We start from the raw sequence: 144,179 nt of genomic DNA, 5'->3' as shown, positions 1-144,179 counted from the left end.
TGTCCCCTGACAACTCTCCCCTCCTCCTTACATCTATTGTGTTCCCCATGAAAATACTTATTACTATTTTTTGGAGGAGGGGGAATGTGAATATATTTCTTCATTAGGATGCTCAAAGAATGACACGCTAACACTGTCATTCTGATATGATTAAGAATATGTACATCTGATGCACATCGTGGCAGGAAAGAGGGGTAAGGGCTCTTGGAGCTAGTACCAAGTGTCCACTGAAGACATCTCCATGCACCAGAGAGAATGTTTCCTTGGATTCTAGCATCTCTGCTGTCGCTTCCAATCAGGTCTCCATGACTTGCCCAGACTTCTTCATTCCAGCATCAGTTGACCCTCTTTTTTCTTGCCACTCTGGACTCGTTCAAGACCTAAGTCAACTGCCCCCGTGTCTAACTCGTCCAGGCAGCCTCTGGAATTGTACAGCACGTCCCTTTGCTATGCCACCGCCCTGCCCCCCTCAGGGGCACGGTTGTGACTTGGGGGTAGGGGGGGATAACATCACATCACCAAAGCAAACAGCAGGGTTATATTGGCAAATGACACTTGGACATACACCTCAAAACCTCACAGAATACGTACTTTCTCCCCCAGTGATACGTAATCCCCTGGCGAGCAGACATGTATGGAATGATTTTGGAGGCCAGGCACAAGGGCTACAAAGCGAATGGTGTTTACCCCCATCATTCCCTCCGCACAACAGGAAGTTAGCGCCTGAAAGCCAGAACCAGATCTCCATCCTGGCTCTCCCCTGCCCTTGGATGGTGTTGCCACTCAACAGGCTTCCACCTGTTGGGGCATGATGAGCTCATTGTTTCGAAAGAAACGAGAAGATGACCGAGGGAGAGAATTGGGAGATTGGGGTGGGGCGGGGGAGTAATATATGGATAACATGCAGAAACCAGATTTAGTACTAGAATCTACGCAGAGAAGGTAGCTGGAGAAACTGCATGTGAATGATGTGATACACAACCCCAGGAGGAGGACTCGGGGCCGTGTGGGGCAGAGGCTCCCGGGTTGACCTAAGAGCTTTTCAATGGACGGCTGAATGGGCGGGGTCTGCTGCTTGGGGAGTGGGGGTGGGGAGACTTCTCTGCTGGCGGGGATGATCTACAGGGGCTCAGCGTCCACAGCCGTCATAGCCAACTCACAGATGCCCCTGTTGGGGGTTTTGGTGGCCTCGCTGGCTCCTTTCCAAAGCAGCTTGTGATTGCATGGCTGCTGGACGAGGTCCAGCGGTTTCTTGGTGAGGTGGGCGTCTGTGAGGGGGTAGGCCTTCGGATTTCTAGTAGCCTCGGTCACGTCTGCAAGTGCACGGCTCTCGCCACCCCTCAGGGAGGGCAGCAGAGGTCAGAGCCAAGGCTCACACCCCGGCCGGCAAGAAGTCACGCCGCACCCGAGGAGTGGGAATGGCCGAGCGCCTACTTATTACCGTTTATGTGGCATTTTAGAATGTCCATAGCACCTTCTGGCACAAACTCTTACATTTGATATAAACCAACAACATGACGAAGCCGAATATTTTTTAGCCCATTTTACAGATGGGAAAACTGAGGCTCAGAGGGGTCCAACTGCTCAAGTTCCTATAGCTACAAAGCGGTGGAACTGGGACTTCTTGAACTCAGACCTCTCTCCTGCGAGTCCTCCCAACTTGACTGTTTCATGGGCCTGGGGCAGTCAACATATTCAGAAGTGAGTTCATCAGCTTCTCCCCGAACCTGCTTCTCCTCCTGTGATTCCCATCTCAGCGAATGGCACTGACCTTCAGTCCAAGGCAGAAATCTTGGAGTCATCACTGATGCCTTTCTCTCTCACCCACCCCGCATGGCCCATCTGCCACCAAGTCTGTGGATTCTATCTCCCAAATATTTTGTTAAGTGTATTCACTTCTCTCCACCCCCACTGCCACCTCCCTAGCTCAGTGCGCCATCACCTCTCATCCCTCCAGTCTTGCCTTTTGACAATCCATTCCCCAGATCGAGAGCAATCTTTCTAAAATCAAGTCTGATCACGATTCATCCAGGGTTTTAGTTCATTTTTGTTGTTGTTGCTAGTGAAGCCTTGTTTTAAAAATGGAATATTTAAATAAACCCTAATAAAGGATGGATAAAAGCAGAAGTGTCCTATTGAAGTGAGGGTCAGAGGCCTGGATCCCTGAATATTTTGTGTCTCTTATCTTCCCTGAGGCCCCAAGGGTTCTGCAGAACAGGGAATAACAACCACTAATCCCACAAGATAAAGCTTCTTAGCGTGGCTTAAGAAGCGAATCATGATTAAGCCCGTGTTTACCTCTGTGGCTCCATTCCTCACGCCTGCTACCCTTCCCTTCTATATTAGTCAGGATAGGCTAGGTTATGCTGTGGTAACAAACAAACACCAAATCTTAGTGATATGAAAGAACAGAAGTTTATTTCTCACTCAGCTGCTTGTCAATTGCAAGTCAGCAGGGACTCCGAGCCACCTCATCTTCATTTCGGGACAAAGGCTCATGGAGTCTCCAGCACCTGGACCATTGCCTATCACCATGGCAGAGGAAAGAGAGGCCAGTGGCTCTTACTCTGGCAGTGAAATGATCGGCCTGGAAATGACAGGCATCACTTCTGTTCACAGTTCATCGACCATCCCTGGGCACAAGGAGGGGGGCAGGAATTGTTATCTTACAATGGACGCAGAACCATGGGGTGGCAGGGAACTGGAATATTTGGCAAAAATCGCTAATGTCTTCCATACCTTCCTTCCCTTATTTTAAGCCACGGTGAGCTACCTGTAAGTTTTTTGGAATGTGCACATGCTGCTCTTTTTGCGTCCCACCCACCCAATCCTTCCAGTAAGCTTCTACTTGATCTTCTAGTTTCAGTTCAAGCAATATGCTCCTGAGGAACCTTCCTTCTGTCTCATCTGCTTCTGTTTCTCCTTTCCCCGACCAGGTCAGGTGACCTTCTGTTGTGCACTCCAACACTCCGTTCTTCCTTCCAGCATAAACCTTATCACAGGCTCTGAATGTAATTGCTTATACAATATGACTCTTGGCCCACAAGATTGCACATTGCCTGAGGTCAGGGACTGGATCCCCAGGGCCTAGAGTGCTTTCTGGCACATTGTAGAGTCTCAATAAAGGTGAAACGAGTGAATGTTTAGAACTTTGTCTCCTTGACCTTAAACCTTTGCCCATCTGGCACACCAAGCTGCTTAGACCAGAGAAGAAGATGAAGCTAAAACCTGCTCTCCACTGTGGGCTGAGAATCTGGAACGGGCCTAGAAAGGAGTGGTATGGCATTTGCAAGTTGAGCTTCATGTGTGAGCTAATCCTGGGACACATACTTCCTTGGATGTGTTAATGGGGGTCAGTGAGGGGAAAATGGCTCTTCCAACAGTTTTATGTTCATTAAGTGAAGCATGCCATGGAATTTCAACTTCTTCCACAAGTTCTGTTGAGACAATCCAACAGCCAAAAGATACGTGATTTGGGAGGTAGAGTTGAAATTGATGTTCCAAACGCTTGTTGTTTGGGGTTTTAGAGTGCTCTTTGCAAATTGGATGTTACACATCCTGACTGTGCTTGCTCTTAGCTAGGGATGTGGGTGCACAGCCCAGGGCATTTCTCTGGGAATCTTTACTAGTACTTGATTTGCCTCTTTAGTAACAAAGAGCTTACTACCAAAGGCAGCACTTAGATAGAATGACATCCATGAGAAAGTGCTTAAAGCTCATTAGAAACACAAGTTGAAGTAAGCAGCTCTCAGACTGGCAAAAATTAAAAAGTTGATAATGTGTTGATGAGGATATGGGGATATAAGAAACCTTAGTTCCCCATGATGTAGACTGGATCAGCTATTCTGGGGAACAATTTGGCATTACTCCATTACTCAATGAATATCTATGGAGCATCGTTCATGTGTCAAGAACTGTTTTAGGTGCTTGGGATATAAGCAGTGAATGAAACAGACACGAATCTGTTGGATGCTTATCATGGTAATTATAATAAGATAACGGAGATAACATACAAATATTTCATTTATTTGATAGTGGTAAGTACTAAGCAGAGAAACGAAAGCAGGAAAGGGAACTATGAAATGCGACATAGGGGTTGAAATTGAAGAAAGAGTGGCCAAGGAAAGCCTCACTGCCCCGAAGGTTACACAGTTAACGTGGTCACATTAAATATACACATGTCCTCTCACCCAACGATTCTGCTCCTGAATATGTGGGAATATCCCAAAACAAGCCCATAGGGGGACATGTATGAGGATGTTCATGGAAGTGTTATTTGTGCTGGTGGAAGTTTAGCAGAATTCCAGTGGGAATCCTTGACTTGAGAGATTGGCTAGATAAAAATGTAGTGGATGTGTGCCATAGAGTATTATGCAACAGTTGGAAGTAACAGATTAAATATACACACAGCAACATGGAGTGATCTCAACACATAATACGGAATGAAAAAAGTAAGAAACAGAATGAAATACATAGCGTAGTACTACTTATGTAAATTAAGGATACATGCGTAAAAAACGCAATACAGAGGTTGAAAACAGTCTAACAAAAAAAGCTACACATTAAACATACTAGAATGGCCTCGGGGATGTGGCATAAGAGGGGAATGGGAATGGGTTACGGGGTTAAAAAATAAAATGAAATAAACACAACCCGACATATGGATTTGATGTTCCGAAAATCCGGATTTCTACAGCCTGAGAGTCCAGCGTGTCTAACACTATGCAATTGTGCAGACTTCATCCAATTCACTTGACAGATCCGGGCTTCGGTTTCCTCTGCTATATGAGAATAATATATCCAGTGTTAGCTCCCTTCAAGGATTGTTGCAAGCCTCCAGTGTGTTAGTGAACAGAAAAGGACTTCTCCAAGTTTAAAAAGAAAACACTTATCTAAAATAAGCAACAGTTATTGTTGCCCAGAGTGGGTGTTTGTTGTTTGCCTTCTCACCATGCATTTCCCTTTTGTTCCTTCCCACCAATCCTGATTCCTACTGGGGGATACACGCAGTTTTGAGGCAGCCAACTCTATCCTGGGTGGAACACGTGACCTAGGATAAGTCACTCATTTCATCCCCTGTCCATAGTGATGGTTTTGGGGTGGGCATATGATCCAAGCTGTTCAGATCAGACCTGATCTTAAGACTTTGGCTGGGAATACTGAGGAAAGTAAGCTACTTCCTTGTTTGATGTGAATGGGGTAGTATGTAGCCCTGGAAATAGCAGCTAAGTCCCTCTTTAGACTGAGAAGGGAGACTCTACCTGAGAATAGAGCCCTAACCAAGGAAGTGGAGCTGAGAAATGGAGAGAGAAGAGCGAGAAAGCAACTGAACAGAATAAAGCTCACCCAAAGCTGGGTTTACCCTTGAACCATACAGTGACATTGGCCAATAATTTTCCTTTTTGGGGGTGGGTAAGACCATTCGGATTGGGTCTTCAGTGGCTTGCAAACAGAGTCCAATCCTAACTGATGTATTGCTGTTGTTTATTTTTATCTGTTTTTTTGTTTGTTTGTTTGTTTTTTACAAGTAGACACAAAACCTCTTAAAATACTGCAAAGCTGTAAGCAAAATGGGTGTGGGTCCTGAGGTTGGATGGGTACAATCTCTATACCGGATGGAAATGTTCTCCCGAAAGTGCCCTGAAATGGATTGTTCAAGGTTTTCAGCAGTTCCAGACTACAACTGTTGTCAGCTGCTCCACTTTTGGATGCGGAAAAAAGATATCTGCTTTCATACATTAGTTTCCTGCTCTGTAGTTGACAAGAGAAAGAATCCTGGAAATAAAATTGTTGCAGGTGCCTGATGATTGCGATCCTTTAGCCATGTGTGATAAAATGGAGACTCCAGTTTGTAAAGAATGCCCCCCCAGAGGATCGTGGGCTTCAGAACTGAACGCCACAGGGAAGCAAGAGGAGCCTCAGCCTACAGTGAGTGTCCTCTGATCAGCACAACCTCTTAGATTCCCAGGGCTGAGTCTGTGGAGCAAATGCTCTGGAATTAATACAGCAGCCAAAATGCTAACAAAGAGAGTTCACATTCGTCATTCAAACTGCTGCTTCCCTTCAGTGGCCTTGACTTCTTTCTAGAAAGACTGCTTTAACAACCCCCCCCCAAACATTCTTTGCGTAGTTGGTTTGTGAAGATTTTCCCAGATTGGGGGTAGCGGGGCAGGAGGGAAGACTAAGCCTCCAGAATGGCAGCCCTTGCTTGTCACAAACATTAGCAAACTTGTCTGGGATGCTGATCATGCTTACGGGGCATGATGCAGACTACAGAAGTTTCACACTTGGATCGTGCCCTCCTTAAACAGAGTACTTAGCAAGACAGGAAACTGAGTCACTCATCATGCTCCTCCAAAAATATGGTTCTTGCCTAATTTACTCCTACTTACCCTCAGCTCAGATATCACTTCCTCAGAGATGCCTTCTCTGGTCGAATCCCCATAAAGCAAATGCTCATAGCTCCATGCAAGTCTTCTTTGTAGTTTACATTTGTTTGCATGCTTTTTAGATTAAAGTCAGTTCTCCCCCTGGACTCTAGGTTCCTAGAGGCAGAGATGGTCAAAGTCTTTGTCGTTTAACAAACACATGTATAACTTTCACTATGCGTCAGGCAATTTTCTCAGTAGTTTACAAATATTAACTCATCTAATTCTCATAGCAACTCCATGAGGCATTATTACTGCCATCCACGGAGAGGAAAATGAGACCCAGAAAGGCAGAATAGCTTGCTCAAGCTCACAAAACTAAAACATGACTTAGCCAGGATTCACACTCAGGGACGCTGGTTCCAGGCCATGCTCTCAACCATTATGCTATGATGTTTTGCTCACCGTTGTATCCCCACTACCTACCACAATGCCTGACACATAATATATGCTCAGTAAACATTTCTTGATGAATTAATGGATCTTGTCCTTTCTAACGCTAAGTCTGACAACCAAAAAATTAGTGTAATAATCACACTTTGACTTATAAATCATATTCATTAAATTTACACATCATGTATAATAAGATCATTATAATCCTCCTTGTGATTTTTTTTTACGTTCTTGTAGGGCTTTTTTTCACTTCCTTCTACTTTAACTTTTTAAATTGAGATATAATTGACTTATAACATTATATTAATTTCAGGTATACAACAAAATGATTTGATATTTATATATATATTGCAAAATGTTCACTATAGTAAGTCTAGTTAATGTCCATCACCAAAGATATTTACAGTTTCTTCTCTTGTAACAAGAAGTTTTAACATCTACCATTTTAGCAACTTTCAGATATACAGTGCAGTATTATTAACTATAGTCACCACGCTGTATATTCCTTCCTCATGACTTATTTTATAACTGGAAGTTTGTACCTTTTGACCACTTTGACCCATGTCACCCACACCCACCCCCCACTTTAAATTTTATTAATTTGAATTTCTTTCTATTTAACCAATTAACATGGAAAAACCCTAAAATGAATTAGCTAAAACAGAAAATGTTATATAGAAAAGTTTCAACTACTGTTGTGGCCAAGTAAGCTCCTATCAGATTTGACCCTCTTGTGAATAATAGGCTAGGGTTTGGCAAACTATGGCCCATAGGCCAAATCTAGCCAGCCGCCTGTCTTTGTAGATAAAGTTTTATTGGAACACAGCCACAGTGATTTGCTTATATAGTCTCTATTTCTGCTTTCATGCTATAATGACAGAATTGATTAGTTGTGATGAACTATATGATCTGCAAAACTTAAAATATTATTCTCTGGCCCTTTAGGGAAAAAGCTTGCCATCATCTGCTCTAGACAAATTAAAACGAATAATGACACCAAGGCATTGGCCAGTGAAGATGTGGACACTTGGAAAAAAAGTAAAGTAGGGAATGTGTTTCCTATTTTTTATTCCTTTTAACTTGAGGGTAGGCCAAAGATGGGAGTGTGTGAGGCAATTAATGTTCTTTTCCTAATTTTTATTTTATTTTAAAAAATTGTTAACTCCAGTAGAGTTAACATGCACTGTTAAATTAGTTTCAGGTGTACAATATAGTGATTCAATTATTCTATACATTACTCAGTGCTCATCATGATAATTGTACCCTTAATTCCCAGCATCTATTTCACCCATTCCCAATCCCCTTCCCCTCTGGTAACCATCAGTTTTGTCTCCATAGTTAAGAGTCTGTTTCTTGTTTTGTTTCTTTTCTTCTTTGTTCATTTGTTTTGTTTGTTAAATTCCACATATGAGTGAAATTGTATGGTATTTCTCTTTCTCTGACTGATTTATTTCACTTAGCATTATACCCTTCAGATCTATCCATGGTGTTGCAAATGGCAAGACTTCACTCTTTTTTTAATGGCTGAGTAATATTCCATTGTATGTATATCACGTCTTTATGCATTCACCTATTGAAGGACATTGGGGCTGCTTCCATAATTTGGCTATTGTAAATAATGCTGCAATAAACATAGGGGTGCATATGTCCTTTTGATTTTGTATTCTTTGGGTAAATACTCAGCAGTAGAATTATTGGATTATATGGTAGTTCTATTTTTAATTTTTTGAGCAAGCTGCATACTGTTTTCCACAGTAGCTGCACCAGTTTGCATTCCCACCAACATGTAAGAGGGTTCCCCTTTCTCTGCATCCTCGCCAACACCTGTTGTTTCTTGTGTTGTTGATTTTAGCCATTCTGACAGTGTAAGTTGATATTTTATTGTGGTTTTGATCTCCATTTCCCCGCTGATGAGTGATGTTGAGCATCTTTTCTTGTGTCTGTTGGCCATCTGGATGTCTTCCTTGGAGAAATGTCTGTTCATCTCTTCTGCCCATATTTTGATTGGATTATTTGGGTGGTGTGTGTGTGTGTGTGTGTGTGTGTGTGTGTGTGTGTGTGTGTGTGTGTTTTGAGCTGCATAAGCGTTCTCCTTTTTTAAAAAAAAAAAAAAGGGAGAGACACTCTTAAGCAGGCTCCATGCCTGGCTCAGAGCCTGATATGGGGCTTGATCTCACAACCATGAGATCATGACCCAAGCTGAAATCAAGAGTCAGACACTTACCTGACTGAGCCACCCAGGCGCCCCAGCATAACTGACTGAGCCACCCAGGTGCCCCTGGGCGCCCCAGCATAAATTTTTTTCTATATTTTGGATACTAACCCTTTATCAGATATGTCATTTGCAACATCTTCTCCTATTCAGTAGGTTGTCTTTTAGTTTTGTTGAGTGTCTCCTTTGCTATGGAGAAGCTTTTATTTTGATGAAGTCCCAATAGTTTATTTTTTGTTTTTGTTTCCCTTGCCTCAGGAGACACAGTTAGAAAAAAATTGCTACAGCCGATGTCAGAGAAATGACTGCCTGTGTGCTCTTCTAGGGTGTTTATGGTTTCATGTCACACATATAGCTCCTTAAACCATTTGGGGTTTATTTTTATATATGGTGTAAGGAAGTGGTCCACTTTCATTCTTTTGCATGTAGCTATTCAGTTTTCCCAACACCATTTGTTGAAGAGACTGTCTTTTTCCCATTGCATATCCTTGCCTCCTTTGTGGAAGATCAATGGACCATATAATCATGGGTTTATTTCTGAGTTCTCTATTCTGTTCTACTGATCTCTGTGTCTATTTTTGTGCCAGTACCATACTGGTTTGATTACTACAGTTTTGTAGTGTATCTTAAAATCCGGGATTGCCGTACCTCCAATTTTGTTCTTCTTTTTCAACATTGCTTTGGCTCTTTGGGGTCTTTTGTGGTTCTATACAAAATTTAGGGTTATTTGTTCTAGTTCTGTGAAAAACACTATTTGTATTTTGATAGGGATTGAATTAACTCTGTAGATTGCTTTGGGTAGTATGGATATTTTAACTAAATTTTTCCTCCAATCCATGAGCATGGAATATCTTTCCATTTGTTTGTATTGTCTTCAATTTCTTTCATCAGTGTTTTATAGTTTTCAGAGTATAGGTCTTTCACCTCCTTGGTTAAGTTTATTCCTAGGTATTTCATTATTTTTGGTGCAATTTTAAATAGGATTGTTTTCTCTTTCTGCTGCTTCATCATTGGTGTATAGAAATGCAATGGATTTCTGCATATTAATTTTCTTCTGCGACCTTACTGAATTCATTTATCATTTCTCATAGCTTTTTTGGTGGAGTTTTCAGGTTTTCTACATGTAGTATCATGCCATCTGCAAATAGTGAAAGTTTACTTTTCCATACCAATTGGATGCTTTCTATTCCTTTTCGTTGTCTGATTGCTGTGGCTAGGACTTCCAGTACTGTGGTGAATTAAAGTGGTGAGAGTGGACATCCCTGTCTTGTTGTTGTTAGAGGAAAAGCTCTCAGCTTGTCACCATTGAATAAGATGCTAGCTGTGGGATTTTTATAGATGGTCTTTGTGATGTTGAAGTATGTTCCCTCTAAACCTACTTTTTTGAGGGCTTTTATCATGAATTGATGCTGCACTTTGTCAAATTCTTTTTCTGCATCTATTGAAAGGATCATATGGTTCTTATCCTTTCTTTTATTAATGTCATGTATCACACTGATTGATTTGTGAATATTGAACCACCCTTGCAACCCAGGAATAATTCCCACATGATCGTGGTGAATGATTTTTTATTAAAATATATTATTGGATTTGGTTTGCTAATGTTTTGCTGATGATTTTTGCATCTATGTTCATCTGACATATTGTCCTATAGTTCTCTTTTTTTGGGGTGTCTTTATCTGGTTTTGGTGTCAGTGTAATGTTGGCCTCATAGAATGAAGTTGGAAGTTTTCCTTCCTTTTCTATTTTTTGTAATAGTTTGAGAAGAATAGGGACTAAGTCTTCTTTAAAAGTTTGGTAGATGGCTGAGTAATATTCCATGAATACCCACCATTTGCATCAACATGGATGGAACTGGAGGCGATTAAGCTGAGTGAAGTAAGTCAGGCAGAGAGAGACAATTTTCATATGGTTTCACTCATATGTGGAACATAAGGAATAGCACGGAGGACATTGGGGGAAGGAAGGGAAAACTGAAGGTGGGGGGAATCAGAGGGGAAGATGAACCATGAGAGACTATGGACTCCGAGAAACAATCTGAGGGTTTCAGAGGGGAGGTGGGTAGGGGGATGGGGCAGCCAGGTGATGTGTATTAAGGAAGGCATGTGTTGTACTGGGTGTTATATGCAAATAATGAATCACTGAACACTACATCAATAACTAATAATGTACTGTTTGGTGACTAACATAACACAATAAAAAAAATGAATAAAAAAAAGTTTGGTAGAATTCACCTGTGAAACTGTCTGGTCCTTGACTTTTGTTTGTTGGGAGTTTTTTGATTATGGATTCAATTGTACTGGTCTGTTCAAATTTTCTATTTCTTCCTGATTCAATTTTAGGAGGTTATATGTTTCTAGGGATTTATCCATTTCCTCTACGTTGCCCAACTTTTTCACATATAATTTTTCATAATATTCTTTTATAATCTTTTATATTTCTGTGGTGTTGGTTGTTATTTCTCCTCATTGACTTGATATCACTTATTTGAGTCCTCTCTCTTTTTTTCTTGATGAGTCTGGCTAGATTTTTATCAATTTTGTTGATCTGTTCAATGAACAAACTCCTGGTTTCATTTATCTCTTCTGCTGTTTTTTTAGATTCTCTTTTGTTTATTTCTGCTTTAATCTTTATTATATCCTTCATTCTACCAGATTTTGTTTGTTTATTCCTTTTCTAGCTGCTTTAGGTGTAAGATTAGGTTGTTTGTTTGAGATTTTTGTTGTTTCTTGAAGTAGGCCTGTATTGCTATAAACTTCCCTCTTAGAACAGCTTTTGCTGTCTCCCAAAGATTTTTGAGCCATTGTGTTTTCATATTCCTTTGTCTCTATGTATTTTTTTATTTCTTCTTTGATTTCTTGGTTGACCCATTTATTATTTAGTAACATGTTATTTTGCCACCATGTTTTTGTGTTTTTTTTCCAGATTTTTTTCTTGTGGCTGATTTCTAGTTTTACAGCATTGTGGTCAGAAAAGATGCATGGTATGACTTCAATCTTTTTTAATTTGTTGAGACTTGTTTTGTGGGCCAATTTGTGATCTATTCTGGAGAATGATCCATGTGCACTTGAAAAGAATGTGTATTCTGCTGTTTTAGGATAGAATGTTCTGAATATATCTTCTAAGTCCATATGGTCCAGTGTGTCATTCAGAGCCACTCTTTTCTTGTCGATTTTCTGTTTGGATGATCTATCTACTGATGTAAGTGCGATGGTAAAGTCCCCATACTATTATTGTATTACTATTGATTGCTTCCTTTACATTTGTTATTAGCTGCCTTATGTATATGGCTGCTCCCATGTTGGGTGCATAAATATTTACAATTGTCATATTTTCTTGTTGGATTGTTCCTTTTATGATAATATAGTGTCTGTGTCTCTTGTTACAGTCTTTGTTTTAAAGTCTATTTTGTTCAATATAAGTATTGCTACCCTGGTGGTTCAGATGGTTAAGCATCTGCCTTCGGTTCAGGTCATGATCTCAGGGTCTTGGGATCGAGCCCTGCATTGGGCTCCCTGCTCAGCTGGAAGTCTGCTTCTCTCTCTCCCTCTGCCCCTCCCCCCCTTCTTGTGCTGGAGCTCTCTCTCTCTGTTTCAAATAAATAAATAAAATCTTTTAAAAATAAAATAAAGGGGCGCCTGGGTGGCTCAGTTGGTTAAGCGACTGCCTTCGGCTCAGGTCATGATCCTGGAGTCCCGGGATCGAGTCCCACATCGGGCTCCCTGCTCGGCAGGGAGTCTGCTTCTCCCTCTGACCCTCCTCCCTCTCATGCTCTCTGTCTCTCATTCTCTCTCTCGCAAATAAATAAAATCTTAAAAAAAAATAAATAAATAAAAGTAAGATTACTATCTTTAAAAAAAAATTAAAAAAAAAATAAAAAATAAAAAAATAAAAAAATAAAAATAAAATAAAAATGAAATAAATTCCAGTTACTTAACATACAATGTAATATTAATTCCAGGTATACAATATAATGATTCAACACTTCCACAGGAGAACATGGGTGAGGGGTGCTTTTAGCAAGTTAGGTAGAGAGTGTTGGCACTGTGCTGGTTCGCACAGGGGTCCATGTATCTAGGCTGGACAGCAGGGGAGGAAAATGGCCCTTGCCAGCTCTTTTGTTCTTGGAGAAGTCTTCCAAAGATCCCTGACCCTCCAGCATGTGCTCTGAGATTAGTAAACAGATCTTTCTCCTGTATACCCCAGGCATTTTTCAAACTGCTGTTTCTATGCTATATCGCCATGGGGTTGTTTGTTGTGTTGTCCTTTTTAAGGGTCAGGCTTCAGTTTCTTATGGTCCTCGTTGCTCTCCCAGGGCCAAGCCTGCTGATTTTTAAAGTTCCAGGTGTTAAGCCATGCTGATTGTAAGGACTTGTGAAATGAGGCCCCTCTGGTTTTCAAAGCCAAATGTAATAGGGATTCATCTTCCCCATGTGAGTTCTCCGTGCCTTGGGTATCTGCTGTGAGGGTCTGTTTCTCTCCTCTCCCTGTGCCTGTGGCCTCTCTCCCTCTGAGGATAGTCCCACTGGTCTGTTTAACTCCCAACTGTGTTTCTGCCCTTCCTACCCTCTTCGATGTGGCCTCTCCTCTATATTTAGCTGTGGAGAGTCTGTTCTGACAATCTTTGGTTCATTTTCTGGGTTATTTACACTGATGTGAGTGTTACCTACCTGTATCCATGGGAAGAAGGGAGCATAGGATCTTCCTACTTCACCATCTTCCCTGGCAGTGTGAGGCAGTTAATATTCTGATAGAAAGTTAGCAGTCCTTCTGGCCTGAAGAATCAGAGGACAAAGTTTTTGGCAACCACAGCCACTGGGAAGTGAGGGGGAAATTCCAGAAAGGACAGTGCTGGAGATGAGGAGCATTAAATTCTATCCAAATTTCTAACTTACCACTGAACAATGCATATATGAGACAGATGCAAACCAGCCCAGCTTTGGCGTTTAAATTGATTTACTACCAACACAAGAATATCAATACTCTTCAGGGGAAAATATGAGACTCTCAGAGCCTGCATAACCTAGCATTCCAAATATCCAGGTTGTAATAAAAAGAAACTGTTTAACAAGTGAAGAAACAGGAAAATGTCACCCAGTCTCAAGGAGAAAAGATATAGGAAAACAACCAAGAGATTACCATAATGTCAGAAATAGTGGACAAGGATTATAAAACAGCTATTACAACTATGCTTAATGAAGTGAAGAAAAATATGCTTGTGATCAATATGAGAAAATATCAGCAGAAAATATACATTATCTTTTTTTATTATGTTCTGTTAGCCAACATGTAGTACATTGTTATATTTTTTAAGACATAATGGAAAAACCAGAAAAAATAAAACATATGAAATAAAAATTCACTGAGTAGGCTTAATAGCAGAATGGAAATGAGAGGGGAAAGAATGTGCAAACTTGAAGATAGAATAATTAGATTTATCTAATCTGAAGCAAAGAGAGAAATAATATTGGAAAAAAACTCTATAAAGTTTTAAAGACTTATAGAATGACACCTAGAGTTCTGACATAAACGTCATTGGAATCCTAGAAAGAGAGAAGAGAACGGGGCAAAAAATTTGAATATATAATGGCTAAACATGTCCAAAATTTGTTGAAAAATTCAAGAAGTTCAGTGAACTTTAAGTAGGATAAATACAAATAAACCCATGCATGGGAACATCATAGTATTTCTGAAAAACAAATGTAAAATCTTGAGGGAAATAGGAAATGATACCAGATGGAAACTGGGATTTTCAGGAATGAAGGATAATCAAGAAAAATGATAAATTTCTATGTAAATATAATAGACTATTCCCTCTTAAGTTTAAAAAAAATCTGGTATGGTGGTGGAAAGCAAAAATTATAACACTATTTGATGGAGACTCCAATGTATGTAAATGTAATATATATAATAATGACTACAACATACAGCAGGGAGTGCATAGGGACTCAATTCATATGGCAGTAAGGTTTCTACATTCTACTGAAAGTGATAAAATATTAATTTAATCCTATAGCTGTGAAAAATCAAAGATGTATATTTTAATCCCTAGAGCAACCACTAAAATTATTTAGAGATCTACTTAAAATTCAATAGGTAAGTTAAAATGTAACATTAAAAATACCCAAATGGGGCGCCTGGGTGGCTCAGTTGGTTAAGCGACTGCCTTCGGCTCAGGTCATGATCCTGGAGTCCTGGGATCGAGTCCCGCGTCGGGCTCCCTGCTCGGCGGGGGATCTGCTTCTCCCTCTGACCCTCTTCCCTCTCATGCTCTCTGTCTCTCATTCTCTCTCTCTCAAATAAATAAATAAAATCTTTAAAAAAAAACCTTAAAAAATATAAAATAAAAATACCCAAATGATACAAAAGAAAGCAGGAGCAGTAAAAAAAGGGAAACAAACATAAAAAGATAATAAAATTGCAGACTTAAATCCATGCATACCAATAATTAAGTTAAATGTAAATGGTCCAAAAGACAGAGACTGATAGATTACATAAGGACACAAAGCTCAACTGTGATGGTTAATCTTATGTGTCTACTTGATTGGCCATAGGGTGCCCAGATTAAACATTATTTCTGGATGTGTCTGTGAGGGTGTTTCCACTTGAGATTAGTATTCGAATCGGTAGACTCAGGAAAGGAAATTGTCCTCCCCAATGTGGGTGGGCATCATCCAATCTGATAAGGACCTGAATAGAACAAAAAGTGGAGGAAGGAGGAATTTTCCTTTTTTCTTTTTTCTGCCCTACTGCTTGAGTTGGGACATTTTATTTTATTTATTTATTTTTCTATTGAAGTATAGCTGACACTCAAGAATACATTAGTTTCTGGTATACAATACAGTGACTCAACAACTCTGTATGTTATGCTATGCTCACCACAAGTATAGATAAACTCTTTCACCATAAAACACTATTACAATACCATTGACTATATTCTTTATGCTGTATCTTTTATCCCTGTGACTTACTCATTCCATAACTGGAAGCGTGCATCTCCCACTCCCCTTCATCCATTTTATCTGTCCCCCACTTCCCTCCCCTCTGGCAGCCATCAGTTTGTTCTCTGTAATTATGGGTATGTTTCTGCTTGTTTGTTTATTCATTTGTTTTGTTTAGATTCCACATATAAGTGAAATAATATGGTATTTGTCTTTCTCTGTCTGATTTATTTCACTTAGCGTAATACCCTCTAGGTCCACCCATATTGTTGCAAATGACAAGATTTCATCCTTTTACATGGCTGAGTAATATTCCAGCGTGCGTGTGTGTGTGTGTGTGTGTGTGTGTGTGTGTGTGCACGCAGCACAATTTCTTTATCCATTCATCTACTGATGGACACTTGGATTGCTTCCATATCTTGGCTATTGTAAATAATGTTGCAATAAACATATGAGTGCATATGTCTTTTGGAATTAGTGTATTTGTTTTCTTTTGGTAAATACCCAGTATGGAATTACTGGATCATATGGTATTTCCATTTTTAGTTTTTTGAGGAACCTCTATCGGGCTGTTTTCCACAGTAGCTGCACCAAATTTACATTCCTACCAACATTGCACGAGGATTCCTTTTTCTCCACATCCTTGCCAACACTTGTTAGTTCTTGTCTTTTTTATTTTAGCCATTCTGACAGGTATAAGGTGATATCTTATTGTGGTTTTGATTTGCATTTTCCTGATGATTAGTAATGTTGAGCATATTTTCATGTGTCTGCTGGCTATCTGTATGTCTATTTTTTTTTTTTAAAGATTTTATTTATTTATTTGAGAGAGAGAAAATGAGAGACAGAGAGCATGAGAGGGAGGAGGGTCAGAGGGAGAAGCAAACTCCCTGCCGAGCAGGGAGCCCGATGCGGGACTCGATCCTGGGACTCCAGGATCATGACCTGAGCCGAAGGCAGTCGCTTAACCAACTGAGCCACCCAGGCGCCCTATCTGTATGTCTATTTTGAAAAAAAAAAAAAGTCTATTCAGGTCCTCTGCACATTTTTAATTGGATTATGTGGTGTTTTCGGTGTTGAGTTATATAAGTTCTTTATATATTTTGGATATTAACCCCTTATCATTCCAAATATCTTCTCCCATTCAGTAGGTTGCCTTTTTGTTTTCCTGATGGTTTCTTTCATTGTGCAAAAGTTTGTATTTTGATATAGTCCTAATGGTTTATTTTTGCTTTTGTTTCCCTTGCTTGAGGACACATATCTAGAAAAAATGTTTCTATGGCTGATGTCAAAGAAGTTACTGCTTATATTTTCTTCTAGGAGTTTTATGGTTTCATATCTCACATTTGGGTCTTTAATGCATTTTGAGCTTATTTTTGTGTATAGTGTAAGAAATTTTTTTTTCATGTAGCCTTCCAGTTTTCCCAGTATCATTTGTTGAAGAGATGATCTTTTCCCCATTGTATATTTTTGCTGCCTTTGTTGCAGATTAATTGACCATATAAGTGTGGGTTTATTTTTGGGCTCTCTATTCTGTTTCATTGATGTTTGTGTCTATTTTTGTGCCAGGACCACACCATTTGAATGACTACAGACTTATAGTATATGTTGCAAACTATGATTGTGATACCTCCAGCATCGGTCTTCTTTCTCAAGATTCCTTTGGCTACTCAGGGTCTTTTGTGTTTCTATACAAATTTTAGGATGATTTGTTCTAGTTCTGTGAAAAATGTTATTGCTATTTTGATAGGGATTGCATTAAATCTGTACATTGCTTTGGATACTACGGACATTTTAAATATTAATTCTTTCAATCCATAAGCATGGAATCTCTTCCCATTTGTGTTGTCTTCAGTTTCTTTCATCAGTGTTTTATAGTTTTCAGAGCATAGGTCTTTCACCTCCTTGGTTAAATTAATTCCTAAATATTTTATTCATCTTGGTGCAATTATAAATGAAATTGTTTTCTTAATTTCTCTTTCTGCTACTTCAAAATTAGTGTATAGAAATGCAACTGATTTCCATGTACTAATTTTGTATCCTGCAACTTTACTTAATTACTACTCCTTACATAATTTTTTTGTGGAGTCTTTATGGTTTTCTATATATAGTATCATGTCCTCTGCATCAACTCTGTATCAACTTCTTCCTTACCAATTTGGATGCCTCTCATTTCTTTTTATTGTCTGATTGCTATGGCTAAGCCATCCAGTACTATGTTGAATAAAAGTGGTGAGAGTGGACATTCTTTTCTTGTTCCTGATTATAGAGGAAAGAGCTGGGACATTTTATATCATCTTCTCTGTCTGATCCTCAAACCAGGTTTTACACCATTAGCTGCTTTGGTTCTTAAGCCTTTGGACTCAGACTGAATTAGACCATCAGCTTTAGTCAGTGTCCAGCTTGCAAATGGTAGACTGTGGGACTTCTCAGCCTCTATAATTGCATGAGCCAATTCCTCATAATAAATATTATATTTATTATACAATATCAATCATTATATGTATATATATATATATATATATATATATATATATATATACAGACATACATATAACACACACACAGACATATCCCTATATCCTACTGGTTTTGTGTCTCTGGAGAAGTGTGACTTACACATCAACGTTACACTGTCTATATGAAACCCACTTTAAGTATAAAGAACACATAGTTTAAAAAGTAAAAGCATGGAATATGATATACCATGAAAACACTAAAAAGAAAGCTGGAATAGTGATATTAATATCAGATAAAGCATATTATCGGAGATACTGAAAGACATTCCATAATTATGAAGGCGGCAATTCTCCCTGAACATATAACATTTTAAAATCCGGGAAACAAACTGAGGGTTGTGGAAAGGGAGGTGGGTGGGGGATGGGGTAAGTGGGTGATGGGCATTAAAGAGGGCACGCGTGATGTGATGAGCACTGGGTGTTATATGCAACTAATGAATCATTGACCACTACCTAAAAAACTAATGATGTACTATATGTTGGTTAATTGACTTTAAATTAAAAAAATAAATCCTTAAAAAATTTTAAAAATTAGAAAAAATAAAATGTGTGTGTATCTAGCAAAAGAGCTTCAAATATTTGAGCCAAAACTGATAAAAATCAGGAGAAATAGACAAATCCACAGTTACTGTTGAACACTTCAACACTCCTCACCCAGCAACCAGTAGAACAATTATACAGAAGATCAGTAAGGACACAAAAGACCAGAATACACTATCAACAATTTGATCTAATTTCCATTTATAGAACACTTCACCCAACAACAGGGGAATACATCCTTTTCAAGTGCATATGGAACATATACCGAGAGAGCATATTATGGAGCACAAAACAAACCTTGAGAAATTTAACAGAATAGAAATAATGCAATGATCCCAACAGAATCAAACTAAAATTCAATAACAAAGATACCTAGAAAATCTCCAAATACTCAGAAATGACGGAAAATACTTCTATACAATTGATGGGTGAAAAAGGAACTCTCAAGGAAAATTTTAAAAAATATTCTGAACTGAGTGAATGAAAATAGAGATATAACATGTCATAGCTGTGGGATGCCATTGAAGCATCACTTAGAGGGAAATTCATAGCAGTTAATGCTTATCCTAGAAATAGGTAAGATCTAAAATCAGTAATCCCAACTTCCACTTTATGAAACTAGGAAAAGAAGATCAAATTAAACCCAAAGGAAGCATAAGAAAGAAATGATAAAAAAAATAAGCCCAGAAATCAATGAAATTAACAGAAAAGCATGAGAAAATCAATTAAACCAAAGCTAGTTCATTGACAAGATCAATAAAATTGACAAACCTCTGGCCAGATTGACCAACACAGAAAGAGAGAAGACACAAATGACTAATATCAGTCATGAACAAGGGAATCTCACCACAGGACCTACAGGCATGAAAAAGAAAATAAAGGAATACCGTAAAAGACTCTATGCCTTTAATTCTGCAACTTAGATAAAATGAACCTTAAATAGTCCTATATTCATTAAAGAATTGAGTATACGGTTAGTGCCAGAAGGAATTTATTAGAAAGGATTACACTACAGAGGTGGCTACCGCAAGTCTTTTTGCTATTCCTCTCTTACTCAAGAACTGAGATTTTGCTAACTAGCGGGTTGTACATCAAATCTTTTTTATTGGTGAAACTAATGCCATACTGTTATGATGAATGCTAGAAATGGGATTTTATTTGTAAAATTAAAAGTATTCAGTATAGGAGAGACTTGCATGGTCTCTCTCTCTCTAAAATAAAAAGTATTCAGGGGCACCTGGGTGGCTCAGTTGGTTGGGTGGCTGCCTACGGCTCAGGTCATGACCTCAGGAGTCCTGGGATCTAGCCCTGCGTCAGGCTCCCTGCTCAGCAGGCAGTCTGCTTCTCCCTCTCCCTCTGCCCCTCTCCCTGCTTGTGCTCTGTCTCTCTCCCTTAAATAAATAAATAAAATAAAATAAAATGTATTCAATATATATGGATTAGTTAAAATAGAAGACACCCCGTATCTTCACATGAACAGGGTGTAAGAATACTCCAAGGGTTTTACCCTATACTCCATAGAATAACACTAGTGACTTGATCCCCAAAGGGTCCTGTGCTCTGCTGTTAGTTTAGGAGGATTTCTGACTGTATGAAGCTAATGAGAAAACTATGTACTGTCTCTTCCATAAGGATGTGCTCAGAGCACTTAAAACAACAGAGATCTGGGACTTAAGCTTATAGAAGAGGTTTTATGATGAGCTGTACTTACTTTGCTAATGAAAAATGTCTGTATGAGGCAGAATTCTATTTTGTTTTATTATTTTTAAATTCCTGGTGATGGGTATTAAAGAGGGCACGTACTGCATGGAGCACTGGGTGTTATACGCAAACAATGAATCATGGAACACTACATCAAAAACTAATGATGTATGGTGACTAACATAACATAACAAAATAAAATTTAAAAAAGAAAAAAAATATTTTATTTATTCATTTGAGAGCAAGAGAGCATGGGCGGGGGGAGGGGCAGGGGGAGAAGCAGGCTCTCCACTAAGCAGGGAGCCCGATGCGGGGCTCAATCCCAGGACTCCGGGATCAGTACCTGAGCTGAAGGCAGATGCTGAACCGACTGAGCCACCCAGGTGCCCCAAGGCAGAATTTTATATAAGCCTTTGTTTTTATTGTAATCTTGTAGTGAGAACACAGAGGAGTAGCTAGAGCTCCACCCCCTCAGATTTCTTTGCCAGCCATCACTATATACCAAATCATAGCGGTACATTACCAAGTGACTTAGTCAGTTTGCATTCGCTAGCTATTATGCTAAACATTTTGTGTTCATTAACTCATTTATTTCTCAAAGCAATGCTAGGGGACAGGAACAAGGCATATGATAAAACAGTAAGGTGAGTAACGTGAAGCTCAGAGAGATGAAATGACTTACCCAAAGTTATACAGCAAGGTCAGGGACCCAGGTTGTCTGATTTCAGTGCTGGTGTTTTAACCATTGCATTCCATTCCACTACCTGATGTCTTTTATCTTGTTTTATTTATTTATTTATTCGAGAGAGAGAGCAGGGGGAGGGCCAGGGTGGGAGGGAGATGCTGGGCTGAGGGCAGAGCCTGATGCAGGGCTCGATCTCACGACCCTGAGGTCATGACCTGAGCCAAAAGCAAGAGTCAGATGCTTAACCGACTCAGCCACCCAGGCACCCCCTACTACCTGATGTTTTTAATCATCTCCTGGGAATATATGAAATTGAATAGATGATATCAGTAGGAATCAGCCTTCTGTGGAGCTGAGGACAGGCTAAATTTACAGTCCCTGGATATTAGAGGTATCGGGGGCTCAGTTATGGAGAGCTTAATATGGCAACCGTGTTGACCTCAATACTCCTGATGACACTTGGGGTTGAGTTTTTTTAAATTAAAAAAAATTTTTTAAAGATTTTATTTATTTATTTGACAGAGAGAGACAGCGAGAGAGGGAACACAAGCAGGGGGAGTGGGAGAGGGAGAAGCAGGCTGCCCGTGGAGCAGGGAGCCCGACGCAGGGCTCGATCCCAGGACCCCGGGATCACGACCTGAGCCGAAAGCAGACGCTTAATGACTGAGCCATCCAGGCACCCCGAGTTTTTTTTTTAATAACACCTTTATTGAGATGTAATTTACATAGCATAAAATTCAACCTTTTAAAAGTGTATGATTAAGTGGTTTTAGGATATTCAGAGTTGTGCAGCTCTTCTCTGTTAGCCCTGGTTGGGGAAATTGATTCTTTTGTATTTGTGACATTGGTCAAATTTTGATTAATGGCCTATTGTTTGGCCATCTCCGCTGCAACAAGTCAAACCCTCCCTAAATGTTCCACCAGGTTCCTCCAGCCTTGGTCTTTGTGGAAGTCATTCAAAGGAGCATTTAGGGTGGCTCCCTGAAACATGAGCATTTTTTCATTTTTCTTTTGTCAGCTATTAACTAGCCCTGCCCCGACCTCCTACAGAAAATACATCTGGGAGGTACGCGGGAGAGGCTCCGCCCTACTCTGCGGGCACAGAGGTATCTTCAGTATGAAACTTGCAAAGAGATTAAAGTTTCTGTTTCAATCATTTCTTCTGGATAAAACAGCGGTTCCTCATCTGAGGTTAACCAGCAACTTATTATGAATGAGGCACTCTGTCTTACACATATATTCACTACTACTTCTAAAACACACATGGCTGATAGGATGGATAAAGCACAAAGCCTTTCTAACCGTGTGGCTAAATTCCTAGTAACTTTTTTTTTCATTATATATTTTCTTAATCAGCAGATAGAAAAAGTACAGCTACTCTCATGGGATAATTAGAGAAAGTTTTGATGGACCAAAGAAGTCATGTGGACTCAAAAAAGTGGAGGGACCACTGAGTTAAAGATTCTTCATAGGGTATCAAATTTTCACTCGGTAGGGAGTCAACTGATCAGCAGTCATTAACACAATGGTCTTAATTCACTGGATTGCTTCTGGGTAGCCCATGAAACAATTTCATCCTAAAAGCAGAGTGGGAATCAGAAATGGCCCCAAGCAGGTCTAGGGGGCTAAGAAGTTCAGCATTTGGAGGGCCCCGCGTGCTTGGGGGAAATCGATGCTTTTTGTATTGATGACAGTAGTCAGAGTCTGACGGATTAATGTTTGGCTGGTACCACTCCAAAGAGCCAAACCCTAAATGTTCTCGCGTGTTGGAAGACACTCGAGGGGGAAAAAGAAGGGTGCTGAGCACCAGGGGTGGGGTCTAAAAGGAAGGAGGGGGCTGCCAAATGTGTGATCCAGACCACATCTACCCGCTTCTTCATCTGTTGGGAGGGCAAGGAGATAGTGATATCTACCCCCAAAGGTAGCAGATGACTTTTAGAGTTCCTTTTCTTTGGAGCTTCTCCCTTCCCTTTGTTCCTTCCCAGAAACTCCTCCCCCGATACTTGCTTGCAAACCTTCCCCATCCCATCCAACCCGGAGTCCCACTTTTTATCCAAAGCCATTCAATCAGCTCGAATTGTCTTGTGTTTTTCTGGAGGGGTTCCCTCTCCAAAGTTGCCAGGATGTCTCAATATTCTTGGAGCTTGTCCTCAGTTTCTAAAACTTCAGGGCGTCCCATCAGCCACAGTTCTGACTTCAAACACACACTGACCTTTTCCTTTCAACCAAACACCCTCCCCCTTCCCTGTTACATTGAGTCAGAGCCTCCTCAGGCCTGTTGTACTCCTCCAGGCATCCCCCTGCCTGTGGCTTGGGGTTAATAGCTGGTCCTTTCCAATCCCACCCCATGTGATTGTGTCTTTGTTTCAGATCCAGGGGAGTAATCACACTCAGACTGGGTCTCCACTAGCCAAAGCAAAAGAGACATTTGAGGAAACAACTGGCCAGTCCCTGCAGAAGGGGATCTTGAGTTGTCTGAAAACCAGCCTATTGCCTCAATTCTCCTCTCTACCTGACATGACCTCAGGGCCCTAAGTGGCTACTTTCCTTGGCACTAATGAGGTCAGAGCACAATGACTTCAGTTGCTTGAGAAGAGGCCATATCCCAAGAGAGAGCTAATTTTCTTAGAGGGAATTTTCTTAGAATTGCGGGGGGAAAGGCTCTTGAGACCTGGGCTAACAACTTCGTTGTCTGCCTCTCTCCAACCTCTTGCTGAGGGCCACCTAATGGCACAGGCAGGTGGAAGGAGGAGGGGACTGAGGTGGAGGGCCAGAGCAGCTCCCAGGCTGCAGTCAGGGGAGCAGGTTCGGTGTTCCTAGGGCACGTAAAACCGTAGAACTGACTAAAAATTAGTCAGACCTTTATTATCACCGTGTTCCAGTAATTCTGAACAGCGGCAGTGCTCAAACACTAATCCCCTGGGTACCCCGCTGCCTCCGCAGCAGCAGCACCTCTGGGGGTCCCTCATCCCCTCGGGAGGGTCACACCTCAGGCTGAGCTTTCAGGTAAGACTTCAGATTCATACCCCTTTCCTCCATCAAAATTTCCGTCTTGCGTTCCATCCCCTTAGGACTCTGCTCTCTACTTTCACTGGTGGGGTTTCTTTATAGGGGAGGACGTACGGTGGGTACCCAGCTCTCCCCGCCAGGAGCACCTGCGTGGTAATGGGAGTCACACGCAGAATCCGTGCTTCAGTCCAATGCTTGTTTGAACTCTTTGGAAGCAGGGACGCCCTGTTTGCAAACAAAATATGGTGTGGAACCCCAACTCTCAGCCTCCTTCAAGCCTCCCCTTCAATGTCATTTCCTTGGGGAAATCTTCCTTGTCCTTCCATGATAAGGACAAGTCTTTATGACCTACACTCTCATCGCCCCCTTGGTCTTGCCCTTTCTTACCACCCTTGGGATTATTCTCTGGTAGACAATGAGCTCTTTGCTTGAAGCAAATGCCAGCTCTATCTTGTCCACCGCCGGAACCCCAGAACCAAGTCCAGTACGTGGCCCTCTCTGGGTGTGCCAGACCTGAGTGAAGACACAGAAGTGTTTCTATGACTACAGCCTGTGGGTAAATGAACATTGGAAAGAGCCATGTCACATGTCACACCGTGGGCTTTTATTGGAATTATGGTCAACCACCACCCCCAGGTCATTTTTTCAGAACAACAAAAAAAAGGGGTCAGTCAGGTTTTCCTACCTTGTAGTCATGTGGTGACATTTTAAAACGAACAGCAGTGGCCTCAACTCCCATATTCCAGTGGGTAGATTTCTTCCTCCTCTCCTTGGCACTAAAATCAGATTCTTGCTCTTACTAAAGCCTGGCGGAAGTCCTGCGGGGACACCCCCTGTCCTTTTCTGTACCAGAACCCCCAGAAGTCTTCTTCTTTTTAGTTATCCCAGGTTGGCCCTTCCTTCAAAACCAGGCTCAGGTTCTACTTTCTGCCTGAAATAAGCCAAGCTTTGGCTGCTTTCCCTTTGAATGACTGGAGTTCAAGGATAAGTGGCTCACTGAATTTTTTTAAAATGGAATTTACTGTGCACTTGCTATGTGCCTGTCACTATCACGAACACAGTACATTATCTCATTTAAGTCCCACAGCAACCCTTTGAAGCAGGGACTATTCTTATCCTATTTTACAGATAGGGAATCAGAGATTAAAAGATGTAGAGGGCATCTACATCAGAGATTAAAAGATGTAGATGAGCCACCTGGGTGGCTCAGTCGGTTAAGCATCCGACTCTTGATTTTGGCTCAGGTCATGATCTCATGGGTTGTGAGATCGAGCCCCGTGTCGGGCTCCATGCTTAGTGGGAAGTCTGCCTGAAAGATTCTCTTCCTCTGCCCACCCCCTCTCTCTAAAATAAATAAATACATCTTTTTTTTTTTTTTTTAAAGAGATGTAGGAAACAGGGAGAAAGTGAAAGAAATGTGAATTGTTTGCATATGTTAATTCCCTGTCTTCTCTTGGTTCCCTGACAGGAGAGGACTCCTCGCTAAGTCCTCGCTACGTTTGACTCCAAACTTCCTATGTGATTCTATTATTAACTGTGGTGATTCTTTGAACAGAGGTGAACATCTTGACTGCAAGAGTGAAAACTGACTTGAGCCCTTCTGCAGTGTTTTCTTTTACCCAGACTCCCTCCTGATGAAGCAATCTCTCTCCTCGGATACATTGCTGAATTTCAGAATTCACTTCTAAGTGCCCCCTCTTCGGGCTAGTATATGGCCACAGCCCTGTGAGGGCTAATGCACAGCCCGCAGGTCAACAATGCTTTTAAAAGAGCACCCCCCCCAATGGAAGCTGCTACTTTCCACCATAAACAAACCCAAACCTGGGCATTTTAGACATGTAGCAGGTTCAGAAGTAAAAGGAGATGAAAACAGAGAGGGAGGCAAACCATAAGAGACTCTTAACTCTAGGAAACAAACTGAGGGTCGCTGGAGGGGGCAGGTGGGGGGAGCGGGTAACTGGGAGACGGGCATGAAGGAGGGCACTTGATGGAATGAGCTCTGGGTGTGATATGCAACTGATGAGTCACTGATTCTTACCCCTGAAACTAATAATAATAATAATAATAATAAAGAAGTGAAAGGAGAAAGCTGGAAAGCAGGAGGAATGGCATAGTGCTGTTTCCAAGAGGTGGCGGTGGGTGGGGACTGCAGAGACTCAGGCAGAAACGAGAGTATGGCTTGCTTACTTGATGCTCTCTACTTCCCCCCATCCCTCCACCAGAGAGCAAACCTCACCCCTCACCCCCAACACACACACACACACACACACACACACCCCTTCCTCCTACTGTCTCCATTGTCAGAAGGTTTTCACTCACTCCAGCCCTCTGCCTGTAATTTTGTAATCGGGGAATTCATTTTGAGGGTAATGAAGAGTAATAAAGTCTTTAAAAGTGAAAAGGTATCTGAGGGTTAAGCATCTCTCACTCACTTGACTCAATGTGCTTCCTCTCTAATGCCCAGACAACCGCCCCGTAGGGATTCAGGTTCTGATTGTTGTCCGAAGGAGGTCCTTCATGGTGGAGCCTGCGGTCCCCTCCGTGGGGCCAGGCAGGCCTGGGTCTGGGATAGCCGGATGCGAAGGGTGGGATGACAGCGCCGGACTGGAGAGAGAGTGTGTGATGAAACAGGCTGTCAGGACAAACTCTGTCTTTGACATTTTGCCTCCAGCCGGCTCCTCACCCACCTCTCCGCCACCCCACCCAAAAAGGTGAAACTCCCTGCTCACTCCTCACCACCCACCCTTGCCCCCAGGACTGAGCTTAAGCAGGTACTAATTAGTACTATATATATAACTTGGTTATGTTCAGGGTTCAAGAGGCTTGTGTGGACTGGCCCAGGAATCCAAGCGTCAAATAAAATGATGTTTCTATAAGAAAATGCTGGATTCTAACTTGTGGGCCAACACTTCACTCCCAGATTGGGGACTGCTTAAACTTGGGAGGCAGCGCAGAACTCTTGTGTATGGTAACTTGAAACCAGGCCTCGAGTTTCTTGTATGGTCCATTTTGCGAAAGCTCCATACACACCATGTTGGAATCTAATTATTCACACACACACACACAGACATGGATAGAGATATAAGTATTGTAACATGCACTATGGCTATTCCAAATATTATATTGCAATATAGAGAGTCTATGTAGAAATATAGATACTACTTGTCATTGAAGCCTTAGCAAGAATCCTTCACAGCTGTGAGGTCTATGCCACAAATGTGTACATCTTGCTCTAAGCACTAAAAAACAAAAAGAAAAAGAAAAAAATCTATGTGTAAATCTGTTATCTGTGAGCTATTTCTAAAAGAAGCCGTATGGCAAATCATTTTGCGTGGCAAACAAGCACTTTTTCATTTGTATTTGTTAACCAAGATTTTATTCGGTTTTCTTAGATGGGGTGACAGAGAAGATGTTCTGAAGGACTGGATATTTAAGTAATCTCCGGACTGCTTTCTTTCTCAACCAGAGAAAGAATCTCACTAGATTGACCATGCACTTGGCAAATATTTATTGAATGCCTAAAAGTGCTGGCCACCGGGTCTCTGCCCTCTCAGAGCTCTCCAGTCTAATCAGGGAGACTGGGGCTGAGCAAATATGTCATTTTTATGCATGCAGTTGACTCTTGAACAACATGGGTTTGAACTGCGCAGGTCCAGTTCAACATGCAAATTTTGCATCGTACAGTACTGTAAATGTATTTTCTCTTCCTTATGCTTTTCTTAATACCATTTCCTTTTCTCTAGCTTACTTTCCTGTAAGAATCCAGTATATCTTACATATAACATCCAAACTATGTGTTAATCAACTCTTGATGTTATCGGTAAGGCTTCTGGTCAACAGGAGGCTCTTAGTAGTTAAGTTTTGGGGGAGTCGATAGTTATATGCAAATTTTTCACTGTGGCGGGGGGCTGGCACCTGTAATCCCCAAGTTATTAAAGGGTCCACTGTAATGGCATGGAAAAGGTGAGTGCTCTTAATGTCCTCATCTCTAAAATAAGGCCAATAATAGGACCTACCACACAGGGCGGTGGTTGAGGATTAACTAAAACACGCATGTCAACAGATCGTACTCCAGAGACTGGTATGAGCTAAGTGCTTTGGTTGTTATTTCATAAGAGCATGGGGGAGGGCACAACTAACTGCCTGAAAGAGGTGGCCCAGGTCTGAGATGAGCAATGTGAGTTTTAAAAGATGAGTAGGTGTTCAATAAATGGACACATCAGGGGATGAATATTCCAGGCAGAGGGAGCTAGGTGCAAAGGAACAGAAGTACTAAGGACTTCTAAGTACCAGTTCTTGTTAGTACTTCTTAGTACTAAGGACTTCGTACTAGGTACTAAGTTCCAGAAGAATGGAGTTGGCATGGCGGGAGGATACAGTACATAGGGAGAAAGGATAAACGGTAGCAAACTAGGAAGGGAGCAGGTAAGGATCCACAGAGGAGGTGACATTTTGACTTGGTCTTGAAGGATGAGTAGGAGTCTGCCGGGCAAAGGAGAGGGAAGAACATTCTAGTGGTGGGAAGAGTATATACAAAGGCACAATGTTGTAAATGTGTATGAACTATTTGGGAGACTGTGTGCTGTCGCTGGAGCTCTGCATTTAAGGACTCCTGTCTCCCATGGAGAGGTTTCAGAGGTATCTGAGCTTGTTTGGCTGACCGGTGGGGTGGGCCCCCTGAAGTCAGTCTGCATGAGGGATTCAGTGGGGAACAGAGGCTGTACACAGGAACCATAAGGAAGAGGGATTAGGAGGACAGTCTCATGTCTGTCTTAGAGGCTTATACTCAGCACAGCCTCTGCGTCCTGGCAACGAAAGTACTGGAAATGGAACTTGAAGGATTCATTTCAATGCAAAAGTCCAAGAGACTCTGAGGCACAAGAAGACCCCTGCCTATGTGTTAAACTGGTTTCACGGAAGGTGGCAACATATAACATCACAGGTGGGGAGGGAGGGGAGCATTCTCTCCACTTGTGCACAGGATAAGGTGCCACTGGGGACTCCGGAGCACCACCACCACCATGCTGGCACCTCTAGGCCTGCAGAAGGAGCCCCACCAGCCATATCCCAGCGAGGAGTGGTGGGGAGTGTCAGGAGACGTGTGGTGATGGAAGCAGTGGGTGGCCCACATGAAATGACCTCTGGGACTTCCTCGGAATCACCCGGCTGTGGAGACTACAGAGAGGAAAAATCCTGCAGGAGGAGAGAAGGGCAAACACCAATAAACATGGGCCACTCCTAGGAGACCATATTGCCAGGATGTGGGTGATCGGGGCAAAGGAAGAGTGCCAGAGGGAGCCAGAGTGACTGGTTTAAGTTTTATGTGGTCCCCCCACTGGAGGTGGAGTAATGTGGGGATTTAGAGCCCACCGTTGCAGAGGAAAGTTTGCTGGGTTTTGTAAGGGCGGGGTGGGGGCAAGCTAACAGAGATGAGGGGAACTAGGTACAGCGAAATGCACGGTAAGGCGTGGGCCACCAGAGGCCAAAATTCGGGCCAGGTTGTAGGTCAAGGATTGTGGGTTTCGAGGCTCAGCATGGGGAAGTGGCTTCTCATGCACCTCCCACACCAAGGTAACACTTCTTTCCCCATTACCTTCAATCTTTTCCTTTCCATAGGGTCTCTCCCTTCAGGACTCAGACATGGCCAAGTATCTACCATATTTGAAATAAAAACTTTGCCAGGGCACCTGGGTGGCTCAGTCGGTTAAGCGTCTGACCTTTGGTTTCGGCTCAGGTCCTGATCTCAGTGTTGTGGGATCGAGCCCCGCATTGGGCTCCGTGATTAGCGGGGAGTCTAAATACCTTCTCCCTCTGCCCCTCCCCCTGCTTGCACATTCTCTGTCTCTCTCTGAAATAAATACATAAATCTTTAAAAACCCCCAAAACTTTCCTTTGACCCCGTATCTTTCCCAGCTACTTCCTTCATGTAATCTCTCCACTTTCTGTAATGAAGCTTCTCCAAGGAGTGGCTCTAATTTTTGTCTCCAATTCCTTACCTCCCCACTCACTTCTGGCTTCTGCTCCCATCACTCCCCCAACACGTCACCACCAATGACTTCTGTGTTGCTCAGCCCAGTGCACACTTTTGTGTCCTTATATGATCTGACGCTTAGGCTCTCTTGGCTTCAGCAATAGCACACATCTAATTGCTCTTAGGGGTTTGAGGCAACTTGGTTTGGATTAACATATATGACAAAACTCTCACCTTGTTCCCTGTGCAGCAGACTGAAATTGAGGCCCTCCTGAAACCCAAGTCAGTGGCCTTCTGTCCCCAATCTCTTCAGTGTCTTGGCCACGCCCTTCGAGAACATCCATGGTCATAAATGAACGTCTGCTAATCCCTTGACGTGCACTGGCTAGATTAAGCCTCACCGTGGGATTGCAGGCAAAAGGCAATAGCACCATATTTATCCCCGTTTCATAGATGGGGAGATGGGGAGATGGGGAGACTGACACAGCTGGGAAGTGCAGAGCCGGGATTAGAAACACAGGCAGGCTGACCGCAAAGTCCCCACTCTTAGCGAAGTTGCCACAGTGGGAGCGAGGAGGCATCAAGCTGAGTGTGAAACAGCCAAGCCCACCCATCGCCCACTACTTGGTCCGAGGTCAGCACCGACCAGAGACTCAATCACTCCCGCAGCATTCCTGCAGATGATTTTTCAAAATTAACTTTTTTATTAATTTAAAAATCCAGAAATACAGTGACTACATAAATAAGTACCCTATTTAGGTACATGTCCTGTAAGAAGAACAAAAGGCTAATACTGTTACTTTACGTTTACTCTTACTTGTTTACACGAGTTAACTAGAACATGGCTATAACTGCTAAATGGTGCTTATGGTCTTTGTTGTTCCAGGTGTTTATGATACAAATAAATACACAAGAAGAACCACATCCACTCCTCTCCTAACTACAGGGGACTCTGCCTCTTCTCCCCGTGCCCTACTGCCTATACCACACAGAGCACCACAAGGTTTCTACATTGGCCTAGCACAGCTCCCCAGCCCCTGCTTCACACAGCACATGGGCAAGGTGTGTCCCCGCACCTGGGGGCAGACGTCTATCTAGGGAAGCTCTCTGGGTGTTCCCTTATGGTTGAGCTTTCAGAGAACACCTGGGTGGGAAGGCTTTGGGGTGAGTCATCCAGAAGGGGAAATCACCACTTGGCTTGAGGATCCAGTTACTTGTTTCCACACTATGGAAATGCTGCCACCTCTGGGAGGGAGGCCGAAGCTACTTAGCAGCCTCGTCCCCAATAATGCTCTCTGGCCTCTTGGCCCTGGATGTCCTCCCTCCCTTTCCTGTGGAGCGTATGTATGAAGGGTTGGTAGGAGGCTTGTCCGGTGAAGGCCTGGCCACGAGGCGCCCCTGTATCTCTTTTAGGAGAACAGACTCCATTATGCCAGGTTGCCATAAAGATTTTTACATTTTTCCCTATTGGTGTCATCGACTGTAAGGAAAATAACGTTCCTCTCTCCTATGGTCATGGAGTGGGAAATACAGGATGTCTGCATCCTTGATACTTCTGAGTACTCATTAGAGTTCATTCAAGCCCCTCAGAAGGGATGAATCTAGAAGGCAGGCTTGAGATCCTTCTGGAGAATTTATAGTTTTGCCACAAAGATGATGTCTAAAGCCAGGCCTCAGAACGGTAAGTTCTGCTCTGGTATCGAGCTGTGAATAGACAGTTTCTGAGCAGCCTTCTCTAGGATTCATGACTCAAATCCCTGCTTGGTGGATGAGATGAGAATGGTAGGAAAGTTTAGAACAAAGATCCTTGTCAGAATATCCACTTCCCCATATGAGCAACAATTCTCCTAACTGAACAGCCAACCTTCAGAAGTTTGTGGGGACTGAGCCCCTTTGCAAAGTCAAAATGAACTCCTGTAATTGGAGAAGAAGGAAAACTGCCCTTTTAAGAAGCTTCTAGAATGTAATCATTTAACCTAAATTTTTGGACTACAGAACTCTGGCTATCAAGAAAATTAGCGAGTATTGAGTTATTTGTTGGTGACTCTTATTGACTTGAAAACACAAGGTTTCCTTGTTGACTTCCATCCACCATTTTCTTCAACAATTATTTTGTCTTCTGTGGATTCAGTTTCTGAAGATTTTACTCAGTTCTAACTTCTTTACGGGGCCCCCCACAGGCTCAGGGAGAAAAGAGAAGTGGCATCACTAGGGAAAAGTTATTTATGGCTTCAAAATGAATGTGGCCATGAAATGGTGTTCTTATTCTTCACCCTGCCACCATAGTCGGTGACTTCAGCAACCACACCACTGACCTTCTGCTCACAATTCCTTCTTTATCCTCCTGGGTACCCATGACTTCAGAGCTACTTGGGAGCCAGGCGAGGGAAAGGAGGGGAGAGTCTATGCTGGCTTTGCCTCAGAAGGAAGGCGGCAGTTTAGTGTGTGTGTGTGTGTGTGTGTGTGTGCGCGCGTGCGTGCGTGCGTGCACACATGCATGCTTGCACACAGACGTGTGTGTCTGTGTGGATGAGGATGGGCAGTTAATATTTTCTTAAAAACACAAGACATCCTAAAATTCAAAGAGTATAATTTCATACACATATTTTCTCTGTACTACACAACTCCTACTAAGCAAATTCTCATCGGTTTTCTTTCACTGGAGTAACTTTCTAGATAGAAACCCTAGGGTTTGGTTTACTCTTTAACCTGTGAAGAAATGTGATTCTCCCAGAAACTAGAGCAGTGTTGCGGTGTTCTAGCCCTCCTCCTCCCACAAATAACTCAAGACTCTTCTAGTCTCTTTGCAGGAGGTGTTTAAGGACTGACACACCACTCCACATAAAGGAGCAAGTTATGCTGTGCATGGCGTGAATAATGAACTGCATTTGAGTTTGGGGTTTTAGGGCACTGTTGACTTAAGCAAAATCAGCCCGCAGTCCAGCTGCAGCTTGAGTTTTCTTGCTTTACCCTCTCCAATACTGTCTGTCTCGTCTAACAGTGGCCCTTTTCAGACCTCTCCAGGTACAAAACCTTGACCAAATCTTCAAGCTCTGTTCTGCACACACGACTTGAACACATCTGGCTGATCTGAGCTTCTCCTTCGGTGAATATCTTCCACTGGCCTACAAAGCAAACACAGAGTAGCCCAGACATATAAGAGGAGGGCAGAGCCAATTAGGAGTGTAACCAATCTACCCGATCCTTACCCGCTCACTCACCGGGGGGGTGGGGTGGTCGGAATACAAACGTCAGGTGGTTTCAGAACAGCCCTGCAAAACACATTTCTGGGGACAGATATGGAAAACGGGCCACGGGGTATTCATTTCAATACGCAGGATTTGTAAGAATCCCAAGAATAATACGTAACGGCCTCAAGAGTCAAACCTAAGTATTATTCTTGGAATTTTTGCAGTATATGTACGATTTGTGAAATGCCCCACTATCAGGTTGTGAGCTGTTTAGGTGGCTCACTTGGGACCAGGCCAAATAAAGCAGTACCTGTGTGTTACTGAGGCTTTGCTTACTTTTTGGGGGGCCAGATACCAGTTTAGGGGACTTGATTATTTACTGCTCTTTTCTCTATCCATGCCACCCTTTGCTAACAACTGCCCACCTCTGTTTTCTCCTATGCTCACATGCTGTCTTTACACCCCCTTTGGCATCCCTCAATCCCCTCCTGTGCTATCCCTCCCATTCCCTGTTTTTTCCTCTCCCTCCAGGGACGTGCCCATACTTCCAGCCTGTCCTTACCAACTTGCCTCTTCCCCATTCCATCATGCTAGTTGAGCAAACATTTTTGAGTTCACACCCTGTGCTGAGCACTGACTGGTAACCACTCTAGATCATCCTTCTTCTGGACCCATACCTTCTCGGAGTTTCCTGATCCTCAAGTGGCAAGATCTTCCTTCTCCTGCTATCACCTTGCCATGGCAAATAACCTTTGTAACAAACTGCCCACCCCGGATATCCTCTTTGGTCTTTTGATTCCTGCTCTCATGGTGTTACAACCTGGGGAACTCCTAGTCCAAAGTCAGTGAGCTCCTCTTCATCCAGAACCTATTTTCAACCTCTTTTCTTTTCCTGGCCATAGAAGATCATGACCCTCTTTCCTTACAGACTCGATGTCTCCACTTCCTGTCTCCCTTGGATCGTTCACTTTTCTCTGTTCTCTCCAACTCAATGGGAAAGGAGAGAAGGGTCGGGCAAGGAACTGGCTTCTACCAAAGCCCTGCTGTGTGCCAGGATCTGATGGCCTCATGATAGAAAGGGTCAGGCTTGTTTTTCTTTGTCCCCAGGTGTCCCTGCAGGGTCATCTTAGTCCCCACTTCCTTTGGCGCACACAGCTGGAGGCACACACTGTCTTCTTCCATTATACACCCCAAATCCTGTTATGAACAGAGAGTCTGTTTCAACCATCTTTCAAGCCCCCCAGTGCCCAGCGCAGTGCCTTGCTCATGGCAGAAACAAAAATGTGTTCTTTGAAATTAATTGGTAATTTCAAAAGTCACATCATCAGTACCAGATCCTAGACTCTGCCCCCTTTGTTCCTTACTCACATGTAAGGACTCCCAACCCCTCGTTTGAATTCTCTCCTCCCTCACGTTCAGTTTATCGTCCGTCAGTCTCCTACAGAATAAACAAGTGACCTCATCAACCCTATTTCCCGCTGCCCATAGGATAAACTCTTCTCGGATGACCTTTAAGTATCTTCATCTAAACATGTTCCAAGTGAAACGGGCTTTTCCCCTCAGTACCTGCTTATTCTCCAGAGTTTCCTGTTAGCAAATTAACACTATTCACCAAGTCTATAAAGTTGTTACTGTTGGAGTCATTCCAAACTCACTTCTCTCTTTGTAGCGATCCTGATGATTTAACCTCAGAGGTGTCCCTCATGGTGACCTCTCCTTCCCTGTCTGACCAACCTAATACAGTATGAGTTGTTTGTTGTTGCTGTTGTTGCTGTTGTTTTATGCTATAAGAGCTTCCTGATTCAGAGTACCACCAGCTACTTATCACTGAGAGTTCACTTTTCACTCCACACAGTGGGCACTCCATTCTAAAAAACAGATGTACTGCATTTCTGTTAACTTCTATTATAAAAGAATTAAAAGATATATCTTAGTTTCTAAAAAAATAAAAAACAGATCTGCATGCATCGTGCACTTGCTTAAAACCCTCCCCTGGGGTTCTCGGGTCTGGAAAGCAAGTCCAACTTCTCAGCATGGCATACTGGGCTCTTTGGAACACGGCTTCATCAAAGTAGGTATGTAATAAATCCGCCTGAGGGCCAAGAGACATCTTTCCGAAGCACCATTTCCATCTCGCCAGGCCATTTGTGAGGCTGCAGCAACTACCCACGCTACTTGCCTTCTCCGTGAACTCCTCTCTGGCTTCTTCCAGGGCCGTCCACCCCCACATTTCTTGTTCGCTCTTGTCTGAGTCTTCTCTTGGGCTGCACCCTCTCACTGAACGGATTTCCTGACCTGTAGCCCCATCACACCCTTCTCTTTCAAAGCACACCTCCTCCCTGAAGCCTTCCTTGACTAAGCCTGCCTGGCTCTCATCTCATTGTTCCTTGCAGATTTCCCCCGAGTATTTAAGTATTTAACTCTTCAGAACTAGACTGATTCTTAGAGAAGTCATTTTCATGTTCTGTCTTGCCCATTGGCATTCCCTGTGGATAGAAATTCTGGGCCTTTTATTTCTTCAGAAGTGCTCCCCACCCCCCACCCCCCACCCCCAATATCTAGCAGTGTTTAGTCCTTAGGCTCCACCCTGCATAGAAAGAGGGAGAGCTGCAGGTATGCCTGAGTGAGTGCCTGGATGCTTTTAAAGAAACAGGACCACTCAGGGGCAGTTCCACAGAGTCGCACAGAGCTTTGCTGAATTGGGATGCGTTCACTTTCTCTCTCTCATCCCTACCACCAGAGGACTTATCCTTCCAGATGGGACGTCTCCACAAATGTACCAACCAGCCCCGGAATCTTGTGAGCTTTCTCTGACCCTCTGGAGACTCTGGGGTTAGCAGGGTTCATTGAAGAGAGTCAGGAAACCTGGACTTGAGGTAGCTTATGCTCAGACCACATCTGGATTTGTCTTCAGATCCAAGCTTTTCAGCTCACATTCAGACACCCCCTCCGCTGCTAAGTCCCCCCCCCCGGAGAAGAGACAGAACATCCTCTGATGTCGACACTGAGCCCTGCTGACATTCACCGAGAACGCAAAGGCACTTTATTGGGGGCTCTGCTACATGGAAGCCTGGAGGTGTTTTCCAGAGGAGGAAAAAAAGACAGGTACCACTTACTCAGGGTCGTCCTGGTCACCAGCTTGAAGTGATGGAGTTCCTCAAACATCCTTTTGGAGATCTTCTCAATATGGAAGTGCTGGAGAATGCCTGGGGCCAAGTGAAAAAGTGGGGCAGGTGGTCAGGCCCTCTCTATCTGGAACCACCCCCCCCCTTTTTCTGCTTGGGTTGAGCATATCATCTCATTACAGGGGCTTAGGAGTATCGAGCTGGGCTGTGTAATGTGCTTAACCAGGAACTTGGATGGCTCAAGGGTTATAATTGACTCCATCTGTTTCCTTGGCTCACTGGCCTCCCCTTAGTTCTCCAGAGGATAAAGATATGGAAGATAGTGTTGCTGACCATGGGACCCCCCTCCTAGGGAAAGCCACATAGAATCAAGCAAGGGTGCTGGTGGGAGTGTCTCTACCACCAAAGGCGGCATTGGAAATTTCTGCTCTTGCCCCCGGATCCAGGTAGATTATGTCCCTGCCAAACTACTGGGCTGCCCTTCTGGCCAAGCAGTGAGACAGCCGTGGGACTGAAGACAGGAGAAGCCATCCCTGTTCCCAAACTCACTGAAAAGCGTATTTTCCTTTGGGAAATATCCACAGCATCTTTAGCTTTCCCTTACAGAAAATGGGGAAAGTCAAAATGGGGGGGGGCGGGTACCCACCGTCTCCACTTTGCCTGAAAAGTGATTATTGGAATAACACCCAAACGGAAAATGACCTTGCAGTTAAGGAGCAACAAGTTACCAGCCTACTTAATCCTCAGGAGGTCTAGAGAGGGCCACGTAATTGAAGCCTGGGTGTTTCTCTGCTCACCAAGCACAGTCCTTGGCTGCCCAGCACTGAATAAGAAGTCACTGAGATACTATACCAGCAAGCCAAAAAACCTCCACATGCCTCTAGGGAGTGAGAGGTGTGGAGCAAAAAATAGTGGGTCCGCTGCTACGGAAGCCAACAGAACAGGGCTTAGTCCTAGATGACCAGTTCCAGAGGAGCTAGGGAGTTAGAGACGGAAAACCAACATTCCTAGGTATAGTGCAAAAATAAACACGGATGAGAAATATGTGTGTTTTGGCATATTTTTTCAGGGGTGGGGAGGAACTCATTTTTTCAGGCAAAGAAAGTCGGGAAAAGGGGGAGGAAGGAGCCCCACTAACACTCGAGCAGTTGTTTCTCAAAGGACAGTCCAAGTGCCACCCAAATTAGAATCACTGGCTGTTTGGGACACACAGAGGTGCTCGCTAAGGCCTACTGACTTCCCATCTCTTGGACGGGCCCAGGTAGCTGCGTTGTAAACCAGCTCCTTGTACGATACCAAAGCAGAATAAAGTCTGAGCACTCTTGAGCCTTAGGCAGGCGACAGGAGAAAAAGGACGTGCATTATTTCCCAAGTGAAATCTTACCTCTTTACTTGGATTCCTAGAAAAGTTGACCAGACTAGATCAACACTAGCCTTGTATCTAGATGCAGGATGGCTTGAAGAGCTATGGACCACAAAGAACACAATGTAGCTTGCTATGGCAGTCAGTGTGAGTAATCACAAAAGGAATTGGATGGACATAATGACTGGGATTGTCCCTTTGGTGAGACTCTAAATCTTCTTGAGGGCAGGGATGAGGTTTTCAATGTATCTTACCCCAGAGTACATAGCATGATTTGAGAGACGTAACTTCACACCACATGCATGGATTTTCATGTTGGTTCAGCTTCGTGTTGGAAAGAATGGTAGGCTATAATCTGGTTGGTCATGACCTTAGCTGCACATTAGACTCACCTGTAGAGACTTCAAAACAAACACTTATGCCAAGGCCCCATTCCTGGCCGATCCATCGACATCTCTGAGGGTAGGGCCCAGGCATTTGGTATTTACAAAAACCTCTCGCAGAAGATTCTGATGTGCAGCCAGAGTGGAGAAGCACTCCTCCAGCCTTTGTTGGTGTGAGAAAGACAACAAACCCCAAGGGCCAATGCTTAGCTTTTTGGACAGGTCATGGTTGAAGTTAAAGGTCATAATCACAGATGTGTTAGTCATGTTTCTGAGCAATCAGGAGAACTGAGCCAAACAGAGGAATAGGTTGAAGCAACATTAAGGTGAGTCTCCCCCTCCTTCCCTGTTCCCCCACCCCTTACAAAAAAAAAATAACAAGGATTAATATTGTCTTGCTCACCCTTCCGGATGGTCCAAACGTGGACCTCTACCTGAGGTGGTCTCTCTGTCTCCAGGGCTATTTTTCTGGTGGTCTCCCCATCCTCCATGAACACAGACTCATACACGGGCATTGTTTCTTCTCCACAAAAGTAGCCCTTGCTGTCAAAGTTTTGGCCTGGAAGTTCTTCTGGAATCAGGAAGCAAGCAGAGGTTTGTAACGGCTTTCTAAAACCAGAAGCGAACTTCAGGCATCTTGCTGTTCATAACACCTCACACTCATCCAACATGGACAGTCAACAAGGACATTCTCACGAAGATAGAAGTCCCACCCAATATTTCCTTGGCTCAGTTTAGGCTGCCCTGTAACAGCCATCAAATCACAAAGGGACACATGACCTTTCATTGAAGTCCACATGGCGAAAGAATCCACAGCTCCGCAGAGCCCTGACCCATCAAGCAAACCGGATCCACCCACCGCCACAGAGGAGGGGACCTTCATGAGGAAGAAGAATGTGGCCAGGTACAAATCTCTGAGGCATTTCAGGGTATATAGGATTTTGCATGCTGGGTCCCGATCATGGTCTGTTTAGCTCGGTGTTACCAACAGAGACCCAGGAAATGGGCTGACAGAGCGCCTTGGTTAACTTCCCTGACATCACTTAGGTCTACTTAGAAAACATTTATGACACTCACTTATGTGCATATACTTGCCCAAAGGATCTAATCCAAATTGGCTTGACATTTCTGAATGCTCTTTGATTTGTTTGTAAGGGGAACGATAATACCGGATCAACACCAGTGCCAAAACCTAGATGTCAGATTAGTCATATGTACGCTATGCCAAATGAACGGTTGGGACACACACACACACACAAAAAAAACTGGTCAAATCCCTCAACTATGGATCATTTAAAGTATAATCTAAACTGTTGGATTTCAGCTTCCAGGCATAAAGATACCAGCCCCCTCATACTTCCCATTCCACTCCGCCCTCCTCTTTCCTCAGCCCCCAACCAAAACCCCCCCAAAAACAAACAAACAAAAATAAAAACAAAAACACATACAAAAAAACACAAAAAACAAAAAGCAAAAAAACAAAAAAAAAGAGTTTTTCTCCCATGTGGTTATCCATGAGTTAAATTTCCTTGCTGGCTTTGTGATCTGCACCCTCTTCAGCTGTGTCTTTAAAGTGTACACTCAAATCAGGAACAACAAAGAGAAGCCATGGACACCCCAAAACTTGGAGTATGTGCAAGAAGTCATCTGTAAGATTATCTGATGAAACCACTGAGTGCCGGGTACGTTGGATCTGTGACTCCAGTTAGGGACTCATTGTTAGCCAATTGGATGCATGTGGACCACAGGTTGGAATCAAATTGCTATTGCACATCTCTTGCTGACCTGATTAGCTTTCCCACCCCCACCACCATTTTGGCAGTGTAAGGACAAAACCAGTCTTCTCTTGATGATTCCAGGTTGGACTTCTCAGTTTGCAGGTCCCCTTGGAATCAAGCTTCCTTTCTCCTTTTGTCTTTTGTACTTATTTAATTACTTGGTGGGCCAGGCTTTTTTGGTAATATGTTAGTAATTAAGGGATGTGTGCTAGCATTTTTCAAGTGGGAGAAGTGGGTCTCTGGGTATACAGGGACCTCTATGTCTTTATCACCTTTAGAATGAGAGCTGAGTCAATTGTTAAACTTTTTGCCCCGGGGGTGCCTGGATGGCTCAGTTGGTTAAGCATCCGACTGATTTTGGTTCACATCATGATCATGGGATGGGGTCCTGCGTCGGGCCCTGCAGTCAGCTCAGAGTCTGCTTGTTCCTCTCCCTCTGCTCCTCCCCCTGGTCATGCTGTCTCTCTCTCTCTCTCAAATAAATAAAACCTTAAAAAAATTTTTTTTCACCAACTTAATACTGGCTACGGCTATAAATGCTACGTGATCTCCATGTTGGCACTGTAAATACCTGTGATGTGCTAAAAGTTCTCCCAGTGTCCTGAAGAGTCGCCTCGCACCTCCCCCCACCAAGAGCTTAATTTACTCAGCAGCAACCCCCCCACACACCAAGAGCTTAATTTACTCAGCAGGAGGGCTCTACAAACAACAAAATCCATCAGTGACTCGACCCTGGTTGGCGTCTGAAAATATTAAGAATAAACAAAGTATGTCTTTCAAGCTACCCGGTGGGCGACATCCTCCTCATTCCACACCCTCCACCTCAAGGTGCTTTCTGATCTTCCGATCGTTCCAGGTTCACCTTGTTTCCTTTCCTTCCAAGGAAGCCTGCTATGCTTCAAGTTATTTCTGGCCATTTCCGCTTCCCTTGAGAATGCTTGTATCCCAAGCTCTCCAGAACTAAGAAATTGAGAAAGCATTTCCTTATGGAGGTGGAGATGACTGGTGACATATTATCCCTGCCCAGGTAACTTTTAAGTCTCAACAGGGTCGTTTTCTGCTGTAAACCAAAAGGAGTGTGTAATTATGGGAATTCCAGATATCGGGGAGGTGTGGTGAGGGTGGGAGAGGAGTTGGGGAGCCTTCAGGCAGTGGAAGTCATACACAACCCTGTCGGTGGCCACTGGTGCACAAAGCCAGGCCAGCCTCTACCAGAACAAGGGCAAGAGAGAGAAAGAAAACTCCCATCCTTTATTTTGGCCCTCACTTGTGACTGGGGGAGCCTGCAATCATTTGTTAGAATGAAACTTTTGGCTGGATCATCAGTGAATTCTATTTCTCTCCCCTTCTTGACACAAATCTTCTTCCCTCTTCATTCTTTGTCCCTTTTTCTCCGTCGTGTATTGTTTTCTAAGAGGCTGAGGATGTCATGATCTTCCCCTTTCTCGCTCCTTCTATCACTCAGGACTCTACTCAAATATTGCTTCTTCAGAGAAGCCTCCCCTGGCCACTCTTTTGAAAGTGCCCACCCTCCCCTTCTTCACTGTCCCCTGATCCTGCTTGGTCTTTCTTCACAGTACCCATCACAACCTAAAATCACCTTGTTGTTTGTGTTCATTGTCTTTCTTCTCCCGCTAGGATGTAAGGATGATGCTGACAAGTGGCCTTAGTTAACTGGCTTGTTCATTCCTCTCAGTGCCTTGGAAGTTTCTTCCAAGTGTCTTGCAGACAGTAGGCACGTAATACGTATTTCTGGATCAAATGCATGAGTGAGGACATGTTCCCTGATGCGCTGAGGTTTCTGAGGAGCTGGAACAGGTGCCCTGGTGTCTGTGGATGGTGACTCTTGGTAGGCGGCGTGACTATCAGGTGTCAATTTGCAGACACCCCTGTCTGCCTCGCTGAGAGACAGGTACACAGAATGGGACAGAGACTGTCTCCTGCCATGTTGCTCCATAAGTTCTGTATCTATCTCCACACCCCCGAGCAGGGTGGCAAAGCCGCTCTTCTAGAGAGACAGGTTTGGTCCATCAGACTCTTTGACATATTGCCAGTTGGGATTCTGGAGGGCATTTCTTTAAACAATAACTTCTTCTTCTAATTACAAAAGTAATACGTGTTGTCGAAAACTTGAAAAATGCAGACAAACCAAAAGAAGAAAATGAGAACTACCTATGGTTCAATCATCCAAAGATAGCCATCATTAACAGTCTGCCATATGCCCTTCCAGCCTTTTGTTTTGGCCTAAGTGTATTATAAACACTTTCTTTTTTAACACAAGTGGAATCATATTGTTTTGTAGCGTGCTCTTTGTACTTAACCGATCTGTCACAAACATCTTTCTATGCCATTAAACCTTGGTCTACGATGATTTTTGCTGGCCGTATAATATGGCATGGTATGGCTATACCGTCATTTATTTAACCATCCTTGTTCTGGGTTCAGTTGATGGGTTCACTTCTTATTTGAATCACCTGCATCACTAAAGGCCTAAGCATACAATGAAATGGGATTTGGTCTGAAGGGCTGAGATCAAAACTGGAATATTACATAGTGGGGATGCTCAAAAAAATATATGTTGGCTAAGTTTGTGGTTGCCTGCTGATCATGAGGAATTGCCTCAGCTGAAGGAATACATGATTTAGCTCTCTGCCTACTTTGAAAATTTTTTGGCTTTTCGTATGTGTTTACAAAACTGCACGTAGGCGTAAGAAATGATAGATAAATTCATGTGCAAGGAACAGACTCATTCATTCACTCTTAGAATGTTGGAGCTGGAAAGGCCCTAAGAAAGCATCCACTCTAATCCTCTCGTTTTTCAGAGAAGGAAACTGAAGCTCAGAGAGGTGCAGTGACTTTTTCTAGGTCACACAGGAAACCAGTGGCAGAGCCAGGATTAGATTTCTTGATTACCAGTCCCCAATGCTGTCAACCTCAACACTACAGACTATATTTTTATCTACATCATAGGCGTTAAAGCCACTATTTAATTAATTTGTTTTTTTCTTATCAGTTCAATATTTTCTACTGGCCTAGAAAAGACAATGGGCTGTAAGTGACCTGAATTTCAAACCTTGGGTTTCTTATCGATTTGCGTGACTCAGGGCCAGTCACCCAATACGCTTCAGTTTTATCTTTAATAGAACAATAAGATCATTATAAAATTGTAGCTTTGGACGGGAGCTTGGAGATTAATTGTTCCAAGCTTTCCATTGTACCGATGAGGCTGATGAAGGCCAGGGAAGATTTGTCACATTTCTAAGGTCACACAGCAACCTTCGCTCAGGCCCAGAACCCATGATCCTTCCACCCTACCTCACCTGTCTCCTGTCCTGTCTCAAAAGGGTCATGGATGTGACTGTGTTTGATGAGTTAAACGGTGACATCAATGATGGGTGCTACTGTTCTTCTGTATAATCCTCACAATCCGATTTCTCTGTAATTTAGAAAAGCCAGGCTGAAGTCTGGCACTTAGGGCTACGTGGGACCAAAGGTGTGGTAGACACGGGCACAACCCCAGTCTATTTCTGAGTAGTAAGTTTCTTCCAAGGAATCATCTTATCAGCCCTTCAAGAGAGGGGAGAATGAAGTTCATTGTTAGAACTGGTATCATTACGATGCTGTGACAGGTTGATTAGGTTTTTGATGCTCAAAGAACAATGAGAAGGACTCTGTGGGGATCTCAGTCAACCAAAGGCAGGGCTTCCAACCAACGCACCTTTTGCCTTTTTACCTGGACACACCTTGCAGCACTTTCCATCTATTTTTTGCGGATACTTGCAGGGGTATCGATTGGGGCAGTGGATTTTCTTACACTCTTGCTTGGTGATATTACAAGTGCACAGCACACACTCCACAACGCCAAACGCCCGGAGGTTCGGGTGCCAGGACTCGCCATGGGAGTAGGTCTTTCCATTGGAAACACACACTGGAAGAGAACACAGGACTGGAAATTAAAGGCTAGGGAGCTGAAATGGGCCCCTGTGCTCAGAACCCAAGCCCTGAACCCCTTAAGACATCAAGCATCCTTTGTCCTTTTTGTGGCTGTTGGATGTACGCTGACAGAGCAGCCTATGTAACCAAAAACAAAAACCAACCCCCCCCAAACCAAAAAACCAGCTCAGTTCCTGTTCTACCATTAGCAACTACTCAGGTCCTTTAGCAGTGACCTCTGGATGCTCACAAGTGCCCAGGCCATTGTGAGCCGTCAAGAAATATTTCTGAAAGTGGAGGAACGTACCAATGGATGAAAGCAGAGTTCCATCTGCCCTGGGTACCTGATAAGGAACCACTAGTAGAATTTAGTGTTAATACCTGCAGTTTCACAAAAGAGCTGTATGGCCCAAGTGGATAGGCTCCTTGGCATGAAAATTTCCCAGAGACATTGGCTGCCCAGGGAGGCTAGATGCAGAAACTATTGCTCTTCCCAAAGGGCCAGTATTTCCAGATCCTGAAAGCAAATCCTTTCAGAATATCACATGCTATGAGAGTCTGATCCACCAACACAGATGGGTATGGAGTTAATGGCGCTGGCCTCCCATCTGGCATGGCAAGGAAGGCGCTAATATGAGATCAAGAGGGAAAGGATCATGAAGGAAAGAGCCTTCCGTGCCTCTAATCTTCAGGCAATGTCCTCTGGCCCCCACCTCACAGTGGCTGTAGAGATTCCACAGCAGTGAATCACTGCCTGTCCTATAGATGGTCTTTGGTGGTCTCACATTTGTTGGGCCAGAAGTGAAGTCATAGGCTCCAGGTTTTCTAAGGCACCTTGCAAAGAGCAAGCATCTGAAGAACTGCAGGCCAAGGGGCCTATGAAGGGAAGGGGCCACAGGAACATCCTCTAATGTAAACCAACCAAAACATATCCAGCTCCCACTGTAAGACATGGAGCTAGGCTCCAGGATAAGAACTCCACTGGGTTGCAAACGGGGAGGGCAGAGAATAAGTTCTCTCCCTTTTTGAAAGTGCTGAGACATTCTGGAGATTTTAAGCCATGACTGGGACCGGGTGTGTTTCTCATTATTCCCATCACCTCATCATACCCAGGGAGACCTGTCGGCATCCCGATCAACAATATCTCTAGGGTGGGTTGTATCACTTGAGGCGGGGCTAGGCTGGGAGAAAGAGCCCCACTTGGGGCGTTTCTAGGAACTGACTGATTTGGCCGCAAGACAACGGCCTCAGAGGGATGAATCATTGGGCTATTTCTTTCTCATCAAGTCCACTGGGTCACATTTGGAAATATGGATGATGTTGGCTGCTTTTTCCTGTCCTTTGCAAGTACTGCTAGAGTTCTAGGCGCTCTAGCAGGTCAATCCATGCAAAGATTTCCAAGAACCCAAGAACCTAAATGAGAGAATTTCCCAAACTGACAGGGAGATAGAACAGGGACTTGACATGTGGACTGTGAGGTTCAGGGCTGTGGATGGAATCACGTGACAAGATAGGCCAGATGTGTTGTTCTCTCTCCTGCCCCCACCCTGCCTCTCTCTTCCCTTCTAGACAATGTGATCAAGTGGGTACATAGTCTGCTTCAAGCAAATTTAGGCTGGAGTCAAGTTCAAAATGGCGGAGTCCTATCACTTCTCCCCTTTGACTCAAGCAGGGGACCAAGCAGATGCATCTCAGAGGGCCATGTCTGTTAGCAGGAAAGCTAAGGAGAAGGACAGATAGGACCCCCAGTGTTATATAGCCGGGTTCCCTCTCCCCTAAACATTTGGACTAAGAGAACAATCTAGACTGGGTGAGAGCCTGCACTCTGAGATGCAGGAGTGAAAGGTCAATGCTCTAGAGGGAAATGCAGCCTTCTCCCCACCAACAGACTCTCGAGATGATTCTGTATCATCCAGGTGGGGCATTGAGAGATGAGGGTGGGGGCAAGTGATTCTCCAGTGAACTATAATAGGTCAGGAAAGAACCACTGCATCCAAATCAATGGGAGCAATGAAAAAATGTAAACCAGCTGGGCCTTTTGTATGACACAGAGAAAATCAAGGGATGAGCCTCTGCCCTGAAATGAAGAGGCCTGTGGAAATTATGGGATTTAGGATTTTCAAAGTCCATTACCCCACAGGTTTTTTTAAGGCTTTGAAATACTTTCAGAGCAAATGGAATCTATTGGAGACAATTTAGGACTGAAAATCAAACTGCATTTTTACCTCCTACACCTCCGCATTTCATAAATTCTTATCAGAATGCCTTGGAATTTAAAAATAATACATTTCAAATCAAACCCAGATCGATAGTAAATATTTCTAATTCTTCTAATATATCACTATTTTTTATTAAGAGTTTTATTTTGTATGTTCTTCTTTTAAACCTGTTAGTTTCAAAAGCGATTCAATGTTTTTTATCTGTAATCTGAAATTTACATCTAACTCGTAACAGATGTGATCAACTAGCTTTGGTTTGACCAGCTTTGTTGAGATTTATCGTAGGAGTTCTTTGTAACGGATTGTTTTTCACCCGTGTTATTCAATCATTTGGTTTAATAATTTATTACTTTTAACCCGTTCAGGGAACTGGCTTTGATTTGTTTCTCCTTTAAAGGAAACAAAACATGTTTGTGGTTTCATAAAAGGGAACCAGCTGAGCTCTTGCTCTGAAGAGCTGGTTGACAGGATGCCTAAAAAAGTAAGAAGCAGTCAATTGTTTGATTGAATTTCTCCTCCCCCCGCCACCCCCGCTACTGGGGTGAGGGTGGAGGCCGGGGAGCTCTGCGCAGGAAGGTCTGGGGCCACGGACGTGTGTGGGTGCCTGCCTGCAAGCAGCTGGTCCGCCGAGTGGGCTGCATGTCCCTGTTAACCTGATCAGTCCTCGTGGTGCGCCGCCAGGAGGTTTCTGGATTTCTTACTGGATTACTCATTTCTAATGACAATCGCCTCGTGTGAATTAGAATCTCTGAGTGTGGGGCCCGGAATACGTATCTTTAGGAAGGGGCCGGGGGAGAATCCCGGGTGCCCTGAGGTATGAGAATTGCTATTTCTAAGGTGTGGGGTTAAGAGTTTCAAAAGCGGCTGGTGCTGAGTACCTGTGAATATCGGGTGCCCAACCGGAAAACAAACCACCTCTCTTTCCGTTAATGATCCAAGGAGCTTTCCCCAATGACCTGCAACCCCCTAAGGCAACTGCGGAAAAACGCTGGGGGCTGCATCAGGTTCACTGCTTTCTTGCCTTTTGTCCTAAATAAAGACAGATACACCTGAAGTAGAAACTAAGCTCTTTGGGCTGTGTTTAGGGAAGTCCTGACGGTCTCTTGGAGTCGCTTGTCCACACTCGCTTGGAGGCTTGATGGTTAAGTGTTGCTCGTGTGACGGTCTGATATGCACAGGACACAGGGCCCTTTCCAGGTCCAGCCCTCCAAAGACGGGGGTGGGGGCAGCGGAAGTCCTGCTGCGGAAGTGGTACCAAGGGAGCATGTCCCTTACCTTGTCCGTGCTTGTGTTTGTTGTTGATGACAATCTGCACGATGGTGCCCGATGCTTGCTGGGAATCCATAAGAGCTCCTCGGTGGCTTCTGGCCCCAGGAAAGCGGGGCAGACCTCCAGCCTGTCGGCTTGGTGGAGGGTCGTAGTGAGAGCGGTGGTAGGAATGTCTCTGTAAAACGACAAGGAAAAACTCAGTCCCCCAAAGCCACCAGAGAGAAGGCAGGAAGGGAATGACACACACATCGAAGCCGTTTGATGACTTCTAGCGATGATCTGAGCTCTCTGATCTTAAATTAACTACATGTCCACCCACACCGGTAGCCACAGAGGGATATGAAGTAAGAACAGCCTTGACAGCACGCTGAGATTTCTCTCTCTCCTTGCAGAAGACTGGGCAAGCTTCACAGACAAACCTCGGAGGGAGCAAACAGCCAAAAAAAAAAAAAAAACCGGAAATAAAGTGTCCGTCCTGCCCCCAAGAATCTTACGTGTAAGAGTTAAGGTATTAGCCTGCAAGGCAAGGCAGAGTGGGACAGAGACCACGGGGGAAGTAGAAATTGCTATGCGAAGTAGGAAGAGAAAGAGAACTGGCTGGGGAGGGTTTGTGACCTGGGCCATGACGGGTGGACAGGCAGAGTTGATGGGGAATATTCCAGGCAGCCATTTCCAAGTTGAGAAGGTGTAGCAGAGAAAATAGAGTCCATAAAAGGGAACATTTGAAGGATAACATTCCAAAAGCGGGTTGCAGCCAGATCATGGAGCACTTGAAATGACAGGCTAATAAGGGGTGAGGACTTGGGGCACCTGGGTGGCTCAGTCGTTAAGCGTCTGCCTTCGGCTCAGGTCATGATCCCAGGGTCCTGGGATCGAGCCCTGCATCAGGCTCCCTGCTCGGCGGGAAGCCTGCTTCTCCCTCTCCCACTCCCCCTGCTTGTGTTCCCTCTCTCGCTGTGTCTCTCTCTGTCAAATAAATAAAATATTAAAAAAAAAAATAAGGGGTGAGGACTTTATTCAGTATGCTACAGAGGTAAGGGTGTGGGAGCCTTTGAAGGATTTTTTTTTAAAGCAGGGAAAGAGTCAGAACTGTGTTTCCAAGCATTGATCCTTGATTATGTATAGGGTGAACTGGATAGGAGGAAGAGATGGGACCCAAGGATAGTCCCGATAAGATGCACTGAGACTCAGGGGCGTCTGGGTGGCCAGTCGTTAAGCATCTGCCTTCGGCTCAGGTCATGGTCCCAGGGTCCTGGGATCGAGCCCCACGTCAGGCTCCCTGCTCAGCGGGAAGCCTGCTTCTCCCTCTCCCACTCCCCCTGCTTGTGTTCCCTCTCTCACTATGTCTCTCTCTGTGAAATAAATAAATAAAATCTTAAAAAAAATGAAAACCGGGGCACCTGGGTGGCTCAGTTGTTGGGCGTCTGCCTTCAGCTCGGGTCATGATCCCAGGGTCCTGGGATCGAGCCCCGCATCGGGCTCCCTGCTCAGCGGGAAGCCTGCTTCTCCCTCTCCCACTCCCCCTGCTTGTGTTCCCTCTCTCGCTGCATCTCTCTCAAATAAATAAACAAAATCTTTAAAAAAAAAAAAAAGAAGCACTGAGACTCTCAATGCAGCCAATGGCATGAATGAATGAATGAATGAATGTATGCATGCTGTGGTCCCTAATAAAAGCTTAGAGTCTTGTAGTCCAAATGATGCAACCATTGCTCTCGGCACCATTCTGCTACCCACCCCTCTCCCAGGAGCTGGGGAGCATGAAGGCAGAGGAAGATGGAATGAATGAAGACTAGACCCTAAATCGAAAAGCCAAATAAATAACATTGTGTTTTAGGGGCAACTGTTAGGGGTAAAGGAGGGATGACCCACTAAAAAATCTTTCGCAGGCCATTAGAAAGATCCTTATATTCAGTGTTAGAAATGGCAGGGGACCTTGGAAGGTAGTTATGAGATCCTCTAACCCCACCAGCCCATAAAACATTTATTACAGTTATGTTCCATAGACACATATGTTGCAAATTTAGCTTTGGGAATTATCATTACTCTCTTGGGTCGGGGGAGGCATTGATGGGAGAAGGGGAGAGAGAACAGAAGCCGGAGGAAGAGAAAGAGAACATAACTCTCTAAATCTAAGAAGAGCCCATGCCGATGCATTGCTAGAAAATCTCACACAAATAAGAATTTGCATCAATTTATTATCATGTACACAGATGGGATTCTCAGTGCAAATATTTTTCGTTCCCACAATGGCTCATATGTCTTTTTCACTCGCATTCCACAAAGACCATTACAGATTGTTCTGTCCTTTCTGGAGTTTGGCAAAGTTTTGCCAAAGGAACACAGAGAGGACAGTTTCTCTGGTGGGTGTCCTACCGATGATGCTAAAGGGAGGGAGTTCAACGGGGCTAGAATTTGCGAGAGAAAAGGCCACTGACCCAGGATCAGCAGCAAGTACAAGAAGTTCTGATTCATGAGGGAGAGAACAAAGTGAAAAGCTGTTCTTTGGTACCAGGCACTCAGACCCTGGACATACGGTTAGGGCAGAAAAAAAGATTCAAAACCAAAACCAAAACCAAAACCAAAAACAAAGAACAACAACAACAACAAAAAAAAAACCCAAAAAAACAAAAAACCTCAAGGATTTTGATCAGCCCCCCCAGAACCTCGCCTTGTTTAAGGCTTTTGTTTTACAGACAAAGAAACTGAGGCCAGAGAGGAGAGGGGTTTTATTTAGGGTGACGGTGAAGATTGAGTTTTTGGAGATGGCAGTTGAGTGAGGATGGATGGAGGGGGAGGAAGATGAACAGGAAGAAGAGGAGGAAAGGAAGGATAAAGCGGGAGAGGGAATGTGTGGTCAAGCTCAGTGGGCTGCAAATATTTGGCTAAAAGCTGCCTGAAGAAAATACAAAGTCTGCCAAGATAGGGGCACCTGGGTGGCTCAGTCGGTTAAGTCTTCAACTCTTGGTTTCGGCTCTGGTCATGAACTCAGGGTCTTGGGATCGAGCCCTACATTGGGCTCTGCGCTCACTGGAGAGTCTGAGAGTTTCTCCCTCTGCCCCTCCCCACCTCAAATAAATAAATAAATCTTAAAAAAAAAAGTTTGCTAAGATAGCAAAGTCCAGGGGCTCCTGGGTGGCTCAGTCCATTAAGCGCCTGCCTTCAGCTCAGGTTATGATCCAGGGTCCTGGGTTCGATTTCCACATCGGGCTCCCTGCTCAGCGGGGAGCCTGCTTCTCCCTCTCCGCCTGCTGTTCCCCCCCTTGTGCTCTCTCTCTCTCCCTCTCTTTCTCTCTGTCAAATAAATAAATAAAATCTTAAAAACAAAAAAAGATAGCAAAGGCCACTACAGTTTTCACAACCGGGGGGTAGGGGTGGTGATGTGTGATTTTGATTGAGGGTAATGGCTCTTTTAGAGTTGTTCCCCTAAACAAAGGAACGAAAGAGGCTTACCAGAGACCATTCTGACCTTGTACCTTACAGCAAGGGAGAAAAAGACATTAATGCCTTGGAGTGAAACTGGAGCTTATCTTCAAACCCAGCTGTGAACAGCCTGCTTGAGAGAGCAGGTCAAGACTAGTCAGGTAGAAATGGCCATGTAGCTATGCTTTGTTTTATTCTGCTCAATATTTTGGCATTATTTGATCTCCTGACTTGAAGTGCTGATAATTCTCTCAGGCTTTTTTTTTTTAATATCGATCTATCTATCTATCTATCTATCTATCTATCTATCTATCTAAGTAATCTCTACACCCAATATGGGGCTCAAACTCATGACCCGGAGATCAAGAGTCACGAGCTCCTCCAACTGAACCAGCCAGGCGCCCCTATCTCAGGCTTTTGAGGTGCTTCTCACACACTTCTTTTCTGGTGGTTGGAAAACCCCCATTATTGTAGAAAGTTCCCCAGGAATTTCTTCCTTACTTGTCCTAAGGTCTAAGATGGAAGGGTTTTATTGGCAGAGACAGGAAAGCAGGACAGTTCAGGAAAAGCCTTCGAAGTGCCTTCATGGCTGTGAGTCTAAAGTTATCACAAAATAAAAAGTTAATTTACAAAATGTCTTCAAAGGGGCACCCGGGTGGCTCAGTCGGTTAAGCGCCTGCCTTCAGCTCAGGTCATGATCCCAGGGTCCTGGGATGGAGCCCCGCATTGGGCTCCCTGCTCAGCGGGGAACCTGTTTCTCCCTCTGCTGCTCCCCCTGCCTGTACTCTCTCTCTCTCCTGTTAAATAAATAAGTAAAATCTTTTAAAAAATGAAAAAATAAAAATAAAAAATGTTTTCAGAATGTGTTGTAATTCACACAGCCATGAGTGTATTACAGCTTCATCACTGGCCCCCTGGGACCATCCCTGTCTGGGAGACACTTGGGCCCGTTTCCTTCCCAAACCATTGTTCTGACAATGTGTGTGAGACATGGATTTCTATCTGTTTCCTATTGTTTCTATCCCTAAAGTTGTCACTTTTCTAATGGTAAATCTCTGAGTAATCTTTTGGGGGTAAAATCAGAGTTTGGCTGTCATCCAAAACAAAATTCTGCTTGTTTTCATGTTTTGGCTTTCCACCCTGCGTCTACTTCTCCCTCCCTATAACACACACACACACACACACACACACACACACACACCCATGGTACTAGGACCATTGCATGTGAAATTATGATCTAGAAACCATTTCAGGTTTTTACAAAGGAGCCATAATTGAGCCACTGGTTGTCCTTCCTGCACACTTCATAAAACTTGGTAAAGGGACTTGGCAAAATCAAGCAATCACCTGTGTTCCTATCAAACTGAGGTTTTCGAGGGTTCCCTGTAAATACGAACGCTCTATTAAAGTGACAGTCTACCGGATTGGCAATGTGTTGTTAGGGCTGCCATTTTTGATCCCATACAGAAAGCTGGGCCTGCAAAAGATATTCAGAAGGCCTTCTCCTACCTTCTCATTTTTGGCTGGTCAAGAGCCAGCAACAAGTTTGAAACATCTCTCTCTGATTTGGGACAAATGCCTGTACGTTAACATTCATGAAAAGCCCCTCACACACATTTTGTCCCACCTGCAATACCCATTCCTTCAACTCGTATTCCTTGGGTGCCAACTCTGTGCCAGGTACATATTTTTCTCTTACTACAGTTGCTATTTATCATTCAAATCACATCCCACAATATCTACCCCTTTTGGAACAAAGGAAAATATTTATTTATAATAAAGTGGAACCATCTGGACATTTTGGTCTACTGGGCCCATATGTTTGTTTCTAAAGATAGGTCTTGAACTCCTCTGCAAATCAATAGCTATTTCAAGGCCCTGCATTCTGTACCTGACCTCTTTTGCTACAGAAAGTACGGGATTAACTTCAGCCCCATTGCCAGCAGTTTCGGAAGAAGGACGAGACTGAAAGATAAGCGTGGGGTTGGAGGCAGCATAAAACGAAGTCAAGAAGAATGGCGGATTAATGGTCTCAGCAGCAGGACCGCTGAGCTGGCCACAAAGCTTAGCATTGATACCCAACTGAAGGTGTCTGAGACCCAAATTCGGTGAGAAGGGCATGTGGTTGATGGCTGCGAATTTAGTCATTCTCAACGTCCTACCACAATAAAAAATGAGGGCGGACAAAAGGAGGAAATTCACAACACAGAAGATGGAGACTGGAATCATCTGTCGGGATCTGGAAGGAATCTCACTTCCTATAAAGCAGATAGAGCTAGATGGCGAAAATTCTTCTTAATTTTTTTTTTTACTTTTTTATTTAAACTCCAGTGAGTGAACCTACAGTGCAATATGAGTTTCAGGTGTACAAATGTAGTGAATTGACACTTCCTTACAACACCTGGCACTCATCACAACAGGTGCCCTCCTGAATCCCCATCCCCTACTTCACCCATCCTCGGGGTCCATATGAACCCACAAACTGGGAAGCCCATCCTCTCTTGCAGGAGTGCTGCTTGTTTTGAGATATCCAGAGTATTGTTCTCCACCCCACCCACAATCCTTCCACACGCCTTCAGAAATGGCAGCACCTAGAAAATGACAGGACCAGAGAATAAAGCACACAGACATCACTTCAACTCGCTGCTGAGGATGTGTTGGTGATCTGGGGGCATGCAAGTCAGAAGCAATGCTGGGAGGTTTATATTGGCCATTTTATTATGTCCCCACCAATGCCTTCCTCACACCTTCCCTATCCTTGGTTTTGCCCCATAATTCCCTAGGCTCTGGCCTTCTATACAGTGCTTATTGAGAACTAATTCCACAGGTTTAAAAAAATCATTCAAATGTTATATACTGCAAAACGAATTGATGCTCATTGGAAAACATCCAATGATACAGAACAGATAGAGTAAAAAAATCATGCTCTCCCTTTCCCCCTGCCCACTTCCACCCCTGAGATTACCACTTATAATGTGTTGGTATATGACCTTCCAGATCTTTCCATATGCATTCACATTCATGCGCACACACACCAGTTTTACATAAGGAAATGGTAGTAGAAGTTGTATCCTGCACCTTGCTTTGTTTAAATAACGTATCTTGGGGATCCCTCCATTCGAGTACCCTTCGATGTCCTGCATTCTTTTTAACAATAGCACCAGGTCCCACAGATTGGGTGTATTCAACCAAGCCCCTATTGCTTATGTTTGGGTTCCTTCCATTTGTTTTGCTCTTAGGAAAATAATGCTGCATTGAATGCCCCATACACTTTTTTATAGAGGGGTCCAATGAATGCCCGTGTATGTACTGTGGACGCCTTTGTACATCTTGTACATTTTCATAAATCCTTCAGTATGATAGATTCCTTGGACTGGAGCATCTCCTTTTCAGATTTTCAGACGTTTGAGGTATGGTTGTACTTCCACATACGTTTGTGAGAGAGGGATGGCATTTTGTCAGTTACTGTGAAATACACAGGGACAAGAGATGCTGTTGCTATACACAGAGAGGCTTTCTGCGAGGTTAGCACTGAGAATGGGAATGAGATAATGCAGGGTGGGGAAGGAGTATGCAGCCTGCTACCTTTTCTCTCTTGCAGCTGTATGACTGAGAGCCTAAGGCTTAGGAAAGGCTTTATGGAGACCTGTCCACAGTACCTCTGCCGAAAGGATGGACGGACCTACCTTACACTCCCACTGAAGGTCCTCACTACCGAGGACAGAGGTAGTGACCTGTCTTCTTTCCAGAAGGCAAAGATTTGGCAAGCCATCCCGAAAGGCTAACAACTTCTGATCTATATGGGGCTACCTAAGGGCTGGGACTGTGATTTCTTTGTGTTCATGTCCTGGCCCTAGTTACCAATTACACAGTGTACTTAAATGGCTAGAGGTTGGTGATAATGCCATTTAATTTTCTGAGTAAAGGGAAAGAGCAATGGTGTTAGAAATGGGCCCTTTTATGGAGCTGCTGCGATAATAGCCATGGAGAGAGGAAAGTCTGGCCTGGTGCTGTGGAGGGTTGAATTATTTGAGCTATTCACACTTACTGCTTCTCTGTTGGCAGGTTGCCGGAAGATATCACCATCAGAATGTTCCCACGACAATTCTCCATCCCCTGTTTATTATAAAATAAAGAAAGAGTCATACATACATAGAAGGGAAAACCATTACCCTTGTGACCTAGCCACGTTTTTGGTTCTATGATCCCAAATTTCTCCAGACTTCTAACTGTTGTGAAGACGGCTATCCTTCCGGGCGCCTGGGTGGCTCAGTCGGCTGGGTGTCTGACTCTTGATTTCGGCTCAGGTTATGATCTGAGGGTCGTGAGATTGAGCCCCGCACCAGGCTCCATGCTGTGTGTAAAGCCTGCTTAAGATTCTCTCTCTGCCCCTCCCCCCATCTCTCTCTCTGTCTCTGTCTCTCTCTCCCTCCTGGAAAAAAAAAAAAAAAAATGGCTGTCCCTCATAAAGTGACCCTGAAAGATTTCTCTCTGGGCCTGCCTCATTTTTCAAAAACAACTCTGAAGAAAGTTGACACTTTTTGAAAGAGCCCATCCATTCACACTGTACAAAATTTGGGAAACAAAAGGGAAAATAATAACTTTCCACTGTGATATAGCCATCAGCCTCACTTTTGCTTATTTTATTCCAGTGACAGCTAAGTATTTCACAGGTCATACTTAACTTGTGTTTAAACTACCTTTCAAAAATGAGAGTTTCAAGGATTAGGTCTGTCATAATTTGTTAAATTCACCCTTATGTCTCTGAGAAGTTATGACCTGGTCTGAAAGTTAAGGTAAAACTTGTGGTGGCTGGAATGTTTACATAACTGATACTCAAGATGTACTCCTCTGTTTTTGCCTGAGATTTCTTCTTCTGGGTCTGTGTGTTCTAGTCTCTGAACAGTGAACAGCTATCATTGCCTCATTGTCAGAGTACTGCTAGTAGGAGGAAGATCCTACTTTCAGCCTTCAGAACAACACAGCACAGACAGTGATAATCCTCAGCCGATTAAAGATCACAAACCACAGGACAATTTCCAAGGCTATTACCTTGTGTTATCAATGACCAAGGAAGTTGATGGGAAGAGCTTGGTCTTACTCTTGGTATCAATGAAACCATGTATTTCACAGGATAACAGGAAATACCAAAAAGTATCAGCGTTAAGAATTTTCTATTTGAATTTATCCCTCGAGCTTTCAAAATCTGCTTGGACATAGTAACATGTTACCGGTTCAAGGAGGTGGTAGTACTATGAGGGAAAATTAGGTAATATCATTGGGTTTTAGGACTTGCAAAAGACCCCGAAATTCCTTTGATAGCAATATTATCAGGTAGTGATATGTAACGAAGTTATGGTTTTAACCCTTCATGATTTAAAGATCATCTCATGGAAAAAAAATAATGCATTGTCAAGATGTGCTTGGGAGAGGGGCGCCTGGGTGGCTCAGTCGGTTAAGCATCTGCCTTTGGCTCAGGTCATGACCCCAGAGTCCCCGGATCGAGCCCCACGTCAGGTTTCCCGCTCAGTGGGGAGTCTGCTTCTCCCTCTGTCCCTCCCCTCTCTCGTGTTCTCTCACTCTCTCTCTCAAATAAATAAATAAAATCTTTTAAAAAAGATGTGCTTGGGAGATATAGACTAGGTGAGTGATCAGTAAGATATAATCATGGAAAGCTTCCTAAAAGAATCAGTCATGTCTTTAGAAGTAGACACTATAGGGCATAAACACACAGTGATGTGGGCAGAGGGGAGCCTGACCGAAGGGAATGGCATTTGCAAAGGAGCAGAGCTTTGGAAACAGCAAGGAACACACTGGAGACAGCCAGCAAGGTGTGGCTGGAGTAGAAAGTTCAGATGTGAAACAAGAGAAATGGGGATGGTGGAGAGAAAGAAAGGAAGAGGGGGGGGGAGTGGGTGAAGAGGGAGGTAAGGAGGGAGGGAGACCGGTTGTTGACGTAAATAAGGGTGGTAAATATTTGCTGTGTAGACTTCAGAAAGAGGCTAAAGAATTCACATTTTATCTTGCAACCAATTTTTATGTAGAGGTTCCTACAGTAAAAGATGGTGATTTGTGGCAGCTTCTCCTGGTGATGGAGTGTCCCCTACCTGGGGAGCACCTGGAATCTGGGAGGCCAAACAAGAGGCTGTTGTAGTAACATGTGACAGGCCCTGAGAATCTCTGAAATGATGGAGAAGGGGCAAATCAGACTACTTCAGATAAAAAGGCAATGATAAGATCCTGATGGGAGATCTGATAACAGAGGAGGATGGCAAAAGAGAATACAGTGTAAAAGGAGGCTAAGGTGGGGGTGGTGGTGGGAGGGCACATGGGTGGCTCAGTTGGTTAAACATCTGACTCTTGATTTCAGCTCAGGTCATGATCTCAGGGTCCTGGGATCGAGCCCCGCATTTGTTGGGCTCCACGCTCAGAGGGGAGTCTGCTTGAGGATTCTCTCTCCCTCTCCTTCTGCCCCTCTCCCCTGCTCTCTATCTCTCTCTCTCTCTAAAGTAAATAAATAAATCTTTAAAAAAATTTAAAAAGGAAAGGATGCTAGCTTTGCAAATCTGAACAGCTGGGAAATGGCACTGCCCTTGACAGTGAATGAGTAGGGATGAACTTAAATGTACTTGGTCCCTTTTCGCTGGCAGTGGCGGGTCTAAGCTTTGTCGTGAGCTAGATGAAAATAGGGGACCGGAGAGAAGACTGGAAACCAGAAGAGATTCACCAGCAAATGGCAGAACACAATGGAAAAGCTATAGGATGTGTTTTCGAGTAAGTAGCCCAAAGAGAACAAATCACAAAAGAAAAATGATAGAAGAGCTTTCTTCACCAAACACGCCCTTTGCAAACATAGATTTAATGGTTGGTACTAACATGGAAGATTTACTTAGCATGACCCTCTGAGAAGTTCCATTTATTGCATTTAGACCCTAGAGTCTTGAACGGGCTTTTAGACAGTGTCTTGAAATACTTAGAGTCCAGGCAGAATCCCAAAGCAGGTAGTCCCTGTTAAGTGACCAGAGAGGTGAGATAGCATGGGAGCAGATGGCTAATGTCCTGCAACCCAAGTTCAGACGAACATGTCACAACACCTAAGCACTCGTAGGCAGGCATGTGTGCCTCAACTGGAATGATTTCACTTCAATTATAAACTCCTGGAGCCATTACTTCTGTATATATCTTCTCAAGTAAGAATGACTACTCTTTTGGTTGCCTTTGAGCTTCTGACGTCATCGAAATGGCATTTGCCAAGCTGGAATGTTCTGTATGTAAGGAGTTATTCTATATAACTTGAACCATAGTTACACTGGAAGAATCTTCTTCGGCATTCACATTTTGTTCAGCTGTGACCTGGGCCAAATCTGTCTGGAGAGCTGATTATAGGTCTGTCCATTTACCATCTTAGACACTATAGTTTAGATATATTGAAGATATATCTAAGGGACAAAATACATCAAAGAAAAAAAAATTAGCACCAGTACCCTAAAACCTGTTCCGTTGCTTTTTTTTTTTTTTCCCTGATTTGCTGGACAAATTATCTTGAAAGGGAGCTTCTTTTTTTCAGCCAAGGCCTTATTGAAAAAACAAAAAACAAAAAACAAAAACAAAACAAAACAAAAAACCACTGATTCTAACGGAGACAGACGGATTCTAGTTAATTCCGAGAAGCAACAAGATGTAATTTTAACCAATTTTTAAAACCAAAATGAAAAACAACTCTAGTGTACTGTATGTCAAACAATATTCTTTTAACCTTAAAAGCCACATGTGTTGTTTACTCAAACCTCAATTATATTCTGAGTGGTACCCTATGGAGTTAAATGGCTTGGCTTTCTGGTAATGAGAGAAATGGGGAACAAGCATTTGAAAAATGGTCAAAAGCTAGGCTACAATTCAGACTGTTTATAACTCCCATTGCTTACATTAATCTCTGGTGAGCTTGAGTAAGTCACAGAAGTAAACCCTGTCCTCTCAAAAGGACTAAGTGTACAATGAGATTATTAGATATCCATAAAGATAAGCCTCAGAAAGCAAAACTACGCCAGCATGTGGCCACATCTGAACCACACATAACATCATAAAGAGCGTGTCCCATAGGTCCCGACGGATCTGGGACAACCCAGTTTCACGCCTCTTTTTCTGGCAGGCATGATTACTAAGATGGCCCTCTCACTTTCAAAAGTGTCTTGGTTTGGATGAGAAGATATGCAGTCGCTCTAATCATAAGGCACATGGAAAGGAAATGAATCCCCGAGACTGGGGCGGGGTTGGGGGGAGTGGGGAGTGATCCCTGTGACAAGGGAAAGTGATCTCTGTACTTCCAGAGGAACGTGTCGAAATCAGCAGAATCAGGGCAAAGAGTGAAAGGGCTTTTGAGGGAAATCAGGAGAGTGTGGAGAGGAAGAGAGCGATTGTCGTCTCTCTGAGACCTACTATGCGCCAGGTTCTGGGGTGGGCCACTTGATAGCCAGGAGAGAATACTCAAGCTGGAGAGGAAAGACAGAGTGGAAGCAGATGACTCGGGGGGCCTCTGCCAAACATCCAATTCCATAAATTCTGTTGAGAGGGAGCAAGCATGCTGAAATTTGAGCGAAGCTTTGAAGAACCTGGGTAGAAGGATTCCCCGCTGGTAGACCTTGGAGCTAACAACAATGACATATAGTACTGCAAGAAGTCCTCCAGTGTTTTGTAGATAGTCATGTTTTCTGGAAAATACTCTGCTGTCAAATAAAGCACTTTATTTTTGGGGCTGTCAATACAAGCTCTTAGCATTTTCAACAAACTATCTGCTTGAGAAACACTAAGACACAGACAAGGAGGAGCTCCTGCCAAGAGCAGCTAGCCAAATCGGAAGAAGAGTACAAAAGCATTTATCCAGAAAAATCAGAAATACATACTTTTTAAAAAGAGCATTATGGGAGATGCATGTGTTTGTGAGAGCAAATCCTGGGGGGGGGCAACAGAGAAGCTATTAGCAGGATGGTACCCACAACCCACACTCTGCTCTTTCAATGGCTACGTAGATCCGAGTTGATAGTTAGAAATGGGGTCTCTGGGTCGTCCCAGTAAATCTGCTGGAAACATTACCATATCTGGCCCTGGGGAGCAGAGTTGTCATGAAGTCTGTTCCCCCCAGTAGCCTCAGAGTTCAGAGTCCCCAAAGCTGCTCCATATCCCCAAGTTGAGAGGCAACAGGACAGTCATGGCTAAGAGAACAGCCCACGCCAGCTAGACTGCCTGGGTCCAAACCCTGGCTCTGCTCCTTCTTGCCTGGGTGACTTTAGGCAAGTGACGAACCCCTCTGAGCCTTAGTTTCCTTATTGCTAAAATGGAGACGAAATAACCTAGGCCGGAGGGTGGTGGGGATGAAATGGGTTAGTGTGCGCAAAGAGCTTAGAACAGGGCCTGGCCCACCAAGTGTCATTCCCCCTCTTCTTCTCATCCTTTCCCTCCGCTTCTTCCTCCTTCACCTCAAGAGTAGCTTACCCATGGGGAAAACCCAACTGAAGGACTCCCGTGAGCATGTGACGTGTCTAACAAGGAAAGGCTCTGGATTAAACAAACAAATGAAGCCTAGCAGTAAGAAAAGCATTTATGCCTGCACGTAGGAAAGGGAATCCTCTCATTTTGAAATCATTCCATTTGGAAAGCCAGGATCCTGGATGCAGAAAAAAAAAAAAAAATGGCCACGAGAATGCTTTCAGCTCATTCCTTCTGAACTGGCTGAGATTCTCTCATCATTATGCTAGCCGTCTCCTTATTATCCTCTTTGTCAAAGAGGCGGGTGAGTTTCAATGAAATCCCTTATTCTCTCTTGGTTTAAAATGAGGCTGAAGAGGACAGATATCTGCTTCATTGGGAGAGAGTGCAATTTTATACTCCTAAAGTGGAGTGGTCAAAGTCCAAGTACCCAAAATAAAGAGAGTTCCGAGCTACAACATCCATACATGGAAAATAACAAGCTGATGGAGAAGGGAAGCTCAGAGATCTAGCAATGTTTACTGCTGGTAAACCTGGGAATGAATGGAAAGCAGTCAGTTTAAGGTCCTTCAATCCACAAATACTACATTAGCCCCCTGGCCCTATATCCGAAAAGGAATGGGATGTCTGGCGGGAGTAGGGGACGTGCGGCTGGTTTTAATGGCTAAAGCCAAGGAGTAAGTGGATGTAGTCCTTCCAGTGATTTGCTTGAATAACTGGATCCTGGTATCCACTGTCCACTTTGCCCGGGCTACGGAGACTTGGACTTGTTAAGTTCTTACTGTTGTGTGACAGAGGTAATATTCACATCTGACTTCCCCTGCCTGACATGGCTCCTCTCACTCATGTTTCTTTTCCCCTCTCTTTAGGCTGTCAGTTGACAAATCAGACTAATTTCTAGAAATACCGGGGTCTAGGCTCATGAAGACTATTCCAGTGAGAATAATGGACACAGGCGGTCATGGTATCCCTTGGAGTACTTAGAAGGACAGGGCTGAAGGAAGAGTGGCTTTAACCTGTGAAGAAATACTTGCTCTGACGTGCTTCGCTGGGGATTCCTTACTTTTCTTGTAGAACCAGACAACTATAGACATGAAAAAAACCCCAATCCCAGAGCAGGATGGGGCATTTCTTCCACATGGCCAATCAGGAATCAGGGCTATTATTCATTTGTTAAGCTCAGTATGAAAGTCAATGCGGTCTCATCCACGGTCTGAAGGGCTTTCTAAGAAGAAACATTCTAGACTTAAGAGACATGCCAAGAAGGAACACGATGACCGCAGAAGGTGGGAGTGCTGGGAGTGTCAGCAAGCACGTGGAGATGAATTCTGAGCACAGGGGATGGAGAGAGAACAAAAGAAAGCTGGGAAGTTTCTATGGAAAAAGAAAGGTTCTGGTGGGGATTTAGAAGAAGAGAGGAAGGCCAAAGGTGGGATATCTCTCAGATGGTCCCATCTTCATGAACATGAACGGGTCACCTGAGAACAGGGCTCATTAATGATGGTCAGACTCTTCTATCACTCCGAAAAGATCAGAGTGTTTCAGCACATTTCAAAGTTTAGGTGAGAGCACAGCAACTCAAAAACCATAAATGATGGAGTTCATTTTTATATTTTTTTGAGAAGTATGTCTCACTAACGATGTTTCCTTCCTTATCATTATGACCCAGCGATGCTACTGTTTCTGCAGGAAATGTGGACAAAAGCAAAAACGATGCTAGACTGACACATGAGCATCTACATTTGGAGGTGCTGTTATTTTCTCCAGTTTTGTTTGATTTTGAGAACTTTGAAAACTTGGGTAGATTTTTATGATGTTAAAAAAAATGAACTACCTTGTGCACCACTTCCCTCAAGATCTCTGAGTTCCAGCCAAGATGGCATCTCAGGTGTAATTTTGCTGTTTTATTGGAAAGAGAAATCAAGAGTCTTAGGTAAAAGGGCACTTGTCTTGAGTACTGACAAACTGCTTTTAAACAGTTGCTTCCAGTTTTCAGTTACCTTGTGGAAGTTCATAGAGGTAGCTCAATTTCATAAAAAGAGATTCAATTTTCTCCTTTGGCTCTTTGCAAACGTGTTGGATAAATGAGCTTGGGTTGAGTACGTTGGGAGTTCAGTCATCTCTCCTGCCTCCCTAGCTAGGATGGCACGTGGAGTGCTGTCAAGAGTTTTCATAGCTGTAGCTCTCTTTCTTTTTAATAAATCCACCATAAGCTATGCTTAATTCTATGCTAGGGGACACAGAGGAAGAAGGTGTTCCTTTCTCAGTTAAGGAGCCAAGACCCATGAAACAATGAACAATACAAGAAAATATTTAAATGCTGGGCTTTATAAACCAGACTAAGCCCTGAAAGTGGTCCAAGAAGGAGCTCAAGGAGGACTACAGTTATCAGGTCGGGCTCTTTAGAATGGGTGTGACTCAGGCTGGGCTCTTGAAAGACGGGTAGGATCGTAATCCGCAGAAGAGAGGAGGGAAGCTATTCCAAGCTTGTGGGGAGTAAGAGCTAAGAGAGGCACATAACAGGAGTGAAAGTGGGAAGGAACGTGGCATATTTGAGGACAAAGAGAACAGGCAGCCTGGAGTAGAAGGTGTGTTTGGGTTGGTGTCAGACAAACGAGGATGAGTAATAGGTCAAGGAAGGGTCAGCTTGCTTTATAGAGCACCTTTAAAAACAATCTGAAGACACTGGATAATGTGATAAGACATGGTAGGCACTGACCAACACGATCAAGTAGTTGCGTCAGAAGAAAAGCCTGGACTAGAGTAGTATGCACGTGTACAATGGAGGAAGAACAGTCATAGACTCCTGCAGCCCACGGTGGCCAGTTTCATGGGGAGACCAGAAGTCAGGGATCCTGGGAATGTAAGACTGTCATTGGCTATGTCCCTAACCTTTGAGTCCCACCTCCCTTGCCCTGGGGTGCAGGGAGCAAGAGGAACGTGGTGTGCGTTGAGGCTGGAGAGACAGCCCTAGGAGTCTTCTTTCACCTCCCTCACGAGGTCTACCCCTCTTCATTACTTGCTTTTCCAACCCCTTTCCCTGTAGCACCTGGCACAGTTGCCATTTCATATCTACTCGTGATAAACGTGTCTTCCTCACTACACTCCACGAGGGCAGGTCCCTGGTTTGTTTCGTTCACCATTGTCTCTCCAGCACCAGCACAGCGCTAGGTACTCGGTGGTTGCTCCAGAAGTGTCTGCTGGGTGAAAGAAGGTAGACATTTCCATTCTTTCAGCCTATAAAGAGAGAGCGGTGGGACAAAGGTGTTCCCCTGTGGTTGCGAGTGGGTAGGTTGAGGCCATGATGGGAAGAGCTGGGCAGTATGGTTACTCTTCTAGGATTAGCTGCCTGTGCCAACGTGTCACACACGTTCTCTCTCCCCCTCTATGCCCTTGCCCTAGGAGAGGTCCCTTGTCACGTTCCCATGAATGGCTCCCACCAGGGAGTGTAAGAGCTTGGGGCTCTAGAGCCAGGCTGACAAGGTTCAAATTCTAGCTCTACCACTCACTGCCACATATCCTTGGGCCAATCACGGAACTTCCCTGCCTCAGTCTCCTCATCCGTAAAATGGGGCTAATAACAGTTCTAACTTTGTTGGGAGGATTAAATGAGATATTACGCACGTAAGTACTTAGACTACAGCCTGGCACAGAGTGTGACATATGTACACTGTCTACACGGGCTTGGCTCTCAATACAGCAAAGAGCCTATCCCCAAAACCTCTCCCTTGTCTAGAGTCCAAGTACATAGCCTTCCCCTTTGCTTTGGCAAGGTAGGCAGGAGACGGGAAGCAGCAATGATAAGCAGGGTAGAGGCAAGTTGGGGGTGGGTCTGGGTTTGAGGCCTGCCTGCCCAGAATGTGGCAGTCGTATGAGAATTTTCTTCTGATCAAGTTTCCCTTCAGGTTCCAGTGGCTGTTTGCACGCCACTTCCAGTCCAGATGAGGTTTGCTCAAGTGCCAGCAAGGATATGCCCCCTGCCAATGTTCTGACCACCCCAGCCTCAAGGACAGGTCTAAATCCCTGAGGCTGGGGTTGAGATCCAGTCCGTGGCTCAGACTGCCACGTGACCCAGGAAGAGAGGCGCGCACCCGGGTCTGGGGATGGCGCAGACAGCCTGTGTCAATGGGGCCCTTTATGTGCAAGCTCAGCACTCAAAAGTTATTTCTTCGGCAGTATTTTGCCTGCAATTAGGGTGGTCAGCATAGGGGAGAAGTGTGTCTGCATTCCCTGCTGTAGGAGTAATATGCTTATGCAAGACAGACCTTTGTAGAAACATCGGTTAAGCAGAAAAAAAAATAATGAGGTGCTTCCAAAATTAGCACTTCAAAGGAGATTCAATCACATTCTACACAACTGAAAGATGTAAAGAAATTAGGGGCAGAGAGAAAAGCATCAATTTTATGAAAGTGGAGGATTGAGCCTTCACAGGGAAAGATGAAAGAGAAGGGTTTATTGAGGCTGGAGGAGAGATGGCGGAGAAAGAACCTCGCGAATTGGCAGGTGTGTGAAGGGATAGCGCATGATCAGGCAGAGCTCGCTTTTATGTGTTGCTTCTGAGGGCACCATAAAAGGAAAGAAAGTTAAATTGTGACAAGAGAAGAGTCGAGAAGATGGTGAGTCCCAGGATCTGTTACCACAAGAGGGACGAGAAATGACGTTGTATGTGTGGAGATTAAGCAAAGAAAAAAGGCAAGACTATCAGACAGAGAGGAGAGGGTGCAATCGTACTTAACCCCAGGCCAATAAATACAATAATATTATATGAAATATAATCATTGTCTCGTATGAAGCAACAACTCTGTATAAGAATTTCCCCTAGCTCTTCACGTCATCTTGGTTAATTTTTACAACCTTTCCATGGGTGATAGGTCCTATAATCTCCATTTTCAGAGCTGAAAAAAAACAAGGCTCTGTGGGGGCAAGCAGCTCGCCCGAGGTAACATCACTAGTAGGTGGGAGCTCCATAACACCAAATCTGAGTCCTTCTGGCTTCAGAGCCTACGTCCGCTGCCCCACACCGTCTCTCAGAGGCAATAACATGTCTTTTGGCAATTTCCTTTCTCTTATGAATTGTTCTTCAGTTTAGATTTCTCACCGTATCCTTTTCCCCCAAACAAAATAATCTCAGCCTGACAAGGGGCTTATAGCACCTTGCTGGTTATGTGAGCAACCACGTGTATGCGTCTGCTCCATACAGTTTCTCTTCCCTTCGGAGCAGACTCAAGTGACGTTGGGGCAAAGGTGGGTAGGGAGATGAGGAACAAAATACCCATCTCTTCTGGCTTAAATGTCATAGCTGTACTGACGTACAGACACACGCACTGTGAGAAAGCGGGAGAGAAAGATCCAGGGCCTTCTTGGAGCACAAACCAAATCAGGCTGTGTGGCTAAATCCACACTGACTTGTGAAGACCACTAGAAAGAGCATATGAAAAGGGATGAGCATACACTGGTACTCAGAACAAGGTCATTTCTTCCTTTCTTTTTTTTTTTTTTAAAGATTTTATTTATTTATTTGACAGAGAGAGAGAGAGCACAAGCAGGGAGAGTGGGAGAGGGAGAGGGAGAAGCAGACTCCCTGCCGAGCAGGGAGCCCGATGTGGGACTCGATCCAAGGACCCTGGGATCATGACCTGAGCCGAAGGCAGACACTTAAACCACTGAATGACCCAGGCGCCCCAAGGTCATTTCTTCCTAAAAGAAATATTACTTACAGTGTCCTGAAGGGCAATGGGGGAGGAAAAACCACCTGGGGATCAGAAATGACCGTGAACCAATGGACAGCCAGCACCACCCCTACCACAGTCCATCGGTAATTCAGAGGCAGAAGACACAGCAATAATATATGTTAGTTGCATCTAATTCAAACTGTAATTTCAGCAGTATTTCCAAGCTAGCGTGTGTTCACTCAAAGAGTGCCTACTCTGTACCTAGAGCAGGGAGGGGTAAGAAGAGATGAACCAGAAATAGTTCCTGCCTTAAGGAGCTCAGAATTGGTAGGGAGGGTAAGACATGGGTACACATAATTAAAAAAAAAAAAAGTAACACAGTGATTAATGTTACAGGAGCATCACCCGGTAAGGGCGGAGGAGTCTCAGAAAGGAGGAAGGTTTACTCCTAACCTACAGGATTGAAAAAACAAAATGCTTCGTGGAGGAGGTGGTAGTTGGGCTGGCCTTTGGATAAGCAGGAATTCGGGGTGGAGAAGTGAGGGATGGCAGTGGGAAGGCAGAGAAGAGAGAAAGGCCTTCCATCTAGTACTTACTGTAATGCGGCCAGAGGACTGCCTGCGTCAGAATCTGAGGAGGCCGTGTTTGAACTCCATCTTGAGAAACCCGTAGGATTTCCACAGACAGAGATGGAAGGAAAAGGATTTTCCAGAAAGAGGCAATGTTCCCTCCTCTAAGATCTTGCTGTACACGTGCAGTTCTTACTTAGGCAGCCACTTTGTTCCCCTGACCTCCCCGTTCCTTATCATGAAATGGCTGTCACTCATTCATTGGTTGCTGTATGGTTGGAAGTAGAGGCTCTGACCAATCAGAGAGTGGTATCTGTTACTTTTCTATTGCTTTCAGGTTTCGGACTTTTAATATGCTCAGTTTAAGTGCACTAAACTCAAACAGAAACCACTGTTCGGGGCTGCCTCCCGTCATCTCCGTGGTCTCAGGAATGGATTCTCAAAGCAGAGTCTACGGACCACCTGCCTCCGAGTGGACAATGGGGTCTGCCCACACGCACATCCCGGGACCCCACCCCAAAGCCGTTGAATCACAATCTTGCAATTGTTGTCTGAGGCTCTGAAAGTTCTCCAGGTGATTCTGAAGCGCACTACAGTTGGAGAAATCTTGAGGGGGGAGAGCGAAGGCACGAAGGCAAGAGAGCAAAGGGATACTGTGAGTAGAATCTGATGTGTGTGAATGGAAGAATGTGGGCCTAGAAAGGTAAGCTGAAGCTACGGTGTGGGAGGCCTTCACTGTCTGGGGCAGGGGGTGGATGTGTATTCCTGGCAACAGGGAGCCATTCTTTTCAGGGGCAAAGTGAAGTGGGGGAGAGCCTGGAGTCTGCACTCACTAGCTACGTAACCTTGGACTAGGCTGTTAACCTCGCTCCGCCTCAGTTTCATCATCCATAAAATGGGAATACTCATCATACTCATCACACAGGGTCATCATGGGAGTAAATGAGTTCATGTGAATGAAGTATTTAGAACTGAGACTGGCGGGGCGCCTGGGTGGCTCAGTCGGTTAAGCAGCCAAATCTTGATTTCGGCTCAGGTCATGATCTCAGGGTCGTGAGATCGAGCCCCACTTGGGCTCCACACTGAGTGTGGAGCCTGCCTGGGATTCTCTCTCTCTCCCCCTCTGCCCCTCCCCACCCCCCACTTGCATGCTTGCACTTTCTCTCTCTCTCAAAAAAAAAAAAAAAAACTGACAGGCGTTAGTAAGTACAATATGTGTCAGCACAAATACTTTTTTTTTTTAAAGTAAGCTCTACGCCCAACGTGAAACTTGAACTCATGACTCTTTCAGCTGGTGGCCCTTAAAATCAGTGTTTCCTTCCTCCCTTTTGTGAATGGACTGCCCTCCCCCCCCAACCCCGGCTAAAAACTGAGGCCACCATAGAAAATTCCCTTGCTTCCGACACTGGCCAGGCAGTTCCCTGTCCTCTAAGTCCTGCTCTCCAGAACGGCAGCAGCCCTCTGTCTCGGGCTACGGGACACATACCTCTGCACACCCGGCAACAGGAATCCGGAACAGAGACTGGGAACGCACAGGTTAACTTGGGGCAAGTCTTGAGACCGCAGTACACATTCCCCTCCTGCGAAGGAGAAACAGAATTGAAGGTCAAGAGGACCTGGGATGAGCAGGGACTCAAAACATTCCTCTTCTTCTCAGTGTTCTCCCAAGGTTAGTTCTAGACACTTCCTAAATGTCATTATGCTTTATTTTTTTCTGTTTACTCTTTCTCCATGCCAGAGACTATGTTACTGAAGAGCTGGCCCTCCTCTTTGGACCTCCTGGTCAAAGATGGCACAAAAGCAGTCCGTGTAAGGGACGCCATCGGCCTGCCAAACCCCCAAATATGGTCTTGCTCCTCTCTTTTCCGTTCATTATATCCTCTGGTCCCCATCACACCCCAGCTGGATATTGGGATTTCAGGGAATGCAGATTTGCATGAGAGCCACCTTTTATAACACTCCAAACCATGGAGACAAGTTCTCTGGGGTAATACAAAACTACACAAATGATCTGAATGGACAGTTCCGTTCAGCACAAGGCAAGGGAGAGGAGCAAATTTACCTGCTATGTCTGTCTTTACATACTTTCCACTTCCTAAAGTTCTATGTTCCAAACATCATTCCTTAAACCTTGTTCTTTTTTAAAAAAATATTTTATTCATTTATTTGAGAGAGAGAGAGAGCACGGGCAGTGGGAGGGGCAGAAGGAGAGGAGGAAGCAGACTCCCCACTGAGCAGGGAGCCCTGACATGGGACTCGATCCCAGGAGCCCGAGATCATGACCCAAGCCGAAGGCAGACGCTTAGCCAACTAAGCCACCCAGGCGCCCCTAAACCTTGTTCTTAGAAGCATATTATTCTGGGGCTAGAAGGGTCCCTGAAAAGTCATTAGGAAGGGAAGGCCACAACCAAATTCTCCTAAACTACCGAGATACCATATTTTTACTAAAAGTCCCTAAGGGAGGAGATTCTAGAACTTCCTTCAGCAATCCAGTGTTTAATGCCCTTAAAGGCAAAAAAGTTCCTACATCAAACTTCATTCCCTCACACTTGAGTTGAAACAGCCATTTTCTTCCATTTTCTGGTTCTACCTCTTACATTCTCTGCACTGCACAATTCCATGAAGATATAATCAATATACTTTATTCCTAAGGTATATACGGTTCTTCAGACAAGTAACATCAGAGGAATAACCATGTTTTGCTGAGAGAGTTCTCACTGCAGGGCATCAGGGGAAACTGGTTGGGAGAATACACCAGAGATGGGAGCCAAGAGATAGCCCCATTTTCTTGTGAATTGGACTGACTGGCCTTAGATGGCACTGATTGATTTTCTGCTCATGGCATCCCCAAGGCTTCAGATAGTTGAGTCCTTCTGATGAAGGCTTTGCTGGGGTGACTGTTTTAAAAAAGAGGACAGTTCAAGACCATCAGCGCATGTTTGTCCATTTAAACGGTCCTAAAGCTTTAATAAAGACCAGGATATGATTGGGTCTGATTTCTTTCACACAGGTCAGGGTTGTTCAGGGTTCATGAAAATCAGGGAGTCTGGGTTGACAGGGAGGCTTAGGATTTAAATGCAATTCGTCTTGGGGCATCCTGGGTGGTTGAGTCGGTTAAGCGTCCAACTCTTGCTTTCAGCTCAGGTCATGATCTCAGGGGTCGTGAGATCGAGCCCCGTGTTGGGCTCCGTGCTCAGCAGGGAGTCGGCTTGAGATTCTTTCCCTCTCCCTCTGCCCCTCTCCCCGCTTGCTCTCTCTCTCTCTCTCTCTCAAATAACTCAATCTTTTAAAAAAAATAAATGCAATTCGTCTTCCTTCCAAACACCTTACAGTGTAGGCTCCAAGTAAAGGTGTAAACACAGGAGGAGCTCTGGTGTTGAGGTAGGGCCAGCAGGGACATTAGGACGCCAGGTCTTACCGAACAGCTGCACTGGGTACACTGATTGGGTTGCCGGTTCTGAAAGAGCCCTTCAGCCACGAACAGCTCACCGTGTTGGTAAGTGGTCCCGTTGTACTCACACGACTTGCTGGTCACCTTATTGTTTGCCGGGGGTAGGGAGTCTTCTGGGACAGGGTGGAGAAAAACCACACCGAGTATTGGCATCACTGCAAAGAATTTCATAAATCCCGACAGCAGATGGGGCTGTACCATGTAGAAGGAGTTAAAAGATAATCCCTGATTCAGTGGCTGATAAAGCAACCAGACAAGAATGGCAATGGACATGACCATCCATCTATTCTTGCATTTGTTGAGCATTTATTGAGCGCCTACTATGTGCCAGGTACTGTGATGGGCACTAGAGAGAGATCAGAGAAGGATAAGGGCTCCTGCCTCCATGGAGCTAAGAGACCAGGCGAATGATGTGTTAACTTGCCCGGAAGGAGGGAGTCCTTTCAGAAGAGGAACCACCTATTATAACTACCTTGGTAACTTTACCCCCTCCCATGTTTTATATCACTTGGTGTGTGCTTGTATGCTTATTCCGGCCTCTGGAGTCCTTGCTTTTTTTTTTTTTTTTTTTTTTTTTTTTTTTTATGAAACATAGTTGACACACCAAGTCTTTGCTTATTTTTAATTCCACCACCCAGATCATCCTTCTCCTCCCACTCTTTTCCACCTGCTGATGTCCTGTCTGATTTTGGGGGCTCAGGCAAAGTCCCTTTTCCTCTACGAAGCATTCCCTAATAGCTCCAGCCCACAACCTGGCCCTCTCCAGACATGTGATTTCCGAAGTGCACAATCCGGCACTTGAATGTTACTGTAACTCCCATTTGTGACTTACGGTCACCTAGCCAACAATTTATGAAGAGATTTCACATACGTTACTACAAGAGAGCCTCACAACAACCCTATCAACCAGGTAAGGCAGATCCTTAACTCCATTTTCCACTTGAGGGTAACAAGCCTCTGAGGTTGACTTTTCCAAAGTCCTGGATGTAGTAAGTGATGACCCCAAACACCATCTTCTTTCTGTCAACTTATGTACACACGTGTAGGTATCACTTTTTAAGGTCCTTAGAAGTCTCTCTTCTCTGTGGCATCTAACGCAGGGCTGTCCTATAGCAAGAAATCGATGCACCAATGCACTTGGTGAGTTGACTCTAATGAACGGTCTCAAGATGTCTTTTTACGGGGCTTCCTTCAAATGCACGGTGTACATGCATGCATGTACACCTCACGTACTCGCACACACACACCCAACAATGAACAAGCCCCCAGATGAAACTCATCACTGATGTGCAAATGCACACCAGATATAAACGGGGCTTGGGAAGTGCCCTTTGTGGAACAGTGGAAGAAGAGAAATCAGGGGAGTTGTGTGTTTCGTCAGGGGAAGGCTTAGACAGTTAGACCATCCTTTCTTTCCCATCAGGCAAAAGTATAATGCAAATGAGTCCATCTTATGGGTTAATTATACCTCAATACATCTGTTTAAAAAAACAGAATGATACTCTGGTTTCTCTTCAGATCATATAAATCTTTTGCTTTTTGAAAAAAAAAAACAATGAAATGATTCTTAGGATGTAGGTGAAAATGATAAAGGCTAATGGTAATAATAATAATAATAATAATAGCTAATATTTACTGAGCCCTAATTGATATGCAAGGCACAATGGTGAATACTTTTCCATACATGATTGCATTGGCTTTTACTAATAACATTCTGAAATGGACACGGTTATGCCCATTTTGCTGATGGGGAAACTAAGGCTTAAGAAACCAACTGTCTTGTCCCAGGTCGCACAATTTGTGAGCTACAGTAGCACCAACATCTGAACTGATGTCTGATTCTAGAATCTTCCATCCTGGCCACTATCAAGGAGGGTGTTAATCACATCAAACCTGTAACACGGGAGGGACCATTTAATTTAAAAACCTAAACCACTGGAACATGAAGGCTGTGTTGTCCCTCTAGAATGTTTTGGCCTACAATACCCAGGAAACTGATATCACACTTATTTTGGCTTCAGCGATTTGCATAACTAACTCAATTCTATACTTTGGTATATAAATTGATCTAGCTGCAATTTCTGAGTAACTCACTCCTTGGGTGTTAACTACTTATTAATGACTCCTTACAGGATACAAAAGTAGTTCCTTAAGAAGCCTTAGGGGCACCTGGGTGGCTCCGTCGGTTAAGCATCTGACTCTTGCTTTCGGCTCAGGTCATGATCTGAGGGTTGTGCGATCAAGCCCCACGTTGGGCTCCACACTCAGCAGGGAGCCTACTTGAGATTTTCTCTCCCTCTCCCTCTGCCCCTCCCCCCACTTGCACGCTCTCTCTTTCTCAAATAAATCTTAAACAAAAGAAAACAAAGAAGAAGACTTAGCTCCTAGAGAATGTTTCACTCATACCAGTTGACCCTAAGTCCCTGCTCCTGCCCACAAGTACACACAACCAGACAGCTGCCGCTGGTAGACAGGAGTGAAACTCACTGGAGAAGGGACAGGGGCAGGCCCATTCACCCCCCTGGGCTCTAATTATACCAAATCTCAGTATTTTGTGGTGAAAGAAAACTGGGATGACCTACAAAAGAATATCTACCATGACTCTTACAGGAGTTGACAGATCTTTGGAATGCCAAAAGAAGAAAAAGAAGGTTGGAATTATTTTGCCTCAGAAGAATGTGGATTGATTTTTGAAATGGGCCTTCGACCAAGGGATCAACGGGGAAGCAACTGCAGGGTGAGGTTTTCCAGCGGAATCATGACCCTGAGAGTCTTTCTTGCAACCGTCGCCAGAGTAGCCTGGCATAGAGTCTATTAATCTACTCAACAGGAGATAGGGAGAATGCAAAAGACAGAAAGACAAAACAGAATCAAAGAAAAAGAAACCAATCATGAGCATGCTTACTGCTAGTTTTACACAATAAATTTATCTTAATTTCTTTCCGTTTATTCTTATTTCATTCTTTTAATAGCCCTAACGGAGTGGTAAGAGAATTACAGAAATGAGGCTACTGATATCCCAAAAGATTTGGCCCATGCCACCCAGGTACTCAACAGGAAAGCCAACTCAGAAATAGAGTTTTCCTGTTTCGAAGTTTGTGTTCTTTTTACAGAGTGGGTGTTAAACTTTGGCAGATGGAAAGAAACGGAAATCCATACCTGGAAGAGATATCTGTGCTCCCATGTTTACTGCATCCCAAGCTCATTGCAGCATTATTCACAATAACCAAGGTAAAGAAACAGCCTAAGTGTCAGTCAGTCAATGAGCTGATAAAGAAACTGTGGTACATATATACAACGGAATATTATTCAACCTTAAAAAAAACATCTCGCCACTTGCAACAACATGGATGAACCTGGAGGACATTATGCTAAGTGAAATAAGCCAGATACAGAAAAAAAAAAAATTGCATGGTCTCACTTTTTGTGAAATCTAAAAACACATCAAATCTATAGAAGCAGAGAGTAGAACGGAGGTTACCAGGGCCCGGGGGTGGGGGAAATGGGGAGATGTTGGTCAAAGGGTATAAAGTTGCAGTTACATAAGATGAATAATATGTCTAGAGATCTAATGTACAGCATGATGAGTATAATTAATAATACTAGGTTGTATCCCGGACATTTGCTAAGAGAGCAGATTTCAAGTGTTCTCCCCACAAAGTAAATGGTAACTATGTGAAGAGATGATGCTAATTAGCTTGACTCTAGTAATCATTTCAATACATATACATATGTATATCAAATCAGCATGTTGTACATCTTAGACATATACAATTTGTACTAAAGAAAAGAAGTGTTTTTTAAACTGGGAGGTAGGATCATGGAGTCAAAAATCCCAGCTTGGGTACCCACTCTCCATAACCTTGCACAAGCCACTTTTCCCTTTGGGCCCCAATTTTTCTATCTAAGAATGGGATGTATGGAAGTGTTGAATCACTATATTGTACACCTGAAACTAACACAGCACTGTATATTAACTACACTGGAATTAAAATAAAAAATATATATATGAAAAAACGTACCCCCAAACTTAGTGGATAAAAACCCCAAATCATCATCATAATAAATTAACTAAATGGGCATGGACACAAATGTTAGCTGCACAGTAAAGTGAAACAACAAGGTCCTTACATTCCTAATTTATAACGCAAAGTAAAGAATGCACACTCTCAGAAATAAATAAGAAATAATTAAGTTGGAGAAGTGACTTGTAATCTGCAGTTTTATCAAATAAAAATGGGTATTTGCTTCATTAAAAAAATGGGACATGGGACTCAAATCTCCTCTTGCATCTTTAGAAGGCCAACACAGCATGCAGGGCGCCACAGAAGCAAGGAAGACCACCTGGTACTCTACGATCTCCCTTCCTAGATTTTCCAAGGTGGCTGGGCTTCTAACCAACTATCCTTGGAACACATTTGGTATTCCTGGCTGAACACTGGCAGAAAATCAGTCCAAAGCAAAGCTGGCCTCAGGGCCCCTCAGGGGAATCCTACTCTGAGGAGGAGTGGGACAAGGACATCGTGGGGTCAGCAGACAAGTGCGAAGCCACGTGACCCCAGTTGTGCTGGGAAAGAAACTGTTCCTACCATGCTCCCCACACCCCCATTAGGGATGGTCTCGCATGTAGCAGAACTATGACTTCTGGGGAGCTGGGAAAAACACTCCCCTATCCTCAATATCTCTCCCTTCCTTTCATCTCACTGGTGCCTAAAATGCCATCACTAGAAGTCCATTTCTTTGGGGTAAATGGTTGCCCTTTTGCAATCAGATTTTATAACCCCAGTATTTCTGTGAGAGGTTACACATTGTCCAGAACATCTCAGTATGAATAATTTTGCCACAAGTTTGTTATGCTTTGTTTTTTGCTCTTCAGAGAAACTGGCAAATTTTACCAAGAAGTCTGTGGTCCTATCCCACTTCCTTTGGTACACCATTCTCTCCCCTCCTGGCACTGGCCTTCTTCCCACCCTCCAGAACCCAAAGTCCTCATGCTGGCTGCTGACTTCTCTACTCTCCCTACCCTCAAATTTCTATTTTCTTAGCGGGCCACTTCTTGGCAAGTCAGAAAGGCTGCTTGTATGTCAGGAGACAAATCAGCTCCCAGTGTTTATGAGAGAAATGCAAACCTCTCCAGAGCTCCCAGGGATCAGTTGCCAATCTCCTGGACTCCAAGTCCCTCCCTTCTCTTGCCCATCGCTACTGTTACTCGGGTTCCTGCTTGACTCGATGGCTGAGCCTGGTGCTAATGTTTCCAGTCTGGCTGGCTGTCATTCTACTGGTGTGGTCCCAGCACATCTGCAGACCAGGCTGGAGGTGTGGTAGAGAGGGGATTTAGAGATGAAGATAGCAGGCTTGAAGTAAGAAGTTGTCTTCCCTTTAATTACAATGAGATACACACACACACACACACACACACACACACACACACACCCCAACACAGAACTGTATCGTCCAAAGGGTTTGACCCTAGATCTCAGAAACACGAGAAGGAAAAGGCCAAAGGGCAAGGAAGGAAGTCCTGAGATAGGGTGCTGCTTGTAGGCAGTGTTTTCAGCTCCGTCTCAGATCGATGCAAACAAAAAGAATCGAGCCTGGTCTCTGGGGCCTGCCAACATTATGTACAAATCCCAGCTTTGACGTGTCTTTGACCCGCGACCTCGGGAAGGCTACTTGATCTCTTTGCACCTTGGTTTCCTCATCTTCAACATGAGTATGTCATCTACCTTACACGGCTGTGAGGCTTAGAGAGCATTTATTTTAAAAAGCCCCCAAGTATCCGGTACATAACAATGTGCACAGTAAATGGTAAGTTGTGTTGGTATAGAAAGAAGGCCCACAGAAGAGCATAGAGGGACCTCCTTGTTTCCATGGATAACTGGACAGTTAATTAAATGGTGATTGCTTTGTGCTTATGTGTATGGTAGGTGTTCTAGGGATAAAGACAGTTAAGAGATTATTTCCCTTTTTTTTTTTTTCCCTTCTTCATTCAACATCTACTTATGGGGATCTTTGACTATACCCAGCACAAACAGGTCCTCAAGCCTACCTTGAAAATAGTTGGTACCATGCTAGGTTAGAGCTACAGAGGTAAATAAGACACATCCCTGACCTCAAGGAGAATCCTGCTCTCGTTGGAGGGGCTGGCATTGAAAGATGTTCATTGTTAACATATTTAGATAGCTTGTAAAGAGGTTGAGGTTGGGAGGGAGGTCAGATTATCGCCAATTGCCAAACTATGTCAAACGGGAAGAAATGTCACCTGCATCACGAACAATGCAGGTTAGACACCAGAGTGTAATCCTTAACTGTATTTCTCATTCCAAAATTCAGTTTGAAGAGTTTCTGTTGGAAAAAAAAATCCTACTTGAAGGCCAAAGGCTAGACTAGGTGACTATTTCAGGCCCCTTCCAACCATAGAAAATCAATCCTACCAAGCTGGTCACAGCTCTCTACTCCTACTCGTGGGACAGATCCTAGCTAGGACTCTTGTGTTCCCAGTCCGACCGCAACGAGATCGTTCTCTCCTCCTGACTCTATTCAACAGCTCTGCGGAAAGTGGGAGCTGGTACAGCGTTTTCTAAAACAAATTGTTTTAAAGTGTGTAAATTGAGGCCGGTTTTTCAGCCTTAGCCCAGATGGGAAGAAAGCAGACGACTAAGGGTGCTCGTGGGAAACCATGTATGCTCCTCCAAGGAATGCTGCTGTAGCGGAGGGAGGGACGGCTGGGTGCTGCACAAAGTGAGGATGCAAAAAATCCTGCAGAATGAATGCATCCTAAACAGTGGCTGTGTCTAGTCCCCTTCCAAAAAGGAATAGTGCTCAGCTTCCGAGGCCATGTGGATTCAGGTGAGTTTTTCTCTGGGAGGCTCACTAAGAGCAAAGGTACTGCTTCAAATGGGTCCAGCAGCCACACAAGGGATGCCTACCATTTAGATTTCTTCCTTTCAGTGCTCCAACCCCTCTTGCATCTCTAAGTGGTGACATAACTGTACCTGCTTTCCTGGAGCAGAGACCTAAGATTTCCAGATCTTCCCCAAACTGTCCTCCATAAAAACTGAACTCTTCTCTGGCCCACCACCTTGAGGTCTTGGTAGGTAGGCTTGGGACTCATCTCGTTATTTCATACCAAGGTGCTAATGGAAGACAACGTTTGAAAACAGGTTATTTTTGTAGATAATGAAATTGTTACATGGGCCCCTGATGCTTTATCCATAATGAAGCTGTAGAGCATGAGGCAAGGGGTATGAAACCTTCCAGAACTTAGGGCTTATGTGGGGGAGATGACTGAAAATATAGCCTCCAAGATCTGTCCTACTGGGAGGAGAGGCCTGACGTCTGAGTTTCCCATTTGGGTCCAAATTCCAGCTCCACTATTAATTAGTTATCACGTATTAGCTGAGCAAATCACTTCACCTTCCTGAGCCTCGGTTCCTCCATCTATAAAATGGAGCTGATACAGGACCTACCTCATAGGTTGTTGTGAGGAACCAACAAGATGAGATGCATAATGTGCTTGCCACAGGACTGGGTGCGTATTAATGTTTAGTAAATGCTGCTATTGTTATATTACTATTAGCTATAAAAGACAGAATTTCTGGAAGGCAGGAAGTAGGTTGCTAAGGTAAGAGATGTGGGGCTGCCTAATCTTTATGGCGGGTGCCTGCATTAGACTGAATGTTTGTGTCCTTCCAGCCCCAGAGATTCATATGTTAAAAACCTAATCTCCAATAGGATGGTAGTAGGAGATAGAGCCTTTGCAGAAGACATGAATAGAGATTCTTCCAAAGAAGAGGGCGCCTGCATGGCTCAGTCGGTTAAGCATCCAACTCTTGATTTTGACTCAGGTCATTATCTTAGGGTCGTGAGACTGAGCCCCACATTAGGCTCTGTGCTCAGCATGGAGTCTGCCTGAGATTCTCTCTCTCCCTCTCCCTCTGCCCCTCACCCTGCTTGCGCTCTCTACCCCCCAAATAAATAAATAAAATCTTTAAAAAAAGAAGATGGGGTGCCCGGGTGGCTCAGTTGGTTAAGTGTCTGCCTTTGGCTCAGGAGCCCCCACGTCGGGCTCTCTGGTCAGCGGGGAGTCTGCTTCTTCCTCTTCCTCTGCCCCTCCCCCTGCTCATGTGTGCTCACTCTCTCTCTCTCAAATAAATAAAATCTTTTTTTTTAAAGGTTATTTATTTATTTATTTATTTGACATAGAGAGAAACAGTGAGAGAGGGAACACAAGCAGGGCGAGTGGGAGAAGGAGAAGCAGGCTTCCTGCTGAAGAGGGAGCCCAATGCAGGACTTGATCCCAGGACCCTGGGATCATGATCCGAGCAGAAGACAGACACCCAACGACTGAGCCACCCAGCTGCCCCTCAAATAAATAAAATCTTTAAAGAAAGAAGACATACAGATGGCTAACAGACACATGAAAAGATGCTCAATATCACTCATCATCAGGGAAATACAAATCAAAACTACAATGAGATAATCACCTCACACTGGTCAGAATGGCTAAAATGAACAACACAGGAAACAACAGATGTTGGCGAAGATGCGGAGAAAGGGGAACCCTCTTACACTGTTGGTGGGAATGCAAACTGGTGCAGCCACTCTGGAAAACAGTATGGAGGTTCCTCAAAAAGTTAAAACTAGAACTACCCTATGATCTAGCAATTGCACTACTAGGTATTTACCCAAAGGATATGAAAACACAGATTCAAAGGGACACATGCACTCTGATGTTTATAGCAGCAATGTCCACAATAGCCAAACTATGGAAAGAACCCCAACGTCCATTGACTGATGAATGGGTAAAAAAGTGGTACATGTATACAATGGAATATTACTCAGCCATCAAAATGAACAAAATCTTGCCATTTGCAATAACGTGCATGGAGCTAGAGAATATTATGCTAAGTGAAATCAGTCAGAGACAAATATCATATGATTTCACTCCTATGTGGAATTTCAGAAACAAAACAAAGGAGCATAGAGAAAAAAAAGAGTAAGAGAGGCAAACCAAGAAACAGAGTCTTACGAACCATGAGAGACTACGGACTCCGGGAAACTGAGGGTTCTAGAGGGGAGGGGGGTGGGAGGATGGGTTAGCCCAGTGATGGGTACTAAGGAGGGCACGTATTAAATGGAGCACTGGGTGTTATACGCAAACAATGAGTCATGGAACACTACCTCAAAAACTAATGTTGTACTGTATGGTGACTAACATAACATAATAAAATTAAATTAAAAAAAAAAAAGAAACAGAGTCTTAACTACAGGGAACACGCTGATGGTTACCAGAGGGGAGGTGGGTGGGGGGAAGGGGGAAACAGGTATTGGGGATGAAGGAGGGCACTTGTTGTGATGAGCACCAGGTATTGCACGGAAGTGCTGAATCACTAAATTGTATACGTGAAGCTAATATTGCACTGTATGCTAACTAACTGGAATTTAAATACAAACTTGAAAGAGAAGACAAAAAAGGAGGTGGGGCCTTTGGAAGGGGATTAGGTCAAGATGGCAGAGCCCTCCCGAATGGGATTAATGCCCTTATCAGAAGAGACAGGAAGGAGATGATCTCTGTTCTCAGCATGTGAGGGAATAGCATGAAGGTGGCTGGCTGTAAGCCAAGAAGTGGTGTCTCACCAGACACCACATCTGCCTTGGCACTTTGATCTTGGACTTCCCAGCCACCAGAACTGTGAGAACTAAATGTTTGTTGTTGAAGCCACTCAATCTCTGCTATTTTTGTTCTAGTGACCCAAGCTAAGACAACTGTTTTCCACTGCCCTGTAGAACTTCTCAAAAATGGCCAGATTCTGAGTGGTGACTAGAAAGTCACCTCTGAGCCATCACATTCACCAGGAATCCTTTTATGACCCTGCTCTGGGCTGACTGGTGGCGCAGACCCTTCCCGCTACAGCAGAGCTTCCAAAGGTGGCAAGTCCACTCTGTCCCTAAACTCTCTTCCTCTTTGCTCCGCCCGAGTGTCTGACATGGCCCCAGCTTCAAGCATTAGTTAGAAAAGGGCTTTACCTTTCCCAGAGGTTTAATGAATTCACACCAGAGAGTATCGAAGACTGGAAAGGAGTCCCCCAGTGAAGAGCAAGGCCTCAGGGCGGGAAACAAAAAAACCACAGTGTGCTACCACTCTGCACCCACCAAGGATGGCTATCATAAAAAAAAAAAAAATAATAACACCAAGTGTTGGTGAGGATGTGGAGAAAATGGAAGCCTCATCCACTGCTGGTGGGAGTGTAAAAATGTAAAATGGTGCAAAATGGAAAACAGTCTGGCAGTTCCACCAAGTTCAATATAAAGTTACCACCTGAACCAGTAATTCCACTGTTGGGCACGTACCCAAGAGGAGTCAAAGCTGGGACTCAAACAGATTTGGTACGTGAATCTTCACAGCAGCATTATTCACAATGGCCAAAAGGTGAGAACAATCCAAGTGTCCATCAATGGATAAAAGGATCGGTATATTCGTAACAGTGCAATATTATTCAGTTAGAATAGATCACCCTTGAAAACATTAGACTGAGCAATAAAGCCAGTCACATAATGTATGTTCCCACTTTTTGAAATGGCCAGAATAGGCAAATCCATAGAGACAGAAAGTAGATCAGTGGATGCCAGGAGCTGTGGGGAGGGGAGGATGGGGGGTGACTGCCAGTGGGTATGAGGCTTCTTTTGGGGGATGAGGAAAATCCTCTGGAAGTGGACAGTGGCGATGGTGGTAGTAGCTTGTGACGACACTAAACCCAACTAAACCGTACACTTTAAGAGCGTAAATGGTATGTGAATTATATCTCAATAAAGCTGTTACCAATAAAACAAAGCCACTAAACATCCTACAACACGGACCCCGGGGGCTGAGTATCAGAGTGGGATGGGGCCTGGGCAAATAGAAGGTGCTGTGTGAGGTGACAGGGAGGCAGGCAAAGAAGGAAAGGTAAATGAAATAGAAAAGGAGAACCCACAAAGGGGTGGGGGTGGGGTGGAGTAGGATGGGGAGATCAATCCCAAGTCATAGTTTTGTCTGGTGTTCCGTGGCCATGCCACAGGGTACCCACCTTGGGAGACGGGGGAGGTCTGCCAGAGCCGAGCGAAAGGAGGGGGCCAATGGCAAGGAGGATTTCCCTGCTCGGAATCTTCAAGAAGACTGAGTTCAGGCCCACACCTTCGGCAAGACTAGTGGCCTCCCTACTCGCGCCCCCAGCCCAACCCCCCGCCCCCCCCAGTGGGGGCCCAGGCCAGGAAATTCTTGCAGCAGATTCAGGAGATCACTCTGCAGCTCAACACACAGACACAACACTCTGTCCCAAGCAAGAAGGTGCCGAGTGAGAGGAAACCGTCATCTGCCGGTCCAGCTGGAGAGCAGAGTGGAAGAAAGTGCTGAAAGCTCACACCCTGGTATAATCCCGCTTCTTTCCTCCTCACCCGGAACCCATCTGTGGGCTGTATTTCATCCCACTTCCCTTAATGTTTCAGCTGTTGGCAGTCAGTAGCTGACCCTGCCTGGATATGCCCTCTTGTCAGACAGATGCCGGGAAGGATGGCCTGAGGAGAGGGTTTGAGCCAGAGAGGACCACGTCTCTCTGCAGCAAGCACTGCTGGCAGCCTGGGCACCAGATCTGGGGGTGGGGGCGGGGGCGGGGTAGGGGGGGCACAGGCCTTCTTGGCTGGCTGGTACCACTGACTTGCTCCATTCAGTCTGCATCTCTGGGCCTCGGTATCGAAAGAACTTGCTTGCATTTGTGAGTAGGTGTCAATATTTGTCGGGGGCAATCATTTCATTTGCTTCTACTGCACAGGGATGTAGTGAGAATGCACAAGATTACGTTTTTTTGAAAAGGTTCGGGGAGACAAGAAGCTATACCCAACATAGTCCGTCGATTTGGATTATCTCCAGCTTACCAAGTGCATTCCATCTGAAGGCAAAAAGAGAATTTTCCCTGAGTCTGCTCCCATGGTCCAGGGTCCAGAGCTTACTACATCTCATAATGAATGGTTCGGCCAACTCCGAAAAGGCATCTCGGTGTGTGATTTGCTGCCTTTCAGATAGCAATTCTAGCCTTGTGGTGTCAGTCACCTGCCTCTGGGCAAGCGTCCAAGGCTTGAAGCTCTAGGTGGGGAGCAGCCTCATGGCATGACCCAGCCAGGGTAATGAAGCACATCGCAAAGATCCATCCCCTTGGCTCAAGAATGCTCTACTTCAGACCAGCCGGTCCTTGGCCCCACTGCGTTCCATGGCAACTCTGAGCTGGCTCATGCTAGACCCAACCACCCCCACAGACTACCCTTTGCTTCTTCATATTTTATCCAGCCCTCACTGTCCATTCCACACATTCTGATTTCCTGTACCAGCTCTAATGGTCTGTCTGTCTGTACCCCAGTCTAACACCTGACCACAAGTGTACTGTTTGCTAAGTGGTCAGTAAGGACAAAGGAGGCAAGACTTACGTCTTGACTTCTCCATCTCCTGCTGGCTCCAGCCCTGGAACAGAGGAACACACATTCACATTGTAATATAAGCTCACAGGCTGTGAGCCTATTATTAATTCCATTAAGACATAATATGTGCCCAACCAGGGGCAAGGTTGTTCTTCATTTAAGTCCCAGAGAGCTGGAGAGCTAGAAGCATGACTCTTGAAAGGGATTCTGAAGGGAGTTGCAGAATTTCGAATGTATGGGGGTATGTGCATTCTACCGAGAAGAGGGTCCATGGGTTCCATCAGCTTCTCAAAATGTTCCCTGACCCCAAAGAGGTGCTTCCACTAGTTTAAGATAAAGGGAAGAGCCTGTGGGTTTCACTTCAGCAGCACGGGAACTCTGCTGGCAACGCGGTCCAGGTTCTAGGGTTCTAGGGCCCCACATGCTCATTTTCAGCTTTCTGTGCGCTGCAGAAAGCTTTCCATAATCCAATCTTTAGAAGGAACCTCTATGTTCTGTACTGTCAAAATGTCTTCTTCCACTTTACTGAACAGCTTTATCATCAGCTCTATTATTCAGCTCATGGACCATTCCAGTCTCATTACAGAAGCCTTCTAGAGTTTCCCATGTATATCACCATGAAGAAAGTAGAAATGGCCTCCTCTCTCAACAGATGCTGATGGGGCCCAGAGTTGCCAAGGGGACCCTGTTAAGTAGTGCCAAAGCAAGGACTCAGACTTAATTTTACCTAGAGCCACAAAACGTAAGGGCGAGAGAAGCCCACTAAAATCCAGTCCAACAACTGGGGAAAAGATCAAACAAATCCTGTTTTCAGGGGCCAAGTCCCAAATCCCAAGTCTTCATCTGAACTTGAATTATGTATCCCAACAAGAACCCCCTTCTTCAGTGGCTCTGATAGGTTGCTCTTATTCCTATGCTACTCTTCTATGGATTTTTAAAATTTTTTCTAATTACCCAATGGTGTAGAAATGGGAATGTGAAATCAACTCTTCTGCATGACACCGAATTGTTAATGACAGGTTTTGTGGAAACATGTCACTCACTGCTGTCCCCCTCTTTTTCCTAAATAAATTAAGAATGAGTTCTACTATTACTCCGTTAGTTCTAATCCTTTGGGAATTAGGTTTTGTTTTTTGTTTTTTGGGGGGTTTTTTTTGAAGGTCAATGACCCTTTGAAATGGACAAATTAGTCACTACCCTCAAACAGCATTTACAGAAACAATGTGAGGCATCTGGCTGAGACAGTGGGGAGTGTAGTCAAGCATTCCTTTGTATTGCCTACACCAGCATTTCCCAAGTCCGCTCTGCAGAGCACTACTAGTCCGCAAGATGCTCTGTGCAAACAAAATTCTGTGCTTCAAATGAAGTTGGGAGAAGATCCATAGTCTAGGCTCACAATATCCCTTCCAGCATGTTAACGGATATCCAAAGTGCCACAGTAAAGGACCCTGTTTCGCTACAGCCCCACATTTTCTCTGACTGATTTTACTGAAACACTGTACCTTCTTTTTTTCATCGATGGAATAGTTATGAACATCCTGGGAAGACTCATAACTAGTTATTTTGAGGCTCTGGATATCTGCCATCTCGTGGACACGAGACACCACTGAATTCAGGCCCCTGCTCCCACCCTCAGTCACTCAACCTTCTGCTAAGACCTAACGTGTTTCTCCCAGGTAGCTGTGTAACATTTCCTGAGCCTTTTCTTTTTCTTTTCCTTTCCTTTCTTTCTTTCATTAGTGAGCCCTGTAAGACAAGAGAAAACATGCCCTAATGAAATACTGTTGACTTGAACCATACAGTTTGGCACTCGCAACAACGACCCAGTGACATCAGGCACCAGGGAGGAAAGAAGTGAAGCTCAGGAGTTTGGATTTTTCCTGTAGAGGAGAAGAAGCCAGTGAAGTGATTTCAGCAATGAAGTTATTTGGTGATATGAATATTTCTGAGAGGCCGGTCTAGGATGACTGGAGGAGAGACTGTGGGGTGGGAGGCAGGACCTGTCAGGAGGCTAGAGAAAGAACCCATTGTTATCATATTACATACTCAAGGAAGAAAAGAGGCATTCAGTACTTGAGGATTAACTGAGAAAACGTATCCCCAAACACGCGTTTTGTTGTATTTGGAGAAGTGTTAGTGGCAGGCTTCAGAAAGTGGTCCCTGGAGGCCATTGCAGAGGCTGAGGGAAGGTGGTGGCAGACAAAGGTTCCAGGCTGCTGAAGCAAGTCAGAGTGCTGTGAGGAAAAGTCAGTCCACCTCTTCCTGGAGACCAAAAGAGGCAGTTCATCTGCCTTGTCATGGAAGTACCAGAGGAAAAGAGAGAGTATCCTGTTTCCCCCTCATAGGAGACCCTTTAAGTATGGAAGCCAAAGTCCCTGCTGGGCCAAGGGTAACATAGGTAAGAGCGTACAATATGGAGAATGAAAAGGAAGTGTTTAGGGAACCCAGATTCAAAAGAACTGCACCCCTACTTGCCATGGGATGGCGACCCTTCCTCAGGAAATGGAGGCGTGAATAGTCAAGAAATGTCAAAGATCCTTGCAAATTTCCAGCTGGATACTGGACTTCTTCTTTTGACAGCCAGATGCCCATGGGATGGCTGCTGCCTCCCCATTTTAGAGTGAAGTGATTATGGGTAATGGTGGTTGAAGAGGGTCAGAGATCAAGCAAGTAGAGAAGGTTTGCTGCCATCTTTGGATTTACCAGGACTGGAAATCTAATATGAGGTTCTATCATTGCTTTGGGCCAGTGATTCTCAAAAGGGGGAGCAGGGAGTCCCTTCATTCTCAAGAGGACCAGGGTCTCTGGTGGGAGCGGTTTCAAAGTTCACACCCTGGCCCAGCCCAACTTGGGAACCACTGAGCAGTCATGACAGGTGTCACCGATGGGAGTGTGATATGTGCAGACACTTCAGAGGCAGAAAAGGATCTGCCAGCCACGGTTCCGATAACGACGGCGACAGCATCAATATCATTAGCAACTGGAATTTACTGACTTGTGCTTCCACTGAGCGGGCTCCGTGTTCAGAACTGTACGTGTTCATGTGCATTAGCTCTGTTCTCCCAAATGCCACGCCAGGAGGTAGGAGTTGCCATTATCTCCCTTTACAGGTGAGAACGCTAAAGTAAGGAAGTGATTGAACTGGAACCGGAAGCAAGGTGGTGTCTGGCCCCGGAAGTGGGGCTGCACTCTATTGCTCTCCAGATCAACACTGCGTTATCTGAAAGCACAGCTTGGCTAAAATAGCCACCCACACAAAATTCTGTCTGACGCTCGAATTGCTTTTCCGAAGTTCCCCTCTTTGAAAAGAACCCCCTGCCTCGCTCGTGCTGGAGCTCACTCTCTCTCTCTCTGGCACAGAGGAGGATCGAATATGAGGATCGAAAGGAAGCCCGTAACCACCTCGCCTCCTATGAACCTCAAAGGGTCAGGGCTGGTGTGCCGAAGTGGGAGGGCGAGGCTACAAACCTGGGCTGTGCTTTCTTAAGAGTGGTAGAAAGAGGGGACCTTTAAAAACTGCAGACTGATTACCTTCTTAGTTACCCGGCCAATGAAAAAATCTGGGAACAGAACAGTTCCCTCTACAGAACCGGAAAATGGCATCAGTGGCCAGCTCTGCTTCTCACAGGTCACCCACCCTCTACTCAAAGTGTGGTAGGGGGACCAGCAGCATTTAGGGTCACCGGAGAGCCGGTTAGAAATGCAGAATCTCAGACCCCCACCCAGCCCTACCAACTCCGCATTTGCGTTTCAACAAGTGTCCCAGTGATTCGCAGGCATATTAAAGTTGGAGAGGCACTGCTTTAGGGCTTTGGGTTCTAGAACCCAACTTCTTCCGAACTTTCGGTAATACCCTAGAAATGGAGTCAGCTTCTCACAGGTTCATGAGGATTGAGAAGGCTTTTTTTCTTCCCAGTTCTGGACATATGCATGTGATGTTCGTTCCACACTGCCTCAATCTCTGCCCCGTGGGAGCAGAAATGCAGGCAATCTTAGAACTGTGCTCCCTGCCACCCCTAACCTTTGTCTCCCACTGCCCTCTCTGAGAGATGGCAAAATACCTTTCATTAAAGACCAGGATCCTGGGGGAAGTGAGGGTATCCGTGCAAGATCACAAATACTTTCAGACTACAGCAATGCTTCTCAGCCGAGGGCAGTGTTTCCCCCAGAGGGCACCTGGCAGTGTCTGGAGACATTTTTTTGCTGTCACAAGTAGGGGAGGGCACTACTGGCTTCTAGTGGGTAGAGGCCAGGGATGCCACTAACCATCCTCCAGTGCACAGGACGGTGATTGACAACAAAGAATTCCCTGGCCCCCAAAGAGGCTGTGAAACTCTGGACTAGAGGAAATTACAAAAACGAATGATCTGACCCATAAATATTCAATATAAAGCCAGGGAGAAAAGGAACTTGAAAGGGCTCTCTCCATTCTGACCAAGAGCTGTGGGTCGGACACAAGAGCTCTAGCTGCCCTCGAAGGAGTGATGTCCTCCTTTGGCTTAGAGAGTTGAGCCTTTCTTTGACCTGAGGTTCTTCTCCAAAACCGCCATGTAATATCAACTTCTCTGAGGCCACGAAACACACCGAAAATCTCCCTCACAAATATTAATCTTCAAACTCAGCATTAAATAAAATGAGGAAAAAATACCTTTACCTCTTTCTTTCTACAAGAAAAGGCATATACCATGAAGTAGTTAAAAAACTGAAATAGAAAAAACATGAACCATGAAGTAACTGTAAGAAATAGCAACCAGGGGCCCCTGGGTGCCTCAGTCAGTTAAGCGTCTGCCTTCGGCTCAGGTCGTGATTTCGGGGTCTTAGGATTGAGCCCCAAGTCATGCTCCCTGCTCAGCAGGGAGTCTGCTTCTCCCTCTCCCTCTGCCCCTCCCCCTGCTCGTGCTCTCTCTCTCGCTCTCTCTCAAATAAATTTAAAGCATCTTTAAAAAAAAAGAAATATCAACTCATAGAGTTATTATAATTATTGAATGTGAGCATTAAAGGATTGAGTACCCTGATAGCCAGGGCAAAAAGCTCCCCTTTTAATGCCTGCCTTTTAGTTTCTGAGTGATTTATGACCAGTCTAGGATTCAGAAGGAGTTGCCCAAGGTCACTGATCCTCATTTCACTGAATGTCATCTTTTTTACTTTTCTTCCACTAGGACACACATTCAAAGCCTCTGTACCGGCAAGAATATAACTGCCTTCACCTACAAGTCGAGGCCGTGTGAAGTACAATGCAAAATATGAGACTGGGGGGGGGTGCTGCCTTTACCTTCATTTATAATACAAGTTCTCTGAGGGCAAGGCTAGTATCTCACTCCACCAAAGCCTACGATGCTCTGTGAGGGGCAAACATTTCAACGTCGAGAGGGTGTTGGTGAAGAGCTCAGTTGGAGACTTGGCAGCTCGAGCCCTTCCTAGGAAAGGTCACCCTTGCTTAAGACAAGTATACAGCTGTATACACAATGTTGTGTGCTCAGCAAACCCACTTTCTTTCTCTCCACCCCACCCCTGCCCCCAAAACCCAGCTACACTGCATTTCACAGCCTCGTGTGCGGGTAGGTGGGACAATCGGAATGCACTCTAGTCAACAGAATGTGTAAGAAGTGACATACACGTCTTTGAAGACTGACCTGCAAAACCTAATTCACAACCCTCCTTTCTTTCCCCTAGACTGAGGGCCACGCAGATGATCCCATGGAGGACTCCAAGGCCCTAGAGGATGGTGAGGCCACTACTCTGAAAAGGATCAGGATGACATGGAGCAGAGACCTCCCTCCCCATAGCCTCCCACCTCCGTGGTGTTTAGCCACTGAGATACTGGGATTTGAGAGCAATTAGCTTATCCTGACTAATTCTTTTGACCTCATGAATACGTTCTTTCCTCCAAAACCATGGGCCATAAGTTTCACTTTAACCTATAGTATTGCATTAATATCACTTTCTACCATTCACTTTTTACCTCCCGCTTCCATCTCAACAACTGCCCTCCACAGCTCTGAGGGCAGGAACCGCCTAGAGTCAATATGCTTCGAACTTCCCCTCTGATTCAAATTCCCATTAAAAGCAAACCAAAGTGAAATCAAACCCCGAGTTATGGGGAGTCCAACTGTTCTCCGGCCTGCTGCCCAGTGGCAATCAATCCTTGGATCCAACGGCACGTAGGATCTGGCTCGAAGGCCTGACTTTATGTTCATAGCCGATCAACATAGCATTTTAAGGAATAAGTACTGTCCCAGTGCTTTCAGTTCCTAAGCTATTCCTTCATGTGTCAATGTCAATGACCAGCAGGACCAAAGAAAGCCAGGCAGGGTTGGGCAAAGAGGCAGATAACCTAAGGGCTGGGCAAGAACAGATATGAAGAAGAAACCTGGAAAAAAAAAAAAGTTCTTAGAATGTGTGGTAGTCATTAGAGTTATTCATCAATATTCTTGTTCTGCTCCTTTCAGACACAGGATAGCATTGCGCTTCCCTATCCCCTGAAAGTCAAAACGTGGCCATGTGACTTGCTCTGCCAGTGACACATGAGCCGAAGTAATCTGTGTCACTTCTGGGCAGAAGTCTCTAAGAGCCAGGGCCAAATTTGCTATGTTCCCTTCCCATGCCACTGGAACTAAATTCCAGATGGCAATGCTCAGTCAGCCCAGGGTCCCCGGATGAGAAAGACATGCCCTAATCAGAGGTGCACAGGCAGCCTGAGTAAGGAATCAAACTTTGTTTGAAGCCACTGAGATTTGTAGGTAGCAACTGCATCATAATGTAGCCTATTCTGATCGTTACAGGGTATCCAACATTTGATGAATAACGGGCTTTCATATTCAAAATGGGAAAGATGAAAAATACTCCCACAATTTTTACATCTCTTCCCCCAAAATGAATTGAGGGTAAGGGTCGTGCCTTCCCCAGACTGATGTTCATAAACACTCTAGCAGCTGATAACAGGTCTTGCCGACTCATTTGACTCAGCCCATCATGTCTAGAAGAGGGGTCATGGGCCAAATCTGACCTGCAGTTTGTTTTTGTAAATAAAGTTTTATTGGAACGCAGACATGACTGCTCGTTTACATCTTGTCTATGGCTGCTTTCAACACGACAATGGAAGAGTTGCTGCAACAGAGACCGTTTGGCCTGAGAAGCCTAAAATATTTATTCCCTGGACCTTTACAGAAAAAAAGAAAATTCCTGACCCCTGGGCTAGAAGAAGCCAAGTGGAAAGCAATCCATGGAGTGTCTGGAAAAGAAATCCAACACGCACTGCCACTCAGAGTACAGAGTACACACGCCTGGTAGCTGTGTAGCCAAGGGCATGCACCGATCAAGAGCTGGTCCTAGCAGGACTTTAACCAGTGCTTCAGGCCTTCTTGGAGATAGGCAGAGGGAGCTCTACCACCATGAGTTCCAATAAGCACATCTTCAAAGCTCTGTTGTTTACCAAGCCCTCTCTCCCAGTATCAGGATGGGGACAGGATCTGAACAAAGGACATACACAGCGTATGTCAGGATTAGTGAACCTGACAGTCCTCAGGATGACTCAGTGGAAAGTTGCTTAAGTGCCTGCTCGAAATGATTCACTGCCTGGAGATTCTATGGCAAATGAGATTCTTAGGCTAAACTGGGCGGTACGGTCCGTCCACCTCCCTGAACTCAGCACAGAGCAAGCAGGCCGACCCTAAGCACGGGAGCAGGCTCTCGGAGGGTCCGATGAGGGTCTCAGCCTGCTGGATGGACGTTAGCCACCGCTGTGGCCACTGGCTGCCTTCTGGGGGGTGGGGGTGTATATGGCGTGGCTGGAATGCTAGGAATCCTGGACTGGCTTAGCAGGCACTCCAATTGGCTTGGCCCTTCTACATGCTCCAAAGATTTTCTCCAGTGTCCTTGGCATCCAATGACTATACTTGGGCTTAAGATTTTTAGGGCTGGGCGGGTCCCTGGAAGCCTTCTATCTCAGTACCAGATCGCTCCTCCATTAGGTGGTACCAACAAACGAGCTGGCCATTCCACTGCAGATGGGATGCAGGCCATTTGCTTCCTTGCTTCAGCCTGGCTCTTGGCAGGGCCGCCTGGAGGAGCCAGCTGCTTGGCTACAACTCAGCCTTTGGTGGCTGTTAACAGGTTTTGCTTCAATTCAGCTATTTTGGAGTTACTGCTGGTTGGCTCCGGGTTGGGGAAAAAGGCCTGGGGTGGGAAACAGAGAGAGGAAAAGAAAGAGGAAAATGCATACTTTTCTTGGACCAATGAGTTGAATGATCTCCTTGTAGCCATCGATTCTGAAGTCAGCACTGTGGCCCGGCTGTTTCCTCTCAATTCCTAAGGTGACCAGTAAGATACGGCTCCCAAGTCCTGCTGGGGGTACCTTGAGTTCTAGGTGATTGTGTTTTGCCAGAGAAAAGTGGAGAAGAGGGAGTTATGGGCCTGATGTTCCTGGTTACCGTCAGGTCTAGAGAATTCGGAATACAGATAGGTCCCAGAGCACAAAGCGCTATAGCATTTTCATCGGGCCTGCCAGGCTGCTTCCAAAGGTTCTCTGGTCTATAAGCGAGTACCTGCATGGGCCACGGCCATGTCAACAGAGCAGAGGCCCCGCCTCCCTAGGCTAAGACCGCATGAGCACTAGCCGACTCAAACACCCTGAAGGAGACGGAAACAGATTTTCGTGGAAAATATAACCTAAAAAAGAACAGACACCAGGAAGTCCTAGAGAATTAATTCGTTCCACAAATATCTGATTCGTCCAGAGCCTACATTGTGCCTTGGCACATCAGGAGATAAAGACAGACTTGGGGTCCAAATCATATCCAAATATCAGCGCATTAATCTCAGTCACCAACAATGAAGAGAGTGGAAAGCAAGAGGGGTATTTCCTCTTTTTGAAACTCATCTGCAAGGGAGATGAGGCGGAAGCATAGTCCAGGAGGCAGGGAGCCCCAGGTTCCAGGCTCAGCTACTTGGAATGAACGCTGTGGTTTCAGGTAAATTATAAAGTCTTTCTCCATCTCTCCATTTGACAAATGTGAGTGGAGGGAGCTGGACAAAAAAAGAAAAAAAATCTCTTCAAGATGTGATTTTCTGTGGTTGTAGGATATGTCATTCCTGTCCTCAAGAACTTTATGACCTAATTGCAAGATGCTGAGCCGACAGGTAGAAGGGACAAAATTCAAATGCAATGCAACAGGAAAGTATCCAATGAACCACACAGAGCCTCGCTATCCACAATGGTAGGCGCTAATTCCGTGTGTCTGTGTACGTTTAAAATTAACTGACATTAAAGAAAATTTTCAATGCAGTTCCTCAATCACACCAGTCACATTCCAGGAGCCCAACGGCCACATGGGCTGGTGGCTGTCATCCTGGACAGCGCAGATATAGAATAAGTTCCATCATCACAACCATCATCGCAAAAAGTTCTGCTGGACAGCATTGGTATAGACAACCTTGTGCCAAAGATAACCTGAGAACACAGAACTTCCCCTCTGTGCCTTCTAGGCCTGGGCTCATCGTGGCCGTCCAGCTGTGACCAAGGCTGCCATTCCCAGATGGTGGGGCTGTGCTCTGGCCCCCATTATTGCCTCCCTCAGAGAGCTCAGCTGCTCCACGCTTCCTCCCCAACTCCACTCCTTTGATCTTTTCCCAGGGCCTCTAGGAAAGCCAATAGCCATCCAGTCCTCTCATGAAAAATTCCCTTTCAAACAGGCCTATGAATAATCTAGATAATCCAACAATGCGTGCATCTTTTAGAGCTCCCTGGGCTATGGGCCCAAGAGGTACGGGATGCAAAGCCTGACAAGGACCAGTTTGATTGATCTGTCAGCACTGTATTTATTATTTGTATTTATTATTTGGCCAGGATGGAGGATAAAGTCCTTACATGCTCCCTCCACAGCGCTATTAATAACATGACAAAAAAAAATTATCCTGTGTAATCCCAAAGACTGATTTCAAATCAAAACAAAGCAAATGAAGGAAAGCAAAACAAAAGAAGAGCAAGACAGGCACAAGGGCTCCCCAGGCTTCCTCTAGCTCATGGGATGGGTGTGGGTATGAGTGTGAGGGTGGTGAGACTGTGTTTGTGAGGATCACGTGTGTGTGAGCCGGGATGGTTGAAGGGGGGGGCGGTGGGCCGACTTGGAGGCTTGCAGAGCAAGGGCACTTTGGCAAACCTTTGACTCAGAGGAGGAGTCTCCGCTTCTCTTGGTGGGGAGAGGAGAATTTAACTTTTGTCCAACAACCTCATGCCCCACTCCTCTGAATGGGGGCAGGGAGGACAGTGTCCTCACACGGATAGTGGGAACGGCTGCTATTTTAACAATCAAATTCGCTGCCCCCGGGGTGCCAGGAGAAACGGACCGCTCGTAACTGCAAAGGGTGCAATATTTTAAAAAATCAAATAAATAGCTGAAGGCACACTCACATTGAACTTGTGCCCAACTCAGTGTCAATCAACAAGTTTCCACTGAATGCTGGACAAGCCAACCCGCCTTCCAAAGAGAACACAGAAAACATTGTAAGTTCAGTTTGGGGGCAGCTGGATGATCTTTATATATTCTGTCCCAATCCCCCCCCCCTTTTGCTGCTTCCCTTCTCCAGCTAAGACTTGTGTTCCTTCATCCAGCCCCTCCCAAGTTAATTTCTTTCTAATGCATCTCCCTGGCTCTGGCCCTAAGTGCTGGGGTTCTTCCATTTTGCATTCCCACACATGAGGACTGACCGCGGACCTGGGCCTCCAAGGCAGGTCTGCACCACCTGCGTGTGCCAAGAGGGGAGGTGAAGGCGGCAAACCCAAACACACACGGTAGAATAACGCCGTGGCTCCACTGGAGAAAATTTACATTTTGAAGAGCCACATCCTAAGCAATTCCATTGCTCCCGGGGTGAGGATGTGGCCTAGCTAAGGCATAGATTTGAAACCAGCCAGATAGAGCCACTAAGCCTTGGCATCAAAGCCTCATCTCCCTCCCGGCCAGCATGTTCTCACCTCCCCAGACTGAACGGTGGGGCCCTGTGCTTGAAAATAGCAAAAGGAGCTTGCATCTGTTGAGAGCGGGCTATGGGCCTGGCTCGGGTCTTAATCACGCCGGTCCTTCGAGGTGGGAACTCTGACTGTCCCCCTCACACCCGCTCACACGCATGCCTCACGCGCTCTCACACTCACCACAAAGGCCCGCTGCCCTATCTCCTCAGTGCTTCGTTCTTCACAGTCTTCTTCCTGGAAGTCTGTCCCACTGCCATCTAGAATTCTATGGGTCATGAGTTCTTTCAGTGCTGCAGGGCGAGCGCCCCTTGTTCTCCTCGGGTGTTAGTGACTGTCTGAGCTGTGTGACCGCTGAGGGGCGGGGAAAGACGCGAGGATATGGGGAACTGAGAGAGAGGAAAGGGGGTGCAAAAAGATGTCTGGGGGCACTAGAGACAAACTTCATCTACCCCGGATGTTTGCAGCGGGCTGGCTCTACAAAATAATGTCTAACTGTAGGACATGCAAGGCTCTTTGAGACTGGGTCCCCACCAACCTGACCTTTTAAGCCTCCTCCCTCCCTCATGGCCCACACCCACCCCAGGCCCTGTCCCACGTGTGCCTCCGCACGTACATTCCCCTTCCTCCTCCTCCACCTGGACGAGCTCTATTCGTCTGTCAGAACTCAGCTTGAGTACTGACTTCTCTCTGAGGAGCCTGCCTCCTGGCTCTTGGAGAGTGTCTCTTCCTCCCCTCTCTGCCTGCCCAGCCCTGTCCACACCTCCACTGAAGTACTCATCACATTATGTTGTAGCGATCTCGTTAGGCCTGTCTCCCCGACTAGCCTGTGGGCTCTCGGAGGCAGGGACTGAAACCTCAGCACCATTCATGGGACCTGGCCCAAAGCCTGTACTCAGTAAATGTTTGTGACAGGAACGAACGAATGAGTGAGTGAGTGGACACAAATCACCAGCTTCTGGTTGGGAGGAGACTCCCTTCCCTGGGCTTCTCTGAATAAGGCTGCTCACCAGTGTCTCTCGATAGGGTCACCACTGGTATTCAGACAGGACACATCTTTGTTGCATTGTGTTCCTGCTCACTGTGGAACATTTAGCATCCCTGGTTCCTGCCTACTAAACGCCAAGGACATTCCCTAATCGCTGTCATGACCAAAATGGTTCTCCAAGATTTCCAAAACCCTGGGAGAAGGGTGGGGAGGTGCTGATCCTCCTGGGTTGGGAAGCGACACTGTGCCAATAGCTCTTTTCCCTGATCCTGGTGGTCTGAGAGGCCCCCTGCAATAGGGTCATGCTGTGCTCCGGCCAGAACACCAATTTGTAAGACAGTAGGGACTAGAGCCCTCCTGGCCTGCTAACAGGAATTATGGCAGCCTAATCAGCACTCAGCAGTACAGAGCGGAGAATCCTGATCGTTTTTTATGACTGGAGGCAGGGGGCAGGGGCAGGGGCACGCCTAGCCAAAAGAAAAAAAAAAAAAAAAAAGAAAGACACCTAGTCAAGCTTTCACCGCAGCCCAGAGATTGTTACCTTGTCTCCCAAGGCATTCTGGGCATGACCTCATGTCCCTGCTAAGTGCTCACTCTGCTTTGGGAACATCAGCATTACTGAGCAGCACGCTCACTTGGGGCACCTCCAAAAATCGAATCAGAAGGAAATAGAAAGGAAAGGCAGAGGGGCGCCTGGGTGGCTCAGTCTGTTAAGCGGCCGACTCTGGATTTCAGTTCCGGTTGTGACCCCGGGGTTCTGGGATCGAGCCCCGCGTTGGGGCTTGAGGATTCTCTGCCTCTCCCTCTGCCCTCCCCCCACCGCCCCGAGCGCTCTCTCAAATAAATAAAAAAATCTTTAAAAAAAAAAAAAGACAGAGGTGATGCCATTTATTTTACGCCTTCTGCCTGACACTCACTAAACCTGTCACCTGTTTCCTTTAGACCCCCCACAACTTTTCCCTAAGGCTGGAGACATATGGTCAGTGCCTGTTTATGGGGCTGCTGTCACTGGGATCTATGGGAACACATACCAAAATGCCTGGGTTTCAGGCTTTGCCCACATTCCCTATTCATGATGCAATCTGGGGACTTGGGGTTCAAATTCCTTCTTTTCCCTGCCTGTTACCGCCTTGCTTATATATACACCTCTTTATACTTTCCAAAGCAATTTCCCACATCAACTGTCAATGCGAACCTTAGTGGAAGGGAGGAATTACCACTCTTATTTTACAAGTTGAGAAAACGGGCACCAAGAGGCCAGCCAGCTCTGTGCATGTTCCACAGTGAATTGGGGGGAAAGCAGGGTAAGACCCCATCTCCTTTCTGGCCCTGTGCCTTCCACAATACAGCCTCATGGGGTGGGGGGAGGGAATGTGGATCCCCACAGAACCAAAGCTCTCCCTCCGTCCCAAATGTGGTCTTGATTCTGAAAGCCAAATGGGCCCTCTGGTCAGTGACACAGACGTGAAGCCACATGGCTTCATCTAGATGTCCTCATACCCCTGCACTATGTGGTTCAGAGGACAACATCCCAAATGCCCCCAAATGCCTTCTGATTAATTCCAAGGGCATACCCGGAGGACAGAGGACACACCCTTTGTCCAGGCTTTGGTACTGATCTGCTTTGTTGGGGTGGGGGAAGAAAAAGAAAAAGACCAGACCGGACCAAAGGAAACCAAACCAAACACCAAGGAGATCAAAGTAATGTAAACAATTAAACAAAAATCACAGGTCCCAAACAACCATATGCATAAACACAATCCTATGCTTAACTGTAACATTTAAAGGTTTTTGGGTCACCATTTGTCTCCAATCATAACCATCCCAAAACAAATAAAAATGTAGTGTCGTGTAAAAATACATTATGCTGGGGTGCCTGGGTGGCTCAGTTGGTTAGGCGTCTGCCTTTGGCTCAGGTCATGATCCTGGGGTCCTGAGATCAAGCCCAGAGTCGAGCTCCCTGCTTAGCAGGGAGTCTGCTTCTCCCTCTGACCCTCCCCCGGCTCATGCTCTCACTCTCTGGTTCACGCTCTCTCTCGAATAAATAAAGTCTTAAAAAAAAGACTTCTGCTCCCCTTATCCATGCCTAGAAATAGAGTTGGCCTTTGGACAACACTGGTTTGAACTATGAGGTCCACTTATATGCAGATATTTCTCCAGTAAATACGGTACAGCACCATACATGTATTTTCTCTTCCTTGTGATTTTTTTAAGTAGGCTCCAGCATGGAGCCCAACGTGGGGCTTGAACTCACAACCCTGAGATCAAGGCCTGAAATGAGACCAAGAGTTGGATGCTTAACCGACTGAGCCACCCAGGCACCCCTCTTATGATTTTCTTAATACACATTTTCTTTTCTCTAGCTTCCTGTATTGCAAGAATACAGTATAGAATACACGTAACACAAATATGTATCAATTGACTGTTCATGTTCTCAGTAAGGCTTCCTCAACAGTAGGCCCTTTGTAGTTCAGTTGCGGGGTGGGGGGAGTTGAAAGTTATACACAGATTTTCAACTGTGGGGCATCAGCCCCCCTCGCCCCTGCTCAAGTTCATTGTTCCATGGTCAACTGTGCTTCCTGGTACATAACTTTCCTATGCTAAAGCCCATTTCTGCCCACTCCCCACCTTTGGAGGTGGAAGGAGAAAGCTGATCACCATCCTCTAGGAAGACCCATTTCTGTTTCAGAAGATTGTTGAAGTCCCTTCAGTCTTTCTTTCATGGGGCTCAGTAATTACCCTTTTCCTCCAACACTGCCTCTCAGGTTTGATACTCTGATCCTTTAATAATCTTTCCAATAAAACCACACCGAATGGCTCCAGATGTGATTTCCCTCAGAGAGCAATCTCAGAGGAGGTGCCTTTGGAAAGGCACTTCTCCAGATAAAGAGAATCAGGGACATGGTTCTACCCCTATGGATTTCTCTAAAAGATGACCAAACCTGCCGGTCCTCAGCTGCTAACAGATAACACGGTCTGAAGTTCCCTAGGAAACGTTAATAAGGACTATGTCTGTCTTTCAAAACCCCAGGCCTTCACGCAGTCATTATCACCAGTTCCCCCTTGTCATGGCTGTCATTGCTAAGACTCTGCGGTCTCTGGAGTCTTCCTCAGCTGAGGAAAAGTACTCTGAAAGCTGACATTTGCTAGATGCTTCTCGGTTGCCTCCCGACTTCAGCTGCTGCTCTGTACCACGAGCCCCTCCCGAAATTTCTTCTCGGCCTACTTCCCCGTTTGGAAAAGAAGGAAACACACCGCCAGCATGGGTGCACCTTGAAGACACTGCCCTAAGGGAAAGGCGACGGTCCCCGGAGGAAATATACTGTGTGATTCCACTTACAGGAGGTACCTGGAGCCGTCGAATTCACAGAGACAGACAGGAGAATGATAGTTGCCAGGGGCTGAGGGAGGGGGGAATGCAGATTTGTTTCATGCGGGACAGAGTTTCACTCCGGGAAGACGGAAACATCCCTGAGATGGATGGGGGTGATGGTTGCATAACAACATAAATGTACACAAGGCCACAAAACTATACACTTAAAAGTGGTTAAAATGGTAGGGGCACCTGGGTGGCTCGTTCGGTTAAGCGTCCAACTCTGGATTTCAGCTCAGGTCATGATCTCAGGGTCCTGAGATCGAGCCCCATATCCGGTTCTCTGCTGGAGGGTGTGGGGGGGGGAGGAGTCTGCTTGATATTCTCCCTCTCTGTCTGCCCCTGCCCGCTCCTGCCACTCATCCTCTCTCTCTCTCTCAAAAATAAATAAATCTTAAAGACGTGGTTAAAATGGTACATTGTCATGTATATTTTACTACAATAAAATTTTTTTAAAGATTTATTTATTTGAGAGCGAGAGATCTGAGAGAGAGAGAGAGAGAGACCATGAGTGGGGGGAGGGGGCAGAGGCAGACCCCAACACCCCAACACAGGACTCAATCCCAGGACCCTGAGATCATGACCTCAGGGTCAACCAACCGAGACAAAATCAGGAGCTGGTCGCTTACCTGACTGAGTCACCCAGGCTACAATAAAATTTTTTTAAATAAAAAGACATTAAGAAAGAAGAAAGGAAAGAAGGGAGGGAGGGAGGGAGAGAGGCAGGGAAGAGAGAGAAAGGGAAACAAAGAAAAAGCAAGGAAGAAAGCAAGGCAGATTTCCCTGCCCCTCCCTCTCAATCCCCATTTCTGTGCTATTAGAATCATAAAGGAATACACCATACAAAAGGTATGATGGTGAGTGTGGACTCTGATTTGGCCTTAGATCCCTGAGGGCATGATCTTGCAATTGTGAAAAAAAAAAAAAAATCAAAGCTGCAGGAATTTGCTAAAGGAAAGAAAAATCAAGCTTGCAGGGACACTTACCTTATCTTGATGTTTTAAAAGTAACCTCTACTCCCAAGTTTGATGTCTTACCCTTTCTCTCCAATTAAAAAAAAAAAGAATCCAACTAACCTTCTTCCTCCCTGTCCTGCCCACAACTTTATTTTATCCCTTTCTTTAAAGACACAGTACATATACTTCACAGCTTCTCTCCCATCCAGGGAGTACAACCCTAAAAAAAAAAAAAAAAAAAACGGTTTCAGCAGCCACATATCCACTGCTGAACCACCTCCCACTCTCTGGGTCTTAGCATATGTGTGGCAAAGACAAGAGACAACACATCAAGACATTTATACAATAGCCTATTTTGATGGCCAAAAATGGAGTCCTGTGAGGAGGTGGATTTTGGAACGGATTTCAGTAACTGACACCCTAAGTCTGCCAGTTTCTAAAATCACTTTTAGGGAATAGCTGATGGTGTAAAACTCTAAATACAAAAATCAGATGAAAATCATTTTAATAAAAACTGTTATTTATCTTAGTGGCTGCAAATAATCTGGTAAACCTTTTGGGTTATAGTTATTTTGCATCCAAAACCCTGGAGTGAAACCCTTTGGCTCTAGGCAGCAGATAGCAAGGATATTTGGTTACTTCTAGAACATATTGGTTTTAAATTAGCAACCCCAAAGTGAAAAACTTGAGAGCTGGCAACTCATGCTAGAAACTACTGTGTCCTCTGCCACAAATAAAGAACTTATCCTTGATATTACTGAGAGGCTGGGCGCCCTGCAGCACTGTGGAAAACATAGAGCCTGACTCTCCAGCCTCCCCCTTCAACCTCCACACCCCAAAACTCCTCTGGGCACCTAGGCTAGTGGCCTTGGGATCTCCCCCCCCCCCCCACTCTCTACCATCAAATTCTGCTCTCTAGATCCTCTGTGCAGATGAAATTGAAAAGGTTAGTAACAGTTAAGTCACCACTTTCAAAGACAGATAAACAGGAATCAAAGCTGAATTAAGAAGATGAAATGGGGCACCGGGGTGATTCAGCCCATTAAGCGTCTGACTCTCGATTTCAGCTCAGGTCATGATCTCGGGGTCGTGAGATCGAACCCCGCTTCCGGCTCCACACTGGGCGTGCAGCCTGCTTAAGATTCTCTCTCTCTCTCTCTCCCTCTGCCCCTCCCCCTTCTCTCTCTCTCTCTAAAATAAATATTTTTTTAAAAAAAATTAAAAAAATAAAGACGATGAAGCTGTAATAATGATAGCATTTTAGGTGTCAGGCAACTTGGCAGGGAAATGGGGAATGAGAGGCAGAGGCTGTTGCCCTGCTGGCTGGACAGGTCTTGGAACCACAGGTGATGGGAAATTGAGATAATAATCACCTGCTCTGCTTACTCAGAAAGCAGGCCCCGGTTTATGTACAAGTCAGCCCAGCCACCAGGAAGAGCGCTCACTAAAGGGCATTTTCCTAAGCCTTTCCTTAAACTACCCTAGATGTGACTCTGATTTCAAACAAAGTTGAAAACAGACTAAGCTTGAAAACACTGATTTTATTTCAAACTATGTTGATTGCTTTTCCCTTTGAGAGTTTCATTTGTTTATCAGCAGAAATTCCTGGGCTAATTCCGAGAAATGCCATTCATTTCTTGCCAACAACAAGTCATGGACAATGGGTGGGGCAGGGGGGGAGCTCCCCACGGAGGGTCCTTCTCTCTGGACAGGACAGCCAGGGGCACTGAATGTGGAAGGTGGCAGAAGAGGAAGGCTTTAGGTGGGAGCTCTGGGAAAGCAGGGGGCCTGGCCAGACAGAACAGTATGCACAAGTAACTTTAGGGTTGGTCCTGGGAAAGTGTCACGTAGGCAAAGTACGTTTCTGGGGTACTTACACTCCCCATTACCAGAGAAACCATGTTGTTGTGTTGCCCCAGGCCCTGTGCATATGCACAGGGTCCTTTCCTACAAGATCTTGCCCGGCAGTGCTCTTGACCTCCTTTATCAAGATCTTCCCTGGGACCCAAGTGCAGTCCCCAGTCCAACTGCCTCAGAATGAACTGAGGTGCTTGTTTAAAGTGCAGAATACCCACTGCAGCTCAACTGAATCAGAATTTTTAGTGTAAGGCCTGGGAGTCTGCATTTTATCAAATCTCCCAAGGTGGTCCTTCGGCACACAAAAGTTTGAGTGACACTAGTTTGGGGTCTTGTTCTAAAAGGGCCTGATACCCTTAATGAACTTCTCCAAACTAAGATACTCCTTATACTAATAATTTATTGCTATAATATAAATACCTTCTGGAAACTGAATGGCATAATCCAAGACTTCTTAAAACATATACTAAAAAACACTAATCCTTGGGGCGCCTGGGTGGCTCAGTTGGTTAAGCGACTGCCTTCGGCTCAGGTCATGATCCCCGAGTTCTGGGATCGAGTCCCACATCAGGCTCCCAGCTCAGCAGGGAGCCTGCTTCTCCCTCTGACTCACTCCCCTTCATGCTGTTTCTCTCTCTCGCTCTCTAATAAATAAATTAATTAATTAAAAAAAAATAAAAAACACTAATCCTTCAAAGTGCCTTACAAAAAACCCAGCTGAATGAGTTTGAAAAATATTGCATCCCATACCCCTGTCTTATAGACTCATAATGTATATTAACATATTAAAGGCTCAGAGAAGTCCTGCATTAAAAGCAACCTGTTTAACGTTCTCTAATCCAGAAAGTTTATTTGCCCAGAAACTCTCATTTATCTGCCTCTATCGATGTTTTTCTTAGTAAACTCTATTATTATCCCATAAAATTGTGTTCCTTGCAACAAACTTTGGAAAACACTGCTTTAACCTGGAAGAATGACTGTAATGGTGCAGGTTTCTTTTTTTAAAATATTTTATTTATTTATCTGAGAGAGACAGAGATAGGGAGAGAGAGCATGAGTGGGAAGGAGGGGGAGAAACAGATTCCCTGCTGAGCAGGGAGCCCGATGCAGGACTCAATCCCAGGACCCTGGGATCATGACCTGAGCCGAAGGCAGATGCTTCACCAACTAAGCCACCCAGGTGCCCCAATGGTGGAGGTTTCTTAAATATAGAAAACAAATGAAAGATTTATTTGGGATAAATGGGGCTTCTCTGTATCCCTTGATGAAGGGCCACCTTCTTAACCTTTGTGTGGAGCCAGCTTTGCTTAATGTCCATTGAAAAAAATAGAGGGGTTCTATTCTACCATGAAGCAAAGGCGAAGTTTTCCTAAAAGTCTTGTTCTTACATGACATAAGAGCTTCTAACATGCTAACAGGAAATCACATTCTTTTTCTATTTATTTATTTATTTGAGAGAGAGAGAGAGTGGGAATGGGGGGGAGGAGCAGAGGGAGATGGACAAGCAGACTCTGCACTGAACGCAGAGCCCAACGCAGGGCTCAATCTCACAACCCTGTGATCGTGACCTGAACCGTAATCAAGAGTCGGGGCCTTAACTGACTGAGCCACTCAGGTACCCCACTGTTTCCTTTGTACAGTGTTCAAGGACCAAGTGTATGAGGAAAAGAATAGCAATAAAGTGTGGAAGACAGTGAAAGGGTCTAAGATGTAGGAGAGATAGTGTAGACATGGAGGGGCTAGTGATCAACAGTGAATATCTCTGTGGATACCTCTCAACAATCGGTGTAAGAATACTAACAATAATAATAATAAAGTGAGAACTCCTGCTATCTGGAGACTAATATTCTAGAATCCTCAGGGTTTTGGATAGCTCTGGAGCCAGAAAGAGTTTTTTGAAAACACATCAGTCTTTTGCAGGCAAGGAAATGGGCCCTACTGATCACTCTGCATACTATCATTATCATAGTCTTGGTAAAGGAAAAAGAGTATCACAGTTGGCTGTTACTTTACTGTTTAAAAGGAATTGACCTTTTTCAATAAAATCAAAGGGGTAGGTGAATAGAAAATTCAGAAAAGAACAAAAGAAGAGAGAAGGGCGCCTGGGTGGCTCAGTTAGTTAAGAGTCTGCCTTGGGCTCAGGTCGTGATCCCAGGGTCCTGGGATCAAGCCCTGAGTGGGGCTCCCTGCACAGCAAGGAGCCTGCTTCTCCTTCTCCCTCTGCCCCTTCCCCCGCTCGTACTCTCTCTCTCTCAAATAAATAAAATCTTTAAAAAAGAGAGAGAGAAGAGAGAGCAATGGCGATCAGACACAGATGATGGCAAGAGCAGCACTCAGCAGCCATAAGGATGGCCATCAGCAGTTACTCAAAGAGATGAACCAAAAGAAGATGGGGTGGCTCTAAAATCTGGACGAGATTCCTCAGTCAGTTTCACGCATAATTTCCACACGACTCAGAAATCCCACTCCTGGGTATATACCCCAAATAACTGAAAACACGTGCCACAGAAAAACCTGTGGAGGAATGTTCACAGCAGTGTTATTCACAACAGCCAAAAGGTGGAAACAACCCAAACGTCCCTGAGCTACTGAATGAATAAACAAACTGTGGCAGATCCATACACTGGAACATTATGTAGCCCTGAAAAAGGATGAAGTACAGATACGTGCTACACCATGAATAAATCTTGGAAACATTATGCTGAGTGAAAGAAGCCAAATGCAAAAGGCCACATACCGTGTGATTCCATTTACGTGAAATGTCCGGAAGAGGGCAGATCCATAGAAACAGAAAGCAGATTAGTGGTAACCGGGGGCTGGTGCAGGGGGGGAATACTGAGGGTTTAATGGGCACAGGGTTTCCTTTTGGGGTGGTGAAAAATTTCAGGAACTACATTAGTGGTGATGGTTGCACAACATTGTGAATGTTCTTAATGCCACGGAGGCATACACTCTAAAATCAGAAATGTTAGGTTATATGTACTTTACCACAATAGAAATTAAAGAAATCCCCCCTTGAACTTTTGCTTTAAAAAAAAAAAAAAACACCAGAGGGAGCAAAGCAGGCCTGTTTACTTGACTGTTGTAACAGTGGAAGTCACAGACATGGCCACAGAGTCATAGAACAGGAATGGGAACACAACATGCACATAGGTCAGCGATTAAAGACCAAACAACAGAATCAGAGTGATCGAGTGACCGGCAACTGTCACTGGAAATTGTCAAAGGCTAAATGCCGTAAATCTACCTCATCTTATAGAGGCTATTTCCACTGTGGTATAGATTCGTGTAATCCTAACTAGTTTGGATGCAAGTGGTAGAAAAGAGAATGCTATTGGCATAAATTAGAAACTGCATTGGTTCTTGCATGAGTTTTCCTAGCACATTAATACATTGCACCATTGAGGGACAGCAGCTGAAGGCCAAGTATGTGAACACAGCTGAAATCAGCAAACTATGAAAAAATACAGTACTCTCTCCAATTCCCATTCACCCCACATTCTCCGTCTTGGCTCGGTTTGGCCATATGCTCTGCCTTGTAAGTGCTTATAACACGATTCTCTCTGATCTCTGGGCATTTTCCTCTTGTCTCTACAACTCAGCAGCTTCAACCCTTCCCTAGTCCCTCTTCCCTCAAGCTAGTGTCACTATTTTAAAAGGTGAAGTCTATACTTACTGTAATTTTCTTTTATTTATTAGAAATCTAAGGTGCCTTTTTAAATCAGGCTAGTCCTTTATTAGTATAGTTCTTTTTTAAAAAGATTTTATTTATTATTTATTTTAGAGAGAGAGTGCAGAGTGAGAGAGAGCACGAGTGGGGGTTGGGGCAGAGGGAGAAGCAGGCTCCCCACTGAGCAGGGAACCTGACTCAGGACTCCATCCCAGGACCTTGGGACCATGACCTGAGCTGAAGGCAGATGCTTAACTGACTGAGTCACCCAAATGCCCCTTTATTAGTATAGTTCTTTTGTTAGTCCTCCGGTTACAAAATTATGTTAAGTTTCAAGTTATGTTCTCCAATCTTGTTTGTTCCTTAAGCCTTGTTATTTTTCAGTGTATAATTTTGCAGAATATGAGGATTTTCAGAAATGAATATATCACAGCCACTCTGGAAAACAGTATGAAGTTTCCTCAAAAAGCTAAAAATAGAACTACCCTATCATCCAGCAATTGCACTACTAGGTATTTACCCAAAGGATGCAAAAATACAGATCTGAAGGGATACATGCACCCTGATGTTTATAGCCGCACTATCAACAATAGCTGAACTATAGAAAGAGCCCAAATGGCCATCAACTGATGGATGGATAAAGAAGATGGGATATATATATATATATCATGGACTATTACTCGGCCATAAAAAAAATGAAATCTTTCCATTTGCAACAATGTGGATGGAGCTAGAGAATATTATGCTAAGCAAAATAAGTTAGTCAGAGAAAGACAAATACCATATGATTTCACTCATATGTGGAATTTAAGAAACAAAACAAACATGGCAGGGAAGGGAAGAGAGGAAGACCAAGAAACAGACTCTTAACTCTAGGGAACAAACTGGTGGTCACCAGAGGGGAGGTGGGTGGGGGAATGGGTGAAACAGGTGGTGAGGATGAAGGAGAGCACTTGTGATGGCCATTGGGTGTTGTATGGAAGTGTTGAACCACTAAATTCTACACCTGAAACTAATATTACACCGTGTGTTAACTAACTGAAATTTTAATAAAAACTTACAAAAAGTTTCTTTAAAATGAAGAAATGCATATATCGTATTAGAGCAGAAATGTGTGTATATGCCAGCTAGCTCACAACCCAATTACTGTCAAGAGACAAATGGCATTGAACTTCTAGCTTCTCCTTACAGGAACACACAGACTAGGGTGCCTCACTGGAGAGGTCATTTCTTTAACCTCCCTTGAATTTAAAAGACTGTGGTGAGGGGTGCCTCTCGGCAAAACCACACAATCACTATCCCTTAAGACCATTTCATAGAACTAAATTTGTTCACACCTAGCCAAAAGGAAATGCTGTAGATTAAGTTGCTGGTAAGAGATCAAATCAGATATTTTGGCAATTTTATAATAGCTCTTTAATGATCCAAGAATGCCGGAATACCCCCCAAGGGAACACAAATTTGTGAATTCTGAGTAGCAAATTCATTAAGAATGGCCGTTAAAAAAATCTTAGGTAGGGGCACCTAGTTGGCTCGGTCGGCTGAGCATCCGACTCTTGATTTCAGCTCAGGTCTTGATCTCAAGGTCATGAGTTTGAGCCCCATGTTGGGTTCCATGCTGGGTGTGGAGCCTACTTAAAAAAAAATCTTAGGTAACATCATGATTTAGGCTCCTGGTCACTATGAGTCTTCTCCTCCCCTCTTTACCACTCCACTTCCCCAAAAGAGAAGATATGGAATTTCATTCCTATAAATCTCCCATTATCACAACTATAGAGAGTCCTGCTCATAGACTGGGATGGATTTAGTGACCCTTCTGACTTCTGTGCAGTCTTGACTTTGCCATTAAGAATGTTCTAACCTCCACGTAGCACCAGCCTCTTTGGGCCCTGTAGAGCACCCTGTCGTATGGGACCGAGACGTGACCTCTGCCATGGACACTTGAGAAAGTACTGATGAATAAATCTTCATTTTTTCTTAATGGGAATCAGTATGGATTTCTCTCTGGTAATTCTGGAAAAGCAGTCTGCAAACTTTGATTGCCACGGTTCAGCAGGAGCTGCAGGAGACCACCTCCAATACGAGTGGAAACTTTGGAAGTTTCCGGGGTGGGGAGTTTAGAGAGCAAGAAACGGGGGAAACACAGAACTAAATGGGGGGTCACGGCTCCTCTGTCTCCGCCAATGGCATGTCCCACAGGATCCTCTCACTGAATCAATCTCTATCCATGTGAATGCTCCCTGAAGTCAACACTGCTACAGGAAAGTATCTAGAGCCCACACCTTGGGTATATGGCTTCCTTGTTTGTTTTTTCTTTTTGATACAGAACCCGCTCATCGTCTTGGCTATAAATCTCCTATTTTTAAATGAGGACATTTTCATCATGGTGCCTTCCATTGGGTTAAGACAGAAAATCAGAGCCCCTTCCTTTGACCAAACATTCCGGTGGCCCTGAAGGCATGAGTTTCCTCATGCCTAATAACCACTGGGGTGGAAGGAATACAGAGGCGTCATCCCAGCCATTGCCTGGTCTCAGAGCAGAACTGTGACAACTCTATCTCAGATGGGAGGGTATGTTTTTACTCACAGAAATATGCCGTACGGAGACTAAAATTCTCTTTAGTCCTTGATACTAGGACTGAACAGCCACTGTGTCCCAAAGTTCATCCTTTTACCAAACTCCATTCTTCTCTGCTACGGTTGAAGGTTTAAACCTGTTTACTCTTGTTTTCTCTTCAACAGAAAGAATAGCTGGTCTGCATTCCAGTTCAATATGGCAGGGGGAGCACATGTGAGAACTCCTTGCTCTTTTCCCACCAACGAGTGAGGGATGAAATGGAAAACTCAGTTATATAAAAAAGATATAAATAAACACATGGGTGAGTGAGTAAATAAATAAATATGACTTTAAAACTGCCAAAATCAGGCTCAGAAGCAAAAGGAGACTCCTTGGGGAATAAAACACAGAAGGAAAAGTATAGTGATAAATGGGGGCCAAAAGCCATATATGGTCCACTGGCGCCTGGGACTGGATGCAGACAGCTGGGCAAGAACTATGGCCTCTGAGTGGCTTCTCATGTAAAGGTGGCGACTAGGGCCACACTCCTCACACGTAAACAGGGGCTGACATAGCTCTGCCCACCTGAGGTGGTTCCTGCCCTCAAATGGACTGCTTGCCCAAGGTAGGCAGCTGCAGCTGAGGTCCCAGTCCAAGATCATTATCAGAGACTAGCACCGTACAAGAAAACAGAGGTAGAAATCGACCATCCAGACATGAGGGAGCCCAAGCTGAGACACTAGTATATGACCCGGTTAAGAGCGAAGTGACCTACATGGCCTGGAACAACATTTTCCCCAGGAAGGAAGGGCATATGCAAGAGAAACCCCCCTACACACAGACAATGAGCTTTTAAACAAAGATTTTAGAAAACAAGGGAAAACTCAGAACCAAGAAAAGCTGTCAAGAAACCAGTAAAAGTGAGAATTCACACCTGAAAAGTATATAGACATTGAAACAGTCTAAAATGGACTCTAAATAAATACTTCAATACCTTAAAGAAATAAAGAAAATAATAAGATCCCAAGAAACACAAGCTTATAAAACAGCGATATGTAGATACTTTAAAATATAATCCAAAAACTTGGGAGGAAATACAGTTACTGAAAATAAAAGAACAAACAGAACCAAACAGATGACCTAAATAGGAGGCATGAGAAAGAATTCATGAATTGGAGGACAGAACTGAAGTAATATATCATTACAGGGAGTGTACCAAGATGGAAAAAATAGAGGAGGCATTAAGAGACACGGAGGATAGGGGCACCTGTGTGGTGCAGTCACTTAAGCATCTGATGCTTGGTTTCAGCTCAGGTCATGATCTCAGGGTCATGAGATCAAGCCCCGTATCAAGCTCCACACTCAGCACGGAGTCTGCTTAAGTTTCTCTTCTCCCTCTGGCCCTCCCTGCCATGCTCCCCCTCCCTCTCTCTTTCTAAAATAAACCGATCTTAAAAAAAAACCAGGGAGACAGAAGATAAATTAAGTGATCTGCAAAAACATATGCCAAAGGCAACTTTGAGAATGAAGAAAAAAGAAGGGTAAGATGTAATTTTCAGAAAAACAATGAGTAAAACTGAAGAAAAATTTGAGTCCTTTGGCTGAAAAAAATCATGTACTGAGCAGGCTAAATGAAAATAAATCACACATCGATACACTTCATCGTGTGCACCAAAGAAAAAGAGGAAATCTTAAAAGCTAGAAGAAGGAGAAAACAAGTTACCCACAAAAGAACTGTAATCAAACAGTAGATTTCTTATCCACAAACGGAGGAAGTCCACAGACTATTTGTTAGTTTCTTCTAAGTGCTAAGGGAAAACAAGCATGCACCTATAATTTTATGCCCAGCCAAATTATCACTCAAGGATGAGGACAGAATAAAGACATTTTTGCATATAAGGATTAGGGAACTTTGGTACCACTGCTCACAGAAAGAACTGGTAAAGGTCATAGTTAACAAGAAGGAAAATGAACTCACAAGGAAGTGACCTGCAAGGACAAGAAGGAAAAGAAAATTAATGGCTTATTTCTATACTCCATAAAATGGGCTTTTTAAGTCTTAAAGACAATTTTCTCTTTTCTGCTATTTATGATCTCAATTCCTTTATCACTTTCTTTTTCACTCAAAGGAACTGCTGGCTTATACTTTCCCTTTTTCTCAATACTTGTTTCCTATTCTGTAGCTGGGGTAGGTGATAGTCATATTGCACTCTACGCTTTTCTACGCTGTGCTTCATGTCTGGGTCATGCCTCAACTTCCTTCCCAGGGACGAACAATGTCTACATAGTTTAGATAAATTCCTATGGCATTAAACCACTTTTGGAGACTTCCGGGGGAAAAGATGTGGAAAAAATCTCCAGATTGGCCTTTTTAACCAGAAATTTTTCTCCCATCTACCAAATCCTTCCTTTGTAATCCAGTTTAAGTAGAAGAAGCAAAGAAATGCATATAAAAATAGTAAGCCTCATTTGGGGATTTATTCCAAAAGCCAACTTTGAGGTCGATCTTACGCCAAGTCAGTCTCTCACACCTTGAAGCATATATTATCATCACCAATATTCAAAATGATAAACGTGTGACATGACATGATCTTCTGCCATCTGGGAAAGACTCCCCGGTGTTCATCAGAGTGTCTTTACTGATGCAGGAAAGTATAGTTCACAAAGGTAGTGATCAAGATGGTTTGGGGGCTTCTTCTCCATTAAACACCTCCATTCCTGTAACTGAAATGTTAACTGAATTTTCACTGAACCGTATTCTTAGCCCCATTCCTACCATTGCTGCCTGGACACTTTTGGTTTCTCTCTTCTAAGTTCTGAAGTTTCCTTACTACTTAAAAAAAGCACCACCTATGCCCTAGAATAGTGGTTCTTCATGTTTTTAGGGTCATGTACACCCCCTTTACAAATACCAATAAAGCTATGGATCCTCTCTAAAGGAATTTACATGTATACATAGTTACACCAAAAACAAAACAATTTTAAAGGGTTCACTGACCCCATAAAGCCCACCCATGGACTCCGACTCCAGAACCTCCATCCTAGAGGGAAACAGGATCAGCTTACAAGACTACGAGGCTTCTACTGCCTAGATCCTGAAGCAGTCACTTAGCTTTTCCTAGGACTGCTGTCCAGCCCACAGGCATTCTCTTCATCATTCCACGCTTGTATGCCCCTGGTGTGGGAGCCAGGCCCCAGTCAGACGTGAACAAAATGTCACTGAGTGAGCCCCTGCCTCAGACAAACACCCTAGCCACAAACCCTCAAAGTAGACGTCCTAACAGCCTTGTGAAAAAGTCTCTGCCCGCCTTCCCCTTAGATTTGCTCTTAACAATGTGTACATAATAACTGTGCAGTCTGGAGGAGGTGACAATTCAGTGGGCAGGCAGCTTTATACTGTCATAAACCTCACTGGTTCAGCTCCTTTGATTTATGCAATCCCAGCACTAATTGCTTAAGACACGTGCCTGGTGCCCATGGCAGGAAGAGGCTGTTTATGGCACAAACTCTCTGGGCCACAATTCCCTTCCCCCAACTGACATCCACCTTCACATGATTAAAAGCCCAATGAAAATCTGTTACTGGGTACCCAATAACTTATTAGAGCCTAGAATGTGCCCCGCTTGGGCTATAAACAGTATTTAGGGGCCAGCGTGGGCTGCCTAAAAGTGTCCTATTGTTATTTCTGTCTGGAAGTTTCCCTTCTGGGGAATTAGGCAGATGGAGTGGGTTGGGGGGAAGTGGGAGGAAGGAGAGCCGCAGCTGGGAAAGAAAGAGGCGATCTGGTTTACCTGGGCAGCGCGGGCAGCACAGATGAGGGATATGCACAGGGGACAGGCAATGGAGGCTTGGACATCTGACTCGGCTGCAGAGCACATTCCCATTCTGGAAGAGAAGAGGCAACCATGAAAAAAAAAATTGAGGTCTCTCAAAGGTCACCTGCGCTCATGCCCCTTTGGCAAACAGTCATGCAGGGATTCACCCAGACAGTGAACGACACATTCCCAAGTAGCTGAATGGAATCAGCATTTTCTTCCCTTTTCTCATCACTGGCACCTCTGCTGGGTTGGTTGATTGCTTACTGGCATATTTTTCTAAAGCTCGGGTCACTCTTGCTCTGGTTTTCAAAGCCTCCCGCCAACTGTGGAAGGCTCCTCCTGGCCTGCCTTTGTGGTGTTTCCACCATTTCCGGCTCCAGCTCACATCGACAGGAGCCTGGTCTAATTACAGGATCACCTGCCCAATGCCACAGGAGGGAAGGGATAATGAGCGATGGGTCCCCTGAGCAGCTAGCCACCCCTGGGCAAGGAGACATTGCTGGCACATGGGTCCTGGATTCCATGTAACTCTGCCTTGGACCAGCAGGCTGGGGGAACTTCTCTCCTCACTTCCTGTTTCAGTCATAAGCTTTCTGAAAACAAGCTAAGCTTTGGAATTGAGCTGATTACCTAGCATGCCTGGGCGGGGGTGACTGGGTCCCTGCCCGACTTACAGTTACAGGACCCCCTAGCTCTGACAGCTCTCAACCATTGTTAGATCAAAGGAAGCCTTTGGAAATCAATTTTGCATTAGCATTTCCATCCATAATTCCTTCCAAGCAAGGGTGACTTGTATCTATCACGCTCTTGTGGGGGAAGAGGGTGACAAAGAGGACAGGGAAAGAGAAGATGCCTAGCACTAGGAGCTGTCGGCACTGGGGTCATATTAACATTTTCACTGCCCTGCAGGCGGCAAAGCTCAGCCTCCAAGGGTTAGCTGTCCATTTCCAATGTGTTGCGTCAAGAATCTGACACATTCATGTCATACCAGGAGGTTTGGAAGCTAATCAGTACCCAGATGCTCTACTTAATACCTGCCCTAGCCATTTAAAGAGGCAGGCTTCTTTTACCCAAATCTGAATCACCCTACCATAAACCTCTTTCTTTTCTCATGGACTTTCTAGAATACGTTTTTGGAGTGTTGCATTTGGAAACACCACAGAGCCTCCTTATGGGTCACGCTCCTCAGAGCCAGGTGGTATCATCTTGAAGTGAAATCACCAAAGCACATCAGAAACCACTCCTTCTGGCTGAGGCCTACACCAATGCCTCCTTAATGCCTTCAACTGAATTCTGTTCTAGAGTTAACAGATGAATAAAAATAATAACCATAATGACAGCGATGATGAGGACGCTGACAGCAGTTAACATCTCTTGAATGTTGGCTGTGACCGAGCACAGTTTTAGGTGACTGAAACCTATTAGTGAATTTAATCCTTCCCACAATCCTATGAAATACACAGTATCATTATCCCATTTTAAAGAAAAAGAAGCGGAAGGGATCTCAGAGAGTTCAGGTAACTTGTCCAATGTAACACAGCTTACAGGCGGCAGAGCCAGGGTCGGAAACACGGTCTGTCTTGACTCCAGAGCCCAGGAGCCTCTTAACATGACTTCCTACTGCCTCAAGGTTAGGTTTCCACATGCTTAGAATTCTAAAAGCCCAATTTCTACTTAAATGGCAAAAGAATCTGGCTGGCAAGTGACTGCTTCTATACTACCCTGGCACTAAGGAGGAATTACAAGTTCTTCCACGAGGTCTCAAGCGAGAGGCTGGTCTTGAAAATTCTTTCCATATGCTCGGAGTTCTCCATTCTCAAGTCCTGGTACGAGGCCTCCTTACCCAAATGGTTCTCCACCAGGGGTCGTTGTGCTCCCCAAGCAACCTGGACCACGTCTCGGGTCATTTTTCGGTTGTCACAACTGGAATTGGTGCTATTGGTGTCTAGTGGGTCGAGGCCAGGGATGCTGGTAAACATCCTACAATGTTCCGGACAGCCCCCACAACAAGGAATGATCTGTCCCCGAATGCCAATGGAGCAGAGGTTGAAAAGCCCAGGCCTAGTATAAGACGGTAGAGGCTTATTCAGAAAGATGGAACACAGCTGTGGTCCTGGGTCAAGGCCACGGAAAGAAGATGAGAGTACCTGCTTTGCCTATTGCAAAGATGGCATTTAAGGTGTCTAAACACCCCTCTGGATGTCTGGTCAGGAGTCAAGGCCAAGCCCAGAGAACTGTAATGATTACCAGGTACAGGCCAAGGTTCTGCAGCCTCAATCCTAATTACCGCTACTGGCCCAGACATCAAATATGCTCTCCCGATCAACCGCTGTATGATCTGTCCTAATCTCTTCTCTAAAGGCCAGCCTTGAAAATGATCTTCAAAAACAATTTTGTCCATAATCCAGGCATTACTTTGAGCTCTGTTCCCCTACTCCCACTATCAAACTATTCTACCTTCTCCTACCATGGCCCACATCATTTGGCTAGGAGACCATAAATATCTGTCCATAGCAAATACTTAGAGATCCCACAAAAAAGTCAAGCCAAACGGCAACAAGAGGAAAGAGTCAGGAGACATTTATTTCTCCTGACAAGCTGCTTCCTATCTTCTCTTAGGCTTTCACCACCCCTGCTTCCCAGCCATCTGGGCACTGGAAGCACCTCTGCACGCCGAGGAGCAAACTGGGTGTCACGTTGTACCTCTGAGCAGATGCAGTTGACACAGTAAACCAACCCATAAGGTTCCAGGTAAGGATGCCATCTCTCGCCCACTCTGTACTTCTTGTCTTGAAACACACAGTATGTCTCTGAATCTGTGAGGAAGGAGATGGAGAATATGCCTGTTAGACGCCACAGACAAAGTCATCAAATCTAAAGGCAATCACACTTTCCATCTGTTTTCGTGTTACATCAAGAGCAGAGGCATAGGGAATGTTTCCAGAACCTACTACGGGCTCAGTGTTTCACATGCTACGCTTATTCGGTCCTACAATGACCCAGTACGGTAGACACCACTGTGAGTCTTGTTTCACAGATGAGGGAAATCAAGTCATATAACCAGTAAGTAACTGACAGGAGAGTCAAACCCAGCTTTGCCCGAGTGAAGCCAAGGTCTTGGTGACTGCTCTGTTAACAATGGTAAGATAAGGGAGCACGTCGTGTGTCCTGCTGGAAAAGGCTGTGCTCCCTTGCTGTGGAAATGCAAGCTAAGGTCTGAAATGCTGATCTATCTTTCTCCGAGCTGCCCAGGGGTGGTGTAGGAGTAATGAACTAAACACATTGTGTTAAGTTCCTATAAATGGTTTTTGCCCATGCGTGCTAATATCATTCAATCATGAAACAAATATTTGGGCACTTACTATTTGTCAGGCACTCTGCTGACTGCTGGGAATAAAATGGTGAGCAAAAATACCCACAGTCCTTGCTCTCCTCAACTTACAGACTTGTTCTTCTGTAAACGACTCCCAATTTACTCAAAAGCAATGCCTCCCTCCCCTTTGATGAACAGAAATTTTGATAACCACAGCTTATCTTGTGCCACAGTTCCTTGAGCACATACTATGTTACTTGCATTCCTTTACACATCTTATGTCTCCATCAAAGTAAAAGTCCCTCAAAATCAGGCAACATTTATTCGGAACTCTCTGTTTATCACATGGTCTAGCACACCGTGGCCAATAAATGTAATCAATTAGCAAACGACTGATAAATGAATCTCCAAACCATGTGATTCGCCTTCGAATCCCATCCTCATCTATCCACTGCTTCCCAATCACACAAGGTCAAAGCAAACTAGACTCTTCTTGTAGCAAACACATTAGTTTCCCCCACTCTCCAGTATACATTTCCCTGATGATCAAAATTTTAAAATAAAGAAAAGGCAGATAAGCAAGAAACTGGGAGAAGATATATATTTTTAAAGATTTTATTTATTTATTTGAGAGACAGAATGAAAGAGAGAGAACGAGAGGGGGGAGGGTCAGAGGGAGAAGCAGACTTCCCACTGAGCAGGGAGCCCAACATGGGACTCGGTCCCAGGACTCTGGGATCATGACCTCAGCTGAAGGCAGACACTTAACTGACTGAGCCACCCATGTGCCCCAAGGGAGAAGATATTTCCAACCAATGAAGTATCAGAATCGGGAACCTTTTCTCATCATTTAAATTAATAAGTAAAATACCAACCAATCCCAACAGAAAAATTATCTATTTATCCAGGACATGAATAACAATTTGAGGGAAGAAGAAATGGGAAACAGGCAACAAACATGAAAAGATGTTCAACCTCACTAGTAATCAGAGATTCAGATTAAAACTACACTGAGATCATTGTCTCAAGTCACTCACTGCTTCAAAGACCCTCGGTGATTTTTTCCAGCGACCTGCAAGATAAATTCCAATTTACTTTTCAAATCTTGATTTCCAACTTCTTCAGAACGATGAACTGGGAGTCAGAAAATCTGGGTTTGAATTCTAACCAATTCTAGCTGTGTGGCATTGAGCTAATCATTGAAACTGTCAATCTAAAAAAAATTTTAAAATAGGGGTGCATGGGTGGCTCAGTCGGTTAAGCACTGGACTCCTGATTTCAGCTCAGTTCATGATCTCAGGGTTGTGGGATCAAGCCCCACATCGGGCTCTGCCCTCAGAGTGGAGTCTGCTTAAGATTCTCTCTCTTCCTCTCCCTCTGTCCCTCCCCCCTCAAAACAATGATAAAAAATTAAAACATAAAAAATAAAAATAAAAAATAAACTGTCAATCTCAGTTTTCAACACCTGTGAAATGTAGATTATCTGTTTCTCAAGCAGAGTTTGGAGGATTAATTGAAATTCTTTGTAAATTGTAAAGTACTGCAAAATGTAGAGCATTATTTTATGTTAATTATTTTCTTTTTAGAAAAGTAATTCATACTTAATGTAGAAAACTGGAAAACATTCACAAAGTTCCAAAAAGAACAAAATAAAAACATAAACGTATAAATATGAAAAACATTATACACAGTTCCAGCAGGAGACAACCACTTGTAATATACTGGTAACTTACAAATAGCCTGTGGGTTGAAGAAAAAAATCAAAAGGGAAATTAAAAAATAGTTTGTACTAAATGAAAATAAAAACACAGCATATCAAAATCAGTGGGATTTGGCTAAAGAAGTACTTAAAGGGAAATTTATATCACTAAAATACCTACATTAAAAAGGGAGAAAAGTCTCAAAACAAGACACTAGAAAAAGTAGAGAAAATAAACCAAAAGCAAACAGAAGAAAGGAATAATAAAGAAGTCGGTGAAATCGAAGACAGAAAATCAACAGAAAAAATCAGTGAGACCAAATCTGTTTTTTAAATAAAATCAATAAAATTGATAAACTTCTTACAAAACTAGCAAAGATAAAAAGAGAGAAGATGAGAATTCCCAATATTAGGGACAACAGAGAGCATTCTAAAAAAGGATTTAAAAAAGGAATATTATGAATAACTTTATGCCACCTAAGTTAGCAACCTAGATGAAACAGATTAATTCCTTGAATGACACAAATTACCAAAGCTCAATCTATAAGAGATAGATAACCTGAATATTCCTATATCTTGTTTTTTTTTGATTTATTTGTTTGAGAGAGAGAGAGCAAGGGGAGGGGTAGAGGGAGAGAAAGAATCTCAAGCAGACTCCCCACTGAGTGCATAGCCCAATGCGAGGCTTGATCTCAGGATCCTGAGATCACGACCTGAGCTGAAATCAAGAGTCAGAGGCTTAACTGACTAAGCCATCCAGGCGCCCCTCTTATATCTTTTAAAGAACTTGAATTTGTAGTTAAAAATTTTGTCACAAAGAAAACTCCAGGGCCAGATGGCTTCACTGGTGAATTCTATCAAACATTCTACCAAACATTTCAGAAAAAATGAAGAAGAGGGATTACTTCCCAACTAAATCATTGATGTAGGCATGACCCTGACATGAAAACAAGATTAAAGGTATTACAAGAATAAAAATAAAACTATAGACCAATATCCCTCCTGAACATAGATACAAACATTCTCAATAAAATTCCAGTAAATTAAACCCAACAATGTATAAAAAGGATGACACTTTATGAGCAAGTGGGATTTATCCTGAAAATTAAAGGCTAATTCAACATTCACATTTCAGTCAACATAATTCTCCATATCAATAAACTGGACAAGAAGAATCATGTAATCATCACAATAGATGCCAAAAAAAACATTTGACAAAATTCTATATCCATTTGTGACAGAAACTCTCAGCAAAGTAGAAAAAGACCTTCCTCAACTTAATTAAGGGCATCTTCAAAAAAACCTACAGTTAACATTATACTTAATGGAAAAAGACAATGCTTTCTCCCTAAGATGGGGAGTTATGGAAGGATGTCTGCTCCACCACTTTGAAGATCCTAGCCAGTGGAATCAGGTAAGAAAAAGAAGGAAAAGGCGTACATATTAGAGAATAAAACACAAAACTGTTATATTTATAGATGGTATGACTGTCTACCAAGAAAAATCCCAAAGAATCGATTTAGAGTTAGTAAAAACAGTAAGAGAATTTAAGCAAGATTACAGAATACAAGGTCAATATAAAAAAGCTGATCACATTTATATATTCTACAAAGAACAATTAGAGATTGGAATTTGAGGGGGGGTGGGAGGGATGGGGTGGTTGGGTGATAGACATTGGGGAGGGTATGTGCTATGGTGAGCACTGTGAATTGTGTAGGACTGTTGAATCACAGACCTGTACTTCTGAAACAAATAATACATTATGTGTTAAAAAAAAAAAAAAAAAGGAAGAAGATAGCAGGAAGGGAAAAATGAAGGGGGGGGAATCGGAGGGGGAGACGAACCATGAGAGACTATGGACTCTGAGAAACAAACTGAGGGTTCCAGAGGGGAGAGGGGTGAGGGGGTGGGTTAGCCCGGTGATGGGTATTAAAGAGGGCACATTCTACATGGAGCACTGGATGTTATATGCAAACAATGAATCATGGAACACTACATCAAATACTAATGATGTAATGTATGGTGCTTAACATAACATTAAAAAAAAAGAATATTTATCTGAAAAAAAATTGGAATTTGAAAAAGTACCTTTTGCAGTAGCTCCCCCTAAACATAGAAACACTGAGGTATCTAACAAAATGTGTGCCAGATCTCTAATCAGAAACCTACAGAACTATGATAAAAGAAACCAGAGGAGTCCTAAAAAATGGAGAGATATGCCTTGTTTGTGGACTGGAAGTCACAATATTGTGAAGGTGTCAGTTCCCCCCAAAGTGACTTATAGATTCAATGAAACCCAAAACCAAATATTAGCGGGATATTTTATAGAAATTGGTACTCTCATTCAAAAGTTTATATGAAAAGGTAAAGGAGTAGAATAGCCAAAACAGTCTGACAAAGAAAGATTTGGGAGGACATATACAAAGTGATTTCATGACTTAAGGTAAAATTATAGTTTTCATGGCAATGTGTTTTTGGCAAAAGGTTAGACAAATATATCAATAGAACAGAATGACGAGTCAAAAAATAGACCCATACATAAACGTAGTCAATTGATTTTCAACAAAGGTGCAAAGACTATTCAAAGGAGAAACAGTACTCTTTTCAATAAATGCCGCTGGAACATTTGAATAGTCATATACAAAACATGAGCTAAAATGAATCTGTAACTCAGACCACATACAAAAATTAATTCAAGATGGATCATAGACTTCCATGTAAACTTTAATATTTTAAAACTTCTAGAAGAAAACATTGAAGGCTATCTTGGTGATATTGGGTTAGGCAAAGACTTCTGAGATATGACACCAAAACCACAATCCATAAAAGAAATATAAAATAGGACCTCGTCAAAATTAAGGACTTCTGCCTTTGAAAGAGTGGTAAGGGGTACCTGGGTGGCTCAACTGGTTAAAGTGTCTGCCTTCGGCTCAGGTCATGATCTCAGGGTCCTAGGATCGAGCGCCTCGTTAGGCTCCCTGCTCAGAAGGGAACCTGCTTGTCTCTTTCCCTCTGTCCCTCCCCCTGCTTTCGCTCTCTTTATTTCTCAAATAAATAAATAAAATATTTTTTAAAAAGAGTATAGAGAATAAAAAGTAAAGCCATGGGATGAGAGAAATTATTTGCAAATCATATTTCTGATAAAAGATTTTATCCAGAATACGTAAAGAAATCTCAAAACTTAAGGATAAGGAAAGAAATGATCCAATTTTTAAAAGGGAAATACAATTTGAATAGACACTTTACCAAAGAAGATATACAGGTATCAAACATATAATTAATCAGCAGGGAAATGCAAATTGAAACCATGATGAGATATCACTACCCACCTATCAGAATGGCTAAACTCAAAAAACCTAACCATACTAAGTGCTGGTGAGGATGTGAAGCAACAGGAACTTTCCTCATATTTGCTGGTGGAAATGCAAAATAGTACAGCCATGCTGGAAACAAGTCGGCAGTTTCTTATAAAGTTACACAGAACACTTACTATACAACCCAACAATCTCACTCCTAGGTATTTTCCTGAGAGAAATGAGAACATATATGCAGTTCATGAGAACCTTGGCACTTTCAGTCAGCTGATGCAGGTTTAAAAAAGTGGTTGGTGAAATATTATTAATCAAATGTCATTAACCTGTATGTAAATTGCTCCCAAACCCTGCTAAAATCTACATCAATAAAATGATCATCATAACTGAAAAAAAAAAAACCATATTCACACAAAAACCTCTACCTACATGTTTAGAATGGCTCTTTTCATGGTCTACAAAACCTAAAAACACCTCGAACGTCCTTCAGCTGATGAATTTATAAACACCCACACAATGGAATATTAGCAATAAAAAGAAATGAAAGTCAGAGGCACACAAACATAGATGAATCTCAAAGGCATTACACTAAATGAATAAAGCCAGACTCAAAGTCCACATATGGTATGATTCTACTTCTTTTCATTCTGGAAAAGGCAAAACTATAGGGACAGAAAACAGATCCATAGTTACCAAGGGCTGGGGTGCAGGAAGAAGTTTAACTACAAAGGGGCACAGAGGAAATCTGTTGGGAGATGGAGTCATTTTTGTGTCTTGATTATGGTGGTGCCTATGTGGCAGAATGCTTCTGTCAAAACTCACAAAACTGTACCCTACAAAAAGGGTGAATTTTGTTGCATGTAAACTATACCTTAATAAAACATTAAAAAAAACAGAGAGAGGAAAGAAAAATCACATATAATTCCCCTACCAGAAGATAATCACTTTTAACATTCTAGTAAAGTCACTCCCATTTTTTTTCCTTTTTTTAAATTAATAGACTCCGTTTCTTACAGCAGTTTGACGTTTACAAAAAAATCGAGCAGACAGTACAGAGTTCTCATATACCCTCTCTTGACCCCACCCCCAATTCCCTTGTTATTAACATCTTATGGTAAGTGTGGTACATTTGTTACAATTAATGAACCACTAGTGAGATATTAACATTAACTAAAGCACATGAGCATGCACTTTGTTGTGACAAATGTATAATGATATATATCCACCTTCACGGTATCATACAGAATCGTTTCAGTGCCCTAAATATCCCGTTTCCTGTTTCTTCATCTCCTCCCTTTTCTGTCCCCCTAACTGCCGAAAACCACTGATTTTTTTTTAACTGTCTTTATAGTTTTGTCTTTTCAAGATGTCATATCGTTGGAATCATAGGGTGTGACATCTTTTTAAACTTGCTTCTTTCACTTAGAACTATGCATTTAAGGTTCCTCCGCATCTTTTCATTGCTTGACAGTTCATTTATTTTGTCACTGAGTAATATTCTGTTGTATGGATGTACAGCTTATTTATCAATTTACCTATTGAAGGACATCTTGGTGGCTTCCGATTATTGGAAATGGTGAATAAAACTGCTATAAATGCTTGCGTGTAGGTTTCGTGTGGACATGTTTTCAACTCACTTAGATAATAATGCCTATGGATGACATAGTATGGCAATGTTTAGCTTTGTAGGAAACTTCCAAACTGTCTTCCAACATGACTATACAATTTTACATTCCCACCAGCAACGGATGACAGTTCCTCTTGCCCCACATCCTCACCAGGATTTGGTGTCTTCTGTATTTCCAGTCTCAGCCATTCTAATAGGTGTGTTGATTTAATTTATAATTCTCTAATGACATAGGATTGTGGAGCATCTCTTCATGTACTTATTTGCCACCCTGATATCTTCTTTGGTGAGGTGTCTGTTTAGCTCTTGGCCTACTTATTAATTAGGTTGGTCATTTCCTTTTCTTTCTTGTGTGAGATTTAAGAGCTCTTTGTATATTTTGGATACAAGTCCTCTATCAGGTACGCATTTTGCAAATATTTTCCCTCAGTCTGTGGCTTGTCTTTTCATTCGCTCAACAGTGTCTTTTGCAGAGCAGGTTTTTACTTTTAATGAAGTCCAATTTATCAATTTTTTCTTTCATGGAGCGTGCTTTTGGTGTTGTATCTAAAAGCTCACGACCAAACCCAAGGTCACCTAGATTTTCTCCTGTGTTATCTTTTAGAAGTTTTATACTTATGTATTTTATATTCAGACCTTTGATCCATTTCGAATTATTTTTGTGAAAGGTTTAAGGTCGGTGTCTACATTCTTTTTTTTTTTTGCATGTGGATGTCTAGTTGTTCTGGCACCATTTGTTGAAAAGATTATCCTTTTTCCAATGAAATGTCACTGCTCCTTTTGTCGAGATCAGTTTGCTATGTTTGTGTGGGTCTATTTCTGGGCTCTCTATTGTGTTCCATTGATCTATTTGTCTCTTCTTTCAACAACACCACACTGTCATGATTACTGTAGCTTTATAGCAAGTCTCGAAGATGGGTAGTGTCAGTCCTCCAACTTTATTGTTCTTCAATGTTGTGTTGGAAATTCTGGGTCTTTTACCTTTTCATGGAAACTTTAGAATCACTTTGTTTATTTCCACAAAGTAAATTGCTGGGATTTTGATTGGTATTATATTGAATCTATAGATCAAGTTGGGGAGAACTGGTATCTTGATAATATTGGGTCTTCCTATCCATGAGCATGGAATATCCTTTCCATTTATTTGATTCCTTTCCTGAGCATTTTGTAGTTTTCCTTACAGAGATCTTGTACACATTTTGCTAGATTTATACCTAAGTATTTTCATTTTTTTTTTTTTTGGTGCTAATGTAAACGGTATTGTGTTTTTAATTACAAATTCCAGTTGTTCATTGCTGGTACATAGGAAAGCAATTGACTTTTATATATTAACCTTGTATCCTTCAACCTTGCTATAATTGCTTATTAATTTGGGGACGGTTTTTTAATTGATTCTTTAGGACTTTTTACACAGATAATCATGTCATCTGTAAACAAAGGTAGTTTTATTTCTTCCTTCCAAACATTTACACCCTTTGTTTCCATTTCCCATCTTACTGCATTAGCTATGACTTCAAGTACAATGTTGAATTGGAGTGGTCAAAGGAGACATCATCGCCTTGTTCCTGATCTTAGGGGGAAAGCACCTAGTTTCTCTCCATTGAGTGTGGTGTTAGCTATAGATTTTTTTTGTAGATGTTCTTCATGAAGTTGAAGAAATTCCCCTCTATTCCTAGTTTGCTGGAGAGTGTTGGATTTTGTCAAATGCTTCTTATGCATCTATTGCTATAATCATGTGGTTTTTCTTCTTTAGCCTGTTGATGTGATGGATTACATTAACTGATTTTTGAATGCTGGAACAGCCTTGCATGTCTGGAATAAATTCCGTAATTTGTGGCTTTGTCATTACATTGTTGGATTCAATTTGCTAATATTTTGCTGAGGATTATTGCATTAGAGATATTGATCTGTAGTTTTCCTTTCTTGTAACATCTCTTCCTGGTTTTGGTATCAGGGTAATGTTGGCCTCATGGAATGAGTTAGGTAGTATTCTTTCTGCTTTTATCTTCTAAAACAGACTGAAGAGTGTCAGTATCATTTCTTCCTTAAATGTTTGGTCAATTTCACCAGTTCATCATCTGGGCCTGGTACTTTCTGTTTTGGAAGGTTATGAATTGTTGATTCAATTTCTTTAATAGATACAAGCTATTCAGACTGTCTATTTCTTCTTGTGTGAGTTTTGTTGAATTTTATCTTCCAAGGTATTGGTCCATCATTTCTAAGTCATCAAATTTGTGGACACAGAATTGTTCATTATATTCCTTTATTATCCTTTTGATATCAATGGGTCAGTAGTGATGATGGCTTTTCTTTCATTTCTGATATTAGTAATTCGTGTCTTCTCCCTTTTTTCTTAATTAACCTGGCTAGAGGTTTATTCTATGGATCTCTTCAAGGAACCAGTTTTGGTGTTATTGATTTTTCTCTATTGTTTCCCTGGTTTCACTTGCATTGATTTCTGCTTTAGTTTTTTAAAATTTATTTTCTTTTGCTTACTTTGGATTTGATTTGCTCCTATTTTTCTAGTTTCCTTTTTTAAGATGTTTTGTTTATTTATTTGACAGGGAGAGAGCACAAGCTGGGGGAGCAGTGAGGGAGAGGGAGAAGCAGGCTTTCTGCTGAGCAGGGAGCCCGATGCAGGGCTCCATCCCAGGACCCTGGCATCATGACCTGAGCCAAAGGCAGACGCCTAACCTACTGAGCCACCCAGGCACCCCTAGTTTTCTAGTTTCTTAAGGTGAAACTCAGATTGTTGACAGTAGATCTTTCTTCTTCTAATATCTTAATTCTATGCTATAAATTTCCCCTAAGCACTGCTTTTGCTGCATCCTGTGAATTTTGATAAGTTCTATCTTTATTTTCATATAATTCAAAATATTTTAAAATTTCTCTTGAGATTTCTTTGACTCATATGCTATTTTTAAAAGATTTTATTTATTTAATTATTTATTTATTTGCAAGAGAGAGAGAGAGAGAGAGAGTATGCACACAGAGATGAGCAGAGGGGGAGGGACAGGGAGAGAGAATCTGAAGCAGACTGCACTGAGCGCAGAGCCTGACACGGGGCTCAATCCCATGACCAGGAAATTGTGACCTGAACGGAACCCAAGAGTCAGAAGCTCAACTGACTGAGCCACCCAGGCACCCCAACCCATGTGCTATTTTAAACTGTATTATTTAATCTCTAAATATTTGGGGATTTTACAGCTATCTTTCTGTTATTGAGTTCTAGTTTCATTCCAGTGTGGTCTGAGAGGATACGCTGTATAGTGTCTATTATTTTTAATTTCGTAAGGTGTGTTTTATGACCTATGAATGTGGTCTATCTTGGTGGATGATTCACGTGAGCTTGAGAAGAATGTGTATTCTGCTGTTGTTAGATGAAATATTCTATAGAAGTCAATGAGATCTGGTTGATTGACGGTGTTGTTCAGTTTAATTATATCCTTACTGATTTTCTGTCTTCTGGATCTGTTAATTATTATAGAGAGGTGTAAAAGTCTCCAACTATAATAGCGGATTTGTCTGTTTCTCCTTGCAGCTCTAATAGTTTTTGCCTCACATACTTTGATGCCCTGTTAGGTGCATACACATAATTTTCCTCGCTCTGAAAGTCTTCTTTGTCTGAAATTAATATAGCTACTCCCAGTTACTTTTGATTAGTGTCAGCATCCTATATCTTTCTCCATCCCTTTACTTTTAATCTATATGGACCTTTATATTTAAAGTGGGTTTCTTGTAGACAACATATAGTTGGGTCTTTTTTTTTTTTTTTTTTTTACCTACTACACTAGTCTCTTTTAATTGGTGTATATAGACCATTCACATTTTTTTATTTTTTATTTTTTTAAGATTTTTATTTATTGCTTTGAGAAAGAGAGAGAGAGAGAGAGGGAGTGTATGAGCAGGGGGAGGGGCAAAGGGAGAGGGAGAAGCAGACTCCTGCTGAGCAGGGGGCCCAACATGGGGCTCGATCCCAGGACCCCAAGATCATGAACTGACTGAGCCACGCAGGCACCCCCACATTTCTTTTAAAGATTTATTTATTTACTTGAGAGGGGGGAGGGACCGAGGGAGAGGGAGAGAAAGAATCACAAGACTCCCCATTGAGTGTGGAGCCCAACATGGTGCTTGATCTCACAACCCTGAGAACAAGAGTTGGACACTCAACCAACTGAGCCACTCAGGCACCCCTCTGTTACAGTGTTTCTGACTTCTCACATTTCCGTTTGATTCTTTCTTAAGAGTTTCCATCTCCCTGTTTACATTCCCCACATAATTTGCATATTATCCACTTTCCCTATTAGAGTCCTAAACATACTACTCATTGTTATTACAAATTCATAGTCTGATAATTCCAAAATATTTTCTATAAACTGAATCTGGTTCTGATGCTTGATTTGTGTCTTCAGACTGTGTTTTTTTGCCTTTCAGCCCGCCTTTTACTTTTTTGTTGAAAACTGGACATGATGCATTGGATAAAAGTCCATTGGATAAAAGAAACTAAGGTAAATGAGCCTTTAGCACAAGGTTTTATGTTACCTTACCTAGGAATTAGGCTACTTGTACTCATTGTTGTAGCTATGATGTCAGAGCTAAAATTTGCTCTAATGTCCTTGTTTATTTCCTTCCTGTTTTTTTGGGCTTCCCTAGATACTCTTTCTTAAATAGTATCTGAGGTGTGCAGTTTTTTCAGCTGTAATCTCCTGTTATTACACAAGGGCCCTATCGATGTGGTGGTAAATTGTGGCAGGGGTTGGAGGGAGAAGCATTCTATAATCATACGATTAGTTCTCAGTCTTTTAGTGAGTCTTCGCCTCTGAGCTGTGACCTTCAAACGTGCTAATTATGTTTGCCCTCCTCCACCAGTGTAGACAGGAAGGCTAGTGGAGTTGGGTATTTCCTTTCTCCTCAGTTGGTTAGACTCCAATAAAATGCAAATCAGGTAAGTTCTGGTAAAATCATTTCCCTTGAGGGCAGGCCTTAATTAAGGAGAACAAAGAGCTTTGGGCTTATTTCAGAATGGTTACTTTTTCCCCTCCTGTGCCGGGAGCAGGAAGGAATTTTTTCCCCAGTCTTCATCCTGAGAACCTCATGAGGCTCCTGGAGGTAAAACTCGCAAAACAAAAAAAGTTTTTCTCTCAAGCCAATACATACTCCTTCTCCAGCAATATCCTTGCTCCTACCAGGACCCAGAAGTGGTGATTGTATTCACCAGGCTTTCCAGATTTCAGAGTAAAGAACATAGGGCAGGGGAGCCTGGGTGGCTCAGTCATTAAGCATCTGCCTTCGGCTCAGGTCATGATCCTGTGGTCCTGGGATCGAGCCCCGCATCGGGCTTCCTGCTCTGCAGGAAGCCTGCTTCTCCCTCTCCCACTCCCCCTGCGTGTGTTCCCTCTCTCGCTGTGTCTCTCTCTGTCAAATAAATAAATAAAATCTTTAAAAAAAAAAAAAAAGAACATAGGGCAGTTTGCCTTGTGACCTCAATTTTCTAATTGATTTAAGAGTTGTTCCTTCAGCTTTTTCTGTGTGACAATGGGAGTGACAACTTCTAAGCTCTTTACATGTCAGACCAGAAACCAGAAGCTCTTTCCAGTTTTTTTCTACACATTTTCTATGCATTGTATAAAGGTTTTATCACAAAGTTAACAGCATATAGTACATATATTTTTTAAACTACATTCTAAAATTAACATATCATGAATATTTTTGTGCCATTAAATATGCCCTTATACTTCATGCTTAGTGGTGTGATTCTACACCAACACAGTGGAACCATAAGTTATTAACCAATCCCCTATTTGGGGGCTATCAGGTTTTTTTCATTTCCTTTTTTTAAAACAAATTTTTTAAAATAAATATCCTAGTGTATAAAGTTTTATATGCAACACTGGCTCTTTTCTTTATATAAGTTCTTAGAAGTAGATTGATTAGTCAAAGGTTTTGAATGCATTCCAATTCCTTAACTGTACTGTCAGACAGCCTTCCTGCAAAGCTCTACTAATTTACCTTTCCATCTGCAGTAGGTGAGAATGCCCAACACTGGATAATTTAATTGTGTAAAACTTTGCCAATTTGGACACTTGGGACGCTTCCATAATTTGGCTATTGTAAATAATTCTGAAATAAACATATGGGTGCATGTATCCTTTTGATTTAGTGTTTTTGTATTCTTTGGGTAAATACCCAGTAGTGTGATTACTGGACCGTAGGGTAGTTCTATTTTTATCTTTTTGAGGAACCTCCGTATTGTTTTCCACAGTGGCTGCACCAGTTTGCATTCCCACCAACAACATGTGAGGGTTCCTTTCTCTCCACATCCTTGCCAACACTCGTTTCTTATGTTCTTGTTTTTCGCCATTCTGACAGGTATGAGGTCCCACTGTAGTTTTGGTTTGCATTCCTCTGTTGATGAATAATGTTGAGCATCGTTTCAGGTGTCTGTTGGCCATGTGGATGTCTTCTCTGGAGAAATGTCTGTTCATGTCTTCTGCCCACTTTTTAATTAGATTGTTTTTTGGGTGTTGAGTTATACCAGTTCTTTATATATACTAAGCCTTCATCAGATATGTCACTTGCAAATGTCTTCCCCCATTCAGTAGGTTTTCTTCAGTTTTGCTGATTGTTTCCTTCACTGTACAGATTTTTATCTGGTGTAGGTCCAAGAGTTTGTGATACACACACACACACACACACACACACACACACACAATGGGATATTATTCAGCCATAACAAAGAATGAAATTTTGCCATTTGCAACAACATGGATAGAGCTACAGAGTATAATGCTAAGCAAAACAAGTCAGTCAGAGAAAGACAAATACAATGTGATTTCACTCATATGTGAAATTTAAGAAACAAAACAAATGAGCAAAGGGAAAAAAAAAGAGAGAGAGTCAAACCAAGAAACAGATTCTTACTATAGAGAAGAAACTGATGGTCACCAGAAGGGAGGTGTGTGGGGGGATGGGTGAAATGGGTGAAGGGGATTAAAGAGTACACTTATGATGAGCACCGAGTAATGTATAGAATTGGTGAATCACTTATTACACTCTTGAAACTAATATAATACTATACGTTAACTATACTGGAATTATAATTTAAAATTTAATAAAAAATAAGATAAAATTGCCGATTTGGTAGTAGAAAACAGAACTAGTATTTTTCTTTATCAGGAAGGTTGAATATATATTCAATTTTAATAAGTATTTATATTTCCCCTCTTGTTATATTACTATTTTTGTTAACATTGTTATATATATATATTTTTAAAGATTTTATTTATTTATTTGACAGAGAGAGACACAGCGAGAGAGGGAACACAAGCAAGGGGAGTGGGAGAGGGAGAAGCAGGCCTCCCGCGGAGCAGGGAGCCCAACGCGGGGCTCAATCCCAGGACCCTGGGACATGACCCGAGCTGAAGGCAGACACCTAACGACTGAGCCACCCAGGCGCCCCTGTTAACATTGTTATATTAATCTACATTTCTGAGCTCAGAGTAGGTGTTCAAAATCATGTGTTAACTGAAAGAACTCAGAAAATCAACATTACTTTTTAGGCAGAACTTGTGTGCTTTTCAGCCAAGTCTTAGAAATAAAATTTTCTTGGTATAGACACAAATTAAGACTCCTGATCCACAATATTCTAGAATGGAGTAGGAAATATTTTAAATATTCTAACAATCCCAGCATCTTTGATGAGAAATGTACTGAATTTCCCAAAACAAACATCTAAATGAGGCACCTTTTGCTACTTTCCACATGTGAGTGAGAGGCGAGTGACCATTTCTCTACAGTAAATTTATAATCTCACTCTCAAATACCTAGGTGATTTGCATTTCACATATATGACTTATCTAGACACTTCAGAAAGTATCTGGGTATACACTTAGAAGCAAATCCGCAAAGGGGGCTATTCAAGTGACATTATTAGACTAGCATAAATAATTTAAATAATTCTACTCATATAAGTCTGCAGCCACTAAGACATAAATGTGGCTAAGCTAGAAGTTTGTTGATTTAAATCCACATTGCAAAGTAAGATGGAACTCTGTGTATTATGCATTTGATCCTGAATTACTGTACTTGCTTGAATTAGCTCCCTCGGAGATTGACATTAAATCTACCTACTCAAAATATGAAATTGGATGAGCGTTCACCATCAGCTACGCCATCCGCATGGTCGGATGATGTACCCCTTACTAGATGAAAAAAAAATGTGATAAATCCAAGATTAAGACCCCTGAAAGACTAAGGAGCCACTAAAATAAGACAAGCTATCAAAGTGTGGGTTTCAAGTGGCTTTACATATTTTTTAAAACTCGCATCCAAATTATTAAAAGGTTTTAACTTGCAAGAAAGTCTGTTTCCAAAGAAACAGTATATACTTATGCCACAAGGAGAGTATCCTTTATATATTGCTATTAAGCAAGTTGCCATCTCATTTCTGAAATATCTTTAAGGTGGGTGATTTCACAGGCACTATTATTAAATGGATCTTTTCAATATATCTGAGCACCCCATATTCATGAAATCCATAGATCTACCCAAAATGACTCGTTTCACTCAATAGATTCCATTTGCCCCAAAGTCAGTCTCTAAAGAGTGTTGTTAGACAACGTATGAAAATTAAACGATCTGAATTTTCCTGCTCTAAATGTGGCTCAAAGTCCAAGAGGTAACTGGTAAGCGTAAAAAGCAGCCAGGGAACCAGGCCCTACACAACAGAGCCAGATGAGAATGGTCATAGCATTCTCAGTAATAACAAAAAGAGCAATTAGTATTTGTTGAACACTTTCCTATAAGCCAGGCTCGGTTCTAAGGGTTTCACATACACGAATTCACTAAATGCCCACGACAGCCCCATAAGGTAGGTTCCACTATTAGTCCCATCTTCAGTTAAGGAATTTGAGGCAGTGGGAGATTTGGTAACGTACCCAAGCTGACATGACTGGTCAGGGTATGGAGCTGGGATTCAAACCTAAGTAGTCTGACTTCAGACCCAAGGGCTGTAACCACTAGAGGATTCTAGCTTTTTCAGCTACATAGTTGTAAGGTACAGGTCACCCACTTTGAGAAATTGGAAAATAAAAGGCTTCCACACATTCTTGCCTAACATTTTCTCAAGTTACCCTTCCACAAGACCGCTGAAGCATCTTCGATTACCTTTTAAAGAATCAGGTGTTGTCCACAGTAAAGTCAAGTCATAACCAAGTAGACTGTATAAAATGGTACATCTGGCAGGCTTTATTATGCATTTTGTGGATCTATCACTGTGATAAAGGCACAAAATATAAAATAGTACCCACTCTTGCTTTGCTTTTTAGAGTCCACATACAAGTGAAATCACATGGTATTTGTCTTTCTCTGTCTGACTTATTTCACTTAGCATAATACCCTCTAGCTCCATCCATGTTGTTGCAGATGGCAAGATCTCATTCTTTTTGATGGATGAGTAATAGTCCGCTGTGTGTGTGTGGCGTGCACGCATGCATGTGTGTATCCCACATCTTCTTTATCCATTCATCTACACTTGGGTTGCTTCCATATCTTGGCTATTGTAAATAATGCTGCAATAAACTTAGGGGTGCATATATCTTTTTGAGTTAGTGTTATCATTTTCTTTGGGTAGATACCCAGTAGTGGAATTACTGGATTATAGGGTAATTCTATTTTTAAATTTTTGAGGAACCTCTATAATTTTTTCCACACTGGTTGTCGAATCAATATGTTGTACACCAGAAACAAATAAAACATTGTATGTTAATTTTCCTTCAATAATTTTTTTAAAATGGGGACGCCTGGGTGGCTCAGTCGGTTAAGCGTCTGCCTTGGCTCAGGTCATGATCCCAGGGTCCTGGGATCGAGTCCCACATCAGGCTCCTTGCTCAGCGGGAAGCCTGCATCTCCCTCTGCTTGCCTCTTTCCCTCTCACTCTCTGTTTCTCTGACAAATAAATGAGTAAAATCTCTAAAAAATAATTTTTAAAATGTGTTTACAAGGCAAAAAAAAATAGTACCTATGCTGTCAAAGGGTTTGAAATCTAGTTGGGAAGATAGATTAGCCAAGCTGGAAGTTCTCTCGAAACCTAATAATACTCACATGGCCTTTCTTCCATATTATGGTACCAGCGGCTGGCAAACTATGCTTCTTGATGAAAATCTTACTCAAACACTAACTTCTGATAGAAACATGGTCCTAACTGCAAACATAATAGTGTTTCATCATCTCAGCAATATAGGATTTGGCCAATTATGCCGCAGATAGAAATCCACAAACTCTTGGAAGGAGCAAACTCAGGAAATGGAGGCAGACACGGAGTGGAACTGTGATGCCACAGGAGTTACTAAACAAAGCTTCTGCAATTACCGACTCTGATTTTTTTTTTCAAACACATAACGAAAGTAAACACTATAATCCTTAAGACATGTTTTACCACAAGTGTCTAGGATTGAGCGGTTGGCACAATTACCGCGGATTTCTCGATGAGTATGCTGAACAATGATCAATTTTAAGAAGCTGTGGTAAAGTCAATTTCAGCACATGCTTAGAAGTCTGAACTTTTACAAAGTTTTTGGCATTAACCCAGGGGAGAATTTAATGAGTTGCACAGCATAATCGACCACACCTAAAGTCCCAGTATATCATCTTGGACAAGAAGCACATGTGAGCTGATTTTATTAAAACAACGATGACTCGCCAACTTCTAGAAGATACAGGCAAGGAAAAGTAAGCTTATCACTTGCCAGTAGCTGACAGATACCAGCTGGGGAATGCATGACTTACCACTAACTAATGGTATCTGCGAGCAGAACTTGGTCCCAAAGGAACTGCAACTAACATTTGAGATGGAGCTTCAACCTGCATTGTCATAGCTAATTTTCAAATGGTGCGGCTGGCCCTAATTAGAAGTGGCGATCCCTGCTACTTTAGGGGCCCCTGTTAACAGAAATAATGATGGTTAAAAGTAAATAGAGATGCGTCACTATGCCATCAATGTTTTGCCTGATTGTTACTGTCTAGTACCCAGGACTAGGTCAAAAGGTCAATAACTTCATCGCCAGTCTAAAAGCAAGAAAACATTCTTAGGAACTGTTTTTGGTAAGAGCTATTACTGTAGACACATCATCATGCAAGTATTACAATAATATTTACTTTATTATAACACATACAGTCAGTGAAAAGAGCGATGAATCTTTGCTGTTCATTATATAGTGGACAAATCAAGTACACAAGTTCCTTTTTAATTATTTTTAAAAGGCTATTATAAACTATAATAAGGCAGAAAAAATGAAAGCATAAATACTTCTGTCGTTTATCAAACTTGAAGCGGAGTGGAGGAAGGGCAAGACAAGATATCATAGTTACAGAAGAAAAAGGCTCCTATTTCTCTGGCAATTGGGTTCCTGGGATCGAAGTCCCTCTCAGATTTCCTCAGGGCTTCAAGACTTCATTTCCAGGTTATGGAAGCCAGGAAGAAGTCAAATTCTCCATCCTGTATATCCAGCTTATTCCTGTGTATCTGGAGTTGATTTACCTTATTCCTACTTAGATCATTTGCCTCAAATTAATTCAAATTCATATATATTGAGCAGCTTCTACCCATCACGACCCTCCCACTATCTGCGCCTTGTGGCTGTGTCAATTTTCTACTAGCAGGTGGGCAAACTCAATGAGAAGAAAAGAGTCCATATTTCAAAGAGGTTTGACAATGAGCAAGGCCATACCATTAGCTCAGATAAGAACTGGAGATTTTCCATGAAATCTCAATTTATTGCGCTCTTCTAGCCCCCCACTAGCATGGATAACTGGGAGTTGGCAGTATTCAACTCAGTCCTTACCATGAGGCCACGTGGAGGTCCTTTCACAGAAAGGCTGCTTGGCTGGTGAAACCTGACCTGAATATTTTTCTGGCTAAAATCATCTCTTACATGTCATCTGGCACAGGACTTTGGGTAAAAATCAAAGCTCTTGTTTGAACAAACAAGTTGTTCTTCCTATCAGCACCTTGGCGGCGCAAGTCTCTGCTGAAGGAGGTTTGCTTTCCATTTGGTCAAGAGTTCAAGATGTGCTCTTGAACTTTTTTCACAGCAGGATCAACTTTGCATGCCCTGCAACAGATATCGAAAAAAATCCAGCTTTCGCTTCAAACAACATGGGATCTATCACCATTGCAGGTGCATTTTCGAGAATCAATTGTGAATTGACATAATAAACCAAATTGGTTATAAGGCAGGGCTTCATTTTTAAAATATTAAATATTAAAATATTAAAATAATGTATATGTATGATAACATGTATGTATAGCTGAGCATGGAAAAAAAGACTAGTGAGCATGAGCGGGGGGAGGGGAGGAGGGAGAGGGAGAAGCAGGCTCCCGGCTTAGCAGGGAGCCTGATGCGGGGCTCGATCCCAGGACCCTGGGATCATGACCTGAGCCAAAGGCAGATGCTTAGCCAATGGAGCCACCCAGGCGCCCCTGTTTTCATTATGTTTTTCTGGGTCCTCTGAATGTTTAACAATGAGCATCTATTTTATTTTTTTATTATTCTTTGGAGGTGACTTAGCTTTTCATTTTAGCATCTATTTTAAAATCAGAAAAAAAAGTCATGTTAATATAAAGCTTGCTTGGGTGTCTGATAACTGACAATCTAGTCTACGTGTAGATCATCTGAACTTAAAAGGATCTGGACCACACTGCCTTCACACTTACGGGAAGACTTTTATTGAGTTATAATTTACTACTTGCCCTCTTCCTTTACAGAGTCAATAAAGAAAGCCCATTCTTCTTTCATCTCTGAAACCAAGGTTACAGATGGTATCCTGTACTTCCCAAATGTGCCTTATTCAAACATCCCATGATCAATACTGCCTGAATGGGTGGGAGGTAGGAATAATCTCCGTAGATGAAACTGTAATTTTCTCTTGCCAGCCACCCCAAACTCCCTCTTTTTATCTTTTCGGAAGTGCAAGCCAAATTTAGAGTGTGAAAGCTATAGCGCGCCAAACCAGGTGTTAAGAACATCTACGCTTCCCACTTCCTTCAGAGGTGCTCTATTTCATTTCATCTTTAAAAATGTTAGCTTGCAGCTATTCTTTCATATGTAACCTGTATCTAATCCTTTTTAGAAGCAGGCAGGCTATAAATCTTAAAGGAATAAATGCTCTTCGCAATGACCTTGGGACAGTGATAAAAGTCCAGGTGTCCTCCGAGTACCCAAAGCCAGAGCCTTGTTTTCCCTCGTCCCACCCTCCTCGGTGCCTACTCTGGTGTCCTTTACTTTGCCATCCAGAAAGCAAGAATTTTCAGCTTATAAGTAGAGAATCCTTCGTTCAGAGAGCATGAATGACTCAACCAATACCACACAGCAAGCAACAGAACTGACCAGAAACCAGGTCTCCTGACTTAAAGCACAGTCCTCTTTCCATTAGACTCTGAGGACATTCCAGTCCTACTGAGAAGTCAGGGAAATCTAAGAAGCATGGACATAGAGGCACATATTTTTAACCTTCCTCACAAATTTCCTTTGGCTTAGCTTCTTCAGGTTCCTGAATAATGTTCGTGTTAATCCCTTTTAACTCCCCAATAGTATACCGCCTCTCTTAGGAATTCTGGTTACAAAGTTCTTTATTCATTCACTTGGATCACCCCTTATGTGGTAAGTGGCTGCCATGAGCAAAGGAATGGGCTTCTATTCAAGAGTATGAACTGGCTTTCCCCAGAGAATTGCTAGAAGCAAACCGGGGTCGTGAACAGAACACTGAATTTGAAGATCTGGGGTTTGGATCTAAGCTGACTCCAGAGCCTCCACACCCAACCCCACTGGCACCCCCCACATAAAAAATAAGAATGTACTTTGGGGGGGGCCTGAGTGGCTCAGTGGGTTAAGTGTCTGCCTTCAGCTCAGGTCATGATCTCAGGGTCCTGGGATCGAGTCCTGCATTGGGCTCCGTGCTCAGCGGGGAGTCTGTTTCTCCCTCTGCCTCTGCCCCTCTCCCCACTCATAGGTGTTCTCTCTCTCTCTCTCAGATAAATAAAATCTTAAAATAAAGAAGAATGTACTTTGCAAAGCATTAAGGTATCCAAAGTTAAGGTGTTCTCCCTTTTGTCAACTTCCACCTATAAGGGCCTCTAAGAGAAGAGATCTACTCTTTTGCTTGCTTCTTTCTACCGTCCAGTAATCACATCAAATGTCCAAGTGAGAACCTAGAAGAGGAAAACTCAAGCCTCTCTGGTTGGTTTTCACAATAGAGAAGCTCAGGGTAGGCTCCATAACAGGCTCATTTTCAGCCAGATATGAACGTTGGAAGCTTTTCTCCTGAAGAGAAAAAATGAGTGAGATTCTAGTCCCTTAGAAGATCCAGCTAACTCACCTTGTACAGGAGGAACGGACTCCATGAAATACATGGACAATCCCTCTCCCCAGAACTTCTGCCAGACCTGGCCCAGGCTGGTCCTTTGGAAATACATAACTGAATATTCCCCACATCTCACTCCTTCCACCTCACTTTGATGGATCGTTCATTACCCACGTTAGAACTGCCAAAAGAGGCAAACTCTTCAGTTCGCCTGTCCCATATTTGCATGAATTATCATGCGCTGAATGTTACGCTCCTTTGAACTTCAAAAGAGCTTCCCGGCCTCTTTGACTACAACTTTAACAACAGAGCATAATGGAGTTACAGAAAGACTCCTCCCCACCCCCCACCCCCCACCCCCCACTATGGACTTCAAACCTTGCTGATTCTGGACAGTAACAGACTTTTCTATAAGCCACACAGGGCTCCATCATCCATTGCAATGAGCCATCAGGATTCCCTGGGTTCCAGAACCAGTCTTGTCCCCTGGGAGAGCAATATAACTATGGCTAATTAGCTACTAGCGAGTGGCAGCATCCAGCCCTCCCTTTCGTTGTGAAAACAGCTTTTAGCAAATATGGCCCTTTCTCCAGAACTCTTCCGATTCTACACCAATTGAGTGAGCATCTTTGACCAAATGGCATGCCCCCTCCTTCCACCCTGACACCCAAGACAGGAGAGCAAACAGGCTACAGAGAGTCTGCATTGACATAGGAGCTTATACTGAAACCAACCCATGAAGGGTCAAAACCCTTGGCTTCCTTGTGTAAAATGGCATCAGGCAGCAAGGAGAGATGGGAGGGTTTATTACCTTTACAATTAACACGTTACCTGGAGTTTTCCCAGATTTTTATCCCTGTTTTAAAAGTCATACTTGCCAATTGTGGAAACTCCAGAATAAACAGAGGCACAGAGATGAGCAAAAAGAAGTCATGAGCCTACCACCCACAGATTAAAAAAAAAATTAGCTCCCCACTGCACACCACACACGACTATAGATTTCGGATGGAATAGAGAACTATGGGTAAAACCCGACATTATGGAAGCAGAAGAAAACATAATAGAGCGAGTGGTAAGGACCTCCTTAGGAAGAAGAAGAAATTCAGAAGCCATAAAGGAAATAAATAACAGATCTGATGACACCAACATTTAAAACCTCTCTATGGGCAAATCCAACTTAAAGTTTAAAGGAACTGGCAGATGGGGAAAATAATATTTTAAACACAAAAGGTTACTAACAAGGTTCGAAATAACAAAATGTTAATAAGTAAGTTTTTACCAACCACCAAGACAAGCAATGTAACTGCAAAATGGGCCAGTCACTGAAGAAATACAATTGGCTTGAAAACGAATGACAAAGATATGCCGGTAATTGGAAAATATCACAGCAAAACTGAAATATGATTTCCACTATTAAATGGGCCCCAAGATACAAAGATTAATTATATTTTTGGTGAAGGAGTTAGAGAAGGACACTCATACATAGACAGTGGAAGTAGAAATGAACACAACTCATTTTGAAGGATAATTTGACAGTGCTTACCAAGGTGAAAAGTGAACATCCACACTGACCAAATGATTCCTCACAAATACTTGCCTAAGTGTCCGAAGGTGTTCATCAATGCCTTAGTTGTAAGAGCAAAAACTGGAAGCAACCTCAATATATACAACTAGCGACTGGTTAACTAAACCAGGGCACGCGTGTATGACCGGAAACTACACAGGCATGAGAAAGAATACGGTACCGTTATATGGCAAGGCTCTGACATGGAAGGATGTCCCAGACACATATCTGAATAAAAGTTACAGAAAAATACATATCATACCCCATCTTCGTAAAAGAAAAAAACCTTACAAACATGTATGTGTGTTTTTAGGACACAGAGGGAAGAGTTTGGAAGAACACATAGCAAACTGTTAGTAATGGCTTCCCCTGGGAGGAGGGTTGGTAGCTGAGGGACACACATTCTTATAAAGCCCAGATACTTTCAGATTGTTTTGCATGATGACTATTATTAATTTTAAAATTTAAGAAGTTTAAAAAGGAGGTAAGCATTTTGCAGGGCTCTCAGATTTGTAATATGCAATGTTTTTAATGGTAGCATGATAGTACATTACACAGATCATTTATGTAACCATTCCCCAGTGGACTGACATTTCCACTGCTTCTGACTTCTCACTGTTAGAGCTACAGTACAAATCTCCGTGCATGCATTGTGTGTGTGTGTGCGCGTGTGTGTGTGTGTGTGTGTGTATCAAGGCAACGTACAGAGGGCATATGCTCTGAGATTTCCCCTTTAGTGGAGATAACTTAGCACATGTCCTCGAGACAGTTAGCTTGGGCGTGGCCACACGGAATGATCCTGAGCGGCTCATTCAGGGGATGACCATGCCCTTAGCCTCATCATCTGACTGTAAAGCTGAAACACGAGGAGAGAACTGGGGCCCTAAGCCATCTACTATGTAATCATTTTGACACCAACCGAGTATCAAAAGGGCTTGGGACAAATTCATAGGCAGCAGAAGCCATTAGAAAGGGATAGCGTGGGGCCTGTAAATATTTTTGAAGTCCGATTTTTCTTTGGTTTGTCAAGTAAGCTCAAGGTTACATGGACAGTATTCCTCAAGTCTTCGTACATATGGAAGACTTCCCAGAAGAGATGGTCTTCCGAGAGTTGCAAGCTTCCCCTATGACGCCATCAGTAACAGGTCATAAGAGAGCAAGGATCTTAGGCCCAGCTGGGTTGTAAGCAGAGCTGAAGATGAATGGACAACTTTTCTATCACAGCCACTTAAAGGAGAGCTTTCTGACAGGACAGAAAGTGATGCAGAGTTTCCTAGCTGATCCCTGGGCCCTGCCAAACTTCCTCTCATGTCCCCATCACGCTAGATAACACCACAGGTCACTCACGCTCAGAAGCCTAATCAAAAGCACCCCTTCTCCCGGGAAGAAGACAGGGGGGACTATGAAAAGCGTAGTGGGACAGAAATACACGTTATGGTGGAATGGATTTGGCACCGTTCTCCCTGTCCGCGAGCCTCACGCTGGCTATAGTCAACTTGCACTGATAAAGGAGATAAATGTTTCAGTGATGGGCTTCACATGCTGCTGCAGCCCCTACCAGGAAGATTTTCACAGTTCCTTCTCATGAATAAGTTCAGTGGAGCAGAGAATGCCCCTCTTGGCCCAGCTCCAGTTTGTGCTGCTTTTGATGCAGCCAAAGAGGGGAACCAAAGCGGTGGTTTTTCCTTCCAATTTAGAGCGAGCGTCCACCCCAGAGAAGGCTGCAAGTGGCCCCAAGAAGGTGAGGTTCGGACTTGCAGCAAAGCCCCTAACGAGAGCAGCGATGTCAACGGTTACGCATAAATCTCCCAAACGTGGCAGCCAGGAGGGTTAATTATACCCCCTTCCTGCCACTCGGCTTTCTCCAATGTGTTAGCCCATCACACGGATCGCTGACTTTCTAGAAATATTCCCTGGCTTTGCGGGGACGTTCTTTCAATAAACGGCATCCGATTTGCTCACGGTCCCTGGAATCTCAATTTCCTCAAAGGATTTTTCATCTGAATCCAGTTCATGTGAAGGTTTTTTCTTTCTTCGTTTTGCGGCATAAGGGAATAGGCAGAGCCTGCCTTACTTTTTCTTTTTCGTTTTCTTTTTTTCTTTTCTGTGTTATTCTTTTACATAAACTGAAAACCTTTGCTGAAGAGTCTGAAATTTGGGAAAAAATCCAGCTCATCTGTCAGATATTTCTAGAGTTACGTAAAATGGAATGAGATTTGTACAGCTTAGAACAGGAAAAGGAAAATAGGCTAATGTGTCATGTGTTCTAGGAGATGAAAACTATATGATAATCAGAAAAACAGCCCCAAATGTAGTTGGCCCGATTCAGAGCACTCATTCTTTTATCAACTCATGCATAAACCAGTAACATTCACTTTCTTCTCTTAGAATAATGGTATGGCCACATTTGGGCTAAATCACGATCCCTACAGATTATAACCACATTTTCAAAGAAATTACAATAAAGTATCTTGTTTGTTAAACTCAAGACACTTACGTTTTACTTGTTCTGTTTTGCTTCCTTCTAGGAAAAGAAAGAACAGCAACAAGGAGAAGATACATTTCATGCCTCCCATTTTCCACTTTTTTCTCATCTTCACCACTGCAAAAGGCCGCTCAAACCTTTCAGGGCCCAGTGTATTCAAGCTGCTGGGAAGAAAGCAGGAAAAAAAGACTTAGGTCGTCTGAAACTGATGGGAGATCACCAATGCTTACGCTTTTAACTTGTCAGGGGGGAAAATACTAGAGGATTTCGTAAGCGTAAGCACTGTTTTCCTGTGTAAGAAAGAGCACTTGCCTCTCCTGTCTTGCAAAGATTAAGGGGGGAAATTCAAGCAGATGAACATGCATTCCTATCCAATGCTAAGGCTAAAATCCTTACAGGCAAGTCATAGGAAAATAAAAATAAATTTTGAAATCATCCTTTCTAACAGAATTAGAGTTGATTTCCCAAGAGATTTTCTTTGGGAGAAAAGGGAAATGGGTTTGCAAAACGGCTCCTCTGGCAACCAAGATAAAAATAATAGGCATGGGACCCAAACAATTTCTGAAATGCAAGTTAACTCATCTTAGCTTCAAGACTACTGCTATTTATTAATCCTTCAGGGATGAGGCGTAAATTGGTCAGTGTTTCTCCTGTGTCTTCTATGAGATCTATAAAGATGTGCAGTTGGGTTACTTACGTTGGAAAAGATGGATATACTTAGCAAATGGATACAAGTAAACACCTTAATGGTTCAGACATATTGCTCTCATGTGAAGTCCACTGCAAAATGGAAACTTCTAGTGGGCCATTTTTAAGGGACATTAGGCCAATTTAAATAGATAATGTGTTCACACTGCACCACCATGCAGAAGACCATCAAAGCAACTATAATTCTTAAAAGTATGAGACTTGCATTTCTAGTCTAAGGGGTGGAAATCTTAAACCTTTTGAGCCTTAAAACACAGAAAGCTTGCTCAGGTCCAGCCACGGGTCATTTCCATAGATTTTAGAGTCCACAAAACGCTTCCAATGGATGATTTGAAAGTATGCAGATGTCCGAGAAACACCACATTTCAATCCGGGGTTAACCCCAATGGGAATTAAGCGCATTGATCTTTTCTGAGGGGCCAACCTGAATACTGAGTATAAAGAGCTGGCAGAAAAGCAAGATGATCATTCCGGAGAACTGAACTATCTTTGGGCCGCGATGGGGATGCCACAGCTCCTACTTGAAATGCTATGAACTTATCCGGATAAATTGAAAGCCACTGTTTGAAATTATGGCTATGTAACCTAAGTAGAAAATACAGAATAACTTGTGCCATGATTTGCAGCACCCGTCTGCCTTCTCTACCTCCTTCCTGCTCCTTCTTTTTTTTTTTTTTAAGATTTTATTTACTTATTTGACAGAGAGAGAGCATGAGCGGGGGGTTGGAGCAAGGGGAGAGGGAGAAGCAGGCTCCCCGCTGAGCAGGGAGCCCGATGTGGGGCTCGATCCCAGGACCCCGGGATCATGACCTGAGCTGAAGGCAGTCGCTTAACCTACTGAGCCACCCAGGCGCCCCTTCCTGCTCCTTAAACAAGGGCCAAATTCTCATAGGACATGTTCCTAGCATCCCAAAGACCTCGGGTCTGACATCTTGGTCCCCTCTGCGAGCTTGTGGTCCAGCTTCAATCACTCAGCACGTCTCTGTCCTCTGAGAGCTACCAGGTCCCCCTTGAAGCAAATCATTTCCATGAATGGTTTAACACAGCTGCCCAGCCCAGCGAGGTTCTTTCTGAGCCTACTTTAATAAGCTTATCCCCCAAGCCTTCGAATGAGAAAGATTTTCTAACCACTGAAATCCAATTTATCACAATCACATATGGATCTCAGGGGGTATTTCTGAAACCACAGTTTTCGGGTCTCCCCATGCAAGAAGCAACAGGGTTGTTTTTCTTGTACAATGGTTGGGCGATTCGGTGAACAGTAGCATTGCTTCATAACTCAAGCTGGCAAGAAAATGGCTCTCAGAATTTTTTTTGCTTTTCGTGGGTCCCAACTAATGTTATGAGCAAATAGAAAAGTTGGTGACGAGAGAGCAATTAATCTCTTTTGGCGTTTCTGTCATCTGTGTGGCCTCCCAGGCTGTGATGGAGAACATCAGAAAATGAATCGCTTTATAAATATTCACTTTTGATTTACAAGATCTGAAGTCCTGTCTTTGTATTCTGTGCAGAAATATAAACTGAGAAGAATTCCCTCCCCAGGACTCTTCCCGGTTCACTGTCGCCTGATCCCTTTAACTTTTTCTTTTGGGGGAGGGAGGTGGTTTCAAGACATTTGTTGGGACTGCAGCAATAAACCTAAGCGAGCATTGCTCAGCAAACATGCCGACTCTTATACTTGCAAAGAGCCAAACTGTCCTTAATTTTTCAAATTATACTTTGACCCAGTTAACTGGAGTTATTTCTGCATTAACTCTCTGCTTCACTCGGGCTGCTGTGCCATTGAACTTGCACTGACTCTCCTACAGGTTACTTAGAAATGTAGCCACAGACCTGTTTGGGGGGGATCCAGGCTCCCCACCCCCAAGAAAGCAAGTAAGAACACAAAATCCTGCAACTAACCCTGGGGAGGGGGGCGGCTTACAAGAGAACAAGAAGGGGCGCCTGGGTGGCTCAGTCATTAAGCGTCTGCCTTGGGCTCAGGTCATGATCCTAGGTTCCTGGGATCGAGCCCCGCAGGCATCGGGCTCCCTGCTCCGCGGGAAGCCTGTTTCTCCCTCTCCCGCTCCCCCTGCTTGTGTTCCCTCTCTCGCTGTGTCTCTCTCTGTGTCAAAAAAATAAATAAAATCTTTTAAAAAAAAAACAAAAACAAGAGAACAAGAAACATGTCAGAACCTACAGAAGTGTATCCATTCAGGTGCCTCCATGAAACAAGCATTCACAGTTCATTTGCATCAAGCAAAGGGACCGAAGGCTCCTTGCCCGGCCGGAACCACAAGGCAATCTGGGCCATCAAGTGTCAGAAGTCCAGACCTTCTCAGAAGAGGTCTCCTGGGTAGAAGAGAACCAGAGAGACTTTCCCAAAGGCAGGCTAAGGGATGAGCACGTCAGCCAGTTCTTCACGGCCCACAGTGTCTCTTTAATCCTCCCGAGAGGCTTGACTGACCTTGTAAACTCACATTCACTGTCTTCTGTGGGACAGCACCCCCCCGGGGGGGAGGGTAGTGCTTCTCTTTGGGACAAACAACAAGAAGACACTGGGGTCTCAGTGACCGCGTCCATCCGCTGAGATCCTCTCCCCACTCCACCACCCAACAAGAAAAGCTCAGTTCACAGGTGGGAGGCGGTTCTAGCCCAGGGTGTCTCTTGGCCGAGGCAATGCCTTCACTGCTGCTTATGACTGAGAAACAATGCCTTGCATTTGGCTTGCAAAACACCTTGCTAGCCATCATTTCATTCTATTCCCCACAACAACTCCACCTTCAAAATGGGCCCCCTGCAGCCCGGAGAACTCAACCCAGCCCATTCTCATAGAGTTAGTGGCAGGGCCGGCCGGGAGGGTCTGGAAGGCAGGCTTTCCAGGCCCTAAGCTCTGGCAGTGCTCCGTTGCTTCCTGAGCCTAGCGTCTCAGGCTCTGACCCCAGTGGTCTGGGCCGGAAAATGAGACAGATGTCCAGGGGCTAGAGGAGCCTCTCGCCCCCGTCCACCCTGTTTCATTAACTTTAGCCCATATTAATCTCCCGCTGGTCCAGGGCACTTCAGCAAGCGAGAAAAAAAGGCTCTCGGGACACAGGCAGTAACGAAGGGGACTGCAGAAGCCGTTAGGTGGCTGGCCAAGTGGCCTTCCCCAAGCGCCAGAGCCTGGAGATAAGCAGGCCAAGCGGCGAGTGGCAAGTGGTGAGTTCGAATCCAAGGTCCCTAACCTGCCCGGGGTCCTGCGCCTGGGAGCCCACCTCCAGCCCGGGCCGCTGGCGGCTGGACCCGAGAGCAAGTTGGGGTGGCAGGTCAGGGGAGTTCGGGGCGCCCCGGGGGACCGTGCAGGGGCGGCTCGGGCCAACAGAAGACACCCCACCTGTGCAAAGGCTGGAAAGGAAGGTAGAGGGAGCGGGCATCGGGCACTGCTCACTGACCTGGCCACTGGCCTGCTCCGTCTTCCACGCGTGCACGCGCTCCGAGCTCCCCGGGGCGCTCCTCCGAGGTCTGGGGCTCGCAGGTTGTGGCGAGAGCTAGAGTGCGCGCGAAGGGGGAGGGGGGACTCCAAAGTGGGTGGGAGGAAAAACATCACCGCCCTCACACCACGAGGGAGCAGCGGCTCGCTCGGCTCCCGGGGGCAGAGCCAAGGCGCGGGCGCGGCGGCCCGGGGCCACCTGCCCGCCCGCCGCCCGCTCCCCACTTGGCCAGAGAGGCCGGCCGCCCGGCGCAGGCGGGAAGTCCGCGGGCGCGCAGCCGCCGCAAGCCCGCAGCCGGGTCTCCGCCCCGGCACAGCGCCCTTACTCCTGCTCCGCGGGCCCGAAAGTTAAGAAATCGGGAGAAAGTGTGAGGCTCAGCCGGCGACTTTCCCATCACGCAGCGCCCCCACTGCACCCCCCCTCCTCTGGCTAAGCCAGCGTTGGGGTCTTAAAGGGACCGCACCTCTCCTCCGGCCCCTCCTCCCCCTCTGCGCTGGAATGCACCTAGGAGCTCCCCACCACTCGCGCGGGCCCTGGAGACCCCGGCTACCCTCCGACCTCGCTGTCTGGAAGCCCGCAACCCCTGTCCTCCGGCTCAGGGCCCCTCTGGGTGCACCTGGTCCGGCCCCGCGCCAGTGCGCGGGACGCTGGAGGAACTGGCCTCGCAAATTACGCCCCAGCAAGCTGCTTATCATTTCGGGGCGTTTCCCAATCCACACCGCGGCTGGAAAAGTGGCAAAGTGTCGGTGTCCTTAAAGGCAGGGTGGAGACGGGT

General features: G+C 43.9%; 1 protein-coding gene across 9 annotated transcripts; it reads right to left on the bottom strand.

Moving 5' to 3' along the window:
• Window positions 1-31,080: 31,080 nt before the first annotated feature.
• CHRDL1 (chordin like 1) lies at window positions 31,081-143,769 on the bottom strand. Of its 9 annotated transcripts, none has more exons than XM_078065191.1 (12): window positions 143,366-143,766; window positions 139,260-139,411; window positions 113,594-113,706; window positions 110,864-110,957; window positions 70,223-70,368; window positions 68,291-68,384; window positions 55,129-55,196; window positions 47,667-47,835; window positions 43,958-44,167; window positions 38,865-39,029; window positions 36,707-36,796; window positions 31,081-33,524 (listed from the first exon to the last, which is right to left on the bottom strand). In XM_078065191.1, exons 1-12 carry the CDS (start codon window positions 143,515-143,517, stop codon window positions 33,394-33,396), a joined length of 1,584 nt encoding a protein of 527 aa, XP_077921317.1. In that variant the 5' UTR covers window positions 143,518-143,766; the 3' UTR covers window positions 31,081-33,393. The 9 variants fall into 9 exon arrangements, with proteins under 9 accessions (XP_077921317.1, XP_077921321.1, XP_077921314.1 ...); XM_078065195.1 differs by having other exon boundaries at window positions 43,973-44,167; XM_078065188.1 differs by having other exon boundaries at window positions 38,865-39,032; window positions 143,366-143,764.
• Between the last annotated feature and the right edge of the window lie 410 nt (window positions 143,770-144,179).

The sequence above is a fragment of the Halichoerus grypus genome, chromosome X, assembly GCF_964656455.1.
Source record: "Halichoerus grypus chromosome X, mHalGry1.hap1.1, whole genome shotgun sequence".
In the NCBI taxonomy this organism is placed as follows: domain Eukaryota; kingdom Metazoa; phylum Chordata; class Mammalia; order Carnivora; family Phocidae; genus Halichoerus; species Halichoerus grypus.
This window is presented reverse-complemented; position numbering and strand designations above follow the sequence as displayed.

Excerpts from the sequence above, each read along its gene's own strand:
- CHRDL1 (XM_078065188.1), bottom strand. The coding sequence starts at position 143,517 with ATGTTTTTCCTCCCACCCACTTTGGAGTCCCCCCTCCCCCTTCGCGCG. Across the intron at positions 36,797-38,864 it reads CGTTTGGACCATCCGGAAGG|GCATTCTCCAGCACTTCCAT; the intron begins GTGAGCAAGACA and ends ACTTGGCCCCAG. Across the intron at positions 33,525-36,706 it reads GGTGACCAGGACGACCCTGA|GCCAGTGGAAGATATTCACC; the intron begins GTAAGTGGTACC and ends TTTGCTTTGTAG.